Genomic DNA, 104,300 nt, shown 5'->3' on the forward strand with positions numbered 1-104,300 from the left:
GAGATTTTGGTTAAACATGAAAAAATGACTCATAATGTTTAAACTGTCTACCTGTGGTCTCTGTAAGAGAATATACATTTGTCTCTCTTGAATGATTTAGACATTGCTTTGGACTCCAAACAGAACAGATGGTTGGATTTTTTCTAGATCTAGGATTCAATGGCCTTTATAATCTCATCTCAACCTTCCTTCTCCCACTTCTTTCCTCCCCTCCCCCCGAGGTCTTTATTATATACTTAGTATTAGTGTACTAGAGAAGAAAAAATAAGTAGAATTTCCAGTTGGACAAATAAACATTTAGATCTCAAGGCTTATGCCTTTATATGTAAAGCTTATGTGGAATATTCTATCTTTATAAAGATCATGTTCTTCTTTTGATATAAAACAGGCCTAAGACTGGGAGAAGAAATAAATGATATATTCCAAAACTGACCTAAGGAAGTGAAAGCTGCCATTGTAGAACTGTAGCTTGATTCTCTGTGTTTCGGATGTATTCATTAACTGTGCAATCCAAACAAACAGTGAAGTATTGAACATGAACCAATTAATTCAGATTTTCAGAAGTTCTTTATAGTGCTGAGTGGGTAGGCAGTGTCAGATCAACTTTAGCATAAGATCTTGAATTGATAGCTGGCTTATCTTGAAATCATTACTCTTTAAAACATATGTTAAAAGTTCAGCATATAAATTCCAGAAGCTTTTCCATTTTACTTTTCCTCTGAACTGTCTTTTATCCTCTTCTTTTAATTTGTAAAAAAAAAAAATGTTTCCTCAGTGCTTTGCTACATCTAGAAATGTGTGCCTGCCTTATTCTTTATTTTATCACTTCTTGGGCCTCCTCATGTTTCTCTGAATCTTTACAATAAGACATTATAATTTTTAAAATTCCTAATTGATAGACATTCACTTAGTTTCTAGTTCTTTGCTACAAGACATTAAGCTATGAATGTTCTTTCTGTTGATCTCTTTGGGGTATAAACCTAGATATGGTATCTGTTACAAGGTCATAGGATATTATGTACACTTTAGTGATATTTTGGGGATAGTTCCAAATTGTTTTCCAGAATGCCTGAATCATGTCATAACTTCACTGGCAGTGCACTTGCATGCCTGTTTTCTCTCAGCCCCTTCCACATTTGTCATGTTCCTTTTTTTGTCATCCTTGCCCATTTGATAGGGGTGAGATGGAATCTCAGGCTTGCAGAACTCAAGTTTAAATCTCACATCTTTCAACATAGACATATATAACTTAGAGATAAAAAGCTGCATCACAAATTAGAGAATGGAAGGAGATGCCCATAACAACTATAAGAATATATACGGGTTTGATTATTTGACATTGAAAAAAGGCTTTACATAAAGAAAATGCAGAGAGAAAAGAAAGCTAACTTGGAAAAAAGAAAATTTGGTAGCAAATTTCTGGTAAAGAACAAAAGCTATAAATAGATGGTCAAAAGATATTAACAGTTTTAAAAAGAAAAGCAAGCTATCAAAAACCATGTAAAAATGTTGTGTAAGTCAAAAATAAGTGAAATGTAAAGGGAATGATAGGTGTATAAAAATACTCATAGCAGTTCTATTTGTTGTAGCCAAGAACTAAAAATCAAGTTGGTAATTTCCAACCTCTTCCCTCCATCAGCTAGAAAACAGCTGTATAAATTATGATACATGAATGAAAAGACAGATTCAGGAGAAAAATGTATACAATAACATTGTTGTTTTTTTAAAAAAAAATTATAACTTTTTATTGACAGAATCCATGCCTGGGTAATTTTTTACAACATTATCCCTTGTACTCACTTCTGTCTGATTTTCCCCTCCCTCCCTCCAACCTCTCCTCCAGATGGCAAGCAGTCCTATACATGTTAAATAGGTCACAGTATATCCTAGATACAATATATGTGTGTAAAACCGAACAGTTCTCTTGTTGCACAGGAAAAACTGGATTCAGAAGGTAAAAATAACCCGGGTAGAAAACCAAAAGGCAAACAGTTTACATTCATTTCCCAGTGTTCTTTCTTTGGATGTAGCTGCTTCTGTCCATCACTGATCAATTGAAACTGAGTTAGATCTTCTCTTTGTCAAAGAAATCCACTTCCATCAAAATACATACTCACACAGTATCATTGTTGAAGTGTATAATGATCTCCTGGTTCTGCTCATTTCACTTAGCATCAGTTCATGTAAGTCTCTCCAAGCCTCTGTATTTATCCTGCTGGTCATTTCTTACAGAACAATAATATTCCATAACATTCATATGCCACAATTTATCCAACCATTCTCCAATTGATGGGCATCCATTCATTTTCCAGTTCCTAGCCACTACAAACAGGGCTGCCACAAACTACAGTAATATTGTGAAGGAAAACAATTTTGAAACATAAGATTTCTGATCAATAAACAAACTAATCATGACCTCTAGCTGTCTGATGATTAGTCATGTTTCCCACCTCTTGATCAAGGGATGGTAGATCAGACAGGGCCAAAGTTTGGAATTGTGTTTTATCACTATGTTTGTTAGAAGGGTGGTGGGCTTTTTGTGTAGGTGGGGGAGGGGAGTAGAAAATTAGTGATAGTGATACTAAAAAGTATTACTAAGTAGTACTATTATTAAATAATACTAAAACCATTAATGAGACATTAAAAAAAATACAGAAAAAGTTGGAACTACTGTGTTAAATTTAAAATAGGAAAGAAAAAAAAAGCTTTTCATAGTGGTGACTTCATTTTCACATAGGCAGTCCATTTATCTATTTTGTAATTAAATGTTCATGTTTTATGTTTGTCAAGTTCATAATAAAATTAAACAAAAAATTTAAAATGGGAAAAGCTATATAACTTTATGTGATTTGTGCAATAACTCTACCAAAAAAAAAAAGCCTAAGAAAAATAAAGTATAAAAAAGTATACTTCCATCTGCATTTGGACTTCCATCAGTTCTTTGTTTGGAGGTGGATAATATAATTCAAGAGTCCTTTGGAATTGTTTTGGATCTTTGTATTGCTAAGAATAGCTAAGTCATTTATGATTACTGTGTTGCAGTTACTGTATACAATAGTTTCCTTTTCTGCTCATTTCACTTTTGCATCAGTTTATGTAAGTTTTCCAGTTTTTTGAAGTTTTTTTGAAACCAAGCTGCTCTTCATTTCTTAAAGCAATACTATTTCATCACAACTTGTTCAGCCATTCTCCAATTGAAGGGCACCTCATCAGTTTCCAGTTCTTTATCACCTCAGAAAGAGTTGCTATAAACACTTTTGGGCATATTGGGTCTCTCCCCTCTACACCCCCCCCCCTTTTTTTTTTTTTTTTTTTAAATCTTTTTGGAATATGGACTAGTAGTGGTATTGTTTTATAGCTCTTTGGATATAGTTCTGAATTCTGTAGAACGGTTGGTTCTCTAGAATGCATTAGTGTCACAATTTTCCCACATCCCTTCTAACATTTGCCATATTCCTTTTGATTTAATAGGTTTGAAGTGGTACCTCAGTTTTCATTTATATTTTTCTAATCAATTAGTGATTTACAGCACTATTTTATTTTTTAAATAAGGTTTTCTTTTAATGTTCAATTTCTTGAGTATATTTTCTAGAGAAACCAATTTCCCCTCATTGATTAGACTGTACAAATAAGTTTTATTTATTTATTTATTTTACTTAGGTACTCTATTCAAGGCAATATTAAGTGAATACTCTTTTAACAGATAATTTAAATATAAACTAAATATATCCTTTTAACTATGAGACTCTGGCTAAATTAAAGCATCATACCTAATTATGAGTGACTTAGCTCTTTAAAAATGCTTTTAACAGATTTGATAGTTTTGGGAAGCTTTTCTATAACCTATGGTATGGAGCAGATTGAAGATTTTCCTTGAGCTGATACCAAGAAACAGGGTGCCTTTGGAGAAAATATTCAATTACCCTACTCCAGATTTACAATCTCAGTAAAATGAAGTCACATGTGATGATTTCTTAAGGTCCTTAACAATTCTGACTAGAAAACATTCTTGTATCTACTTAATTTACTTCATTTGACTTAAGTTTTATTGGATTTTTCTGTTCGTTTTTTAAAGTATGTTTCTGCTAAAGCAAAGCAAAATTTATGTCGATAAGTTTGACCCTCCATATTTCATACCTTGCAGTGATGCAAGTGATTGCAGCCTGTTCTTGAATTTTAGAAGGAAAATTTGCCCAAATTTTTGGGAGTGACTTCACCCAGAAAAATATAGTGAAGCAGTTTTAGACCTATTTTATATCTTCAGGACTTTAAAAAAATTTTTTTCATAGTTGTGTTGATTCGTAGACATAGCTGAATTAACCTGTTTTGACTTTACAATTTGTTTTATGTAACAATGGTACTATAGTTAATGTCTTCCAAAATCACTTAGGGTGCGAAATTAAAGTATGTATGATTAAATGTCAAAATCACTCTTTGTTGGAGTGAAAATTAAAAAGCATATTGTAAACTATAATAACTTTAATTATCATTATAGCTTTTTTTTGATGAAACATATGCATGGGTAATTTTTCAACATTGACCCTTGCAAACACTTCTGTTCCAACTTTTCCCCTCCTTCCTTTCACCCCCTCCTCTAAATGGCAGGCAATCCCATACATGTTAAACATGTTAAAGTATATGCTAAATCCAATATATGTATACATATTTATACAGAGATCTTTCTGCACAAGAAAAATCGGTTTAGAAAGAAGGTAAAAATAACCTGGGAAGAAAAACAAAATGCAAGCAAAGAACAACAGAAAGAATGCTTTGTTGTGATCCACACTCATTTCCCAGTATAATAATTTCTAATACTATTTTTAAAAAAGCTAAATCTTCCCACAAAGATCATCTGTGTATGCAGAAATGAGGGGTTTTTAGACCATATTCTCTAGGTGTAGTGGAATGAATTTTTACTATGAAAGATCATTTCATTAAGAGAGTTAGACATACCATCCATTTAACTTCCTGTCTGTAAGCAAATGTTTAAACTTGGAAAACATTGATTCCAAAGGACTTATGTTATGAAATAAGTGGGAGGTGGAGTTTGCACTGTCTAAAATTAATGTATCCAAAGTGATATTTCTTCAAGAGAGAAAAAAGGGAGGTCTGGAAAATAAAAAAAAGAAAGTATCTAACTTGATTTTTTATCATGCTAGAAAATGTGGAGGCAGACTTACAAGTTGACCTGGGACAGAATGAAGAGAAATCTGTGCCTGCTGCACCTGTTCCCAGCCCAGTTGCATCAGCGCCAGCACCATCCAGAAGAAATCCACCTGGTGGCAAGTCCAGCTTAGTCCTTGGTTAAATATGACTCTTTTTTCCTCCCCTCCATGCTTGTGAACTGCACAACTTGAGCCTGACTGTACATCTCTTTAAAATTTCTTTCATTAAAAAAAGCACTTTATGTACTACTGCCTTTTTTTTTTTTTTTTAAACAAGTAATTTCCCCTTTTGTCCAGGTCTGCAGGCCATGGCATAAGTGTTCTCTGTAGTATATTGCTGAGGGAACACTTTATGAAGCTTAGTAATGTGTTTTCAGGAACTATAAGCTCAGTTCAAAATGTGTTAGAGTTTTTTGTACCTAGATGGTTTTTTAAACTCCATTTTTGATCAGCTTTACTGATCAATCAAGGCTCAATAAATCCATGTAAACAGTCTGAAGGTACAGTTCTTCTCAGGCCCCGAAACTCAAAGTTGACTTCATCTCAAACTGTCTCTTTGGTTTCAATCAAATTTATCCTGTAAATATCCTTTGCTACAAGTGTCCACACTTTACTGTGCCATACGTACCTGTAAAGAGCCCTGGGCCTCATATGCCTTGCTGACTGGAAAGCAGAGAAACTGTCTTTAGATTTTGAACATAGGAATTAAACCTGGTGTAAAACTGATGTCTGACAAGCTGAGCCTAAGACAGGGGAAGGAGTTGGGTGTCCAATTGAATTTAGCTGGATTTAAAAACAGTAGAGGAAGGGGAGTGAATCGTACAGAAAGTGAGTATTCATCAAGGAATGTATCCTGCAGGGGTATTTTCCCTACAAAATGACTCAGTGCTGTGTGCATGATCATGCTGGTGCTTGACCATGAAGTGAAAGTCTCATCTTTAAAATGTGTTGTAATTTCATTAATCTGGGCTGTTTAAAGTAAACAACAGAGAAGTTTTGAAGCTTTGTGTCCTGTGTTTGTTTTTTTGGGGGTGGGGATAAGAGGTAGATTTTTACTCTTCTACAGATTTTGGTTTTTCCCTAAACCTATGAAATTTTCATTTCTTTATTTATTTTTACAACTTACACTTGGGTTTTCCTCCTTGGATTTAACTTTTAAAACTCAAGAAATGGTATCAAACACTAACTCTCTAAAAACATTTTTACTAGACCTGCTAGACAAACATTTTTTTGATATCAGTATGTCATTGATGTCTATAGCTGAAGGCCAGAAAATAGAAAAACAAAAGGTTTAGGCCATTCAAAGGGTAGATTCTTCATTAACCACTAAATGATGGAAAATGATCAAAATTAAGGCCTAATAAAATGATATCCACATTTAGAAACTGGCTGGTCTTAATTTGGGCCACATTAAGAAAAGAAGCTTTTGAAAAAGAGGAGAGGGAAGCTATGCTTATTAGCGTTAGATGGAATAGGTTTTGAAGTAGGTAGTGTGCCAGACTTGGAGTCAGGAAGACCCAAGTTCAAACCCAGCTTCAGAGACTTAATAGGTGTGTGACTCTGGCCAAAATCATTTAACCCTGTTTGTCTCAAAAATCTGTAAAATGAGCCAGAGAAAGAAATGGCAAACCACTACACTTGCCAAGAAAACATGAAATGAGGTCAAGAAGAGTCTGACATAACAGATTAAACAACAAATAACTACTATTGGAAGTTTTTATGTGGCTTGGAGATAAACCACACGGATTTTATTTATAATAATAGCTTTCCTCCCCCCCAAATACATGAAAAAATAATTTTCAACATTCACCCTTACAAAACCTTGTGTTCCAAGGTTTTCTCCCTCCAGTTCCACCAGATTTTTTACTTTAGCACAAGAACTATCTTGAAGAATTTCACATTTATGTTTATTCTTGGCTCTAGGGTTCTTGCCTTGCTTGAGAATGCTTATTTGGAACAATGTCTCATCAAGTACTGACCATACTTACTCTCTTGCAAACACTGCAAAACATTTTATTTATTGAACAATGTGAAACTACAATTTTCACATTCTGTATATACCTTTAACAAAGTTAGGCTGAATCAGACTTGTTAGTTTACATTTTAAAAAACTGATGATAAGTTAATTTTTAAGCATGCCAAAAATGTGACCGCCGAAAAAGGTTTTATCAAGAGTCTCCCCTCCCCATCCAGCCTTTCAAACGCTAAGAGAAGGGCTAATTTCTAAGAAGACTTTAAATTTAAGAACATTTCTATTGCCTGGTTACCTCCCTTTGCTTTACCTTTGACTTCTGCTTCCTGCTTAGGAGCAGAGATGTAGAGAAGGAAGGGGCCTCAGATGCCATCTCTCTTCCAGCCCTTTATTTAATAAAAAAAATTCAAATTTATTTTCAGTTAAATCAAGAAATATTAAGTGCCAACTATGTTCTAGGAACTGTACTGAGTGCTGAGGTTACCAAAAAATGGCAAGAAAATCCCTGTGCTCAAGGAGTTAGTCTAATGGGGAAGACAGCAAGCAAACATTAAAAAGCAAGCTATACACAGTAGGAATAGGAAATAATAGGGAATCACTAGAATTAAACAAGGTTCCTGTAGAAGATGGGTTTTATTTGGGACTTAGAGGAAGCCAAGGAGGTCAATAATCCGAGGACAAAGAATTCCAGGGATGGAAGAGAACTGGAGAAAATGCCCAGTGGTGAGAAGTCAGTTTTATTTGAGCTGAAGAATTCTGAATATTTTTCCTCCTCCCCACTCATTGAGAAGGCAAAAAATCCATTACATATATGCATAATCACAAAACAAATTTCCACACTAGAAAAGGAAGAAAATATATTCCGGCCTGCACTGGAGTCCATTCAGTAACTATCTAGAGATTGACAGCAGCATAAGCCCTTTGGAATGATAACATTACAGGTCCAGCTATGGTCAGATGTGGGGGTCCTTACTTGGCTCCCCAGGGTTTTTCCCCCCCACTGCACCATGACATCCTTAGGGAAGGGACGATGTTTTTAATCCTCTGCTTACAGAAAAAGAAAGGTGGCTTTCCAAGGAGGGCTATACACCCCACCACACACAGATTCACAGATTATACATGGAGGGATCCTGGCCCTTTTGTGTTCACTTATCTGACTTTTCATGACCCCATCTGAGATTTTCTTGGCCGAGACTATTGGAACGGTCTGATATTTCCTTCTGCAGCTCATTTTACAGATGAGGAAACTGCAAACAGGGCGAAGTGTCTGAGGCCAGATTTGAACTAAGGAAGAGTCGTCTTCCTGACAGGGGATGACTTCGGCCCTGTATCCACCGCACCCTCTAGCTAAACCTTGAAATTAATTGCCACTGTCGCCGGGCTTCCCAAGTTAAAAGGTGATCTGCCTCCCCGCCTGGGGGGGATACACTGAGGAAGTTTGGGCTGCCAATTAGCCTCTCATTAGCCGCCCCGCGGAGACTAGTTACCTCGAAGTGCTCCCCTGGCGGCCCCAGGAGGCTCCGGGGAGTGGAAGAAGGTGACACCCGCCTCCCAGGCCCCGCCTCCCAGGCCCCGCCTCCCCGGGCCTCGCCCCGCCTCCTACCTTTGCAGCCACTGCTGTTCCGGGTTGGCGGCACTCCTGGAACATGGAGCTGTCGAGAGCTACTCCTTTAAGGGTGCTGGTGGACATGGACGGTGTGCTGGCCGACTTCGAGGGCGGCCTCCTGCGAGGCTTTCGGCTCCGCTTCCCCCAGGAACCCTACGTGAGCCTGGAAGAGCGGAGAGGCTTCTCGGTCCGGGAGCAGTACGGAGCCCTGCGGCCCGACCTCGCGGTAAGAGGGACCGGGCCGGGTCAGCTCCGAGACTAGGGAAACCCCGGTGGGGCTCACACCGCCTCCCTTCCTCCCCTAGGCAGTATGGTCCCGGCTGAGCCCCGGGAGCGCGGGAGCGACCGAGCCCTTCCGGGGCACTGAGGAGTCAGCTCTTCCAAACTTGCACCTTGCCCTCCTCTGGCCCTCACCTCTGCGGAACTCTCGGGAGCTCGGGGACTGGCCAGTTGCCCCTCTACTGGAGTGAGAGCCGCAGCGTGGGTGAGGAGGCGAGCTGGAACATTGTGTCTTTCAGGACAAAGTGGCAAGTGTGTATGAAGCGCCAGGGTTTTTCCTAGATCTGGAGCCCATCCCTGGAGCCTTGCAAGCCATGCAGGAAATGAAATGCATGAAGGAGTAAGGAAATGTGTGGGGAGGTGGAGGGAGGGAATATTGAAACTGAATCAATTCTTGGGAGCCCCCGTTTCTCAAAGGGTCTTTTTTTTGCAGTACTGAAGTCTTCATTTGCACAAGCCCACTGCAGAAGTACCGTTACTGCATTAGTGAGAAGGTTGGACTTTGTTGGATTAGTATGTTTTAGAATTTAGAGACTCTTAAATAATGGGTGGATGGACCAAGTTTTCTAAACCCTGAATTGAAACATTTCCCACCAGACATATCTTAAGATACGGAGGAATGGGGGAGGGCAAGGGAAGAAACGGGATTATGTACTCTCGGGCCATGTGCTTTTCCAGTCAGGTTACGGGCCAGTTTTCTTACAATTTTGCAAAACTACCAAGTTTATCTATTCCATTTGCCTTGGCGCCCCAGCTCACTGGAAGGAAGTCAAAGCTTGAGTGTCAGAATATGGCTGACCACCCCACTCCTCTCCATTACAACAGTACCACTGGGTGGACAAGTACCTAGGTCCTGAGTTTGTGGAACGAATAATCATGACCCGGGATAAGACGGTAGTGGCGGCGGACCTGCTCATTGATGACAAGGATACTATTAAAGGTTGCGACATATTCCTTAGAATCTTTCAAGATGCAGGTTTACCTGCAAGCAGAGGAAGTTTTTTGTTGATTGTTATTAGAAAAATACTGTGTGATTCCATTTTCTTTCTGCTCTAGGCCAAGAGGAAAACCCAAGCTGGGAGCATATCTTGTTTACCTGTTGCCACAACCAACACCTGAACCTATCCCCCTCCAAAAGAAGGCTTCATTCCTGGAGTGACAACTGGAGAGCCATCTTAGACAGTAAGCGGAAAGTAAGACCAGAACAAGACTGAAAAGGCATCTTCAGTAGGAACAAATGGAGCTCTGTAAGCCACATCAGCCCATATAGGCAAGAGTGACTTCAAACAGGAGAGCCGATTGGAGGAGAAAGAAGCTGAAATCAGCCAGGAAACAGATTTGTAAGGGTAACCTCCCCAGCACAGATCGAACTATCAAACCTCCAGAAATAACTGTACTGGTATCACAGTAACCATATGGGTCACACATTGTTAATAAAATATTTTGACTCTGAGGTCTGCTGTGTCTGTTTGGAACAATGAAAGGGGTAGAATGCCTAATAGTTCTCTTCTAGTACATTAATCCATTCATTCTCTTGTTGTCTTAAGTGCTGCCTTTATTCTATGATTCTTTGCCCCTTCACACACACACACACATGTGCGTGCACCAAATCTTGGGCTCCTGAAAGCCTTCTGCAGATGAAGGTACAAAAAGGAAACAAAGTTCTCATCCTTTATTGCAGGGATGGGAGAATATGAGAAGGGAATATTGTTTATAGTGTCTCAGATGAAGCTGAGCTGTTGGTTGGTTTGCCTTTTTTTTTTTTTTCTTTTCTAGTTCTTTATTGTAAGGAAGAGCTGAATGGTTCCCCAAGTATAGGGGAATTGGGAAGGATCATTTGGAAATGGATTCAAGGTAAAAAACCTAGATTGATTGCAGTTATGTGGCACAGTGGATAGAGTGCTGGGCCTGAAGTCAGGAAGACTTTTTAACTTTAAATCTGGCCTCATTAACAGTGTTACCCTGGGCAAGTGACTTTACCCAATTTGTCTCAGTTTCCTCAGCTGTAAATGAGCTGAAGGAGGAAATGGTAAACCAGTCCAGTATCTTGGCCAAGAAAACTCCAAATGGATTCACAAAGAATTAGAGATGACTGAACAGGAACAAGTAAGAAGCATCAATAAAAATGAATTTATTTAAAAGAGGCAGAAATATACAGTCATTTAAGGCCTCAACTCTCAATGAAAACTAGCACAGGTAATGATTATACAAACATCTAGCAATTCATTCTAGATAATAGTCTCATAAACATGTAACATGCTTAATAGCCTTTTTACTGTATGTCTTTGGTGCCCACATGAGTTGAGATTTATCCATTCCTAAAGAGCCAGAGGTTGCATTAAATAAAGTTGATTTTACATCAAGCTGAGGGGGCAGAGCCTAAAGAAGGTGGTTGGAGGATTAAAAATGGCTTAAATCTCTGATCATTCCTACATGTTCTTGGACACAATCTCATTTGATCCTCACAATGATATACCCATTTTGTAGATGAAAAAATTAAGACTCACAGACTTCCTGATCTAAACTCAGGAAGAATTTAGGTCCTGGTTAGTTCCCTTTTATACATTATTACACCTATTAGAGTAACAAAACTATTTTTGATATCTCAGTGCTTTGTAGTTATACCTTGCAAATTATAAGGGGACATAATTCCCCAGCCTGAAAGGTATGAAACCCTTGACTGTTATCTGTTGCCAGAAAATGGCACAGACCTCAAGGTAGTCATACACTTTGTCCTGAGATTCCTCTTCCAAAACCTTTCCTTCCTACCTCTCAAGCTGCTTTATGGTTTGATGGGACACTTCTGAAAAGTCTTGTGATATTTTGTCCCTCTAACTGACTTAAACTGATCTTTTTCCCAGATTGAATTTCCCTTACTGACATTATCCTTCTAATAATTCTCTCCACCAACACTATGGGGCCTGACTGATAAGCCATGGTTCCTGAGGATGGACACTACTTTCCTAACATAGTATCAGTCTTTTGGGAGTGGGATGCCCACAGCACTGTGTGCACTGAGATTCTGGGCTTTCTCCACCTGGCTAGAGGAGCAGTAGTCTTCCAGGAAGATGGTAGCCAGATTGCTAAGTCTCTTATTTGCAGAGAGGGAGAAGCGTAGCATGCATTCTACCACAGGCAGGGCTGTGAGTTCCTCGATGGACTGCGGAGTGCTCAGGTACATGAGTGTTGTGACTGCTGACATCACTGTCTCCTCATTGGAGCTGGACAAGCAGTTGATGATGGGTTTGATGCCTCCCATCTGTAGAATATATTCTTTGTTGACTTTATCCAGGCACAGGTTGCAGAGGCCACCTACAGGACAAAACAAGTCAAGCATCTTGTTGATTTCTGGACCATAATCGTGAGCAATGTTGGGAGATGGGGAGACAAGAATGGGGAGGATGCCATATTTCTGCAGTTCTAAAACTTATTTGAAGAATCACATCACAGAATTTGAGAGCTGGAAGAAAACTGTGGCATTCTAGTTCAGTAGAGAATTTCATTTCAGTCATGTCTGACTCTTCATGACCCGATTTGGGGTTTGCTTGGGAGAGATACTGGAGTGATTTGCCATTTTCTTTTCCCATCTCATTACAGATGAGAAATTGAGATAAATGGTGAAATGACTTGCTCAGGGTCAAACAACTAGTAAGTGTGCAAGGCCAAATTTGAACTCAGGAAGATTCCCTTTCTTTAGCCAGTTCACCCACTCTGCCATCTAACTGCCCATTCTAGACCAACCCTATCCCAAAATGAATCTCCACCACAGCATACCTGTTAAGGAGTGATGAATTCATTCCTTTTTTTTTTTTAATTATAACTTTTTATTAACAAGATAAATGCATAGGTAATTTTTCATCATTGACAGTTGCAAATCCTTTTGTTCCAACTTGTTCCTGCTTTCCTCCCACCCCTTCCCCCAGATGGCAGGTTGACCAATACATACATGTTAAATATGTTAAAGTATGTTAAAATACAATATATGTATGCATGTCCAAACAGTTAATTTGCTGTATAAAAAGAGTCGGACTTTGAAATAGTATATAATTAGCCTGTGAAGGAAATAAAAAATGCAGGCAGCCAAAAGTAGAGGGATTGGGAATTCTATGTAGTGGTTCATAGTCATCTCCCAGAGCTCTTTCCCTGGGTATAGCTGGTTCAGTTCATTACTGCTCTATTGGAACTGATTTGGTTCATCTTCATTGTTGAAGAGGGCCATGTCCGTGATGAACTCATTCTAAAGACTATGGGGATTCTATCATTTTGGATATCTCTTTTAAGAAAATTCAGTTTCTACTTGAAAAAATCCACTGAGGGTAAACTCACTACTTTCCAAACAATCTACCCCATTTTTAAACAGATGATTTCTGAGGTCCTAGAGGGCCCATGGGAGAGAGGTGGAAAGAGCAAACATAAAAGAAGAATCTAGCCTTCTAATACTGAACCTCAGGATTTGAGAGGATTCTGTCAGAAGACAAGCAAGGCAGGAAGACTAACTTTCATCACTTAAGCCTTGACTTTCTCCTGGAATTTCTATTTCTTATTGCTCTGAACCTTCTTTTTCCCCAACAAGTGGTGTATAAATAAACCTATTTAACAAAAGTATAAGAAAAAACAATGCCTTTCAGTCCCCTTTAAAAAAAAAAAAAGAATTAAAAAATAAAATTCCAAATGGAACTTTTACTAGAAATTCATAGGAAAAAAATAAGTTCAATGATGTCCGTGTTTTTTGGTTCTTGATCTTGATTAGAGTTTAAACCCAGGCATGGCTGAATCCATATCCTTCCTTCTACCTTGTTAGCTATACCCAGTCAAAAAAGCAGCTGAATATGACATCATCCCACTTTACCCACAAGCATCTGCCTTGTCTCTTCCTCACCAATCCAATTTCTCTTGGAATCCTCACTAAAGTTCCTATTTTTTGTCTCATTGGTAGAGCAGAGATGATAAGCTCATTGGCTCTTTTCATTCCCAATATGATTATAAGTATGATGGAATAATATCTGTTGGTAGTTTTTCACAATTTGGGTGAGATCTATTCTTCCTCCTTTTCTGGTACATGGATTAGCTTTCACCAAAAGGAGACAAAGCTGTCACCTTGGACCTGATTTGTCCCCACTTCTATGATATGGCTTCTGCTTTTTGGATGGATGGCTTTTAGGGCCCACTAACTCATGGAAGGAAGTGGAGAAACCAAAGTTTCATCTAAGGACCCAAAAATGTTCCACCCCTGAGAGTTACATGTCCCAGTTCTGTTAGGCAAAGTAAATTGCCACAAACAATAGTGTGTGAGTACCTCATTTCATCCAACATGGATCCTAAACCCACCTCCTCACCCCAGCCACTGACAACCCTCCACTGGCTTCCTTCCCCACTGCCAAATGAATATGGTGAAAGCTTCTGAACTCAACCCTCCAAGGCCCCTCCACTAGCCCCCAGATAACCTCATCTTTATTTCCTTCCACCTATTGTAAGTTTTACAACCAAACAACACTCTTGGGTATTTTCAAACTATGCCTAAATATTTCCATTTCTGACTTTTTTTGTTAGGATCAGAATCGAAGGATTGGATTTGAAGAGAGCATTGGAAGGAAAGAACAGAATTCAGAGATCTGGATTCAAATTCTGGTTCATGTGCTAAGGAACAAGTCCATTCAGCTTTCAGAGCCTTAGTTTCCTCAATCTGAGTTTTTAAAAAATATAACACCATTTCCTTCTCCAGATACTTTTAAGAGAGGATAACAAGCATACAGGCAACAAATTGAACAAACCAACCCCCATCTTACTAACTAGCATTTATATAGGGCTTTAAGGTGTGCAAAATATTTTGCAAATACTATTTCATCTGATCCCAGCAACAATTCTAAAAGGCAGGTGATTGTAATTATACTCTTTCTATAGAAAAGGAAATTGAGGCAAACAGAGGTTAAGAGACTTGTTCAGGATCACTTGGCTAGTTTCTTGCTATTCCTCAAACAACATACTCTATCTCCTCATTCGGGGCATTTTCACGGCTGCTACTTAAGCATGATCTTGCTCCTCATCTCTGCCTCCTGGCTTTCTTCAAATCCCACCTACTACAGGAAACCTTTCTCAGTTTCTCTTAATTTTAGTGCCTTGTCTCTGTGATTACTATTTAACTTATATATAGCTTGTCTATACAGTCATTAGGCAATTAGGTGGTGCAGTGGACAGAGCTCCAGGCCTGGAGTCAGGAAGACCTGAGTTCAAATAAAGCTTCAAATACTAGCTGTGTGACCCTAGGTAAATCGTTTAACTCAATTGTCCCATCTGTAAAAAATGAGCTGGAGAAGAAAATGGCAAGCCACTAATTATCTTTGCCCAAGAAAATGCAAATGGGGTCACAAAGAGTTAAATACAACTGATGAACAAGCATAACTGTAATTGTCCCCCTCATTAGTCTGAGTTCTGTGAAGGTCCGGGCTGTCTTTTACCTCTCTTTGAATTCCTGGCTGAGAGCACAATGCCCACAGTATCTGGCACATAGTAGGCATTCAGTAGATGTTTACTGCCTGACAAGTATTTGTCCAGGGCTGTATTTGAACTCAAGCCTTCCTGATTCCCGGTGTTCCGACATTTTACCACCTAGCTGCTTTGGTCTGCTTTCCTCCAGATGTTAGCCTCAAACGATCAAAATTTCCATGGGGTTTGTATTCACCTCCTGCTGCCATCACAGTTGCTTGTTTCTTCTTTCTTGAATGCCAGACACTCAGCTCTCTTATTCAACCACTTCTCACCTCTACTGTTCCCCCCAATCTAGCACTGTTCCTTTTCCAAAAAACTACAACCTTGCTATATAACTCATAGAAGAACTCTCCCAGACACTGCCTGAGGAGGAATAATTTGCTTTGCCCTGGCCTCCAGCTGTCTTTGAGACCACATTCCACAGATTAATTGCAGTCTAAGGACAACCAATTATGCAGAAAGGGGTAGCTAGATGGAGCAGTGGATAGAGCATTGGCCTTGGAGTCAGGAGGACCTGAGTTCAAATTTGCCTTCAGACATTTAACACTAGCTGTGTGATCCTGGGCAAGTCACCTAATCCAATTGTCTCAAACAATAAAAAATGAATTGCAAAGTGTACAGTATAGTCATTAACAGCTGTGGTTACTAAAGCAAAACCTCCCATTCTGAAATTGTGAACCTTGCTTGCCTACAGCACCATATACCTTGGAAGAATATGAAAATCATTTTTAGTTCAAATGAAAATATTAAGAAATAAATATTTCTCCAGTCTAAAATTCTGTCTAGATAATAGTATAAATATGTATGCATATATTGGATTTAACATATTTTTACCATGTTTAAATATATTGGATTACTTGCCATCTAGGGGAGGGGATGGGAGGAAGGGGAAAAAAATTGGAGCACAAGGTTTTACAAGGGTAAATGTCGAAACATTACCTATGCATATGTTTTGAAAATAAAAAGCTTTATTAAAAAATAAAATTCTATCTAGATTTTCTAAAGGAAACTATATTAATACTGAATAAAACTCTTAGGAAATACTTTGCACTAAAATTCTTTCCCTTCTTTAGTATCTCTTTGGGGTATAAGCCCAGTAGAAACACTGCTGGATCAAAGAGTATGCACAGTTTGATAACTTTTTGAGCATAGTTCCAAATTGCTCTCCAGAATGGCTGGATGTGTTCACAATTCCACCAACAATGTATCAGTGTCCCAGTTTTCCCACATCCCCTCCAACATTCTGCATTATCTTTCCCTGTCATTCTAGCCAATCTGACAGGTATATAGTTTAACCTTCTTTCTTATAGGAATTATGTAAAAGGTTAAGAAGGAAACTCTGGAAAATGGCATAAAGGTAGTAATCAATCTCTGAATGAGAAATTCCTAGATCTTCTCCTTCCTGTTTAATGATCTACCTGATGGCAGGACCCTCTTTCAATATTTCCTAAAGAGATTAGAATATTGAAAGGTCCCCTTTATTAATTTAGATCCTTAGACCAGCTGTGAGAGAATCCTTGAGGGAAGTGGCCAAAGGGAGATGTAAGATGAATTAGGAGAATGACCCTCTAGCATGACTACTGTACCGTTAGATGAAGTAAAAAATTAAACTTTGAACTGTGTAAGCATATTTATGAAATCCTCCTTGTTCAAAATTCCTATAAATGTTACTTAAAAATGACTTATGAGGGGCAGCTAGATGGCACAGTAGACAGAGCACCAGCCCTGAAGTCAGGAAGACCTGAGTTCAAATATGACCTCAGACACTTAACACTTCCTAGCTGTGTGAGCCTGAGCAAGTCACTTAACCCCAGTTGCCTCAGCAAAAAAAAAAAAAAAAAAAAGATATGTTAGAAACATGACTGAAGGCATGAGGGGACTCCATCACTTTGCATATCTCTCTGTAGCAGATTAATGCTTGAATTTAGATTCATGTTCAATGAATGAAAAGTTTCTGGCAGACCTGTGCCCATAACACAGAACAGATTAACCATTTAGTAGTCTCATCAATCATAGTCATCATCTTCTAAAACCAGAACTCTGCTGAGACAAGCCAAGCCAAGGTTATAAGTTCAGGGACAGTCTTCCTGTTACAATTGTCACAGTCAAATAGCAAAAGAATAGCAAAGTAGGAAATGTAATCATTCCAAAAGGGAAGATAAATAACAGAAAAGTCCAAAGAAGGGATAATTTAGAAAAAGTTTTGGAAAATTAAGGTGTGAATTTGCATAATTAAAAAAAGTCACCTAAGGTGATCTTTTACTGTTGAAAAGCATCTGTAGCTACTCACTACAATTTTCTATTCAGTCATTTAGACACAGTGAACAGTTGAAAGGATGAACTCCCAACTCTCTTAAACCCAGAAGGGAATGAGGAGGCCTGGGTGACCTCTTAAGAGTTTAAGAGTTTAGAGCTGGCAGGGACCTTGGAGAGCTCCTCTCAGAAGGCAAGATTCTATTCTCTGGTTCTAAACTATGGAAGATGAACAGTCCTTAAAAGACAAAACCCCCAAACCTTCTGGGACATAAAAAGAGATCTAATCTTAAAACTGGAACACAGAGGTCATAAATTAAGGAAGGATAACAGTAGCTTACACTGATGTAGAGTTTGGTTTACAAAGCATTTTTGTCAAAGGAGCAATATTTACCCCCACCATATGCTAGGCTAAGTGTTTCCTTAAAAAGTATCCTAACTATTCTTGAGGCTTAATTCATCCAGGGGTTTGGACCACTGAGTTCCCTTTCTAATGACCTGAGTATAAAAACTAAGAATCTCTCTCTATATATGTATATGTATAAATAATATAATTATATTAATCTATATTTAATATATTTTATATAATACAATATAGTTAATATAATAAATACATTCATATATTCATAATAAATAAATAATGGTATAAATAAGTACATATACACATATATATGTATAAAAATATACAAGGAGTCAGAGCTTCTCTCTCAGACTTCACACATAATAGAGCACAGCCAACATGGAGGCCAGAAAGTGACACTCAACTGAATCAATGCAGAATATACTTTTCATGCAATGTCTAAGTAAATTCATTTTTAAAAATCAGATGTACTATGAGTAACTTGTTTTGTTTTAATCCTGAACCGCAAGACTGATCTGGGTCAGGCCTGGCCCACCTAGCTGGAGGGGACAGGACAGCCAGTTGGCACAGTGGATAGAGCACCAGCCCTGAAGTCAGAAGGACCTGAGTACAAATGTGACTTCAGACACTTAATACTTCTTAGTTCCTAGCTGTGTGACCCTGGAAATAATAATTATCTCAGTCAATTAATAAACATTTATTAAGTGTCTACCACAGACCAACAAGCACTGTGCTATGTACTGGGGAAATAAAGGTAAAAGATAGTCCCTGACCTCAAGGAATTCAGTCTAGTGAAAGAGTACAATTGAAAATTGATTTCAATTCAATTTTAAGATGCAAAATTTAATTTAATATAAATTTATTTGTTATCATTCTTTGATTATACCCCTACAAGTCCAAAGTCCATACTTTACTTTATTCCACTCCTCACCTACAACCAGAAGAACCGCCTAAAGGTCAAGCTTTTGTCCTGTAATTAGCTGCGTACAGAACCTAATTCTATTGTGAATTGAATCTCTACCCTTGTTTGATAATTTCATCCTCTACCCACTAACCCAGAATTCAATTTCTTTGGTAATCTCCTCCTATTATGCAAATTCGAGTTGATTCAATCAAAGCAGTGCCAGCTGGTGGCCGACTACACCAGTTAGTCTGCAGACTAACACTATCTATCACCTGAAGATTACTCCTTTCTCCTAAAAAGGAAATAATAGGAGGAGCTGAATCCTACCTCCTTATTAAAATGTCTACCAATGGGAATTGTGATGATGTAATGTCAGACCAATCAAAAGAAGACACACTTCTGGCACTGGAGATTTTGCTCTGTTGTCTTGCTAATTGTTATAAACGACCAGGTCAGCCCTCACTCAGGGTCTTTGGTAGATGAGAGGGGCCCACTGATCCAATTTATTATCATGTTCAGAACCATGCCTTTTAATTTGGCTTTAATTTCATTTGACAGGAGACAATGTGGAAATAACTATGTACAAATAAGCAGGATAAAATGTACAGCATAAAAAGGAAATAATGAACAGAGAAAAGGCACTGGAATTAAAAGGGGTTGGGAAAGACTTCCTGTAAAAGTAAGATTTTAACTGGGACTTGAAGGTAGCCAGGGAAGCTAAGAGACTGAGATGAATAAGGAATATAACAGGCATGGAATACGTATCTAGTGAAAAAGCCTGGAGCCTAAAGATGGAGTGTTTTCCTTGAGGAATGGCAAAAAAAAAAAAAAAAAAAAAAAAAGCCAGTATCACCAATCAAAGAATGTTTATTTTGTGTGTGAGGAGGCTAAATTATGAAGGACCTTGAATGCCAAATAAGGATTTTGTATTTGATCCTCGAGGTGATAGGGAGTTAAAGGAATTTATTGAACTGGGGAGTGACATAGTAGGATCACTTTAGGAAAAATCACTGAGTTACTGAGAGGAGGAAAGATCAGAGTGGAGAGAGAGTTGTGGCAGACAGAACCGTGAGCAAGCTATGGCAAACAATCTGTCTGTGAGGAAAGAAATGCCTGAATCAGGGTCACAGCCGTTTCAGAAGAGAGAAAGGGGCACAGTCTCCCAGGGCCATTGTATGGATCAAATGAGAAAGGATTTGCAAAGCACCTTGCAAATGTTAAAGTACTATATGCACACAGTATTTAATAAATGCATACTGATTTTTTTCATTAAAAAAAATAAAGCCCTATGTAAATGTTTGTTAGTTATTATTAAATAATTTGCTCATGGTCACAAACTTACTAAAAGATAAAGCCAGGATTTCATTTTAGGTTCCTTTGAAGTGGTACCAGGTACTAAATGATAATATGAAATAGATTTGGAAGAGCAGAGTAGTTTAGTTGAGACAAAAAATTCATGTCATAGTGATGAGGCAAGTAGGTGGGTTGGTAGAGAAACCCTGAAATACTTATAACATTACTCCCTGAGGCAAGTAGGGAAGAACACTGATGGGGATCAGTTCAATCTTATAGCCTTATCCTCTATGGAGGTCGTGGGTAGCCCCACCTTGCTATGTCCAGTCAGAAATCCAAGTTATGTCAAATTTCTGAGGTTAAATTTTTCCCTATAAATCTGTCCATGACTCATGTCATCTTTGCTGAATCCCTTTGGGTTAAGTTTACAATAATACTCCGCCTCTTGATGCCTTTTTCCTTCCCCCACCCCATAACTCATGGTGATTTTTTCTCCTTCTAATTCTTTTAGGATGCTAAACTTCTCTAAGGATTGAGCCTGTCAGTTAAGGGCATATTCTAACCTCATGAAGTGTCTTTTCTCTTGGTTAACTGTGAATTCTGATGAGGTCCTGAATGATGTTTTGGACCAAGAGGAACTAGAGAATTGATCCCTGAGGTAAGCAGGCAGGGGAGCATTTTAGCTTCCCATCCTCCAGGGAAGTTGTTCAGTCTGAAATCAAGTTATGACAAACTGCTGAGACTCACCCTCTGCAGAGGTCTCAAGCAATCTTGATGAGAGGAGCCCCCAAACTCTTTCTCTTTCTCTCTCTCTGACTTTGGGAATGAGCCAGGAGGTAAAGCACTTGAAGGAGAAAATCTCCTTAACCCTGCTTCAATGAGAAACCACCCTAGGGAATAGGATAGAGTGGTTTATCAAGGTGGGATTGGTTCAGGACTGAGTTATAGAATTCCAAACCTATTCAAATGAAGACCTTCTATTCAATTCAACTCAAACTGTACCCAGCCCCATTAAGAGCAACCCCAGTTTGTAGCCAAGGTTTAAAAAGAGCCAGTCTAAAACCCTCTCTTTGCAGAGGTCCCAACATGCCATGCTATGCCAAGGAAACTTCTGCCTGATGGAATAATATTCTCTTCCAGTGTTACCCTCTCTTTATCCTCACCTATTTCCCTAAGGAGACTTTATGCCTCTCTGTCAGGATTTCTCTACTAGAAACTTTACTCCCAATGCCAACAAACCTCTTTTATCAACCTAGGTTTTTGGGTTTTTAAATTCCTTTACAAAGGATCTCTGCACCACCAGAAGTGGATTCCCCAAAACTCCCTACCCTTGTGCCAAATCCCAAGAGGGTGTAGGGGAGCCAGACCTCTCCATTTGGTTCCTGAACCCTGAATCTGCCACCAGACCTTATTATTTAACTCCTTGACTACCAGGAACCCTAATCTCATTTTGGTTCCCTAAATCTAGACCTCTTCATTTGGTTCCCTGATCAAAGGGAACCCCCAAACCTAAACCTCATCAGTCTCACCTTATCTTGATCTGTCAGAAATCCCAGTCATATACCTGAAATTAAATTTTCCCTAAAAAAAATCTACTTATGGGCTATCCCCTGGCTGCTGCTCACCTTTGGGTCATAGCCAAACTCTACATTACAGATCACATCAAATTTCACTAAGAAGCCTGCCTTTTTCCATCATTAATTGTTAAAACCTCTTTCTTGTCTAATTATATGCTCTTCAAATCTATTTCACATTTAGCATTCCTGGTGTCTTTTATACCTTTTCATTTTGTCTATAATCTTTTCTCCTAAATAAACCTACCTTTTGCCAAAGACAATGACCTCTGTGAATTCTTCACATGCCCAAACCCCAACATTTGGTGCCTTCATCAATCTTATTATCTGGTGCTAAACCCCAAATACATCACTTGGAACTAGGAATTGCTACTTTGAACACATCAATAGGCATCCATCACAGGTTACACAGGTCATGCAAAGATAGGGCAGAGCCATAAATGAATAAGAACAAGACTTTTTATAGCTCAGGAGAGATGGAAGAAATGGGGGACAGGATCTAGAGAGCAAGGAGGAACTTGGGAGGAGTTGGGGAGAGGTCTGGGAGGGATCAGTGAGGAGCCAGGTAGAATCGACATGGCTGGCCAGCTTCCAGAATTGTCTAAAGATATGCTAATCAAGATAGTCGCAGAGAAGAACTACTAACAATGAAAAGCCAAATGAGCTCCAATTTCTAGACATTTTGTGCTTAACTAGACAGTCTGGGAAACTGACCTGATTATAATTGATTTTAGCAATTTCTGAGAATAAGTTCATTTATGGTTCATATCACCTTGTTTCCAAAATCCAGTCCCTTCCAGCATAGATTGAATTCTAAGATAGACTGAATAAATGAATAAGTATTTATTAAGGTCTTACCATGTACAGAAGGGTCAGTGCTAAGTGCTGGGGATTTAAAAAGAATAGCAAGACAATTTCTGTTCCAAGAGGACTAATTTTCAATTAGGCCTGAAACCTCAAGAGTCTAGCTGGTAAGTAATCCAGTTTGGGTGCTATGTAGTAGAGAAATAAGACTAACAAATAAACTCATCTTTACTGTCATTTCAAATAGCAGGATGACTAAATAATAGCTAAAGGGAAAACTAGAGTACTGTTTTAAGAAATGAATTAGACTGGGATCTCCTTAAGGAGACTGGGAACTGTCTTGTCTTTCTGTGTAGCTCCTCCACAGTTTATCATCATGCAGTCATCCTCCTCTGGGGTTTTCTTGGCTGAAATTCTGGTGAGCTTTACCATTTCCTTTTTCAGATCATTTTATAGCTGAGGAAACAGGGGCAAACAGGAGTAAGTGACTTACCCAGAGTCACACAAATTCCAACAAGTGTCTGAGGCTGGATTTGAATGCAGGAAGATAAATCGTCCTGACTCCAGGCTTGTTGCCATATTTACCGTGCTACCTAGATGCTTGCTTAGCATAGTAGTGATGAGGTCCTGAATGTTGGGTGTAGTTGAGCAGGGAGAAACTGAAGAATTGATCCCTGTGATAGGCAGGGAGAAGGCACTGATAGAGATTTAGCCCCACGGTCCCACCCTCTGGGGAGGTCGCTAGGTCAGAAAACCAAATTATATCTAATCTTTGAGACCTCCCCTCTGTAGAGGCCTGGGGCAGCCTCATCTTGCCATGTCCTGTCAAAAATCCCAGTCATGTCCCTGGAATTAAAATTTCCCTATGGCCATGCCATATCACCACCTTCTTTGGGATCAGTTTATCACTGACACTGTCTGGGAGTGTCTTTCCTTTTACTCCTCCCCATGCCATATGGTATCTCCTCTAACTCCACGATGCTTTTAGGGTACTAAGTCCATTTCAGGATTTAGCCTGCCAGCTAAGGACATGATCCAACCTCATGGATGCTCCCTTTCTACTGGGTGATTGTGAGTTCCACTGAGGAACTTGTCTTTTATATATTTTCATTTTATTTCATATTTACCATCCCTGGTGTCTACCATATCCCTTCATTTTATCTGTAGCCTCTTCTCTAAATAAACTTGCCTTTTGCCAAATAGAATGGCCATTGTGAATTCTTCACATGACTGGTCTCCAACTTTTGGCACTTCTCCTAAAGCACAATGTCTGGTACCTAAATAACAACATTTGGTGCTTCTTCAGCTACATCAAGTAGTAGATGCTTAATAAATACCAACTGACTGACAAATAGAAATTGAATTCAGACTAATCAAACACCACTGAATTATGATTGGCTCAAACATAAACTTAGTTGGAAAACATCAAAATCAAGAAGATTCTTGCGGGATTCATTATTTTAATCTGTTGCCTAAGGGCTTGAAACAGATTCTTATAAATGTATCATCTTTGCTAAAGGTAAATTATTAGGCTTATTTTTGTTCTGTACCTCAAAAAGGGCATTTTTATATTGTCTTTGAGGAAAAAAAATACAGTTTAAGGATTCCTAATATCATGAGAAATGCAAATTAAAAGCCCTCTGAGAAACCACTTTATATTCATTTAACTGGCAAAAACAGTTATACATCATACAACTCAGTTCCAAGGGAGTGGTGGAGAAACAGACACAAATTACACTGCTAGTGGGGTGATGAATCAGTGCAAGCCTTTGGGAAAGCAAAAAGAAATTCTACAAAAAGAACTAAAAAACTAAGCATGAAGAAATAACTGCTAAGAATTTGTCCTAAGGGGCTCATCTAGAATGAAAAAGACCCAGTCCAAAAGGATTCTAAGAGTCCAAAACTAGCCCACGAGTCTACAACTGAGGGATGACTGGTGGTTAAATTATGATAGACTTCTTTGGACTTCTAGGTTGGATTCTTCCATGTGATGACTACCACTTGTCTCACTCTGGGTAAGTCACAGTCAGTGGGACTTATAAAATGGGGAGGAGGGAAGGAGGGAAAGAGGGTTTGGAGTCAATGGTTCTTAGCCTATTATCCTTGAACTTCAAATTTTAAAAATATATATTCTGATAACTTTGTTGTTCTTCAGTCATTTTAGTACTATATGACTCTTCATGACTTCACTTCATGACTTCATTTGGGATTTCTTGGCAAAGATTTGTTTGCATTTCCTTCTCCAGCTAAAGTAAAAAAAAGCTAAGTGACTTGTCCAGGATCATATAACAAGTACTGAATTTGAACTCAAGTCTTCCTGTCTCCAAGCCAGTGCCACCTAGCTACCACATATTTTATCTTAAGTGTTTAAAAACATTCTGATAAGGGACCCATAGTTTTCAATAGACTGCCAAAGGAATCTATGACACAAAAATAATTAAAGAAATGCAGGGGCTATACCATCCATTTATGATGTGATTTAGGAGAGCAATTTCTAGCCAAATGTGTTCAGGGTGGTTCCAAATATTGAAACTGACATAGGCACCAAACATTGAGTTTTGGTCATGTAAAGAAGTCATAAGGACCATTCTCTTTGGCAAAAGTAAATAAAAAAAAAATACATACACAGCTCTGTGTGTGGATGGCTATAGACAAACACACACGTATGCTGTCAGTAAGCAGTATTTAGGAGAAGTTACAAAGTTACAGACAAAATGAGAAACAATAGGCACCAGGAATATAAAATAGAATTGGGAGAGCATATAATTAAACAGAAAAGGGGTTTTACCAATTAATGATGGAAAAGACAAGTTCCCTAGTGGAATTCACAATTAACCAGGAGAAAGGAGACACCCCATGAGATAGGAGTATGTCTTTAACTGACAAGCTGAATCCATAGAGGGGTTTAGCAACCTAAAAGAGTTAGCTATAAGAAGGAGAAAGACACTTGGAGATGTAGGGGACTGAGAAAAAAGACACCATGAAGCATGGAGGATACCAAGGGAGAAAGACACCAAGAAGAGGGTGTTTAAGCCAAAGGGGTTCAGCAAAGATGGTATTGGCTATGGACAGATTAATAGGAGAAATTTAACCTCAGGGGTTTGACCTAACTAGGTTTCTTATTGGACATAGAAAGGTGAGGCTGTGAAACTGATCCCCATCAGTACTCTTCCTTGTTTGCCTCAGGGAGAAATTCTATCAATGCTTCAGGTTTTTTCTGTCAACATTACCTACTTAATTCAGGACTTCATCACTTATAAACTAGAAATTTAACTAAGATAAAAGAAAAGTAACATAAAAAATATGAAGCATAACTGGGTCCTGGGTCTAAGTGATAGAAATATCTTCAAACAAAGACAATATTTATCATGAATATTTTGCAAAAAAACAAAAAAGTGCAGGTCCTACATTAAATTCTTAACTTTTCTGGGGTTATGGATCCCATCAGCAGTTAATCTGGTTTGAAACTTGTGGGCTCTTTCTCAGAATAATATTTTTAAAATACGTAGGATTACAAAGGAAACCCATTATATGGAAATACAGCTCTGTGTGTGTATGGATATATATGTATCCATACATATATATGTATCCATACACATATATGTGTATGTAGTAGTAAGGAGGATTAAAATATACATTTTTAAAAGTTCATAGATTCCAGAGTAAGAATGCTATCCTTAATTGAAAATCTGGTCCACTGTCTATTTCATCTTCAAACCCTTTGCTACTGAAATCTCTTTGTATTTATTTTGGATATATTTTGCATTTACTTATCTGTGTATATGTTCTTTCTCTTTAGTGTAGAACATGAACTACTCTGGGACAGGAATTATGTTTTATGTCCCTCGGGCAGAGATGGTAGAATTACAAAATGGAATTTAAGTGAAAAATCGGATACCTTATATTTGCGCTGACACCAAAATTTAATGGCCACATGTTTTATCCCTAGTGCTTGTATGTTTAATGTCTACCATGAATAGGAGAGTTGGATTTATTCCCCATCAATTTTAGTGGAGAGTCAATTGCCTGACTTAAAAACTGATTGATGGCACCTTGCTTATTTGCTGTTAGGTCCTAATGAAATTTGTTCAGACTTAGATAAAAGGTTCAAGAGGCCTTTCCTTGAGTCAAAGCTACCCTACGCTACTCCCTCCAGGCAGAGACTGAACCTGAATCAATGGGCACCAGTGAGAGAATAGCGGCAGTCTATCCTCCAAGGGCCTGTCTCCCAGCTGTCAGGTGTGTCAGCAGCGCCACCTGCTGGCAGTTCTAAGAACAACTATTCTTGGACAGGACCTGGTTTATCTACTGGCCAGTCTAAAGTTGTGAGTCCAACTCTGGCCTCAGACACTTAAGTCAAAACATCATGCTTGTGATGTCATTGATTCTCTTTGAGAATGAAGAATGAGCAACTTCACCTCATCTGCCTCAGTTTCCCCATCTTTAAAATAAGCTCGAGAAGGAAACAGCAAACCTCTCCTGTATCTTTGTCAAGAAAACCCCAATGGGCTCTTAAAGAGTCAGACACGAGGGAATATCTATTTGATAGGTATTCACCCAATTCTCCAGAATGGGATGACTTGGGAAGTCACAACTATTTTGGGGAAAGCTTCCAAACTAATCACACTCTGTGACTTACTCAGAGACACCTTCCATGGAAGATCAAAAACTACACTGATTTAACTGGACTGATATATATATATATATATATATATATATATATATATAATCACTTGACTTTACTGGTGGCTATTGAGCCCTATGTTAGGCCCTATGGGTTGGTATGGCAATTGATTCTATGGCTATGTCTTTCCATAGCTGGTTAGTAGGCTTGGATCAATTAATAATTATTATTAATGCTGAAGAAATAATAATAATAAATCTCATCTTATTCTCACAACAACTTTGAGAGGTAGTTGGTTCTATTTGTATCCTCCTTTTACAGATGAGGAAACTGAGGCACATAAAGGTGAAGTGACTTGCCCAGGATCACATAACTAGCAAAAATCTGAGGCGAGGTAGAATTTTAACTCAGAACTTTCTTTTTATCCAGTTGCCCTACTGTTGTTAAGGATGTGTCCTAAATAAAACCTCACCTTCACATGGCACCTTAGAATCTGCAAAATGCTTGACAATACATCATTTCATCTGATCTTACCTCAGAACAATTATATCAGGTGAGTACTTCATCATTATCTAGAAAAGCAAGGTAGTATATCAATCACGGATTAAGACGTTTCTATATCCCAAGTCATTTCTTAGATGGTAGGGTGCCCTTCTGTAATTTTTATTTATGCACAACTGAATCAACTACACAGAACTGGAACATTTAAAGGTACTTTATATCCTACTGCCTTGGGGCCAACTTTAGTGAATTTTTCAGCCACAGCAACTCTCAAATATTATCTACTATGTGCTATGGAAGGACTTTAATCTCCAATGGTAAAGGATATGTTTTGTTGTTGTTCAGTCATTTTTAGTCATGTCTGACTCTTCGTGATTCCATTTGGAGTTTTCTTAGCAAAGACACTGGAGTGGTTTTCCATTTCCTTCTCCAGCTCATTTTACAGATGAGGAACCTGAGATAAACAGGATAAAGTGACTTGCCCTGGGCCACACAGGTAGTAAATGTTTGAGGCCATATTTGAACTCAGGACTTCCTGACTCCAGGCCTAGGACTCCATCTACTGCACTATGTAGCTGGAGTGTACATTTAAATTCTTTTTTTAAAGTATCAAAGCAGTATCTTTTACAGTAAGCCAAAGAGTGCTATAAAAACATTAAGTGATAGAATACAGAAATAAGCTATTACTTCAGTGGTACAGATTAAGATGCCTAATGGCCATGGGAATTCCTAGAGAGGTAGCAAAATGATACTATGGATAGAGTACCAGGCCTGGACTCAGGAAGCTCAAATCCAGGCCAAGCTATTTATTAGCTGTACAGTCCTTGGCAACTCTGTCTGCCTCAGTGTCTTCAACTAAAAATGGGAATAGTAATTGTACCTACTTCATGGGGCTGTTTTGAGGACCAAATGAGGTAAGATTTCTAAAGAGTTTAGCACAGTGCCTGGCACACAGTGATGTTTAGTAAATGTTTATTCCTCTTTATCATTCTCTTTACTGCAAGGAAGGGTGACAGAGTAAAGAGATGGTTGGACTTGAATTAGGAAGACCTTGGTTCATAGTCTGCAGCATATACATACTAGTTATGTATCTCTGGACAAGTCATTTAACCCTGATGGGCAAAGATAAATAAATAAATAATAGAGAGAGGGGGGAAAAGGAGGGGTACACTAGGAAGGTTGATTATTTAGTTTCCTTTTGATTATGTAGAAATTTTGCTTGATAATACATCTTGGTAGGAGGTTTGTTTGTTTGTTTGTTTGTTTTTGGTCCTCCATTTGGGTGGAAGGAGAAGTAGGCAGAAAAAAGTAAAGATCTTTGCTGATTGAAAAAAACAATAATTAAAAAAATCACTATTTGAATCAAGTTTGCTAGTATGACACAAGGTAGCAGAGAGTGACAGGATCAGCAAATGGATGGGTAGATCTTAGCTCCTCTATGCTACCTGCTTCACTGCTCTGAAGATCTGTGTCTTCCAAAACACATGACAGCAGCTGTGTGAGTTAACAGATGGTATTTGAGATTTTCTGTGGATAAAATCCATTATCCTCCAGCTGCTTGGTGATGAGCTTCTCCTTTGTGAGTTTGCAGTGGGCTGGCATGACCTTTAAGAATTTATGGGGGGTGGTGCAGTAGATAGAGCACCAGCCCTGAAGTCAGGAGGATGTGAGTTCAAATATGGCCTCAGACACTTAACACTTCCTAGCTGTGTGACCCTAGGCAAGTCGTTAACCCCAACTGCCTCAGGGAGAAAAAAAGAATTTCTGGGGGGGTGGCAGGAGCAGCTAGGTGGTGCAATGGAGAAAGTACAGGATCTGAGTTCAAATCTAGCCTCAGACTTCTGGCACTAAATATAAGTGATACTGGGCAAGTCACTTAATCTCAATTGCCTCAAAAAAAAAAAAAAAAAAAATCCACAAGTGACTTCTATGCCTTAAGGAAGCATAAGATTTTAGGTCTCCTTCAACTCACATTTCCCATCAGTTGCCAAATCTTGCTGTTCACTAATTCCGAAATGCCACTTCTATTTTCTCAGCTACCACAGAGGTGGCTAGGTGGTGGCATAGTGTGCAGAACACTAGACCTGAAGTTGGGAAGTTAAGTGGTTTCAGACTGTTTCAGTTACTGCCCCCATTTGGGGTTTTCTTGGCAAGATACTGGAGTGGTTTAATTATTTCCTTCTCCTTTCTCTTCCAGGATTGTTGTGAGAATCAAATGAGAGAATCCTTGTAAAGTCCTTTGCAAATCTTAAATTGCTACATCAATTATTATTATTATTACTGCTATTATTATTTCTATTGCGATTAGTTCCGGCCTCCATCATCTTTCACCTAGAATGGGGCAACACTCCCTAACTGATTTGTCTCAGTTCTCTTTCTACTTCAATCCTTCACACTGCTGCCAAAGCAATTTTCCTTATGCAAAGATCTGAACATGTCACTCTCTTATTTAGTAAACTACATGCCAAGGTTGGGGGACACAGGACCCAATGCCTCTGATATAAATATTTCTGTCTCACTTTTAAAGCCCTTTACAACTTTACTACAACCCTTTTTTCTAATCTCAGTGGACATTGCTCCAAAAGGCTTTGGAAATGTTGAAGTGCTATATGAACACATATTAGTCATTCACACTGAGCATTTGTATAGTACTTTTATGCTTTTGGTCATTTTTTTGCTCTAGACCTCTGACTTCTTATTCTTTTTTTCTTTTTTAAATTTTATTGATTGTTTTTGTTCTATTTCTTCCCCCCTTCTCTCCCTGGATAGACATCTTTTAAAACAAAGAAGAAAAAAAGGGAAGAAAAACAGTTTAATAAAATAAACATGCTATAATTTCATTATTTGGAGAAATTTCCTCATGTGGAAAATCCTTCCACAATTACAGGCTGGCAACCCATCTACAATTTAGCATATTAGAGATGTCTGAAATACTGATATATTAAGCTACTTGACTATATTTACACAGCTATGTATGTCAAAGATAGTATTTGAACCCAGGTCTTTTGATTTTTAGGCCAGCTCTTTTCTTTATGATGGCACACTATTATTCAAACATTTTATTCTTACTCTATCTTTCTAAGACAAGCTGAGCAGGTATTATTATGTTCACATCCAACAGGTGAGAAAAATGAAGTCAATAGATCCCATCCTGTTATTGTAAGATTAATTTGGCCCCTCACTCTATTCCAAACAGTATTAACCAGTTTGAGATTTTACATAAATCCTATAGGGATAATTAGATAAGATAGGCTCTTATAATAGGCTCAAACTTTAATGTAATGTTCACTACTTGTTTATCAAGTGAAAAAGGTTTGGAGCCTACTTCATTAGAGGAGACTATAGACCCTTTAATAGAGTGTCTTTGGCTCAGCTCTGCCTCAGTGAGTTTTCTTGCAGACTGGGCAATTATCATCTCTACAATAGGTTGAAGAGAGAATTAATGCATGACTGTCTTAAGGAGATAATGTATTTCCAGCAGATGATGCATTATCGTCACTAGCAAATTATTCTGGCTCAGTAGCCTGGGCAGAAAAGACCTTAAAGATCTTCCAAAGTAGAAGGAGAGGGTACAAAATTACAGGGCAAAATTAATCCTGCCACTACCCAAATCCCACAGGCTATTTACCTATGGCAAATTCCACTAAAGTATCGCTGTCCTCGCTCAGTACATCAAGGAATAAGTCCAATACTTGCAGGTCCCGAAGATACTGGTAGTTGTTGGGGTCATAGGCAAAGTTTGCAAGATTGGCCAGGACTTGTTCCTTGGCTTCTGTAATGGAAAAGAAACATCAGACTCCAGAGTAGATAAGAAGCACTATGCCTTGGGACAGAAGAAGGGGAAGGGAAAGGGCAGGGACTTTGTCTCCAGAAAGGAAATGTCACCATTAGGAGGTGATAATTAACTACTAATCAGAGAAATGCAAATTAAGACAGCTCTGAGATACCACTACACACCTCTAAGGTGACAGGAAAAGATAATGATGAATGTTGGGAGGGGATGTGGGAAAACTGGGAAGCCAATTCATTGTTGGTGTTGTGAACTGATCCAATCATTCTGGAGAGCAATTTGGAACTATGCCCAGAGTGCTATCAAACTGTGCATACTCTTTGATCCATCAGAGTTTCTACTGGGCCTATGTCCCAAAGAGATCTTAAAAAAAGAAAAGGGACCCACATATGCAAAAATGTTTGTGGCAACATTTTTTGTAGTGGCAAGGAACTAGCAACTAAGTAGATGCCCATCAGTTGGAGAATGGCTGAATAAATTATGGTATATGAATGTTATGAAATATTATTGTTCTATAAGAAACCATTAGAAGGATGATTTCAGAAAGGCCTGAAGAGACTTGCATGAACTGATGCTTAAGTGAAGTGAGTAGAACCAAGAGAACATTGTTCACAGCAACAAGATTATGTGATGATCAATTCTGATGGACTTGCCTCTTTTCAACAATGAGGTGATTCAGTCCAGTTCCAATGATCTTGTGATGCCATCTGCATCCAGAGAATGGACTATGCAGTGGATGTGGATTACAACATAACATTTTTACCTTTTTTGTTGTTGTTTGCTTGTTTTTGGTTTTCTTTCTCATTTTTTCCCTTTTTGATTTGATTTTTCTTATACAGCATGATAATTGTGGAATTATGTGTAGAAGAATTGCACACGTTTAACTTTGGATTACCTGTTGTTTAAGGGAAGGGATGGGGGAAAAGGAGGGAGAAAAAATTTGTAACACAAACTTTTGCCAGATTGAATGTTGAAAATTATTTCTGCATATATTTTGAAAATAAAAAGCTACTTTAAAAAAAAGGGGGGGGGTGATAATTAGCTATAAAAAGTTCTAGCCAAGGTCCAAGGGTTGAGGTTTAAACACTCAAACATTCAAAAGAATGAGTTTGAAAGGCACAGCTAGATGGCACAGTGGATAGAACACCAGCCCTGAATTCAGGAGGACCAGAATTCAAATCTGGTCTCAGACAATTACTGCTTCCTAGCAAGAAAAGAATGAGTATGAAAATCTCAATCAATATGGTAAGTGAGATGACCTGTACAATGATGTAACTACTCAAGTGTGCAATGTTTGTATTTCTGCTACAGTTGTGGTGTGGTTTTCTGAATATCAATCAAAGGTTGATCTACCACCTATGGGAAAAGGTGATGGAATTAGAAAATTACTTCTAAATAAACAGTTCCTAAGGGAAATAAAAGATTCCAATGGTAAAAGAAGGGATATGACATCCATTATTGACATCATATTGGACCTCTTACTAAGAATAATGGAAAATTAATAGAGCATTAAATAGGAAAAGAAGAGCTCTACCATTAGGATTTTAAAAGATTTGATGCTTTTTCTGAGAGGAGAATTGGATACTTTGAGGAAAACAAAGCTGCTTGTCCTCCAAAGGAGTGGCAGATGATCTTATGAGACACAGTGAAAAAAGTTTGAAGAGTCATAGTAATTGGTAATTCCCTGCTCACAGGAACTGGGGCTGGATATTTGTTAGCCTAAAAACAACAGAAAGGTATGTTGTTTTCCTGAAGCATGAACACAAAAGGGATCCTGCCAAGACTTGTCAAAATAGATGACAACTACGTACTTCTAGTCATTCATGTAGATATAAATGACCCCTGCTTAAAAGGAACTTTTTTCTCTGCCAAAGGCAGAGATGCTATTAATTTCTTAACTTGTTTCTGTGAATTCTGTTTTTCAAAAAGTGGAAGAACCAATTAGGAGAAATTCTTTTCTGGATCTAAATCTCGAACCTGGTTGTTGGGATAGAAATGATGGGAATCCGGGAGAGAAGTAACCACTCCTTTCTTAAGTTTGTAATAGAGAAGAAACCTAAGCATTGTCTATCCTAGGTTATCAGAAAGAAGATTTCAAAGAGTCCCAAGAAGAGAGAAATGGGATCTCCTGGTTCAAAATACTCCAAAGGAAGGAAACTATAGGGGAGAAGGGAGATGATTAAGAATGAAACTCTGAAACCCCAAAAGGGAAACAATTCTAATGTGAAGGAAAAATGGGATTTGTCTGAAGAGACTGACATGGCTACAGAGGGAAATCACCAACTTAAATGTAAAAGATAAATTTATGGAAGATGGAAACAATGATAAGTAACAGAGAAGTAATATAAGAAAGTAGCATGGTTTTTGTAAAAAACAAAACAAAACATAATGACAGGAATATGCTGAAGCTCAAAATGAATTGAAACTACCTATGGCAACTAAATACAACAAAAAAGGGTGCATTTTAGCTCTCCTAAGGGAAAAGGATCCAAAAAGGTATAAAGCTGCTACTTGGAGTAGATGGCATGTTGATAACAACATTCCCTTTATGGTGGAAATGTCAAAACAAAATTAATTAACATGCAGTTGATCCCCAAGAAAATTAAGGAATAACAAAAAAATGCCTTGCTACCCTTGAAGAGAATTCACCTGGCCCAGATGAACTCTACCTACAGCCTCATGTTCTGAAAATATTTGCAGATGTGATCACAGAGTTACTGTCAGTGTTATCTGAAAGATCTTGAAAACTGAGAGAGTCCATGGGTTTGGAAAAAAAGGGCAAATGTCATCTCCATTTTCAAGAAAAGGAAGACAAAGTGTACAAAATTTAGACCAGTGAGCTCAATTTCAATTGTTGAGAAAAACCTAGATCAGTTCATTAAAGGAGATGGTTGGTGAACATCTAGAAGTGAACTAGTGATTAGGAAAAGCCAGCATTGACTTTCATTTTTGGGTTTGGGTTTTTTTTTAAAAGGGTTTGCAGGCTTTTTATTAAATAAATCACTGGATGAATGTGGAATTCTGAATGTCATTGGCAAACTGTGATTCACAAAGCTTCTCAAGCAGAGCAGGTCCTAAAATTTAATTTAGCTCAGCTTCATTCAACAAGCCTTTAGTTTTTTTTTTGGTTTTTTGCTGAGCCAATTGGGGTTAAGTGACTTGCCCAGGAAGTGTTAAGTGTCTGAGGCCAGATTTGAACTCAGGTCCTCCTAATTTCAGGGCTGGTGCTCTATCCACTGTGCCACCTAGCTGCCCCAACAAGCCTTTGTTAAAACCATGGTATGTCAAGCACTTTATTAGGGGCTGTCATCTAAAGATTTTTCTAATTTCACTGGAGTGGCCATATGACCTGCTCCCAAGTCTGATGTCCAGGTTATTTATTCTGATCATTGCAGCTAGTCTGAGTCCCTAACCCAAAGTTTCTGGGCCTCTAGACCCTAAATCTCTGTCTTATGAATTTAAGAAACATTCAAGCATATTTGGTCTTAAGTAGTTAAATATTTTATTTTAAGAGATAGTATACTGGGTAGTGGGCAACACCTAGAATAACAAAAAGGCTGAGTTCAGAGCTCACTTCTGATTGATATTGTACTGGCTTTGTGACTAAGGGTTGTCAATTAGCCTCTCTGAACTCATCTTCTTATTAGTAAAATGGGGTAGTGACACCTATAGTATTACTGCATAGGTCCATCACAAGATTCTAATAAGATAATAGCATTGGCTTTGTTAAGAACAGTTCATGCCCACCTTATCTTCTTTTTGTCAGGATTACTAAACTGACAAATGAGGGGAAATGTAGGAGTAGATGCTGAATTTAGCAAAGATTTTGATATATCTCATACTATTTTTATGGAAAAGATGGAAAGATATGAATTAGATAATATAAGATGATTTCAGAACTAGTTAGCCAAATTCAAAGACTGGTGCTAATGTTTCAATGAAAACATGGCAGGATATTCAGTGGAGTACCACAGGAGTGTTTGTGCTTGTCAAATGATTTGGAAAAAATCCTAGATGATAGCCTCATAAAATTTGTCAGTAACACTAAGGTAGAATGGATGAGAGTCAGGATCCAGAAAGAAATCTTGACAAGCTAATGCATTGGGCTCTTTAATAAACTGATTAATAAGATGGAATTTAATAAAGATAAATGTAGGATAACTTGGATACCAAAAAAAAAAAAAAAAAAAAAAAAAAGAATTTCAATAAAGGGAGGCACTGTTAGACAGCAGTTTGGAAAAGATCGGGGGGGGGGGTTGGAAGGGGGGGAGGTATTAGTATACATGCAGTCTGAGTCAACAACCAAAAAAATCTTAATGTGATCTTGGGCTGCTTTAATTGGGAAAAGTTCCCATAAACAAGAAGGTGATGGTGTAATTCTAGTCTGTCCTTGTCAGACTTATCTGGTGTAATCCAGATGTGTGCCAGAGCATTCATTTCTGGGTGCTCTGTTTTAAGAAGGACATCAATAAGCTGAAAAATGACCCAAGGAGGGCAGCAGGATGCTGAAAGGCACTGAGTCCATGACATATGGAACCTGACATGTTTAAAGTGAAGAAGATTTGGGAGAGAAGTGGGAAAAGGAGTGGTGGTTGGGAGAATGGAAGACCAGGCATGATTCAAGTACATAAAAGGCTACAAACTTGATTTGATAGAGAAAAAAGTGGAAATTGAAAGGGGACCAATTCAGAAAAAAAAAATGAGTCACCCCCAAGTGATATGGCCTCCCTTGGGAGATACTATTTTTTTTTAATTAAAAAAAAGTTTATTAAAGTTTTTTATTTACAAAACATATGTATGGGTAATTTTATACAATTGACCCTTGCAAAGCCTTCTGTTTCAAATTATCCCCTCCTTCTCTCCATCCTCTCCCTTAGATGGCAGGTAGTCCAATACATACTAAATATGTTAAAATATATGTTAAATCCAATACATATACATATTTATACAGATATTTTGCTGCACAAGAAAAATCAGATCAAGAAGGGGAAAAAAAACTGGGAAAGAAAACAAAATGCAAGCAAACAACAACAGAAAGAGTGAGAATGCTATGTTGTGGTCTACACTCAGCTCCTATGGTCCTCTCTTTAGATATAGATGGCTCTCTTCATCACTGAACAATTGGAATTGGTTTGAATCATCTCATTGTTGAAGAGAGCCACACCTTGAAAGATACCAGATTCTCCCTGCTTGAAGGTCTTCAAATGGAATCTGGGGGAGCATTTGTTAAGTATGATAGAGTGAGGATTCCTTTGGTGTTGGGGTTAGACTAAAGAATCACTGGTCTCTTTCACCCTCAGGTTCTGTGATACCCTCAGCTTTTTCTCCCCTTTTTCTTCAGAGCACTCTAACTGGCTAATTTTAAGTGATATGCTTACCTATCCAAGAAGATAATTTCCAGGATCTTTTAATAATGGAAAAAATGAAATGAGGCCATAGGTAATGATGGAAAAAAGAAAACACATAATGAAAGAAACTAACTTGTCAGAAGAGTATGTCGCTATTGCTTTCTATTTCTGTTTTTTTTAACTTAAAGACATAATTTTGGTTGAGAAGAAAAAATACACTTAGCAAAATATTAAAAAGGTGATGTTCCCATTAGGGGAGATTTGTCTTTCTGATGGACTAAAATTGTGTAATAAACATAACACTGTTGATATTTTATATATACATATACTTCCTTATTTCCAAAATAAGGGATAGGCAATCATTCTGGAGAGCAATTTGAAACTATACCCAAAGGGCTATCAATCTTGCATATCCTTTGATCTAGCAGTGTTTCTACTAGGCTTATATCCCAAAGAGATCTTAATGGAGGAAAGGGACCCGTATGTGCAAAAAAAGTTTGTGGCAGCCCTTTTTGTAGTGGCAAGAAACTGAGTGGATGCCCATCAAGTGGAGAATGGCTGAATAAGTTATGGTATATGAATGTTTTGGAATATTATTGTTCTATAAGAAACCATCAGCAGAATGATTTCAGAAAAGTCTGAAGAAACTTGCATGAACTGATGCTAAGTAAAGTCAGTAGAACCAAGAGAACATTGTACACAGCAACAAGATTATGTGATGATCAATTCTGATAGATGTGTTTTTTTCAAGAATGAGGTGATTCAGCCCAGGTCCAATGGTCTTGTGATGGGGAGAGCCATCTGTATCCAGAGAGATGACTGTGGAGACTGAATGTGGATCACAACATAGCATTTTCACCTTTTTTTTGGTTGTTTGTTTGCTTTTTGTTTTCTTTCTCTTTTTTTTTCCCTTTTTGAGCTGATTTTTCTTGTGCAGCATGATAATTTTGGAAATATGTATAGAAAAATTGCAATTTAACATATATTGGATTACTTGCTGTTGGGGGGGTGGGAAAAGGGAGAGAGAAAGAGTATAAGGGTGCATTTTGAAAACTGTCTGTTTATATTTTGAAAATAAAAAGCTATTATTAAAATAAAATAAAATAAGGGCTAGGGACTGGACCTGTGATTTCATTGCTGTAGGGAGTTTTTAGTGACAAACTTATTCTAAAGCAGTTTGATACTCCTATTTCAGCTTACAGTCTTAAGGAGTTGCTAGGTCATTCGATACTGTCTAATTTGTATTTCTTGTTCAGTTACATCCAACTCTTCATGAGTTTGGGGTTTTGGGCCAAGATATTGAAGTGGTTTTGCAATTTCCTTTTCCAATTTATTTTACAGATAAGGAAACTGAGATGAACATGATTAAGTGGTTTGCCTGGGATTACACAAGCAAATAAATAAGATCAAATTTGAATTCAGGACTTCCTGACACACAGGCCCTGTACTCTAATATTGTGCTACAGTATCTCAATGAGACACATTGATTTAGAGACATCTCCACTCCAAATGTTCATGTGGTAAAGCTTCTCAAGCCTATATTAGTCTGATCAAGTCAGACACACCGTATCTTAATCCCAACATAATGATGTCATTTTGATTCTCTGAGAACAAAGAACAACAACGAAGTCTAATTTGTAACAAAAATATTAAAATAATAAATGGCAGGTAAATTGTGTTTTTTGAAGGGAGTAGGAAACAAAGGATACCAGCCCAAGGCAAAGGACCTAATTCTGAGAGTCCCCCCTCACCTTGGCTTGTTGTTTCCTGGAACTCAGAGACCAATGCCTGCAGATATTGGAGCCGTCCTCCCTCTGGCAGAATTCGAGGCTTTGCATTCATGGCCAAAGTGTTTGTGAATGAGCAGCAGAGTCAGACAGGCAGATAATCTATAAAGACATACAGAAAACATCAAGAAGAAAAATGGGAAAAGTGATACCTACTCCTCCAGGCTCTCATGCAGTAACATAGACAGCTACATTGGTTCCTTTGTACATACATCCCAGACTGACATGGCAGATTAGCTGGACCAGAATTGACTAAGACTAAGAAAATGATCTGGACTATATTTAGAAACCTCAATGTTTGTGACCACAAGTTTGCTATCTAAAAGAAAATCTGACCTAAAAACAACATTTTTCTAACAATACTGATAAATTATAATTCAACTTATTCTACCTCACAGATTGCTGTCTTAAATGGAATCATGTATATAAGCACTGTGCAATTTTGAAAACATTGTCAGTCATCAATCAATGAATGATAAAATTATTCTTTATTAATATTACTAAAAATTAAAATTTCAAGTAGCCCAAAGAGTAAATTGAGAGGTATTATAAAAATCATCAAAGATGAAGTACCAAGAAGTTAATGTAAATAACCACTATAACAATATAAACAGAAAGAACAATTAAATGAAACTCAATTTTGCATAATTATGAAAAAAGATGAAAAAATGCATCTTTCTTCTTTTTTTGAAAAGGTGAGGGCCTATCAGTAAGGAGTATTCTTGATTTTTCTGCAGGGATTGACACTATATTGGTCACTCTTTCCTCCCAGATACTTTCTCTTTCTTAGAGAAAGAAAGGAAAACCTTTCTTGGGTTTTCATGATCCTGATATGCTTTCTATAGAGGGCCACAGAGAGTGGGGGAACTGTGGGTGAGGTATGACCTTTGCATTGGGTTATGAGGGCATAAAAGGGGGAGAGAATTTGGAGTAAATGGATTCCATATTTTAACCATCCTCAGGAGTCTTGCTTCAGCACTCCTCCACTAAGATGGTATGTTTTTTCATCCCAGCATCGGGACTCTAGAAAGCATGGTACCTTTTGTCACCTCATCTGGTGGGGAAGGGGATGGGCTAAAAAGCAGGACACAAGTTTCCCTCCTATCTGACCCAGCCTCTTTTCAAAATCTTCTTTTCTGGGTCATCGCCCACTCCATAGCTCTTGGAAATAGCTCAAAGCTTTGTCCTGAGCCCTTTTCTTTCTCCAATCTCAGCTAAGAGGTTTAATTATTATCTATATTCAGATATAATCTAAACCTATCTATCTGGTCCTATTCTTATTCCTGAGTCCATATTTCCAATTGCCTATGGGATATTTTAAACTAGCTCAAAGAACATCCAAAACAGACCTCCAAATTTCCCTATTCCTGCTGGAGGCAAAATCATCCCCTCAGTTACCCAAACTGAAACTTAGATGTTATGCTTGACTCCTTACTGCACCCATTATATCCAATTTATTGATTTTCAACAGATGAACTAATGGAGCATCTCTCATGTATATCTTTCTCTCCTTTGACTCAACCCACTGCGCTGGTATGTGGACCCAGAATGATGGCTTTATCAGGCTATTGCACCCGCCTGTTGGTTGTTCCCCCTGTCTTAAATCTCTCCCCACTCCAATTCATCTTCCACTCCACTGACAGTTGCCTTCCCTAAAGTGAAGGTGTGACCATGTCAATGTGAAACCAAGGGGTGCCCTATCTCCAGGATAGAATACAAAATCCTCTGGTTGGCTTTATGGCTTTTCCCTTCTCAATCTCAATAGTATTCTTATGCCTTGTTCTCCTCTCCTCCCCCCCTTCCCATTACTTTGTAATTCAATGATGTTGGCCCCATAATATTCCATTTTCTCAATGCATTTTCCCACTGAATGGAGTCATCAATGCCTGGCATATTTCCTCCCCCATCCTCCCTTTATTTCTGTCTCCTGACTTCTGGTACTAAAATTCCACTTTGTTCAAAAAGTCTTTCCTGGACCCTCTAATGCTGATGCCTTCTGCAAATATCTCCAATTCATTCCGCATAAAACTCGTTTGTACAAAGTCATTTGCACGTTGCATCCTTTACACTGAGTCTCTGGAGGAATTACCTTCATATCTTCAGTACTTAGCACAGTGCTTGGCATACAGTACGTGCTTAATAAATGCTCATTAACTTGGCTTGTACTTATTTCCTTCAAAACTCCGTTCAAGCACCACTTCCTATAGGATCCCTTTACTGACTCCCCTCTCCCTCGTTAATTATTTTGCATAAATTCATGTAAATATGTTCTTTTCCACCTCCAGCACCTCATTTTTTCTTTTTTTTTTGGTAAACTCCTTGAGGGACTTCCTCCCTCGCTCTGTATATTCCCAGGGCGGGGCATACAGCAGGAGCACAATAAAGGCTGGTTGGTTGATTGAACGTGGGTGGTCCGACTCCAGAGCCAGTGTTCTGGGGGAATCTCTTCTCCCAGCCCACATGGTCTCACAAAGATCAAAGCAACACACAAAAGAAACGGGACTCGATTTCTTTAAATCTCACCACGGGGGAGAGAGCAGGGAGACTCAAGCAGGCGCATGGACAGAAGCAACGGGTTTCAAAGTCAGAGGGTCCCCGGCACTTGTCGCTTCGGGATTGATCTAGGGACAAGCGAAGCGGACGCAGGGACCCGCCAACTACGACCCCCGACCCTCAGCACCTACCACACCCGCGCCGCATCTCCGTCCCTCCCGAGCGGAAGGCGGCGTTGACACCGCCCCCAGCCGGGCGGAAGGGGTGTGGCCAAGCGCCGCCCTTCGCAGATGGGGGCGGGGGGGGGAGGGAGGAGAGGGGGGCAGTGTGATGGAGAGCGGGGCGATGGCTGAGGGAGAAAAGCACGGGATTTCTAGGCTGGGCCAGACGGGAGACAGAGATCCTGGCGCCTGTGGGGACTCAGACTGAAGGATAACAGCACCTAACTCCCAGGAGTCTTGTCCGGATTAATTAATTACCAAGTATTAATCTCAAATGAAATTAATCACTGGAAAGCACTTCGCAAACCTTGAAGCACTGTAGCAATGGAACCTATTATTTATTCAGTCCTGCCAGCTTGGCTTCCTTACACACAGACCTCCATCTTTCTTGGAGCCTTTGCATAAACAGCCCTCCTTTGTCTGGAATTCACTCCCGCTCACTTTTGCCTTTTTCAGTCCTAATTTCCTTCAGATCTCACCTCAAGCACCATTATTCTACATGATCCTTTCCTGATTCCATTAGCTTCCTCCTCTTTCCACTAAATTTTATTTTGTATGAAGGTAAATTTGATCTAGAGCTGGCTAAATAGTCTAGAACAATGTTTTCAAAAATTGGGGGCTGACCCTAAGGGGTGGGACAAAAACCCATAAGAGATTAGGAAGATTAACAGGGTCCTGTTCCATTTCCATTCTTCCTGGCCTGCAGTATGTCCTACTTAACCCAATTAGAGCTGTAGTCACTTAAACTTGGGGCTGTCCTGCTCAGCAGCTGGAAAGCAAAATTCCTTGTTCCTCTCTCCTTCCGCCGTTCTCACACCTAAATCTCTTCAACAGGTGAACTCTGCCATCTAGGGCAAAAATCAGATTTCCTACCTATATTACTTTGCCTTTTTTTTGTTTTTGTGGGGTAAACTAATATAAGATGAATACTAACGTAGATATGTATTTGATATCTTATTGTTTTGCCTAACCTCCCAAAGACCCACCCCTCTGAACATCACTATTTCTTTTAGAGCACTATCATCTTCCCAGTCTCCCAGGCTTTCAAGTTCATTATTTTTGATACTTTCTCTACTTAAACTGTTTTCAAAGTTTCTAATGAGGTCTTAATTGCCAAATCTGATGGGCTTTCCCTAGTTATTGTTCTTGACCTTTTTGCCTCATTTTACACATCTTTTCCTTGACCACATCTTAAGAGGTACTTAATCTCTTCCTTCTGAAAATGAACTAGGTATGTTACCTATCAAAAAAAAAAAAAAAAAAAACTAAGGAAATAGAAAAAAAGTTATTATATTTATCCTGTAACAAATACAAGAGGCTGCCACAGAATAGAGTTAATAAGATGAAAATCTTGTCATGTAAAGCTGAAAGAATACTCAGCTGAGCCTTCAGAAGCTAGGGCACTAACCTTTCATGGAAAGAATATTATACATATAAAAGGCATAAGGAAAATAAGAGGAGTATCTCCTGCTGTGTCATTTTACCAGAAAATATGGGCATTGTTGCAGGTTTAATAGGAAGAATTCTATGTGTAGGTAAGCACTGGAAAAGAATGCCATATATAAGGTATACCTAGTAATAAAGACCTCCCCCTTCTTTTCCAGAACATACCTTTGCTTCAAGGCCTTATTAGGTCTGGGTGATCAATTTATATATTATTAACCTGTCTTATGAGAATATTATAGCCAGGGGGCTTAAGGCTCAAGCCTTTGTTTCTGTTAACCTCTATCTGGATAAACAATGTGGCTCCCAGGTCATCTAAGGGCATAAGAAAGTTCATCCAGATGGAGTTGGTACCCTTCAGACTTGGAAATTGTCTAAAACCATAATTCGCCACACCCTTCCCTGACTAGGTATGTTTCCATATAGACTGAGAAAGTCCCATCTCCCCAAATTCAATGCTGTAGTATCTAGTAAATATTCTTTGCATGTATGTATCGTAATACTATGTGTTTCGCTCTCAAATGACTAATGAATAACTCATTTTGTTCGAACACTGAACCTAAACTAATGGATTGGCTTGACTCCCATCTTGCCCTGTATGTAAACTTGTGCTGGCTGGTTTAGGAATATTATTTCAATGAAACTTAATTGTAAATTCCCCAGGTATTGAATTTGCTCTTCTCTCCTACTCTGCACCTCCGAGTGAATTGAAATGTTTCTTCTCTCTCTAACCAGATCTAAATCTTTCCTCAAATCTCTATTCACTCTAACACTAATCACACAACATGGGCTAATGACTGCCAGATTTTCTTTTACATGAAGAAGAATAAAAAATACCAATGAAAGGAGAGTGGGCAAAGGGAAGAACAGTTCATTTGGATAGAATGAAGAGCAAAAATGGCTTCCTCTGATTTTAATTCTTTAAACCCCTCATGGAAAAGAGGTAAGGGCTGAGCAACTATAGGGAGTTATTCCCATCCCCACCACAAAATAGTAGGGATGAAAATGTTTTACCATTTTGCCAGTCTTCAATTTTAGCTGTCAGGCAGTCTCTTAACCCCACTTTTGTCCACCCAAAACAACTGCAGCAGTAGTAGTGGTAATGCGACAGTCTGTTAATGCGAAAAAGGAGGAGCAAGAAAGCACAAACCCCTTGATTCAGCACATGGCTCAATTTTGGCACTGCCCCACCACCTGGGTTCAAGATGGAGATTAAACTCTTAAATTTATTCTCTTCAGCTCCCTCTTCCCAGAAATCCCCCAACCTACTCCATCATGAACTGGTACTTCTGGAGATAGCATCTACTTGAGTTCTGTTATGTCTGTAGCAATGCAGGGGCAATGCTTATATCTGTACATTTTTTTAAAAATTGGAAATATTCTGAACTATTAAAAAAGTTTCCCATTGAAGACTTTTAGTGGATTTTGAATCCATTTGCTAAAAATAGAAAAATGCAATTAGTTTGTGAGATTAATTGACATCAAGAAAGAGAAATTTGCTAGTTTATATTCAACAAAAACCACTGCTTATCATTGGTGGAAGGACTGAAAAATGAGAATCATGATTTAGTAAGTGTAGTCAACAATGTGCTTCTTGAATTTGAAGCCATATGTATTCTTGTGAAGTATCCTTTTTCAGCCATTTAGAATATCCAAATAAACTGTACTTATATCAAGACCTTTGAACTACCATATCACAAATTTTTTATGTTTAATGAAGCATATTCAATCGATTATATTGTATCTTTCTTGGTAACGCCAGTACTGAATGTATGCCTGACATAGTGAACGCTTTAAAAAACTGCTTGTTTGATTAATATATCATTAATATTTATCATGAGAATGAAAAAGGTGTTTAGCTCATTAATAATGAAATCATAATGAAAATATTTTATTTACTCATTTAAAAATTTCTATTTTGTGTATGTTATATAATACACGCAATTATTAATTTAGTAGTACATGTTTATCATAAATAATATACATATATTAGAATTGTGCTCAAATTCTTGATATGTATTATATGATCAGAAGAGTTTGGACGGTCTTAAGAGTTAGGGAGCCTTGAGTTCAGGTCCTACTTCTTATACATAGTATATGACCTTCAGCAAGTCACAACCTCTAAGTATCCCTAGATAGGTTCATTAACACTAAGTTGCAAAACAGATCTTGATCTGTATATGTAGGGGCAGGTTCCTTATCAAGAATTCCTTCTAAAAATAAAATCACTGGTCTACTCTAAAAAAATATTTTGTATCTATTTCTATATGTCTCCCCAAATAGAGAATGTAAGCTTCTTGAGGGCAGGGACTCTTGTGCTTTGTCTTGGTATATCTACCACTTATCCCAGTGCCTGACAAATAGCAGGTGCTTCATAAACCCTTGCTGACTGACTCATTCAATAAATGTGTAACAAGAACCTATTATGAGCAGGACTGTGTACAGATAAGATTAAGAAAACAAGGGGCAGCTAGACAGCACAATGGATAGTCCAGAATAGAGTCAGAAGGACCTGAGTTCAAATGTGATCTCAGATATTTAACACTTCCTAGCAGTGTGACCCTGGGCAAGTCACTTAACCTTAACTGCCTTGCTCCCCCAAAGCCTTTACTTATAATGTAAAAAGAAAAAAAGAAAGACAACATAATATAGCAGCAAACATTGGATTTTAGGCAGAAGACCTGGATTCAAAACCTTGACAAGTTATTTTTCTTTGTCTAGGGTTCAGGGGGAAAATTATCCTTGCCCTGTCTACCTCCCAAGGTTCATGTGAAGAAAGTGTTTGGAAACCACTAAATTCTCACTTACAGGTAAATATGAGATGCAAAATTCAGTCCCTGCTCTCAAGAAACTCACAGTCTAGTAAAAGAAGATAATGTGCATTGAAGAATAATTTTCCCATAGAATCCTACTTGCTTCAGCAGACTGTGTTTAGCAGCATATGAGCAAGGGGTTGGGTGGTAAGACATGAAATCCAGATTAAATCCATTTTTATGCATCTTACTGACAATTAGGTAATACACACTTCACCTACCTGTCTAAAATTTGGGTACTTTTTTTGGGTCCATCCTCCCTAAACAGAAAATGTTTAGTAGGAATAGGTGCAAATCTAAGGGTATATAGAAGTTTTCCCACAATGAACTTTAGAATTGGAAAGGAGATCAACTCCAATAATCTCATTAAAAGAAGTTACTTACCCACAATCACATAGTAACAGACAGAATTAGAATTATGTCTTGATTTTCAGGCTAGACCTCTTCCCATTTCTCTTTTATCTGATACAGTTTGGTGCTACTAAGTATATCAGGGACAGATAAAGAGACAGACTCCAATAGATCATCCAATTTATCCATGAGACAGGTAGGTTACATAAGGTTGGGAAGAGAACTCTAACAAGTCTCACATATTATACCCAATGAGAATCTCAAAATCTGTTCTACAGCTATAGATCATTGGACCAAGACCACTGCTTTGTCCTTTCCACTCTTTCAAATCAAGTGTATCCTTACTCTGGCCAAAAGACACAGTTCTCTTGCAACTACTGGGGCTGGCCTCTTCAGGGGATTAATATACCAGTTTGATCTTATCACTCAAAAAAGAGGACATTAAAGGATCAAGAGTCTCCCACCTTTCTGCTTTAGATCCTCTAGATCTTTGTTGTGCATGAAAAGACATGAGATCCAGATTAAATGTGAAGTGGTACTGAACCACAGCTACCAAATCCCCAGGAAAATTGAGATAATAATGGAATTTGAGGAAGTAGCTCCAAAATTAAACTACTTCCTTCTGCAAGTCACCTTCCCCCACCTCATAGAGCTTTTCACTTTGCAAACTGATTCTCTGTCCTTGGTCCTTATCTTGCCCTGGCATTGTTGCGCCATGAGGAAGTTAGGGTGGGAGTGGAGTCAGGAATGTTGGTAAGGAAAGCAATCACCTAGGGTTTAAGGGTTGGAGAAAGAGACTTTTGTGCAAGTAAACTATGATTTCAGGGATTACCTTTCTATCAAACCTTTGGGCTGTCCTCCCTGGTAAGGGCTGTTGTTCAGTGACCCTTTAGACCATTTTGTTGAAGTTTTCTTGGCAAAGATACTAGAATGGTTTGTGATTTCCTTCTCTACTCAATAAAGGCAAATAGACTTAAGTGCCTGGGGTCACACACTTAAGTGTCTGAGGCTGAATTTGAACTTAGTCTTCCTGATTCCAGATTTGGCACTCCATTGACTAAGCCATCTAGCTGCCTCCAAATCTTGAAAGGGAAGAAGGGACAAAACAAACAAACAAACAAACAAAAAACCTTTTAAGGTCTGGTATTTAGCAGCAAATTTATCTGCCTGCTGGCCCATGCCAGACTCCCAGCCTGCCCTACTATTAGATTGTGAGTTCCTAAGTTCTGACAGTTGTTGTTGTTTTTTTTTTAATTCATCTTTGTATTTTCCATGATGGTCAATACATTGGGCACTTGACAAATATTCTATGAATCTGAATTTCCTTCTGCCCTATCAGGAAACAGGTTTGTGCCTGAAGCATCCCTGTCTTATAGCACAGATAGGTGGGATTTTAGCACAGGGAAGCAGAAAGATCCAGAGTAGGTCCACATTCACTTGATGATGATAGAGGGGGTGCCAAGGAGGGCACTGACTCATTCCTGCTGGGTAGAATCAAGGCCATGGCACTCTATCCCTGCCTGTGTGCAGTAGAACAGAGAGTAAGTTCAGGTCATGCAAAGAAAATCAATTCTTAAAGGTCCCTGAGAAAGCTTCTTTTTGGAAACTCAATCCAGTCAAGTCAACAAACAAAATTCCACCCAGACTGCTCCAGCCAAGTGGAGAAAAAAAAAAACAAAAAAAAAAAACAAAAAAAAAAAAAAAAAAAAAAGAAAAGACAGGGTAAGGGGAATAAAACTTACCCCACACCTATTTTCTGTGCTTCATTAATTCACCCCATTAGTTCAACGAATTTTATAACCAGCTGCTCCAGGAAACAATGTCTTTGCATGTAATTCATGTAATTCAAACATACTGTTTTTCTTGGTCTCTGCTAGAATAAATCTGGTTCCCTCTTCCCAGTGCTGTCCGTAGCCTCTCCTACTTCTGAGAATTCTTGTTTCCCAAGAGGTGAAAGAGACAGGAGATTGGGAAAAAATACAATAAGTTCCTCTTTCTGACCTCTTCGAGGGGAGAGGAACCTTCTGATCAAGGTAAGTGAGCTCAAGAAGCTAGTGCTTCATTGGGCCTTGAGTGGGGTGAAACCAGAGAGACACAATAAAATGAAGGCTAGCACAGAAGGGCCTGAAATTAGAAAGAATTTATAGTCTTTGCCCTCTAGAGTTCCTTAGCTCAGACGCTTGTCACATACGTCACATATGTGACTGCTGAGTGTGACTGAGTCACAGGCTCCTCTGTGTTTCTCAGGTTAAGCTCCTTTTCTACAATAGGCTCCTCATGGACTATGTCCATTATTTGCTTCTCTTTCTTCTTCTTCTTCAAGATGAAGAAGCTGATACCTATGAAGAATGCAGCTGAGATGAGGAAGAAGCTGGACATGTAGAAAATATAGCTGAAGTTGCCAGTAGTATCCAAAAGTAGACCTGTATGAGAGAGGGAAGCCAAGTTGAGAGAGGTGAGGGACACAGGGACCTTAGGAGCTATTTCTGAGGCTCCTCTTCCCTGACAGATACTTAGGTCATGATGAAAAACCACACAACTGACATAGCATTTTCCCATTTACAAAGTATGATTCTCACCACAATCCTGGGAAGTATCCAAGGCAAGTGATACCATCACCAGTTTATAGTTGAGGAAATAAAATTTGTTCTAGGTCATACAGCTAGCTACTTGGATCTCAGCCCAGTCTTTGGACTCCAAATTCCATGCTTTTCTCACTATGTCATCGACTTAAGTCAGTCTGAGTGATATATGGCAATTTCCCTTCACTGGGCACTTAGCCATAGGCTTATAATATTTAGATTTGAATGAGGCCTTAGATACCATCTAGTTTACTTATCTCATTTTTACAGATGAGGAATACAGGTCTAGGAGAGATTAAATGATTTGCCTGGGATTACAGAGATGGTAAATATCCGAAACAAATCCAGTGTTCTTTCCATGATACTACACTTCCCTATATCCCTTTTTTTCCCCCTCCCAGGATAAATTCCCTTTTCCAGATACCAGCCCCAGCCTCCTTCCCCAACTGGTAACCTCCCTATCCTCACCAGCCAGTGGAGGAGATACAAGGATGGTGAAACTTTCAAGGATGGTGAAGAGACCCAAGGCACTGGAGAATCTGTTCATGGGCACTATATCCATGAGCACCTGGAAGACGAGAGCCCCGATGCCGCTCATGGAGAAGCTGTACACCACGCAATAAAAAACTAGCACAGTGAAGCTGGCTGAGATAACGCAAATGAGGTTGCTCAGCCCATTTAACAAGACTGCCAATGCAAAAAGGAACACACGGTGACCTGCAAACATTGACCGGCCAGCTACCACCCCAATCATGGGTCTAATGAATATGTTGCTGAAGCCAATGATGGAGATAAGCAAAGCAGCCTTGTGTTCTTCCACGTCATGGCTCAAAGCAAAGGGCACCAGGAAGATGTGGGGCACTGTGAAGCCCATCAGCATCCACACTACACCCAGGGTATAGAAGCGGTAGCCCTGGTTCTGGAGGAAGACATCAAAAGCCAGATGTCGCCGCACAGCCTGGCCACAAGTCAACAGACAGCCCGGTTCAGGGGCCTTGTTGGGTAGGGGGTAGGCTGACTCAGCCTTAAGTGCCACGGGCCTCATGACGGCCCCACAGACGCAGCAATGAAGGAAGACCCCGCCAAAGATCAAGAAGGTGCCTCTCCATCCGAAGGACTCCAAGAGGTAACGGGAAAGCAGAGGCCAGAGCGTGATACCAATGGAGACCCCAGCTGAGGCCAATGCGTTGGCCAGTGTCCGATGGTAGAAGAAGTAGTATCCCAACACTGTGATGCCTGCCTGAAAGCTGAAGGACATCCCTAGGCCTGCAGGGGAAGGAAGGGGAAGGAAGAGACGCCATCTCAGTGATCCATCCACTTATGTCTCCTCAAGCTTTGATGAGAGTTGAAGTCCATTCCCCACACCCAACAATTCCTTAAAGTGGCTGTTTTGCCCCTTTCCCCACCCACTTAGCTAGTCCAGTTAAGACTTGATGCCCATAACAGAGGCAGCCCCTGGGAACAAGCCAGAGATCACTTCTGGAGCAAGCCAGAGCAGCACAGCACCCCTGCCTTCAAACAGCCTGCCCATCCGTTTCTCTCCCCAACCACAATTCTCAGATCCACCGTCTTCCCTTCCATTTCCTGCCATTGCTCCTCCAAGTCCCCATCCCACCAAACCCTGGGCTTAGGAGGTTAGGGGGAGAAAGAGAAAGGGCAGCTGATGGCTGTCACCTGTGATGAATCCGGCTGTGATGTAGAGCTGGCTAAGGGAGCGGGAGAAGGAGCTGGCCACCATGCCTGAGCTGGCCAGGACTCCCCCTAGCATCACTGTCACGCGGCAACCAAAGTGCTCCACCAGCATACTGCAAATGGGCCCTGGGGGAGGTGAAACCAAAAAGAGAGTGGGGCAGGTTAGGGATGGAGCCAGAGGAAGAGCCTGGAGTTTTGGGGAGCTCCTATGAGGATATATTGGGACCAAAGGGAGCTCCTTCATCCAATCCCCTTCTGTAGGATCAGACAAGGTCCGAATGGAAAGGAATCTTAGTCTGATGTTTTCCTGAACCAAAATCCTTTCTGTAACCTTCTTGAAAGGACATATTTGAATCAAAGGGACCTCTTTCATCCTAACCCACCCCACAGGAATATACAAACTCCAAGCTGAAAGGAATCTCAGCATTTTAGATTTCCCTGAAGAGAAATCCTTTCTGCAACATTCCTGAAATCATGCTGCAACAGCCTATCCTACCACAAAGCACCTAAGTGCTACAGTAAATACAGTGTAGGACATGGGGTCAGGAAGATCTGAATTTAAATTCAGTTTTAGATAGTTTTCTAGTTTTGTGACCTGGACAAGTCAATTAAACTCTGTCTGCCTTAGTTTCCCCAATTGTAAAATGAATAATAGTAGTATTTATTTCATAGGGTTATGGTGAGCATAAAATGAATTAAGGTTTTTGGCAAATCTTAAAGCACTACATAAATGCAAATTATTGTTTTTGTTATTATTTGTTGTTATCATTCAGCTCTTTAAGGAAGTTTTTCCTTTTACAAAGTCTAAAGCTGTTGCTTTGCAATTATTCTTAGTTCTGTCCTCTAAGGTTATCTGTTCTTGTGTCCCTCACAGCTTATTAGGTTGCATGGAGTTAATGATTAAAAGTATATATGTAAATAGTCTTCAAACATGGAACTCTGGAACAAGGATTCATTAAATGCTTTAATATAAGCTTAAGGGGAAATCTTCTAATTTATTCCTTTATCCATTTTTTTTCTCTACCCAATGAGGACATCCCACAATCCAAGACATAGATATCAGGAAATAAGCTATCTATCACAGACTATCTGCTATAGAACATTTAACCAGGAAAACACTTCCAACCCCACCTCATATAGCTTCCAGCTATCCAGTTCCTGTTCTCATTATGACTCAGGGCTTTCTCAAATGTTACCTTTCTCAGTGACCTGGTAATGTGAGAAAGTATGGTTATGAATGTATAAAATTAAAGGTGAATGTGTATGTGAATATGAGAGATTATGTATGAATGTGTATAAGAGGGTATGGGTATATGGACATGATAATATGGGTGAATATGTATGTAATCAATCATATGTGATTATAGGAGGAGAGAAGGAGGCTGTAGGTATATGTGTACATAACACAGAGACACAAAGTTGTAATCACAAATATGAGGTTTGAATCTGTAATTTATTAGCTGTATGACATTGGGGAAGTCAGGTGAATTCCCTGAGCCACTTCATTTCCTCATGTGTTAAACAGGGAAAATAATGCTTATCTACTACATTGTTCACAGAATTAAATGATAAAATGAATGGAAAAATCCATAAAAGTAAAGAGCTGTCTAATACTGGTCAGAGTACTATGAATTGGTCCAATCATTCTAGAAAGCAATTTAGGATTATGCTATTACTAAAATGTCAATACCCTTGGACCCAGAGATGCTGGTGCTAGACATCTGCCCTCAAGGAGATCAGTAATTAAAAAAAAAACTACATCTCATATGTTCCAAAATAGTTACTGTAGCACTTTTTGCAGTAGCAAAGATCTGGAAACAAAGGAAATGGTCAAACAAGTTGAGGAGCATCAATGTAATGAATTATTGTGCTGTCAGATTGATGCAAAGTAAAAGAACTAGGAAAACAATGTATACAATGGCTACAACAATGTAAATGGAAAAAAATAATAAGATAAAAATGGGATGCTATAAAATTATAATTATCAGACCTTCTTTCCTTGATTTACAGAGTTAGGGAATTATGGATATGGAACACTACCTGTAACATCTGATTTGGTTCATGTATTAGTTAGTTTAGTGGAACCAATTTTTAAAAATCTTTTTTTATTCTTTATTATTAGAGATGTCTTTCTGGCATGAGGAGGAATAGTATGTAGGAGATATAAAAATTAAAATTTCAATGAAAATTTAAAAGTATTACATACACATCAATTTTTATTAAGAGGAATATTAAAAAATGTGTATAAATTGATTTTTATGAATGTATGGAAGGCTCAATAGGTGGATGAATATAATAAACCTGATTGTTGTATACATACCAATTGTAGTATGTATTCAGAGAGCTGAATGTGTATTTCTGGGGCAGCGGAATAAGTCAATCAGTTTGTTCCCCACTAATTAATTCAACATTCCACAAATACTTATTAAATAGCTATTATGTTCTGAGCATGTGTGCTAGGAAGAAAAATAGAAAAACAAAACAACATTTAACCTCCAAGTAATTTACATCTGATTAACTTAAGGATCTATTATATAGATATCCAACATTGTACTAAAGGCTGAACAGATATTTCAGTTGATCTTCACAACAATCTTATAAAAGAGATGTTATTATAATCCTCAATTTGCAGATGAAGGAACTAAAGCAGACAGAGATTAAGTGACTTGTCCAGGAAGCCCAAAACTAGTAAGTATCCAAGGGAAGAAGTGAACTTAGGTTTTTCTAATGCCAAGTCCAGTGTTGCATCTATTAAGTATTTAAGGAAATATCAACATGTATATTAAAGTCTCTTAGTATGAAGTCAGTATATGTCAGAAGTAAGACTTGTGAATCCAGGGCTTCTTGACCCTCAGTGTACTCTCCTAGCCATCGTTCCTTTGTATAAGGGGTCAGAAAGTCATCTTTTCTCCTGCCAAGAGACTCCCTGGACTAAGGTCTTTACCCCGGCTGCTAGAGGATGGGCCAAGAACAAGCAGTATCTGTTCCCATCTCTCTGCCAGCTCTGATAATCCACCTCGCCACAACAAATCTCATGAGAAAGCAAGGAAAAACATTCCCTGGTTATTGGAAGACAGCCGGGGGAACCAGTATAACATGCTCTGGTCCAAGTGAGAGGGGAAAAAAGGGAGGGAGAAGAAACCTGAACCTGCCTCAGTTATCATCCTCATTCTTTAGAGCCAAGCCAAAGGAGGTTCATGTATGCAGATAGAAGGGGAAAGAGAGTTGTGATTTCCTTCTCAGTTAAGCATTCTGAAGATCTTGGCTGCTTGCCCTTCTCTTTCATAGAGACCTCCTGGAATTGCCTGAGGTCAGGAATGAGGCATCCCCTTCTAGGAGGAGATTATTAAGACAAAAACTGAAACCAATACTCTTGCCAGGAGACAGCTACTGAGGGAACCTCTAGGGACCACTAAGGAAAAGAACAGTCCCAGCAGAGGCGGATTTCAGGACATGAGAGGGAGAAATGGTTTACATTTGTAAAAGCCTAAATAAACTTATCATACTATAAAGTTATAAGAAGCAGTCTATTATAGTGAACAGGGAGTCAGCCTTCAGTCCAGGAATAGCTGTGTTCAAGTCTTGCCTCTGAGACATATAGGTAAGTCACTTAGCCTCTCTAAGGTCTAGGTAACTCTCTAAGACTACAATTTGTAGAGAAGATGCTAACTTGAATTGAAGGAATTTCTTCATCTGGAAGTTCTCATATTAATGAAATCACAAATACAGTCCCTATTCCCATCATTAAGTGCTTTATATATATTTTATTTGATTCTCAAAAGAATTCTGTGAAGTAGATTAAACCAATTATAATTGAAATTTATGTAGTGTTTTATAGTTTGCAAAGCACTTTGTACAACATGTAAAGTGGAAATGCGTGATGGAGGAACTTCTCACTCCTCTCATTGAGGATCAGGCACAGGTTTTCTCTGACTGTTGTCAATTATGATGACTCTTAATTAACTCCTGTGCTGGAATTCCCCTAAAAAAGGGACAATCCCTAACCCTACGGGCTTCTATTCCTGCTGGCTGCCAGATGTATGGATGACTCTTAGCTCAGAGATGCCTTTTATCTACAAGATGGAAAACTGTAAGCTTATAGCCTCTTAGAGAAACATCTATCTGGGATGGGTTTACCCCTTTTTTGTATCTTCTCTACTTTGGCACATGGACTTGTGAGATCTCCAAAAACAGCTGGTTCTTTCCCAGGCACTGGGGCATTAAGATACCAGTTTCTAGAGTAGTTGGGGCATAAATAATAGTAGAGGTTGAACAGCCAGCCAAGAGGGAATGTCTCACATAGACAAAGAAAACGGTTTTAGGGAATAATTAAAGAGTTCACTTAGTACTAATGGGTCTGTACACAGTGGAGGTAAAATGTGAAATAGTTCATAAGTAGCAATGTTGCAAATATCTTAATAAGGCCTCTTGAAAGACTATTAGACTATTATCATTCTGTGATTCTTTACTGCTTGGTATTCTCAGTCTGCATGGGAATAAAACTGCCTGGATCAAATCTGATTCATATTTGTTTGTTTTCTAGGTATATTTTTTTATTCCATGCCAATCCCGATTCCTCCATTGGGAAGAACCAAAAATAGAGTTGTTCATATAGCTAATGTAGAAATCTATTTTGGGTGACATACACACACACACACACATATAAAATAAGTATTATATTTCTTACCTTCTCAAAGAGTAGGAGAAGAGATAGTGAGATGGAGAAAATTTGAAACTGAAAATATTTTTTAAAAATGAAAACAAAAAAAAGAGCTGGCAGTAAGGCATTCTGAAGAGACTGGCTTCTTGCCCTGTTCTTCCCTGGAAACTTCCTAGAATTGCCTGAAGTCAGGAAGGAAGTCACAAAGCTAATAAGAATTGGAATTGAGTTGCGGCAACTAGCTGGTGCAGTGGACTGAGTGCCCAGCCTGAGTTAGAAAGACATTTTCCCTAGTTCAAATCTGCTCTCAATTACTTACTTACTAGCTGTATGACCTGTTTTTAACATTGTTTGCCTCAGTTCCTCATCTGTTTTTTTAAGAGCTAGAGAAGGAAATGGCAAACCATTTTGCCAAGAAAACTCCAAATGGGATCATGAAGAATTAGATACAACCGAACAATAACAAACATCTAAGTTGAGAGGCAGTTAGTAGTAATAGATAGAGAGCTATCCTGGTGTTAGGAGAAAGACCCAAGTTTAAACTTAGCCTAGATACTTCTTAGCTGTGGGAACCTGGGCAAATTATTTAACTTCTATGCCTTAATTTCTTCAACTGTAAAATGGACATAATAATAACACCTAACTCCCAAGGTTGTTATGAAGATCAAATGAAATAACATTTAGAAAAGCACTTAAATACCTGGCATATAGCCCACACTTAAATGCTTATTTCCTTCCTTTCTTCCATCTCTATCCCTCTAGCTCTCCAAAAAGTACCAAGGAGAACTGTATTTCTTGGATCCATCTATTTCATAAGTTCATATGCTAGTTTTTCCCTCACTGATGAGAATTCTCATTTTATGCAAAACAGTCATAGTAATTGCTTCCTGGGAGGCTCCTACCTCCTCCTGGAATAAACTGCATCATCCCAGACTACAAACAGTTCTGGGAACACTTCGAAGGGCAAGAGGATCATAAGCTCAAATGTCCAGTTTAAAGAAATAGCACTTGAAGGGACCTTAGAGACCATCTAATCTAACTTCCTCAGTTTTCAGAGGAGAAAACTGAGACCTAGAGACATTAATACATTACTCAAAGTAGTACATGGCAGGTTGAAAATTGAATTTAGGTTTTGTGATTTCCAAATTCAGTGATGTTGTAAGCAACTGGAGAGTCTTCAGAATAATTATTTAGCAAATGAAGTGAGCAGAACCAAGAGAATAATTGGTCACATGTTATGTGATGACCAATTGTGATGGACTTTGCTCTTCTCAGCAATGTGGTGATTCAAGGCAATTCCAATAGATTTAGGATGGAAAATGTCATCTGTATCCAGAGAAAGAATTATGGAAACTGAATGTGGATTGAAGCATACTATTTTTGCCTTTTTTTTGTTAGTTGCTTTTCTTTCTCATTTTTTTTCTCCTTTTGGTCTGATTTTTCTTATACAACATGATAAATACGGTGAAACATTTAAAAGGATTGTACATGTTTAACCTATATCAGATTGCTTGCTGTCTTGGGAGGAGGGAAGGAGGGAGAAAAATTTAGAACACAAAATTTTACAAAAATGAGTGTATCTTTACATGTGTTTGGAAAAATAAATTGCTATTGAAAAAATAATTACAGCATATTGGCAAGTACTCTATGACAAAATCTGGTGATATCTATGGCATCCTGATTTCAGTAGAGAATTAGTTCCAGTTTCCAGTCCTCTAGAATACAAGACTCAGTAGCATTGAGCAATGCCTCTGTTATCTCCTAACCCAAATCCAACCTAGTCTAGTAGAGAGAAAACATCATCTGAATCTGTTAAAGGTGGACAAGGGAGCCTAATAGAATGTCAATCGAAAGCCCAGATCAAGCATTGCATTGGTAAAAATCTGGATTTGGATCTTTGATGCATCATATTAAAAAAAAAAAATAGGACGTTAATTTTTTTTAAATTTTGTCTCTACATTTTTATTGAAATTTCCTGTTTTTGATATCTTAATTTTCCAACATCCCTTCTTTATAATAAAGAAGAGAAAAAAGCAGATCAGAAAAAAAAATCAACTAGCCAAATCTATGATTATATGCCATGTTCCATGCTCATAGTGCTCCACCTCAAAAATGTCTCTGTGTTATAATGTCTTGCGTTGAAGATATTTTATGGAATTTTTTTTTCTGGTGAGGGCAGGGAAAGGAGATAAAAGTTGAAAAAGGATCTTAGCCTAGGAATACCACTTACTACTAGGTCTGTATTCCAAAGAGATCAAAAACAAAAATGGAAAAGACCTATAGGAACAAAAATATTTCTAGCAGCTCTTTTACTGGTAGCAAAGAATTGGGAATTGAGGGGATTTTCATCCACTGGGGAATGGCTAGACAAGTTGTGTTATATGATTGTAATGAAATGATACTGTGATATAAGAAATGATGAGCAGGGCACTCTTAGAAAAACTTGGAAGGATTTACATGAACTGATGCAAAATGAAATGAGCAGAACCAGAAGAACATTGTACACAGTAATAGTAACAGCAATGTTATTATATGATCTATGAATGACTTAGCTCTTTTCAACAATACGATGATCCAGTTTCAAAAGCCTTATAATGAAAATGCTATCCATATCCAGAGAAAGAATAGATGGAGTCTGAATGCAGATCAAAGCATATTTTTTTTAAAAAGACTATTTTTTCTTTTCTTTTTTTGGTCTGTTTTCTTTTATAACATGACTTATTTGGGAAAATGTTTTACATGATTTTCAACATATCAAATTGCTTGCCTTCTCAATTAGAGAGAGAATGAAGAGAGCAATGGAATTTGGAATGCACAATTTTTAAAAATGAATATTAAAAAATTGTTTTTACATGTAAGTGTGTGTGTGTGTGTGGGGTAATAATAAAGTATTAAAATGAGAAAAAGGAAGAAAGACTTTTGCCAGAAAGTTTAGCATCAGATCCTTAGGAGGAAGAAGACTGGACTGGATTTTGGGTCAAAGCCCAACTCTGTTTCTTACAATCTAAATGATCTTGGACAAGTCACTTAGCCTGCTTATTTATAAAAGGGCAATTAAAATATTGACATACAAAGTTTCTGTGAAAAACAAAGGAGATGATATATATATATATAAAAAGGTATTCACAAGTATTCCTAATTCATGTATCTAGTTGGTTTAAGGTCCCTTCTTACTCTCACATTCTATGATTCTGTAGTTCATCCCACCAACCAGCTGTGTGATCTAAGGCAAGTAATTAGACTTCAGGTCCTACTTAAATATAAAGATTGGGTTAATTTAGCTTATTTCTAAGAGTCATTTTTTAGCTCTAACTCTTTGGTTCTAGGAGTGTGGACTCAAAAGAGCATGAAGCTCCTGACCCCACTGCTTTAGGCTCATGGGCAGTGTCTCTATGTTTCCAATTTGCCCCCTTGCAAGGGAACTCACCTCCAGCATGAAGTAATGAAATCTGGATGGAGGGAAACCAGGATGTCTCGCTATTGCTGGCTTGGAAATCACGTTGGAGGTCAGTGAAGAAGATACCAATACAAGTCGGGAAGCCCAGTGTCAGGCCTTGCGTTACCACGGTGGCCAGCAGCACCACCCAAGACCAGCTGCTCTCTGTCTGCTCTTGGGCCTGATGCATTCTCTCCTGCAGGACTCACCTAGGATCTGGGAGGAAAAAAAAGAGGTCAGGAGCCAGACCAGTGGAGACCTGGGCAGCTTGCCCTTCCTATTGGCCATTGGCCACATTCAGAGGAAGAGTATAATCATGCCCCCCCCCCCACCTCAACAGAAACCTGTCCTTCCTTCTAGCCCTAGAATATAGGGCCACCCACATTCCCCTAAGGGCTTACCACCCTCTGAGAAGGCAGTGATTCCAATTCTTCTTTGACTTATTTCCTGGAGTCAGGTAAACAGGAGGAGATAAGGGAAGGATTGTAGAGAATGAGAGGGAACAGGAATGTCTAGGAGATAAATGGGGCCCTTTAAGGTTGTTACATTCTTTACCCATGTCTCCCCCCAAAAGTTTAGAGCTGAAAGGAAATCATGACCAATACCATCATTTAATAGAGAAGTCACCTGAGCAGAAAGCATTTGCTAATGGGTGCATGGGTTGTAAGAAACAGAGGGGAGATTTGAATGTAGGTCTTTTGACTTCAGACTACCCTGGGGTTAATAGGGAAGGGGCATTCACTCTACCACACACCTGACCCTAAGCCCACAAGTGTGCAAGGAAGCAAAGGTAACATCCAGGTTTTCATTATGCTAAAGCAGATTATGCTTTTACTTCCAGGTATTTGCTGAAGCAAATCAATTATAGCTGTAAAATTCACCCTTATTTGTCTTGAGAATGCCAGGGAAAGCCAATTTTAAAATTACTCCTATAATGGGTACTTACCAACCTTTTAAAACTCCTGGTTTTGCCACTCACTAGCTGTGTGATAACTTCATCAAACCTCTTCTCCCCCCTTCCATAAATCATCTATTTTCAAAGCCTCAGTTTCCTTCTTTATTCTACCAGAAGAACCCCAAACTCTTTTCTAGTTCTGCTTGAATTCTAATAAGGTTTAAAACTGAAATACTCTCCAAGTCACCTCTTTCTTTCAGGATTCCACATCACTCTTAAAACATAATTTATTAATTGCTAAAAGAGGACCTTAAACAGGATGTTGTAAGAATCAAAGGAGAGAATATTTATAAAGTTTTGTATAACCTTTTTTAAAATCTTATTTGTCCAAATACATTGATAGTTGAAAACTATCTTTTCAACATTCATTTTTGTAAAACTCTTGTGTTCTAAACTTTTCTCCCTCTCCCACTTACTCTCCCTTGCCCAAGAAAAAGCAATCTGAAATAGGTTAAATATATGTGTAACCCTTAGTGTTAAATGAATGCCAGTTGTTATTGTTATTCTTTTGTCACTTTATATCCCATTGCCCAAAAATGCACTGTGGATTTACATGCCATTCATTAATTTATTCAACAAACATGTCCCAGATGCATTGCTAGATGAGATTATAGATGATATGTACAAAAATTATATTTATGATGATCTGTGACAAACATGTAATTCAAGACACTTATTAAGTGCCTACTATATATAAGGCACTGTGTTAAAGATACCAGATGTATGCCTGAGTGGAGCGCAAACATAGTAGGAGGAGCCCAGAAGGGATCTCGGAAATCATTTAGTTCAATACCCTCATTTTTACAAAGAAGGAATCCAAGAAGTTAGTAGTAGGGTTCCTCATTGAGTGGTACTAAGTGACAGAGTTGGAATTTGAACTCAGAACTTCTGAGTCCCACAGAGTCTCAATTCAGCATCTATCTCACTATACAAGTGAGATATGAGGGAATAGATACCACTTACTCTAAAGCTCTTTAAATATCCTGAGATCTTCAAATCTGTTACTTTTTAATCAACACTGTTTCAGAGAGTAAGCATTAAGTCCCTGCAATGTGTCAGGCACTACGATAAGCATTGTAGATGCTGATAAAGGCAAAAGACAGAACCTGCTTTCAAAGAGATCACAATCTAATAAGAGACAGTAAGCAAACAACTATGTTTACATTAATATAGTAAAACACAAATAGTCAAGAGAGAAGACATTAGGATTAGGGGGAATGATTTCTGGTGGTGGCAGCAGTAGCATTTGGTCATTTCAGTTCTGACTTTTCATGTCCCCATTAGGAGTTTTCTTGACAAAGATACTTAGAGTTGTTTGCCATTTCCTTCTCCAGGTGATTTGACAGATGAGGAAACTGATTTGCCCAGATTCACACAAGTAGTAAAATTTGAACTGATATTTTCCTGATTCTAGGCTCACAGAACTATCCATTTTGCCATCTAGCTATCTTTCCTACAGATTTCCTGTAGAAAGTGGCATTTTATCTGGGACATTAAGGAAGCCAAGAAATGAGGAGGTGGAGAAGAGAGAGAACATTCCAGATTTGGGGGACAGTCAGAAAAAACTCTCTAACAGAGAGAGAGACATAGCTTAACAACAAAAGGAGGAAGGTTATTATTAGGGTGCCCACTGCTGCCTTCATCTCAACATTTAGGAGTGTCATCAGAAACACTCAAATACTTCCCTGTCAAGCTACTTTCCCTGCCACCTGCTTCAGTCATTAATACCCCTTAAAGATGATATTTAATCCTCAGGACTGAGTGTCCTATGTGAGGATGCTTTCTTCAAGGAGTTTATTCAAATTCCTTCAAAAGCTTGAGGGACTCGGCATGGATCCATGCCCCACCTTCTAGCTGGAGGTGGTTAAAGTCTCACTGGCTCACCAGTGGTATAAAGTGAGTGAGTGTGTACATGTGTCTGCCTGATCGTTTCATTATCAAATTCTCCTGGCTTCTAGTTCAGAAGCCCTTCCATTCCCCTCCCCCTCATCCCCCATAGCTATCCCCATCCCAAGGACCAGTGACTGGAGCAGACTACTCTTTGGCATTCACCCTCCTTTCACTTACTTTAGGATTTGTTTCCTCAGCAAATTTGAAAGGTCAAGGGCCATTAGCTGATCCTGCTCTGTTCCTGCCCTGATTGTTAATCAGGTTTATTCTAGCCTATCTATAAACTCAGCCCTACCTTTCTTTAATATTTTAACTGCTTTGATCTACCTTCTCTGCCCCCTTTTCTTTCCTTCTTTTTATTATAATTATTATTTAATATATAAACATGACAAACATTAGCAAATATAAACTTTTTTATATATAAATAAGAGTAGAAAAATAAAGATCAGATAGGTGGTATCAGATAGGGATAAATTACAATACTAGGCCAGGAGTCTGAAAGTTCAAATGTGGCCTCAGATACTGGCTGTGTTATCCTGGTAAGTCACTTTAAACTATTTGCTTCAATTTTCCCATCTGTAAAAATGAACTGGAGAAGGAAATGGCAAATTCCCAGTATTTTTATCAAGAAAACCCCAAATAGGATCATGAAGACTTGCACACAACTGGAAAATGATGGAACAATATGGCATAATGAAGTAATTAGATAGTACAGGTGATGAAATGCTGGAGTTAAGTCAGTGAGACTTGAGTTCAAATCCAACCTAAGAGACTTACTAGTGAGACTATGAATAAGTTGCTTAACTTCAGACTGCCTCAGTTTCTTCATCTGTAAAAAGGGATGATAATAATAGTCCTTCCTTCAAGAGTTGTTGTGAAGATAAAATGAAATATTTATAAAATGCCTCACAAACTTTAAAGCACCATACAAATAATAGCAATATTATGCTTTTTGGTAATTTTTAAGGTATATAATAAATTTATTGTAGTAGTTCCAACACTTTTCTGCTTAATATAACCCCTTCTGAACTACTATGTGTATATACATAAACACACATACACACATATACATGCACACAAAGTTTTGGTTTCAGTCTCACTTTTCCTTATGCCCCATTCCAAAAAAATCCCTCTTATAACAAATGAGTAAAGCAAAACAGATCCATACACTGTCCATGTTTTAAAAAGTAAATCTCTTTCTGTACCTCTAGTCAATCATCTCAATTGTAAAAAGTCAGAAGACAAATTTCATCATCAGTCCTCTGAATGGGTGTCTGGTCATTGCATCAATATCATAGCTTTTCAAGTCTGTTCCAGGGGTTTTCTTTTTACAATTTATAAGTTGTTTTTACTGGTTTGCTCACCTCACTGCATCAATTTATACAAATCTTCCTAGGATTCTCTGAATTTGCCCTCTTTTTCTTATATCACAATAATATTTCATCATATTGCTATACTAACTTTTGTTCAACCATTCACCAGTTAATAGATATCCATTTTGTTTCCAGTTTTTACTATAACTAAATATGCTGCTACAAACATTTTCCCGTATATGGTTCTTTTCTTTCATCCTTTAAAAAAAAACAAAGGAACAGTACAAACAGCTCTTGCTTTATGTAAATGGATCATTCCACAGACCTCTACTTAAACAATTATGGGGAGCACATAGGGAAGGGAAGGAGGGAGGAAAGCAAGGATGGCATGTGGGGGTTTGAAAACTGAGAAGATAAAACAACACAGGAGTCAAAGAACAAGTAGGGGACAAATATGGGGAGGTAGAACAGGCACATAGACAGAACATGGGTGACAGACTGGGCAGGGCTGGGGAAAGACAGATAGGTGGGGGCTAAGCCCTTAGAAAAAGGTCTTTTTGAGTGATGGAAGTCTCTCTAGCTAAGCTCCTGATCTGGTGATAGCAAAGTGGTAACTTCAGCACTTGCGTATATATTAATGTCACTTGGAGGCTGGGGCATGGTACTGATTAGGGGTTTGGGTTTGGTTTTTTTTTTTTTTTTTTGGAATAAGAATTTCTTTCAGAATTATCTACATAAAGTTAAATTTGCGTACTGTAAATTTACATAAAGTAAGAATTGTTTGTAATGGTATCTTTGGGTCAAAGGGTATGCATATAGTTGCAAATTGCTTTCCAAAATGGAGGGAACAATTCACAGCTCCATCAACTATACATCAATTTATCTTTTCATAGCTCCTCAACTATTATCATTATTCCTTTTTGTTATATTTCCCAATATAATAGGTTTGAAGTAGAACTTCTGAGTTTTTTATTAATATTTCTATTATTAGCAATTTTGGAGCATATGTATGTTGTTATCTTGCCATTCTTTTAAAAACTTTATTCATGTCCTTTGACATATTGAAATAGCTCTTAGTCCAATCAATTATTATAGAGATGTATATCAGACTTTGCTGTGAAGATTGCCTCTAATTAACTACTTTTCTTTTAATTCTAACAAAATTAATAAAAAGTCAAAAATCTCAAGGAAATTAATGGAAAAAATAAAAAGGAAGGGGACATCTCAAACTACACCACAAATAGTAATTATCAACTCTATTTGATAACGGTTAAAAAATAAAAAAGTTGATCAATAGAACAAGCCAGGTACATAAAACTCAAAAGCCACGGAACATAATTGTATCATGTTTAGCAAATCTAAGGATTCTAACTACTGGGGTAAAGACTCACTAATAAAAACTACTTGAAAACTGGAAAGCAGTCTGGTAGAAATTAGGTTTATTTAAAGCAACATCTCACTTAATATATTACAATAAGCTCCAAATAGATATGTGACATATATAAAAGATCACAGAAAGATATTAGAGGAGTTGGTTTGTTTTGGTTTTGACTGTTCCCTTCTCAGTTTTACCCTTCCCTTTTAAATCCCTTTCACTATTCTTCCTTTCTCTCTTTTCTTGAGTTTAATATATTTCTAATCCAAATTCTGTGTGTATATATGTGTTCAAACAATATAAGATATAGTTGAGGTATAAGAAGATTCTTACTCTCATGTTCCTCTTCCTTCATGTTTGAATACTTTTTTTCTCAAACACTCCAGTTAAGAAAAGTAGTTCCTTCTCTTTCTTCCTCACTGGTTTCCTAATATATTTCTCTTTGCTTCTTTTTCTTTTCTCTTAAATGTCAACAAAACAGAACAGAAAAAAATTATTCTGGGTCCTTGTATTTGTAAGTTACTTAACTCCCTCTGTGACTTGTAAAGACACTAGAATTCTGAAGAGTCATTCCTTTCTTTTCCAGTTAGAATATGATTACTTCATCATTATTTTAACTCTTTCCAAATTTGTGAAATGCATTTATCTTTCTAAGTTTATCTTGACTCTTATGTTTGCATTTAAAACTTTCTGTATTTTCATTAAGGCAGCTTGAAAGTCTTCTATTAAAAGTTATTTTTTTCTTCCCACCTTCGTAGGACTTTATTCAGTTTGTAAATTGTTATTTTACAAAATTGTAAATTTTGTAAATTTGTAAAATGTAATTGTTATTTTTTAAGTCTTTAGCTTTTGCCTTTTTAGATATCAAATTCCAAGATTTTCCTGGTTGCATAGTCTTCTGTCCTTGTAACTGTTCCTTGGTACTTGAACTCTTTCTGGCTGTCTTTGACCTGGAGGCTTTACATTATGGCTATGACATTATGGCTATGGTATTTTCAGTTTATGACTTCTTTCAAGTTGTTATTCAATATATCAATTTTACTTTCACTCTGCCTTTTGGTTCTAATAGACTGAAATAATTTTTTTTTGTTTTGTTTTTGTGAGGTAATTGGGGTTAAATGACTTGCCCAGGTCACATAGCTAGTAAGTGTTAAGTGTCTGAGGCTGCATTTGAACTCAGGCCCTTCTGACTATCCACTGTCATCTAGCTGTGTCATCTAGCTGCCCCTGGGAAAATTTTCTTGAAATACAGCAACCAGATTTTTTGTTTGGTCATGATTTTTCAGGGAAGTCAATGCTTTTTAAAGGATCTGTTTTCTGAGTCAATTGTTTTTGATAGCAGATGCTTACATTTTCTTTTCTTTTTCTATCTTTTGAAATTGTTAAATATCATATATTATTAAAATGTGTTTTCCTCAGAAGGGAAGATAATAGAATTGTTTTATTGGTTCTACCAAAGAAGTCATTTCCATTTTTCTTCCCCTTGGTCTCTGGGTTTTTTCTTCTTGCTTTATGAGATATTCTGGGATTAGGTGTTTTGTTCCTTTTTCAAAAAAATACTTATTTTATTTTATGGATAAAACAAATTTTTCCATTATAACAAGTACATTTTTTAAAAATGATCTACAAGTACATTTAAAAATGATTTTTTCTGTTTTCTCTCACTTACATGCTAAAATGGCTACCATTAAACATAAATGTGTATATACACACACATATTATGTATGTATATATATACAGATACACACACACACACACACACATATATATGTAAAATCATTCTAGATCTGTTTCTTGAAGTGGAAGTGCTATTATTGCTCTTGTGAGTGACTGGTCTAATTGTCACTGTTTGATTGACGATCAAGAACTAGAATTCTATACTGAACTTTTTTTGAAAAAATTTGTCATTTCCTACTATACCTAGGGATAAAATACTCAGTGTGGCCCATTTCCTATGTGTGTGTGTGCGTGTGTGTGTGTGTATCCAAAAGGTATATGGTAGAAGTCTGTACAAAATGTTTATTAAGTAAATCACTGGATGAAATCTGAGCCTCAGTTTCTTCTGTAAAATGTCAATGATAATACCTATAATAATTAACTTATGAATATCAAATGAAGATTTTTGTAAAATACAAACCTTAAAGTCCTGTATAAATGTCAATTAATTGTTGGGGGGGAGGGTGTTGGTAGCCACATTTTCATTCTTATAATGAATATGCTAATTATACATGATTCCAAAATATTTATTAAAGAACCCATAAAATAAAAAAAAAGTATTTTCTTTGAATTCTGATTGTACCTTTTATTTTTTCAATGACTAAGTTTCAATTGATTAATTTTTTTTAAAATGATCAATTAGTCAAGGAATCTTTTCAAGAAATCCACTATATGGATAAGATTTTCCACCTTTTATTACAAATTATTGGAATTTTTTTCCTCCAGAGTTCAAATTTTACTTTGAAAAAAATCTTGTTTCATTTCTTCCAGTCATTTTAATCATTGTGGCATCTACTAAAAGTATTTGTTATGGAATTACTATGTCTAGGATTACTTCTTGGGCTTATCAACTTATAGTCTATCTTCATTGTGTTTGGTGGATTTTAAAAAATTTATTCATATAGAATGAAGTTCTATCACTACTCCAGAAGGTGAAGTAGAATATAAAATAATAATGAATTCTATCACCACTCCAGAAAGTGGAATAGAGGGATATAATATAATGAATTCTATCACTACTCCAGAAGGTATTTTGAAGCAAAGACTGGAAGGTAGGGGGTGGGAGGTGGAAAGGGCGTGTAGGGACTTGGAATCCAAATGATATTCAGAGCTGGGTGGGGGCAACACAGGAAGTGTAGAGGAAGAAGTAGAAGAGGATACACTGGATCTTGTTCTTATGATTGCTGGCTCCTGGGTGTGTGGGTTAAAAGGCTGAAAGGGAAGGAAAACACTCAGCCCAGAGCCTCCAGCTCTTAGGAGGTAGAACGTTCATTCTGGCCATTCTTCGTCTCTTGTGGATTTAGGGTCAAGAGGGATGGAGGATCCAGTTCACTTTTCCCCACCTTTGGCTGCCACTCCAACCCCCTGGTCCTTAAGAGTCTCCCAAGCTGATTCTAGATCCCATTCAGGATTGGATAAATCTCAGCTTTAAGTTCCTAGAAACTTCCAACATACCTTCCATCCTGGCCTTTGTCAATCTTCATTGTCCTCAAACCACTTCTCCCCTCTCTTTATCCCCTTTTCCTATTCTCCTAACATGTTTCTCCTCTTTCCTTGCTTTTTTTTTTTTTCCTTCTGGATTTGTAGTCAAAAGATCTGATTTTGAATTCCAGTTCTGTCTCTTACAAGCTGGGTGACTGGAAAAAATTACTTCCTCCTCTGCCTCTGTTTCTTCATCAATAAAGTGAGGTTAGACCATATGACCTTTCAGGTCTCTTCCAGTGAAAAACCTAATGGCTTCTGCATCTAAGTTTTTTCTGAAACTTCATCTCCAAACTCCCTTTAAGCATCCTACACAGGCATAAGGATTATTTTGCTCACCAGGACTTTTTCAAAGCCAGCATCCCTCTCACAAATCAGTTCTTATATTTCAGCTATTTCAAGTTGGTGTGATGGCTCACCCACAGTATTGCCTTGTTACTCAGGCTGAGAACTTGAACTCGATCTTCACTGACTTATGTCACTCTACCCATTGGTGGAGGCAATGCCTGAGAAAACAGGTCCATCTGGTTGCCTGGGACTACTCCAAGAGACAAGCTGATGGCATACCTACCTAAGCAGGGCCAAATGTCTACAGCATTGCAATTACTTAATAGGAAGAAATGGGTGACTCAGTTCCCCTGTTTGCATTATCTAATATCTTCCAGAAAAGCTGACTTCTCCTTCACAAAGGAAGAACAGGTATAGTAAACAGAGCCTTCCAGGTCCATGTTTCCAGAAAAAAATAATAGTAATCTGACCCTCCCATCCTTATCCTGAGGGTTCTAAAGCCAATTACTACTCTACATATAGAGCTAACTCAGTTGAAGCCAAGGGAGAAGCTTCCAGTCTTAGCTCTCTGGATGAGAGTTTCAGATTCTTTACCTGCTTTGCTTGGATCCACACAGGACAGCTTAAGGAAAACATAATCCTTACTCTCCTAAAGTATTTTCCCCAATAAGGTATTCTCTCCTCCTGACTTTCTCTCCTTGACACTTCCTTATCTAAATGCGGTGCAATGCTAGACTGTACACCCTGTTCTTTGCCCTTTCTATGGATTTCAAGTACACAACACTATAAACCTACAGACAACATAAGGATACAATGAGAGCCACGTCCCTCATGTAAAGATACCAAAGTAAAAGTCAGATTCAAAAGGGAATATTGAATCTTTCGTCCAAAAATGTGGGGAATCCCCCTTCTCTTCTTACCCATTGACCAAGTTGTATTCTCCTTTCTAGAAAACAAACCTGAGTGGCTTCCACCCCCTGGAGGCTACTAAAGGACAAGAGGCACCTCAACTATTTGCCCTCCCAAATCCAGATTAGGCAACAAATAGTTTCTGAAGGTTTTAGTTTGAACCAGGAGAGAGGGTTTAGTATTCAAGTTAGTTCTTGCCTATCCCAAAGAGCCTTAGTTTAGAGATTAGAGTACCAGTTTAGAGCTGGTACTTTCCAGGCCCCAGGGGCTAACAACAAATCATTAGGCACACCTGGCATAGGCTCTCCCATTTTTGGACCCCTGAGAGAGAGAGAGAGAGAAAGAACGCTTGAGATTTCTGGTTTCTATTGTTGCCAAGAGAACCCAAATAAGTCACTGACCTCTCTTCTCCCCTTCTCAGCTCAAAAATGTGACCCCAAATGCTCCTAATATGGGGTGAATAAGGGGAGAACTGTGAATGGAGAAAAGGCAAATTAGGCAAAAGTACCTGGCAAATAGGAGGCAACTAATAAAAGCTTTTTTGATTAACTGATCAGACAGACATTTGGGCTAGAGTGAACCCTGCATGGAGGATTTCTCTATCTCTTCAAGATAGGGGAAGCAGATTTGCAGGAGAGAATGATTGAGGAAAAAGATAGGTGAGCTCTAATCTCTACTTTGTGATTCTTCTCAATTCACCTTAACTAGCTCTGGGGTTTTGAAGCTCCACATAGACCCTGAGATTTAAAGGCTGGATTTGCAGAGAGACAAAGTAACATGTTTTGGGAGTCACTCTGGGATGCAAGCACTTTTGAGTCCACTAGTTTCCCAGGAGAAAATTTCTCACCCTACCCCATTCCAACTCCCACAGGTGTGTCTCCCAAAGTAAACCCTGTTTAAGAAAAGACATAACCTAGCCTTATTCAAGAGCCAGAAAATTGTGTGTCCTAGCCCCCAAGTTAGCATTGCCCTCTGGCCTAGTGGTGCCTTTTAGAATTAAAAACAGCAACCAACAATACAAAATGAAACAGCCAAGAAGGGCAAGGTGGATTAGGCAAGACGGGCGAGGGGTTGAGTTTGCTGCCAAGCCTCAGTGTCATCAGAAAAGTAGAGGATCCCATGCCCGGCCTCCATCCCTCCTAACCTTTATCTTCCACCCCGAGGTTAGCGCAGCTTTTTAAAAAGAATTATTCCCAGGGAGCTGAGGCAGGGTGAAGGTGAGAGACTGGGGTTATCTTGGGAAAAGTGCGGGGATCCCTAGTCATGGGGCGGGGTGTAGAGTGGGAAGCAGCAGAAGGTGTTAACCCTTTGGGGATGGGGTGGGAGCGTCGACCAGAGAAAGGTCCCTACCGCCCCATTCAGCTCACCGGTTCATACAGGGCCCCCATGCAGAGTGTCTCCGGAACTAGTGTCTCCTTCTCGCTCTCTTGCAAAGCAGAGAAACCGTTTCCTGCAGCAGGTCTCTAGTCTCCTGAATTCCCCCCCACCCCCAAACCACCGGTCCCCACCTCTTGCTTTATTCTTCCCTCCTCTCCCCTCCCTTCTCCGCCCTAAGTGGGAGGGAAAAAAGAAAGGGAGGAGACTCGCCGCAGCCTGGGCGGTGTAAGTCCGGAGGAGGGGGTGGAAGGGGTGGAGGGGTGACCGTAGGCTGTTGAGAGCATTCGTCCTGGAGGAGGCGCGTAAGGACCCCACTGGCCAAGCATAGACCCATTCGTCTAACCTAAAGGATTTGGGGCAATTGGGGGTGGGGTGGGGAATTTTCCTCGGGGTTACTGAAAGGGAGGGGGCGGCTAGGGTGCTTTACGTGATTGGAGTTAGGGGAAATGGGTGGTAAAGGCCAGGAGTCTGTGGCACTGGGATTTGCCCTTAGCCAGCCTTCAAGAGACTGTTTTCATCTGTCAACTGATTAGCATCGTAGTTGCATATTATTTTTTTGTCGTTTCCGAGCAGCCACATCACAGTACATATGCGGGAAGGTTAGACAGCCTGAATAATGGAGAGGCTAGCTTTGGAGCCAGGACCCAGTGAATTCCCAGAAACCAGGATGCTTTTGTGTGTGTGTGTGTGTGTGTGTGTGTGTGTGTGTGTGTGTGTGTTCCGGAAGCTCAGAAGCTTGGCTTTGGAGGATTGGGGGAAGAGAGGCTGGCCTTGACCCATTCAGACCCCACTCCCACTTCTCAAACTGGACCGTGATTCAAGAGAGCAGTCAGGAATGGAAGGAGACCTCTAGCCATGGATCTAAAACAAAATAAGAAGGTAAACACAGATATGGTGGCCAGGGAGTAGTCCCTAATTCTTCAGTTGTACACGAGAGACGGCTTCCCCCATCTTTCCTCTTTCCTCTCTCCAACGCAGTGTGTAAGACTGCAGAAGTCCCATGAGAGGGTGGTAGAACAGCAGGCACCCTTCCCCACCCTGGCAGCCTAGTGTCTGCCAGCTCGTTCCTTGTTGTCTTTCTCACTCAGAGGACTAATGACATCACAATGTTGGGGTCAATGTACTGTGTCTGACTGTGGCTAATCAAACCAATAGGAACTCAGAAGCCTCTACCACGGGTGGGGCACAGATAGTCCAAAGGAACATTTGGGAGCGAGATATTTTTTAAATTTTTTCATTTCACATTTCTTTTGAGCTACTGCAATTCTGCTTTGTTCATAGCACTTCTTCCCAATATTCTAGGGTGAAAATATTAAGAGCCAGAGAATTTCCTGATCCTTTCTAGACTCCACAGGACTGAACCTGCCCCCAAACCGCTTGTATCTAGAGCTGAGGGGGGAGTTCAGGCAGTTGGTGGCCAAGTGAAAGAGAGCTGGGCTTGGAGTCAGATTAGAATTTTAATCCAGTTTTAGACACTTAAGATTTGTGATCTTGGACAAATCATGTAACCAGTTTGCCTTAATTTCATAATCGGTAAAATGGGAATTGTAATTGCATCTACCTCCAGAAGTTGTTGTAAGGATCAAATGAGAGAACAGTTGTAAAATGCTCAGCATAGTGCCTGATACATAATAAACACTATATAAATATTAGTTATTAGTGTCCTTACACTAAGATTGCCCCTTGTCACTTCTATACCTCAATCTGGCTGTATTTATCCCTTAAAGCTATTCTACTTTTTTTCCCTCCACAGTTGCCTTTAATATATGGCCTCAGTCTCCTTTATGGAAAGGGAGTAATGTAGAGTAAGTGTGATTTGTTGCCCAGGGATAACCCTGAACTCTACACCTCTAGGTGCAGTCTGCAGCATTAAAGCAGGAAGAAAAGAACAGGAGTTAGTGTCAACTCAATTTCTCTCACTCTACCCCAATCTTAATGCTGTTTTATGAATACCATAGTCAGTAGCATGAAGGCAACTGTCCTCAAAACAAACGGGACACATTCTCAAGAGCCATTGGAATAGAAAGAATATCCACAGGCCAAGACCAAGTGTTTCTCTTCCCTTTCCTGAAAAAAAAAAAAAAAAAGTCAAATTGTGACAGTTCCTGACTTCCCCTCCCTTTTCCTGAGTTGATTGTCATTTTCCACCTTCATAAGATAAAAAACTAAACCTGAACCTGTGGGACTGCAGAAGAATGATCTAGACCTCCCTCCCCCCACTCCCCCAGAGTGTACATCCCTGCCTCTGTTCTTTTGGGCACAGGAGAGCTGCTTCCCTGCCTCAAAGTGGAACCATTTTCAACTCAGCCTTTGAAAACCTTAGATTGGACTCTTTCTGAGGTGTTTTGGCTTCCTAAGAGGGCAGGGTAGTTTGAGAATATAGGATAAGGAGGGGGGCAGAGTTTAGAGCCCAGTCACAGGAGCCACTTTCTACTTAGGAACATCAGCTTTAGATAAGGATATGGCAATTGAAAACTCCTTTAACAGATTAAGAGATTTACTCATTAATTTATATTGCTACTGAGTCTACATCTGTGATTTTTCTTGGGAACAAGGAACTCCTGTGAAAATCCCTTCTGTCAATGCTTGGAAACTTGCTTGTATTTTATAGTCTTATAAATTACCTCAACTAAGGAAAACTAATTTGACCACTAAAAATTTAAGTGACATGTCCATAGTCATAGAACTAGTAAATTTCAGAAGCAGAACCAGAATCCAGATTTTAGACCAGTCCTCAAATGATTAATCTGCCTCTCATCATCACTGTTATTGTTTTATTATAAATATTCATAGCAATGATGATGTTTCATCCACAACTAGAAAGAAATATCCCTCTGTAGAATGTGTCTGATCTCTTTTTAGGACTGTAACCCACTCCTCAAACCTACCCACCCTTTATTTAGCTTCCCAATCCTTGTTTTTTAAATATCCCCAGGAGCATTAAAATAATTTTCCATTATATAAGTTACCATCTTTAGGACTACTTTCCTCTTCCAGACTCCTCCCTTATCACCTCCCCCCACATCATATCATCCTATGCACAGAGCAGCATTTAGCCTATGGCTAAAACCTGGCAAGGTACACCTTTTGCTTGACCCAGAGTCCCTCTTTGGCCTAGAACTGGAACTTTGTGCAAGATGGGTGTGGAGGCATTTGCCCTACCCAGGCCTGTGGGAGTCTATGTTATTAGCTATGACCATTCACTTGGATCCTGTCTTTGTTTTCTCCTTTCCATTCTCACCAGCTTTAAGAAGAGTGTCTCTCCACTCAGATCCCTGATCTTCATCTATCTCTCTTCTCTGAAGAATTTCTGTTGGGTGTGAATAATATAAATAAGAAAATAAGAGGTGCCAAGGAGCCAATTCTCTAGTTATCTAAAGATGTTCCAAAGAACACTGGGGACAGTCTGTGTTGGATCCCTGAGAGGCTGGGCCTCTGGAGACATGCCCTTTCTTACTACCTTTGCCCCATCCCTGTCCCCTGGACACTGAGAATTCGTCAGCTTTTACCACCACCACCTTCCTAGCAGGCTCAAAGGTGCCACAAATCGCTCCAGTTCTCCAGAAGATCACGTTACCTGTTCTCTCCTACTCCAGCTGCACACTAAGACTGGGGCTGGAATTGAGTGCATAACGAGAGTGAACCAGGAGGTCTGCAAGTCATTTTAGACATACAAGGTTGCACCATGGCCAACACAGTCTTATCTTCAGCTATGCTGTTAGGTACTGCCCAGGATCATTTAAAGTACCTTCCAGCTTTAAAATTTGATATGCTTGTGACATCTGTAACCATTGTCAACACACAGTCTTCATCTCATTAATCTCCCTTTACCCCCAAATCAGAATGTGACTGGGGCCTTCTCTAATTTTCCTGACAAATTTAATCCAACCCCTGATTTTATAAAGGAGAAACTGAGAACTAGAATGCTGATGTGAATTGTCCAGGATTTCAGTAGTGGCAAAGTCAGAATTAGGAGCCCAGTCTGACTCAATTAAGGGCACTCAAACAGCAATCAAAATGAAGGCTCTGTGTGAACTAGGGAAGTTTTAAAGGAAAATTGGATCACTTTCTCTGATGCATTTCAGTTTCTACATGGGATAGTAAATGCTTCTCTAAATAAATGGTGGTGACTCAATGCCTGCCCTAGAAAGAGGAGTGCCTGCAAAATGTGTACAAAGAGATTTATCAAAGGAAACTCCCTTTGCCAATGCAGGTTGGCATCTAATATGTACCCAACTCTGGTCTTTTTAGCTCTATCTTCTGTACCATTCTGACTCCCATATAAAATATTATCCAATTCTAAATGTCCTGACTGGTGCTAGAAGGGTGGCATTGGGATGTCCTTGGAGAGTGGGTGAGAATTAAAGAACTTGTGAAGGAACTTCTAGTTTTTCCTCTTGGGAAGCTACATATGAATATTAATTCTGATTTTTTTCTGCCTAGAGACAGATCCACAGTGGCTTAGAGTCAAGAAGACTTGAATTCAAATCCATCCTCAAAGGAACTGTTTGACCCAGAGCAAGTCATTTAACCTCTGTTTGCCTTATGTTCCTCAAATGAAAGATGGGGATAATAATAACACCTGCTTCCTCAGTTGGTTGTGAAGATCAAATGAAATACTATTTGTAAAGTTCTCTACAAAGAAGGTACTTAAGTGCTTAATTTCTTCCTTCTTTCTCTGGGGAAAGAAGGATAAACTCCCAACATGCAGATATCTTAAGAGAAAAAAGTGTTAATTATTACCTTAATTATATCCATGTATAAATGTGTATAAGTATATATATATCTACTTTCTGGAAAGCAAGATCAATTTATTTAAATTCCTCAGATTACAGCACTTATGGTTACAAAATTCTAAAAAGTAAACATGGCATAAATTATTTTTCAACATCATTTCCCACTAACTCGGCTCTTCCACTCCTTTTGAACCCTTCTCTATATAACAAGTAAATATAGTAAAAAAAAAAAAAATCCTATTTCCAAAGTACTCTCTCCAATTACAGCTCTTATGGATTAAGCCTCTCCCTTCTATGTACTTATAGTCACACTGAGTCAACATTCTTCTACTAGGTGAGCCCCAAGTATTTGGATTACTTTTCTTTAAAGAACAAAATCTAAGGTCTTCCTACCCCTATGTATTGTGGGATTTACTGTGTTTTGAGTAAACATTATTCTTGGTCTCCAAGAGTTTTTAACTAGTAGGGAAGACAAACAAGCACAGTTGGAATAGAAATATTGTATTTGTTCTAAAGAGAATACCGACATCAAGGTTATACGGGTTTACAGACTAATGGGAGAGATAACAGGCAAATAACTATGTACAAACAAGATCTTTTATTTTATATTATTCTATATTTGTAGGATAAAAAGAAGATACTCTAAAGGAGGAGGGGGGTACGAGAACTAGGGAAAACCTCTAGCAAAAAATGTTGAGTCTTTGGAGGAAGTCAGAGAAGCCAGGAGGCAGAAGTAAGATTGGAGAGCATTCTGGGTGTGGGAGACAGCTAGCAAAGATGCCCAGATTTGGGAGACAGAGAATCCTGAAAGGAAGCTAGTGTCACTGGATTTTGGATCCATGGAAGGGAATAAACTGTTAAGAAGACTAGAAAGGTAAGAAGGAAGCCAAATATTAAACAAAAACTTATTATATTTGATCCTAAAGGCAACAGGGACATATTGGAGATAATTGAGTGAGGTGGGTAATGGCAAAGCTGCAGTTTAGGGGAATCACTTGAGCAGCTGAATGGAGTATGGATTGAAGTTTTGAGAGACTTAAGTGGGGAGATCCACAGGAAGGCTACTGTGATAGTGAAAGCATGAGGTGATAAGGGTTTGAACCAGGGTGGTGTTGTGTAAAGAATGTCATCAGAGAAATGTACATTTTACCTGATGAGAGCAAAGGATGACTGCTATCTTCTCCATTTTAAGAGAGATCTAGAAAGGCTCTGGATGGGCCCTCTGGTAAATTCTTGAGTCAAGAATTGCATGATTAGAGAACAATTTGGAATTATACCTAAAGTGTTATAAAAATGTGTGTTTCCTTTGACTCAGAAATATCAGGTCTGTTTCCTAGAGTGATAGAGGAAAAAGGAAAAGGAAAATAATATCTATAGCAGTTCTCTCTGTAATGGCAAAGAACTGGAAATTGAGAGATGTCCATCAGTTGGGAAATGACTGAATAAGTTATGGTATACGAATATAATGGAATATTATTGTTCTATAAGAAATGATGAGCAGGCTGATTTCAGAAACCTGGAAAGACTTATATGAACTGATCCTGAATGAAGTGAGCACAACCAGGAAAGAATATAGTAACAAGATGATGTGATGATCAACTATGATAGACTTAGTTTTTCTCAGGAATACAGTGATCCAAGACAATTGCAATTGACTAAGTATGGAAAATGCCATCCACACCCCTAGAGAGAACTATGGAGACTGAATGTGGATTGAAACATAGTATTTTCACCTTTTGTCGTTTGTTTGATTACTTTTTCTTTCTCATGATTTTTTCCCCCTTTTGGTCTGATTTTTCTTGCAAATATGACAAATGTGGATGTATGTTTAAGAGTATTGTACATGGATAACCTATATCAGTTTGCTTGCTGTCTTGGAAAGAGCAAACATGAAGGAAGGAGAAAAAAATTTGGAACTCAAGATTTTACAAAAATAAATTTTGAAAATTATCTTTACATGTAATTGGAAAAATAAAATACTGTTAATCAAAAAGAAAGAGAAAGAAGGAGCATGTTGGTTTTAGAAAAAAACATAGAAAGACTTACATTAAATAGTGCTAAGAGAAATAAGTAAAACCTTGAAAACATTGTACACAGTAATAGCAATACTCTTCAGTAACTGAATGACTAAATTATTCTGAGTAATATAAATATTCAAATCAACTATGAGGGACTTTTGAAGGAAAATGTTATTCACCTTCAGAAAAAGAACTGAAGTAGGTATTATATGGATACATGTATGTAGGTATGTACATGTATATCTTAAATGTTGGTCTTCTCTATTGCTAGGTTGGGAGGGAAAGAGGGAAATACCCAGGAACATGGAATGTAATAATAAAATAAATATATTTACTGAAAAGCAAACAAATCTTGACTTGTACAGGGGATACACCTGTATTATAACATTCTTGAACTGTATGCTGGAGCTCAATCCTTAGCTTCAAGTAAACTTGGATAGATTAGGGCTTTTCAGGAATCAGAGGAACATAGATCCAGGAGTTTAGGAAGGAGATTAGTAGGCTGAGGAGGGTACAAAGTGCATTGTTTGCACTTTCCACTGGGTGAGAATAGTAGCTCTCAAAGCCCTGGGAGAACTGGGCTTCATTTGAGAAAGAACTTACCAAACCCAGAAAGAGTTCTTGTCCTACAAAAGAGCTTAATAGCAAAAGTTTGGGTTGGAGGGCAGTTCGTACACACTCCCTTATAATCTAGGAAATCAATAATCCCTTACCTAATAGTAAATGAGAATAGTGATAAAGAGAGATTATCCTGTTTGGAGTCTTCTCTCAGAACCTGGAGCTTATTGGTGTGTTCCAGTGGCTCATGAAACTTTTCAAGACTGTATTTTTGCTTTGGGAAGTTCCAGGTTTCACCAAGTTTCTTAATAACCGCAACTTAGCTATGATGGGAAAGAATGAGCAATGAGCTCTGTGGTCAGAAGAACCTGGTAAATTCTTGGGAATGTAAAGTTATTCATTACTATGGGTTTGTGATATTTTAAGGACTTCCTCATTCATATCAATGACACTAGAGAATGTTTTTCTTCTTCCTTCTTGTTGTTATTTGAGTGCTTCTTGAATATATCAAATATAATGTTGGCAACTGGAGGGAACTCAGAGAATATCTCAAAAACAAGCTCATTGTCTGTCTCTCCCTTTCTTTTCCCCTTCCTCTTCTTTTTTCTCTTTCTTCTTCTCTCTCTGCCCTCCTCTTCTTCTTTCCCTCCCTTCTTCTCTCTCTCTCATCGAGTATATTTACTCTTCCATTGCAACTCAGCTACACAAAGGAATAATTAATTACATTCTTGTCATCACCCACCAGTGTTACACTTTCCTGATCAAGAACTTTTAAATTTTTTTATCATAATCTCTTATCATCCTATCTCTCTCTGTGTTAATCCTTCTATTTTTTTGTTTTTACCTTAACCTCCAATGCTTCTAGCCCTTAATCCTTTCCCAAGTAATCACCCCAGTGCTCTTCTACTTTCCTCCTTTTCTAGTCACCATCCCTTAATTCAGTAGTTTCCAAAGTGGGGGCCCAAATTCCCAGTGGGCTGTGGCATGACCCCAAAGGGTAATCAATAGGTGAGGGGAAGACGGATATTATCTCCATCTTTTCTCAATAAGCAGTTGCCTATCATGAAGCTTGCCTCCAACCCAACCTCATAGTACTTTCAATTATTAGTTCCCAAGGTTAGCTTGCTTTGCTCCCTCCTGCTTCTGGTTTCCTATGACTGTGCAAGCTCTTATCCTTTCCCCCTTTCCCCTAGAGGTACTTATAACCTGACCTCAATCTGGGCCACTAGGAACTGTGTAATCACAATCTTCCCCAACCCCCTCTATCCTTATCCCCAGATCATCTTATGGATGTGGTTACTAGGTACTAAGAATCCTGCTTATTTTGATTGTGAGTTATACAGGGTGAAGAGCTGTGGATTTACATTGCTGATCTTTTTATGCCATATTTGCCCCCAAATCCAGTTCTTTTCCCAAATTCTCTATTTCTGTTGGGGCATCAAGATTCATGTCCTTCTTACATGAACTGATGCTAAGTGAAGTGAGCAGAACCAAGAGAACATTGTACACAGTAACACGATTATGTAGTGATCAACTGTGCTGGATTTGGCTCTTCTCAACAATGAGGTAATTCAAGGCAGTTCCAATAGATTTGTGAGGGAAAGTGCCATCTGCATCCAGAGAAAGAACTGTTAAAAAACAGTGTTTTCTCCTTTATTATTATTTGTTTACTTGTGGTGTTTTTTCCCCTTTTGATCTGATTTTTCTTGTGCAGCATGATGAATATGAATGTGTGGAAGAATTGCATGTTTGATCTATTTCAGATTGTTTGCTGTCTTGGGGATGGGGACAAGAGGAGAGGAGAACTATTTGAAACATAGTTTTGCAAAGGTGAATGTTGAAAATGAACTTTGAAGATCATTATATACTTCAACAACAATATAATATGATGATCAATTCTGATGGACGTGGCCCTCTTCAACAATGAGATGAACCAAATCAGTTCCAATGGAGCAGTAATAAACTCTGGGAGATGACTATGAACTACAACATAGAATTCCCAATCCCTCTATTTTTGTCCACCTACATTTTTGATTTCCTTCACAGGCTAATTGTACAGTATTTCAAAATCTGACTCTTTATACAGCAAAATAACTGTTTGGACATATATACATATATTGTATTTAACTTATACCTTAACATATTTAACATGTATTGGTCAACCTGCCATCTGGGGGAAGGGATGGAGGGAAGGAGGGAAAAAGTTGGAACAAAAGGATTTGCAACTGTCAATGCTGAAAAATTACCTACGCATATATCTTGTAAATAAAAAGCTATAATAATAATAATAAAGAAAATGATCTTTGCATGTACTTGGAAAAAATAAAATACTATTAAAAAGAAAAAGAGATAAATATACTGTAATATAAAATTAAATAACAATCTATAGCCTTTCAAAAAAAAGTTGTCTCCTTAACTCTTCACTATTCCCTCACTACCCCATATCCAATCACTTTTCAAATATGGCCAATTCTATTTACACAATGTCTTTAACATCCATTTTCTTTTCTCTACTCATATAGCCACCACTCTGTTCAGGACCTCATTGCTTCTCACTTGGTTTATTAAAATGGACTCCTAATAGTTCTCTCTGACTGAATTCCGTCTCCAATGTAACATATCATCTACACATATGCCAAAGTGATCTTTCTAAGCTGCAAGTCTGACCAAGTCATTGCTGTGCCCTCCAGTTTCACAAAATTCATTAGTTCTCTATTATATATGGAACTATTATAAAGATTGGCATTTGAAGCTCTTTATAGTCAAAACCATTCTTGTCTTTCCAATCTTCTCATACGTGATTCCCTTCCATATGTTTTATGATCCATCCATACTGGACTTCTTACTCTTCTGAGGGAAATTATTATTAATAATCAATTAATATTGGGATATAGTTTTATTTTTTCTTTTTGCTTCTTCATTCAAAGCCCAGCCCTTGTAGATCAAGTCAGTCTCTAAAGAACAGGGCTGAAATCAGTTCCAATTGTTCAGTAATGAATAGAATCAGCTACACCCAGCAAAAGAACTCTGGTAGATGATTATGAACCACTACATAGAATTCCCAATCCCTCTATTTTTGTCCCCTTGCATTTTGATTTCCTTCACAGATTAATTGTACATCATTTCAAAGTCCAATTCTTCTTGTGCAGCAAAATAACTGTATGGATATGTATACATATATTGTATTTAACATATACTTTAACATATTTAATATGTATTGGTCTACCTGCCATCTGGGGGAGGGGGTGGAAAGGAGGGGAAAAATTGGAACAAAAGGTTTGGCAATTGTCAATTCTGAAAAATTACCCATGCATATATCTTGTAAATAAAAAGCTATAATAAAAAAAATGAAAGAGCGGGGTTTCTGATAAGATTGACCTCACCCTTGGGAACATCAATCTTGGGCAGGACCCCACCCAACTGGCAGAGCTTATTTTTAATTAAAGTATAAAGAGAATCCAGTTTATTCTAGCCCCAAAGCATTAGGCTTGTGCTCTAGAAAGCCTTATAATTGAACTTAAATAGTCTGAGTAGAGATTGATCTCTTCATCTAGATTAGAATTTTCAAAGTATGATCTGGAGAATCCTGGAGGTCTCTAAAATCCTTTCAGGGGGTTCTATAAATTCGAAATTAGATTTATTTCTTATCTATAAATATAATACATGTAAACAAAAACTCTTTGGACAGCTCCTCAATAACTTTTAATAGTATAAAGATACTGAGAACAAAAGTTTGAGAACCACTGATATAGATAGAGGCAGAGTGGTCTATATGAAGATGGATTCTTTTTTTTTTTTTCCAGATTGCAGATGTCTCATGAGCAATACAAGTTCTCAAAGAAGGAACTATTGACTTTTAGCCTACCTCCTCATGAATATGTCTACTTGAGGAGAAATGTCTACTCAAGGTATTGCATCAGATAGAGCATTAGCCCTAGAATCAGGAGGAACTGAATTCAAATCCTGTGAAGTCTGGGTTAGCACCCTGGATGCCTTAGAATCATCCGGAGTCAGGATAAGCAAAAATCCTTGGTCTTTAGGGGGAGAAGTGAAGGGAATGGACACAAGCTCTCTACAGCCTCCCTTATCCTCATTCACAGCCAAAGTGACTCTGGCTTGTCTTACTCCACCCCCTAATCCTTCCTACAATTATCTGTATACATAAAAAGATCAAGCTAGCTCAGAATAGTGGAAAGGGCCATTTTCCAAGCATAACATAATAGAGTATTGTCCAATTGGTAATTAGCCTTAAGTGCTTGGTTGTCTAATTCCGGTGCACCAACTCAGAGTTTCAGCCTTTTACAAAATCCTGCCTCAGACAGCAGAGTGACCCCGAACAAGTCACCTAATTCTCACCAATCCTCACCAAAAGAGTTGCTCTTTTCCAAAGGTATTTGAACACCTTTTCTTTTGTTTTACTTCACACGTGACAGTCCATCTCTCCCATTCCCTTGCTTTTGTCCCTTCCCAAGTCTGAAATGCTTTCCCTTCTCATCTGGAAAGATTCCACTATCTCACAAGATTCTACTATTGTCCCCTAGGAATCATCCTACACCTCTCCTTTCTTGGTCAGTTTCTACTTCCTTTTCTTTTATTCTCTTTCATATTTACTATGTTCTAGTTTCATGTCTCCTCATTAAACTAAAATTAATTTCTTCTAAATGACCAAAGATTTCATAGTTGGTGAATATAATGATCTCTTCTCAACCCTCATCCTTATTAACTTTTTCTTTTAGCGGTCAAATGGGTTAAATGACTTGCTCAGAACCACATAGCTAGTAAATGTCTGAAGCAGTATTTGAATTTAGGTCTTCCTGACTCCAGGACTGCTGATCTATCACCTAGCTGCTCCTTCAATGATCATTTCTATTCAGTTGAATGGTAGCTTTAAATATCTAACTGTATTCTCTCTCCTAAGATCTAATTATGAATAGTCATGAATCACAAACTATCTATTGGCTATTTCAAAACAAATATCCTATAGCCATCTCAAATTCAGTGTGTCCCATATAAAGCTCATTATCTTTCCCTCTGAACCTATTCTTCTTCTGAACTTCCCAGTCACTCAGGTTTGCAACTTTGCAAACTACTGTTCACAGTCCCTCATCTCCCATGAGGACCAGATCCAGTCGTCCTGATCTATATCTGCCCACTGGACCCAGATGGCTCTGGAGGGAAAGTGAGACAGGTGACCTTGTATATTCCTAACTTAAATGCAATTCACTTGCAGGTCATGGCATCAATTCCCTGATGCCCTGGTCCTTTTCGAGAACAAAGGACAAACACAGCAACAATAACATCTCATACATCCAATGAGTTTCAAATATTGTTTCTAGCACCAAACTTGTTTGGACAAGCCTTTTCTCTCCATTCACATGTAGCCAACACTGGCTTAAGCCGTCATCTCTTCTTGGCTAGAATATTGCAATAGCTTGCTATTTGGTCCAACCTTAACTCTTTCTCCATAGAGCTATCAAAGGAATTTTCCTAAAGTTCAGTCCTAATCATGTCTGTCTGTCTGTCTGTCTGTCTCTGTCACACACACACATATGTATTCTCTCTGTCTCTCCCCGCCCTTCTTTCCTCTTCTTCCCTTCCCCTCTCCTCTCTGTCTCTCTCCCTCCCTCCCTCCTTGTTTCCCAACCTCTACCTCCCCTTCTCTGTCTTTCTCTGTCTCTTGTTTCTGTTTCTTTATCTCTCTCTCCCCATCTCTCTTTCCCCATTTCTCTTTTTCTTTCTGTCTTTCAAATTCCTATAGTTCCTCATTACCTTAAGGATTAAATATAATAATCCTATTAGAATTAAACATAAATTCCTCTGTCATTTAAAGTTCTTAATAACTTGACTCCTTCATAACTTTTCAGTGTTCCTTTTCATGTACTCTACCACCTAAGCACAAATGTCCCATTTCCCCTCTTTATGCCTTTTCACTGGCTTTCCTTCAGCCCTAGAATGTACTCTCTCCTTATCACTACCTTTTCCCTTCAAAATTCAGTTCAAGAACTATCTTCTACATAAAGTTTCTCAGTATCTTGCCAAATCCTGGTTTTCTCCTGTCAAGTATTGAAATAAATCAAAATAAATCAAAAAGTTAGGAGTAGTGTCTAATTGAGATAACAGGGTAGCAGACCTGCCATACAGGGGATATATTTCCCAACTCCAAAACCCATGCATATCTTTAGGAGTGGGAAGATACATTATAAGAGAGCAAGGCCTGGTCATGCCATGCAGGCAAGGAAAGCTACTGCAGTCCAGTTGTTTTGTTCTTCATGCCATAAATAGAAGAGAGAAAAGACACTAGGGGGTGAGATCCAACCTGAGTTGGAGAGATGGGGTAGGAAGGGACCCGAACGTGTCCCTAATCAAGGGCCATCTCCAGTTGTACTGATTTATATCTTGCCATTGGACCCAGATGGCTGTGGAGGGGACATTATCTAGAGAAACAACTCTTGTGAAAAAGTTGGGACAAGGCGCTCACCAATTGCTAATCAACTACCCTGGTTGAGCAGACAAATTCAAACATCCTGATTATAGCAATGCCCACCAGAACATAAGTTCTGCTTCCAGCCCAGACTCTGAATCTGGCACCTCTGTAGCCCCGACCTCTCTCTGAAGACACACAAAAAAGTTCTTTATGCTTATTAACATCAAATGATTCAACCTAAATGGCTCTAATGCAGTTTTATTTATTTATGTATTTTTATTTTATCTTTTTCTCAATAGTATTTTCCCCCCAAATACATGTAAAGATAAGTTTTCAACATTCATTTTTGTAAGACTTTGTGTTCCAAAATTTTCTCCCTTCCTCCCTTTCCTCCCCACAAGGAACAATCAACTAAGAAGCAAGCAATCTGATATGGTTAAATATTTGCAGTTATTTTAAACATATTTCCTTATTTGTCACATTGTGCAAGAAAAAAATCAGACCAAAGGGGAAAAAAGCCACAAAAAAGAAAAAAACAAGCAAACAAACAAAAACTAGTAAAAATATTTTGATTCAATTCACATCCAAACTCCATAATATGGATGACATTTTCCATCCCATGTCTACTGGAATTGTCTTGAATCACTCTAATGCAGTTTTCTTAATGGAAATGATGTTAAAGATTAATTATGTAAAAGAAAAACTATTAATAATGGATACACATTTATCAGAAACATTTTCATTAGTTTAATTATTCTAAATTCTTGCATTTCTATGTTATGGAGAAAAATGTCCAACTGATATAGTCCCCTTATTTTGACATTTGATGTAACATAGTGTTCTTGAATTTCCCTTAAGAACTATGCATCCCATAAATTTCTCTTGGATGAAATTATCAATTATGTTTATAATCTGTTATTTCACCCACTCATTCTTTAGGATTAAATTATTTAGTTTCCAATTAATTTTTGGTCTATTTTTCTCTGGCCCTTTATTACATGTACTTTTTATTGCATTATCTGGAAAAAGATGCATTTATTATTTTTGTCTTTTGGCATTTGATTTTGAGGTTTTTATACCCTTGGTTAGTTTTTGTGTAGGTCCCATATTGTACAGCCAAGAAAAAAGTATATTCCTTTCTGTCCCCATTTAGTTTCCTCCAAAAGTTTATCATATATAACTTTTCTATAATTCTATTTACCTCCTTAACTGCTTTCTTATTTATTTTGTGGTTCAATTTATCTCATTCTGATAGAACAAGGTTGAAATCCTCCACCAGTATAGTTTGGTTGTCTATTTCTTCTTGCAATTCTCTTATTTGGATGCTATACCACTTGATGCATATATGTCTAGTATTGATATTGCATCATTATATATATATATATATTATATATCTATTTTTGCTTTTGCTTAATCTGAGAACAGAATCGCTACCCCTGCTTTTTAAAAATTTTTATTTCAGCTGAAGCATTTCTGCTCCAGCCTTTTAACTTTACTCTGTATATATCACTTTGCTTTAAATGTGTTTCTTGTAAACAACATATTGTAAGATTCTGGCTTTTAATCCAGTCAGCTATCTGCTTTCGTTTTATGGGAGAGTTTATCCCATTCACATTCAAAATTAAAAATGACTAACTGCATTTCCCACCACCTTATTTTTCCCAAGTTATACTTTTCCTTTTCCTTTCCCCTTTTCCCTCCTCCCCAATGTTTTGCTTCATAGTATTCTTGAACAAAGAACATTTCAATCAATAAACATTTATTAACTACCTACTAAGTGCGAGGCACTGAGTTTAAGCCAATGATACAAAAAGAGACAAAATACTATCCCAGTCTTCAGTGCTCTTACAATCTAATGAGGGAGTTAGCATGCAAATATACACAAAGCAGCTACATACAGGAAAATAAGAAATAATTAATAGTGCTAAGGCACTAGAATTAAGAGAGATTGAAAAAATACTTTCTGTAATATGAAAAAAGGCTTCTACAAAAAAAAAAAAAACATAGTTACACAACTCAGAATTAACATTTTATTTCTTTTAACAGAATAAGTCTAAACTTTCTAAACTCTCTTAGATCATTTTCCTAAAACCATTCCATTCCTCTTTGGCCACCTTCCTCAAGGGCTAACTCCCATTGTGATCAGAAATAATCAGAGACCTCCTTCCTCTTATCAATACCCTAATCATTTTAGGGAAGGGAGAAAGCAATGATCCCACATAGAAATGAAGTATTTCTCTTAACTATGGTTACCACCTTTAAACAAATGAATTAATTCATTTTAGGCATTTTGTAAAATTTAAGAGCTATGTAAGTGCTTCCCATTATTAATCCATTTTTTAGAGGACCTTAGTTTTCATTCATGTGCATCCTTTTGCAGTTTTTCCTAAAAGAGAAACCTAAGAGAAAAGTGGAAATGGATTTTAGTGGAAGGCTTTGCTGTTTAGAAGTTTAACTGAGTACTAATAAAGTTTTCTTCTTTCAGGTAATTCTGGAAACATTTATTTATTAATAACTAAAAAGGAGATCTTAATATACTTCCTCAATTATTTTCCCTAACGACGATTGGGTTTTTCCTCAAATGGAAAATTTCTTATATTTGTTATTTCTCATGTCAACCTGAAATAAAGAATTCTACGCAAGTAGCAAAAACTATAAACCTTTAATAGAGAAAAAGGGAATCATGACTCTTGAGGCAATCAAGTAACATCAGAGTACTGGAATGCCCTAGATGGAAAGAGGGGAGGATGGGGTTAAATACATTTCTCTTGAGAAGGTCCACAGAGAAGGAGGGGAAGGGGGAAGGTTGGGAGTCACAGCAACAAGGAAAGTCAAGTGAAATTTGTTTTACAAAATAATCAGAACCGTGGGCGGGGAAGGGGAGGTGACTTTCTCTTCACTTTTGGTTTCCATAACTCTCCTTTCAACTGGTTTCCACTGCCTCCACACAATTTGAAGCTCTAAGTTCAGGCAGGGTCAGTTCATATTCAGTTGCAAACCAACATTCCCTAGGATTGTTGAGACTGTCTGATTTTTCAATTTGTATCCTCAACACTAAGCTCAATACACAGTAAAAACTTAAAAGACTTTTCATTTATTCATTTTTACTTCCCCTTTCCCTCCCCCTTCTCTTTTATGTGGGCTGTGCTACTGCTCTCTCTCCAGCAGGACTTTCTCTGCAGTCATTTCCTTGGTCCTTCTCCAGAATTTGTTTTCTCTTTAAACCAAACCCAGGGAGAAAAATGGTAGTAAAAATTGAGAAGTTGTAAAAACTGAATCTATAATTCTGTTTCACAGTTCTGAATCCCATTCCAGAAATCCTACTCCAACAAAACAGAGTTTTATTCAGTTTAAAAATTCATCCCCCCATTCTATTCCAATGATAAAGTGTTAAAAACATATACTCATCTATACATATGTCTCTATATATTTTATTTTGTTTTAAAGGAATTAACATCTGGTGAATGAAGAAAAGCTGGATTAGGAAATAGAAAATAAATACAAATGTGACCTATTTTGATTTAAAAAAATGGTAACCACAACAAACTAAAATGTAAGATTCCTCATACATCAACTACACAAGAAAGGTTTGAAGATCAAGATGGTCCATGTATAATCTATATCAAATTACTTATCACTACAGAGAGGTGAAAGGTGAGAGAGGGATAAAGAAAATTTGAAACTAAAAACTTTTAAAATTATTTAATTAATAAAAATTATATTTATATATAAATATTAATTAACATATAATTGTAATCACAATAATTATCATTAATTATATTAATTTAAAATTAAATTAACTAATAATTAAAATTTAAAATTATCTTACTGAATTAGAAAAAATAACAACAAAATTCATTTAGAAGAAGAAAAAGTCAGGACTTTCAAAGAAACCAGGGGGAGAAGATGGAAAGAAAGGAGATTCTGCAGTATCAGACCTTAAAATATAAGGTGAGAGCATTGTTGAAGTATAAAATGGATAATTTCAATTATTTTAAATTAAAAATTTCTTGCATAAATAAAACCAGTTTAGGCAAGAATAGAGTATTACCCAGTTATGGCAACTTGACTAAAATAGTAGATAAGTTACAGGTATCACATAACTGCCAGAGTTCCTTCCCAAAATGCCCCCAAGTAAGAAAGTACTTCCTGTCTCTTCTTGACATAGCTCTATAGTAAACTGCTCCAGGGCCTGAGAAGCACTTTTACAACGCCTTATTTAAAAGCTTCTCCTTGGACATGTCTGAATCTTTTTTTTTTTTTTTTTTTTTTATTAGAGTCACAGTGCTGTCACTCTGGATGACTGCAGTGATCAAGAGCCCCAAGGGATTCAAAAGCTCTAGATCAGAATAAAAGCTGGCTAGGGAGGCTGTAGGGGTTGTAAAGTTGAAATGTTTACTAAATTTGATGGTAAACTCCTGGCAAGGGACTGTCTTTTTTCCCTAACCCCTGCCTTTTTTTGGGGGGGAGGGGGGTATCCCCAGTGCTTAGCACTGTTCCTGGCAATATTAGGTACTTAATAAATATTTGTTTATTGATGGATAAAACCGCACACATTTCTTATGCCAGAAAGCAGTACTTTCTATGCCTTATGGATATTTGCATTGTGATAAAATGATACTCTAGTCTTATTCTTCCAGATAAAGGCAGGCAACATCTAGGGTGTTATAGGATGTCCCCAGGTTTGGGGATGTTTTCCTTTAATTCTATCAGCTTGAGATTTCTATTTCAGTGTGTTTTCAGCCACCAGTAATTAAAGTCCTAGGTTCCACTTAATCAATTAGTTTTTCCAAAGATACAACAAGAATAGAATTATAAATATTTTTCTTCTCTTCAACATATCATTGAACCCAGCAAGGCCTTTGGGTCCTGGATTAAGTGGGGAAGATCACTGGAGTCTTTACTGCTCATCTTTCTTCTGGCAAGTGCCTACATGGACTTCACTTCCTGGATTCTTTTGGTTTGCTCTTCTGACCTTGCAAAGCTCACAAAAGTCATAGCCATCTTGAATCTCCCTCACCTGAGAGAGGAAAGAATAAAAACAAAGAGGCAAAGCAAAAAGATCCATATCCATAGACCCTATCATTTTTGAATAAGGGGTTGAGACAACTCTCTTTATGATACTGCCTCCCATTTATCTGCTGTGTGGTCAGAAACCATTAGTAAAACAACTGGATAGATCTCTAGAAGCAAAGTATAACAAATAATCCAGCACAAGGCTGTTGTAAAACAATATTTTGTTTGAGTAGCTTGGTCAGGCAAAAGATCTAGTGCCTCAGCAGTATGGTTGGTGATAATCTCTACAACTGCTTGAAGCTTAATTATCCTGTTCAACATATATATTGGGGTTCTATCCTTATTGGCTGAGGATCTTACATTCTAAACGCGGGAACTATCCAAGAAATTGAACTTGACCAACAAGTACATAGTCGCCCATATTTGGTCAGGCAAAAGATCTAGTGCCTCAGCAGTATGATTGGTGATAATCTCTACAACTGCTTGAAGCTTAATTATCCTGTTCAACATATATATTGGGGTTCTATCCTTATTGGCTGAGGATCTTACATTCTAAACGCGGGAACTATCCAAGAAATTGAACTTGACCAACAAGTACATAGTCGCCCATATTTGGCTGAAATAGGGAGGATAACAAGAAGGGGACTTAAGTATGCCCTTAGGGGGCTAACAGGGAGGGGATAGCAGGAAGAGACTTTTAAGTATGTCCTTAAGATAGCAGGGAGGAGACACTTTAAGTATGCCCTTGACTTAAAGTCTTTCAGGACTACTCAAACTTTGAAATAGATGAAGTCTTACTGATTTTCACAACTATCTTGAAAGATCTCATTTGATCTCGTTCAGTCCCCCCTCTTATTTATACACTGAGATCTCTTCAACATCTTTATACAACAAAATATACAAATTTAGTTTCACACAAACTTCCCCTTCCTCAGCTAACAAATAATCCAGCACAAGGCTGTTGTAAAACAATATTTTGTTTGAGTAGGTTGGTCAGGCAAAAGATCTAGTGCCTTAACAGTATGATGATAATCTCTACAACTGCTTGAAGCTTAATTATCCTGTTCAACATATATATTGGGGTTCTATATCCCCAACTTCCATCTTGAGCCCAAGTAGCTGGCTCATACTCTATTCTTTCTGGAGGCCAGGAATCACCCCAACCATTTGCATCTCCAGTCTGGAGGTATACCTCTCCAATGGAGGTGTGTAAACCCCATTTCTCTCTTCCCAAATCATCGTTTGCCTATTCAGGAAGAAAGAAAAATTTTGGCCTTATTAGTCCAAGTAGGCAAGTATAAGCAGTTAAACCACAGATCTAATAATGACCCATTAGAATAGATTGTTCCTTCAAAAATATGTCTGAACTATTCCTTGCAAAAGGGCAATATTGCTGGTCTCTCGTTCCTAGGGGACCTTCCCCTACAAAGGTGACATACTGACATTTCCATAAACCCTGATCCTTCCTCCTACAACTGGCAACTGGCCATTGACCTATTGGGTTAGAAGTATTCCAAAATGTGGGAAACAGTCCCATGTTTCCCAAGTGCCCCTGCGGTGACATGGTACCAACCCATTGATGTCAGACAGGTAAAAATTTAAGTTTTCCAAATCTTTGCAGCCTCCCTCGTGTCTCCTAGAGACAGAGCAGACAAAGGAAGTCCTTTGTCAATCCGCAACAATTCCTGAGGAATTGTGCCAGAGCTCCCAAGAGCTCCAAATGACGACTGCAATGTCCATTTGACAACTGCTGTGTCCACTACAAGATAAGGAAAGAAAAAGTCCTTGTCCAGAGTTAAATCCACTAACATACACTATTTCCCAGCTTCAAACTTTGCCCTGTTTAACAAATCCTATCTTCTGTCAATGGCCACTGATATTTCTCTTCTAAGTTCCAGAAATCAGCCCCATTATGAATTTGGGATCAGTTACTAAGGATCCCGGCAGGGCTTAAAGGGTATAAGTTCCCATGGCCATTAGCTCAGTGGTTGGGATCCACCAATTGATCCAACAATTTGATAAGTTAAAAGTTCTCCCTATATTCTGCATGAGCAGAAGGTTCTCATCTCTGGAAGATAAAGGTCTGGTTTCTATGGCTATCATGAGGAAATAGGCAGACCCAAAGCTTAGGGAAAGCCCCATGAGAATTTCCCAAAGTAATTAATGTAAGAAAAGTCATACAATTACAATGCACTGGATTCAGAATGTGTCCCATTCAGTGGAGGTCCCCTCCTCAAATGTAATTTGAGTTCTCCCCATCTTCAACTGTCCACTCAGATAAAGATGGTGCCACAGGTCCTTTTGTTCTGGTGTGGTGTGTCCAGCCTCGCTCTCAGGTGCGAATTGCAGTGTCCGAGAGGTCAGTATTATCTGGTAGGGTCCGTCAGGGTCCATCCCAGCACAGAGTCTGCTTCTCATCCTTCCAGGAACAGATCAACACCCAATCTCCACCTGAATTCTCTGAACAGGGAAACCTAGAGGAGTCTGAGCTATTAAACCTTCTATTGAAATTCTTGTAAATGTCTTAGCAATGATTTGACATCTCTTAAGAAATAAATCCTTTGGCTCTAAGATAGGGCCCCAGTTTCCCATAGGACAAGCCTAGTGACCACACAATAATTCCGAAGGGGAAAGCCCAATTTCTCTGCGTGGCTTGGTTCTGATTCTGACCAGGGCAAGAGGTAGTCGGGTCTCTAAACATAATTTAGTTAGTTGCCATTTTATTTCCTGATTCATCCTTTCTACTTTCCCAGAAGAGGGAGGAAGCCAAGGGGTGTGGAGATCCCAAGTGATTTCTAAAGCCCCGATCACATTCTGCAATGCCTAGGCAGAAAAATGTGTTCCCTGATTCGAGTCTATCCTCTCCACTATTCCATATCTGGGAATAATTTGTTCTAATAAGACCTTACTGTCGAGGCAGTTGCTCGGGCTGAGGGGAATGCCTCCACTCATGAGGTCAGATGGTCCACTATGACCAGCAAGTATTTGAGGCAGCTCAGTGAAGTCCACCTGGATGCTTTGGAATGCTCTGATTCCCGGAGGTCGTCCCCCTTTTGGGATCTGGCATTGAGCAGCCTTGTTAGTCCTTCGACAAACGAGACAGCCGTCCACCAGTTGTCGGGCCATTGTATAGGCCAGGGGAATCATACCTTGTCAGCCCAGCATCACACAGGTTTTGGACATCCCAGAGACTGCCCTGGTGCAGTTGCTGAAGGACCTGCCTCATACTTGCTTTGGTCAGTACCTCTCTGCCATCAGGTAAGAGCCATCGTCTTTCCAAATTCCCAACTGCTCCGAGAGTCGAGGCCTTCTCTTTTCCTTCTGGTAAAACTGGGAGAGGGTAGACTCGGGGGAAGTACAGGTATCAGAGCCATCATATGAGAATCTCCTGGTCTCCAGCTCCCTTGTCCTCCTCATCTGCTAATCTATTTCCCCTTGCCTCAAAAGCTTCCCATCTGATGTCCCTTTATATGTATTACTGCTACATTCCTAGGGGCCAGAATGTTTTCCAGTACCTCTCTAACTAGTGTATAATGGACCAGTTCTTCACCTTTACTATTTACAAATCCTCTTTCCTCCCAAATCCTTCCAAATACATGCACCACACCCCATATTTCGAATCAGTATATATATTCCCATCTTAGTCCCTCAATAACTTCAAGGCTTGATTTAAGGCATACAATTCACAATTTGGGCGGACCAATGGGCAGGCAGACTGCCTCTGGTAACAGTGGAAGTCCTATCTCCATCCACAATAGCAAACCCACTTTCCTTTTCCCATCTACCCTCTAGAGGATCCATCTACAAACCAATTTACTCCCCCAGGCATTGGGGAGTGTTGTGAATCCTCTTACTTTCATTTGAAAATCAATCAACTCTAAACAACAATATTCCTCTGCAGGGGTGGTTTTGTTCCAGGGGACAGAAGGCAGGATTAAGATTATCAACATTCTGAAATCTGTGAGCTATTTCCCAGATTTAATATAGTTCTTACTTGGTGTGGGACACTTACTGTAACACTGCCTCCAAAGGTGAGCTTCCTACTCTCTTCTACCAAGAGAGTGGTAGCAGCTACTGCTTGTACACAGATCAGCCATCCTTTGGCTACCCGATCTAATACTTTAGAAAGGAAAACCACTAGTCAGGAGCCTTTGCTCCAGCAATGCAACATGGGCAGCTGATCCTATAAGCCTCCTTCCCTTCACCTAGAATGAATTCCCCTTCATTTCATTTTCTCCGGGTATATAATGGGGAATTGTGTGGGTGTCAAATGTTCTCTTCCCATATAGCCCCCTCCCCCCACCATGATCATGCAAAACGCGTCTGACGACAATATAGATCTTTGATAAGTAAGTCAGGGGCCTAGGATTGGGGTTCCAGAGATAGCCCTGCCTTCCATCAACACACAGTGTAAAAGGCCCTAGGCCTAAACCTTAGCCTAATCAGGGCGATGAGATTCCCGTGGCCCCAAGTACTTGGGCGAAATAAACCTTTCTATAAAGAAACTCTAGCCCCAGGAAGTAAAAGGGTTAAAAGATTAATAGCAGCAACCAAACTCTGGCCGCAAATTAAAATATCTATTTAAGGCAGTTTTACTTTAGGTAACTGTCCTTAAGTTTTAACCATTCCACCTTATGACCTATGCAGTCACACCTGAATTCAAAACTCCCAGCAAATATTAGCTGCAGTGCCAAAGGATTTTATCTTCTACAGCAATTATTAATCAAGGGCTTCAGATGAATCTAGTTCTCAAGAATCACAGTAAAGGGTTTACAGCTTATATAGCTATCTTTCTTATCTAAGTAGATAGTTCACAGATCATTTGCCTTTAAAATACTCAAATACAAAGAAAAAACAATTCTAAATCACATGTTGTGCATCCCGTTTCCACATAAAAGAAACTTTTAAATCTTTCAGATTTAACATTAATACTCTCTTCATTCTAAAAAAAAGAATTTTTGGAAATAACCCTATCAAATTATCAGATCAAATTAAAATCCTGCTCTGGATTTTTTTTATCATCTTCCTTAAACAAGGAGACTACCATGCATGTTAATAAGCATTAAATAATTTGCTTTAGACAGATGGAATCTTAGTAGAAATAAATCACTTTCAGATAACTTACAGTTCCAACAAACTTCTTAGAACAGACTTGAAAGACAAAAATAAAACATTCAGTTATTAACACCATATAAATGTAGGCTGTTCCTTTAAACAGTAGAAGCAATTGATAGCCAAACCAGCAAGGTGTTGTAGCCATCATACTTAATGGGGAAGAGGGATTAGATCACCTGACAGGGTCCCTCTCCATGTGGCCACCCTTCCCCCACTCCACCATGCTTCCCAACCCTAACTTATCACAATTAACTTTTTTTAAGGGTGCCATTTCCCCAGGATCCAATCTGCCAGCTCAAGACAGGCCCCAACCTCATGGGATATATCTCCTTTTCCCATGGCAAATGGCAGATTCACTAGGGAACTTGCCTTTTTCTTCCCCATTTCTGGAGAGCTATTTTCCTCTCTTTTTCTCTCCCACCATCTCTTCCTGTCCCATCTCTCTCCTTCCAAAGCTTATTTGCTTAAACCTTCTCCAACATAAGTTAAACACTCCCAAACCAATACTAGATGCTCCATTTAAATTATTGATTGCTTTTGCAAATCAATCTTTCTTGTCCCTTGTCTTTAAAATTTAAACTTCAAGATTCTCAAATAACTGAACCAAATTTCATAAAACTTATAATTGCCCAACAGAGATGACAAATTTTAAGGCATAACTCAGTTACAAATTACCCAATACCTCTAGAACACACACCATCTAAGTAGAGAGATACAACCCCAACCTCCTCTAAGGTAAACTACCAGCATTTTGTTTTAATAACCTATATTTTAACTTAAAATCCCAAACACGGCTTTAAATTCTAATATAAAACCACTTTTGCCATCATATTTAAAATAATGAATTTCACCAAACAGCAGTTTCTTTCCCTTGGTCCCACGTGGCCCTGTTGCAGTCAGGACACTTGGGAGGGAAAGGAAAGAAGCCACCGTCTTCACTCTCTCCATCCCAGATACTTGCCTGATGTATAGGGTGATTATGATCCCAATTGGGATCTGCTAACCGTATTTCTGGTCAGCTGAAACTACTCCTGCAGCTGGAGGGTTTCTCCTGTCCCACTCCTTCAAAGCTGCACCCCTAATTAGTCCCCTCTCCTCTAGTGAGGAGAGAGAATTCAAAATAGACCTAAGTTCTCCTCCCAGCCCGAGGGCCCTGGGAGGGGCTAAAGGAATTCAACATTTTCCTTCTCTTTCAGGTACAAATTCAGTCTTTGGCACCTCGGTCTTCAATACTGCCTTCACCAATATCTGTTATCCCAGACAAAACAACAATACCTTATCTCTTTTTCTTGCTTTTTCCTTTATATTTTGGCCTTTTGTTCCAATTACTTAATTTATCTCCCAAGGGACTATCTACCAGTATTTTCTGATCATTTCTCTCTGCGAGGGCTGGCTGGGACTGGGCCACACCCATCGAATTTGGACGGAATCTAAATTCCAAAACACCCAAACATGCCAATTGTCGCCAATTGACTCCAGTCACCCTAGAAGGCCTAGCCAAGCCTATCCTGTCCAGAGACCCAGAGTTTAAGACTCCAGGCCTCACAGGCTCCTGTCCAGAGACCCCTCCAGAGTTTAAGACTCCAGGGCCTCACAGGGGGCTTACCTTTCTGGGTTGTTGTACAACAAATTGCTTGACTGATATCTGTCCTCCACCGAACCGGTCGGGATTTTTATCGCAGAGTTTCTCCCTTTGCTTTGCTCTGAATTTCTCCACTTTGGGCCCACTTTCCTTGGGGAGTAAGGAGAAGCCCTGGACACTGGCGGGCTGCCTAAATCAGGGCAGGGTGCCACCCCGCCAGCACCCCAAAGGTTCACCTACTCACCGCAAGTAGTGTAATCTCGGATGAGCCCCCAAGTCTGTGTGGGTCAGAAACCATTAATAAAACAACTGGATAGATCTCTAGAAGCAAAGCAAAGTTTATTTACATTCTTGAGAACAGGCGTTCCACCCATCAAGCAGACAATCGAAGGGAGGAGGCACCGTAGGGGGTAGGGTCGGTGCTTTTATCCCTAATGCAAATTCCCCCTCCCGCCACTGACCCTCATCCTTATTGGCTGAGGATCTTACATTCTAAACGCGAGAACTATCCAAGAAATTGACCTTGACCAATAAGTACATAGTCGCCCATATTTGGCTGAAATAGGGAGGATAACAAGAAGAGGACTTAAGTATGCCCTTAGGGGGCTAACAAGGAGGGGATAGCAGGAAGAGACTTTTAAGTATGTCCTTAAGATAGCAGGGAGGAGACACTTTAAGTATGCCCTTGACTTAAAGTCCTTCAGGCCTACTCAAACTTTGAAATAGATGAAGCCTTACTGATTTTCACACCTGTCTTGAAAGATCTCATTTTATCTCATTCACTGCGGATAGGAAGGAGATGGAGCAAAGCAGGAGCCAGGTCTTGGCTGGCTAATGCCTGATGAATGAACCCTAGTTCTGGCTACTAGTCAAGGCTGACTTCTCATTTGATCAGCAAACTAGAACCTGCTCCAGAACATCTCTGAATAGTGGAAGCAAAGCCCTTCCCTTACTGGTCATCAAGCCTTTCTTAAATCAGGCTCCTCAATCTCTTCCATATGGGGAATCATATTGACTGAGAGCATACAGATGCTTGTTTATCAGTCCACTGTCACAAAAGCAAATTGGACATATTGTTAACACAGAGAGAGCTTTGATTTTCAAATGCTACCTAGGATACAGATAGATCTCCCTAATTATGCTCCAGACTCTTGAACCAATGCCTTCTTGTGCTAGAGAGTGGTGGGAGATACTCTGAGCATGACAGTCAATACGAAGGAAAGAAATTGAGTTTTTCTAAGTGTCTTGACTTAATTATAGTATCCTGAACTGATTAGCTACTAGGGACCTAGTACTCTGAGTTTCTTCCTTTTTCCCTCTCCATTTTCTTCTTCTTCAAATTTCCTCAGTTCCATTCAAAGGTATAAATTGAGTTTTGTCATTTGCCCTTATTGATTTGAAGTTTCAGACTATTTGTTGCCACTCCTCCCTTCCTTCCTCCCTTTCAGCTCTCCCTTTTGGATCCTGGATTAGGCTGACATAGGTAAGTGGAACTAACTCCTGGAGTTGTCCAGGACTAAACTCTTCCTAGCAATAGTGAAATAATTTTCAAGAAAATAAAAATATACAAAGATTTCCCATAATCCTCTGGAGAAATAAGAAAACATAACAAGTCTGTCAAGAATCTCCATCTAAGCCCATGCCATAGTATAGTCGCTTTCCATGATGGAAAGAGTCAGGGAAAGTAATAGTCAGAAAATCAATCAGCAGACAGTAATCTAAGAAGAGTACAGTGGATAGGAACCTATAAGAAACAACCAGCAGGATGATTTCAGAGGCTTGGAGAGACCTACATGAACTGATACTACGTGAAATGAGCAGAACTAGGAGATCATTGTGCACAGCAACATCAACACTCTATGAAGATCAATTCTGATGAACATGACTCTTTCTTTTTTTTTTTTGTAATTTATTTATTTAATAATTTTTTATTGATAGAACGCATGCCAGGGTAATTTTTACAGCATTATCCCTTGCATTCATTTCTGTTCCGATTTTACCCCTCCCTCCCTCCACCCCTTCCCCGAGATGGCAAGAGTCCTTTACAGAACATGACTCTTTCCAAGAATGAGATGACTGATGCCATTTCCAATGATCTTGTGATGAAGAGAGCCATCTACACCCAGAGAGAGGACTGTGGGAACTGATTGTGGATCACAGAATAACATTCTCACTCTTTTTGTTGTTGTTTGTTTGCATTTGGTTTTCTTATTTACTTTCCTTTTTGATCTGATTTTTCTTGTGCAGCAAGAGAATTGTATAAATATGTTAACACATATTGGATTTAACATATATTTTAACATGTATAAGATAAATTGGATTGCTTCCCATCTAGGGGAGGGGATGGAAGAAGGAGGGGGAAAACCTGAAACACAAAGCTGTACAAGAGTCAATGTTGAAAAATTATCCATGCATATGTTTTGAAAATTAAAAATTTAAAAATTAAAAAAATTGAAAATTAAAAATAAAAAAAAAATCTTTCCTTCTTCTGAATCTCTCTCAATTACCATCCAGGGAACCACTATTTTTTTATTGATCCAAATTTGTCATTAACTCTTTACTCTAATTCACTCCACATACCCAGTCACTAAATCTTGTTATTTTTACCATTATATGGTCCCTCATATATGACCTCTCTTCTCCACACAAGCAGCTCTGCCTCACTTAAATCCAATTCATGAGCAAGACATCACCATCAACTTTGGTTCTCTTTGAGAATGAAGTACAAACAACAACACAACCATTATCCTAATACCAAATCTTATCACCTGGACTACATTACAATAGCCTTCTTTAAAAAAGACAATTTATTGATATATTTTGCTTTTGTTGTTGTTCACTCATGTCTAATTCTATGTGACTCTATAATTTGCATTTACTGAGCCTAAATTCCTCATTCAATATCTTTCCCTTCCCAGAGAGTCATCCTATTTAACAAAGAATAAAAGACAAAGAAAAGAAACACATCAGCTAAATACATTGAAGAAGTCTGAAAATACAGCAATATTCTACAGCCATATATAAAAAGCAAGATTTACTTTAAATGGCTTTATGGTTGTTCTTTTACATTTTTCCTAAATTGTAAGTTTTCTATTAGATGAATGAGGGCGCTAGGTAACTCAGTGGATAAAGAGTTGAAGCTGCGATGATCTGAGTTCAAATCCAGCCTCAGATACTTACTAGTTGTATGCTCCTGAGCAAATCACTTAACCTAATCTGTAAAGTGACATGGAGAAGGAAATAGCAAATCATTTCTAGGATCTTTGACCACAAAAAGGTTCATGTGAAAAGTTGCATATGATTGAAAAACAACTAAACAATTAGACTAATATTTACCAGGTTTCTTTATGTTTCCCCTCTCCCAACAAAAAGGGTTATACCCAAACCCATACCTGTCCCTCACACCCCATTAATTTTCCATAAAATTCGACAAAACTGCCCCCGGGACCTGATTGATAGCTGTTTTTGTGCTCTTTAGTGGGTTTTGGTTGCACTAATATGGTTTTCTGATTAGATTTTATGTGGTTGTCATTCAGTCATTTGCAGTTTTGTCCAACTCCTTGTAACCCCATTTGGGTTTTTGTTATTTTTCAATGGTTTTTAGTTGTATCCTTCTCTTTGTGATTCCATTTGACTTTTTCTTGGCAAAGATATTAAATACTCATTTTATAGATGAGATTAAGTTACTTGTTTAGGGTCACACAGCTACTAAGTGTCTGAGACTAGATTTAAACTCAAGAAGATGAATCTTCCCAACTAGGCAGAACTAAGGTATGGGTGATCCATAGTGCACAGAGAGTTCCCATAAATACGTAAGGTATAAAAAAATCCCATTAAAGTGAAATTTTATACTTGATGGCTTCTTTGTGGGTTTTGGAAAATAGTATAGATACCCACACTTTCTCCTATTGACCAGACCATAGGAAGATGACCATTTCCACCAGAGCTAAAGGCTACTGTATCTTGATGACATCCCTTCTATGCTGAAGCTATGTAAACCCTTTTTGTTAATTGTTAAATGACCTAGAAATGCCTCATTTTATCCCAACATCAAACCTGAACTAGCAATGTATTGGGTATTAGATCTTCTTTCCACCCCACCTGCCACTCAAAAAACTCCTATGGCTCCCAAGTAACTGCAAGATTTAATATTTAAAGCTCTTCACAATGTGCTTCTTCCTACTTTTTAAGTTTTTTTTTTTTGTTCTTTTCTCCATGAAATTCTACAATCCGAAAAAAAAAAAAAAAAAAGAAATTCTACAATCCAGTTACACTAACCTTCTTTGTTCTTCCACAAAGTCAGGTAGTTAGTCAACTAGCATTGACTAAGTTCTTATCATGTAACACACAGTTTGATAACAATAATCACACAAAAGATAGCCAGAAAGACATACTAGGACATTCAAAGACACAAGGAAAGGCAAAAAAAGAAATCTTTCTTTATAAGGATCTCATATTCTAATGCGGGAGACAACATGGAAATAACAGAATACAAAAAACACATATAAAGAATAGATAGATAGGAAGAATCCTAGAAACTAAATGAAAAAGACCTCTAGAGCTGAGTCTTTTTTTTTTTTTTTAAATAACTTTTTATTACAGGGCCCATGCCTGGGTAACTTTTTTACAACATTATCCCTTGCATTCACTTCTGTTCCGACTTTTCCCCTCCCTTTCTTCACCCCCTCTCTTCTTTCACCCCCTCCCTCAGATGGCAAGCAGTCCTATACAAGTTAAATATGGTGCAGTGTAACCTAGATACAATATATGTGTACAGAACCGAACAGTTCTCTTGTTGAACAGGAAGAATTGGATTCAGAAGGCAAAAATAACCTGGGAAGAAAGACAAAAAAGCAAACAGTTTACATTCATTTCCCAGCATTCTTTCTTTGGGTGTAGCTGCTTCTGTCCATCCTTGATCAATTGAAACTGAATTAGATCTTCTTTTTGTCAAAGAAATCCACTTCCATCAGAATACATCCTCATACATACATCATTGTTGAGATATATAATGATCTCCTGACTGCTCATTTCACTTAGCATCAGTTCATGTAAGTTAGAGCTGAGTCTTGAAGGAAACCAGGAAAGCTAAGAGACAGAACTGAGGATGAAGACTATTTAAAAAATGGTATCAGCAAAGACATGGAAATGAGCTCGGAGATGGAGCAAAGACATGGAAATGGAGCTCGGAGATGGAGTATCCTGTGAGAGGTATGGTGCAGCTGGATTGAAAAGTGTGTAGACAGGAATAAAGTCTAAAAATACTGGAAAACTAAGAGGACACTCCATCTCCCCACATCTGATTGTGAAGGCCAATAGTCTTCTTGCATTGGGATTGCCAAGAAATTCAAGACCAATGGGATTTGGTGAAATTTTCTCAATCTTGGGTCACTGCTCTCTTCTACCCTTCCCCACTCCTTTGCTAAAGCTGCCAACACTGCTACACTTGTTTCCTTACCCTGATTTCCACCAGTTCTAGTGCAAGAATAAGGATATATCCAATGATTTGGTGCCCTGCAAGCTCATGTCCCACCATGACAGTCTTCTAGGCTCTCTCCAAGGTACTGCATTATCTGAATTCCCTTCTGCTTCTGCTGGTCAGGGCCCCTTCCGTTGAGGTTAAGCTCTCTTCCTTCCTGTCCCAAGAACTTCTCCCTTTACTTTCCCCTTCCTATCTACCCAAGAACTCTTGTTTGACTTCAACTGGGTCAGAGAAAAATCAACTAGACATTCTTTCCTCGTTTGATGCTAACTCTCTTTTCCATGGTTCAATCCATGGCATGTAGCCCTATGACTCTGGTTTGTACAGGTAAGGGAAGAAAAAGAAAAGTTAAAATTTTAATTTTTAAAAGAATAGTTTCTGGTCACTAGTTCTTAAACTCAGCCATCTATTCCTTATGGCAAAGTGCAAATCTAGGGGTGTACAATCCCGTGGGAGAGATGCTTTTTCCCCTTTAGCCAAAAGACTGAAATAGTCTGCATTTTAGATGAGGGAAAAGGATTTACTTTAAAAGGAGTCCTTTGCAAAGTTTGTATATGTTAAGTAAAGATTAGTAATAACTCTTAGTTTTTTCACTTTGATGAAAAAAGTGTATCCTTTATTATTGAGTACTAGATAAATGTTTGTCTCTTAAAAAATAAAACATCCTAATTATGAGTTGAACATAAACCCTTAGGAGAGTGAGAACCTTTGTAATAGTGAAGAGGGGAACTTACATTTAAAAAACTTTTAAGTGTAATGAGAAGTGCCATAAAAATGATAACTATGAAGAATTTAGAGAAGCATAGGAAGACATATGAAAAAACATAAATCAAAATAATCAGAACTAGGAAAAGTTATGTTCAATGACTAAAGTATTGTAATGGAAAGAATATTTAAAAACAAAAAACAAAAAAAGGAACTTGACACTACATAATTATAATAACCAAGAAGTTTGACTTTGAAGAAAAGTTGAAGAAAACATATTTCTCTCTATTCTTTGCAGAGGTGGGGGGAATTATGAGCATAGAATATTGCATATGTTGCCAGACATATATTGATTGATTTCTTGCATTTTTCTTCTCTCTTTAATCTTTGTTGGGCAGCAAGATGGCACAATGGACAGAATACCAGGCCTTAAGTTAGGAAGACCTGAATTCAAATCCAACCCCATACATTTACTAGTTATGTTATCCTAGGCAAGGCACAAAACCCTGTTTGAGTCCGTTTCCTCATCTGCAAAATGAGTTGAAGAAGGAAAAGACAAATTATTCCAGTGTCATTGCCAAGACCCCAAATGAGGTCTTGAAGAGTTGGCCACAACTGAAACTACTGAACAACTAGCTTTCCTAGAAGGTATGACTTGTTAGGTGGGGGTTGCGGGGGAGAAATATTTATTTGGCGATAAAGTTGAGATTAAAATAAGAGATAATCAACTTTTTTTTTTTTAAAGGCTTTCCTTCCCAACTGAGAAATGAATGCAAAAAAAGAGTTTCAAATTTTCTTTAGGGACTTATCCTAAGATATGTAGGAGGAATAACTAAAGAGAAGAACTATCAACTAAAGAGGTAAATAAAACGAAAGTGGTTATAGCTATGTAATTCCTCCTCTAAGGCTCCTTCCCCAACTCTTCCTCTCACTGGCAGGCCAACTCCATAAAGGGTGACTGATTACTCCTCTTCCTTAGGGATCTAGGGATAACGCTGAGGGGCTGAAGTTTATAGTACTGTCATTCATAATCCACACACACAAGGTCCCTGGGAATAGTGCGCTCAAAATTAGAGCGCACAGATGGCCAAATGGTAAATTATCAACTCCTAGTTACTACTGGAAGTCCTTTTCTCCCCCTTCATAGAGTCCTTCTGAAGTTCCCTTAAGGCATAATTCTCTGCAGGTTATGAAAATTCCTTTCTTTTTCTTAATGTGCCTAATTTGTCTTCAAGACATCTTTCAGCTCTGGATACAGTTGCCAGCCTCTGTTGTTTCAGGAACACTGTCACTGGCTCTGATAAGAACTTCAGATTTTATAACCTTTCAAAGTTCATAAAGTTTTAGAGCTAGTCTATGGGGGAAGAAGGAAGGAGGAGAAAAACTCAATTCTTTTTCTTGCCCCAAGGTAATCTCCTTTCCTCCAGTCTTTTTCACCACTGGATTCAACTTTGGATTTGGCTTAACTTGCATGACCTGTTACTTCAAAATGACTTCTAGTCAGAAGATGTCAGAAATTCTCTTTCTTGCCCCAAGGTAATCTCCTTTCCTCCAGTCTTTTTCACCACTGGATTCAACTTTGGATTTGGCTTAACTTGCATGACCTGTTACTTCAAAATGACTTCTAGTCAGAAGATGTCAGAAATTCTCTTTCTTGCCCCAAGGTAATCTCCTTTCCTCCAGTCTTTTTCACCACTGGATTCAACTTTGGATTTGGCTTAACTTGCATGACCTGTTACTTCAAAATGACTTTTAGTCAGAAGATGTCAGAAGAATGACTTGTGGTATTATACATATAGCTCCAGAGATAGGTCTATTTTATTTTTAACCAATCACAATTCATTTCCTGTCTTCATCCAATGGTCAAAGCATATATTCCTCTCATATTTATTTGTTTGTTTGTTTGAGGCAATTGGGGTTTAGTGACTCGCCCAGGGTCACAGAGCTAAGAAGTGTTGAACATCTGAGGCCGAATTTGAAATCTGGTCCTCCAGACCTTCAGGGCCAGTGCTCTATCTACTGCACCATCTAGCTGCCCCTCCTCTTATATGTAAAGAATTGTTTATTTTAATAATAAACCTTGGTGGATAAACACCACAAATAGTACCTTCCCTCTTTCTTGCTCAAGATACCTTAGGGCTATTTATCACCTAATATAGGTTAAGGTCACTGATCTTGTGGATTCTTTGTGGGTCAACTTCCCAGAATGAGGTAGGAAGGCAGTAGAAGTGGGGCCCGTGAAGTTTTAAAGTGTTTTCAACATAGTACCCTGAGGCTGGTTTGGCTAAGTTCCCATGTTTGCCCAACTGGGCCTTTCCCCCAAGACTTTTCCTCCTAGAGACAATCATTAACTTTTCCCAGGACCCAAGATTCTAAACCATATCAAAAGGTAGCCCCAAGTGACTGTGACAAGAACTTCAGGGACAGGGTTAGGATCTCAGCATTCAGTACTTTTAGGGCTTACTGCCCTTTAAGAAAGTTTCTGTCTAGTCTCCTCCTTCCCTCCTCCTCCAGCCTCTGAAGGATTGATTCTATCTTTGGTTCCTCTGCTGGAGTTTCCAATTCTAAGATAATAGATTCTCAAGCTAGGCCTGCCTTTGCTGGACAGCTAAGTGTTGCACTGGAGAGGGTTGGGCTTGGAGTCAGACAATTCACCTAATCTCTGCCTCAATTTCTTTAACTATAAAATGGGGATAGTAGCACTTATCTCTTAAGGTTATTGTGAACATCAAATATGATAATGTTTGTAAAATGCTTAGCACAGTGCCTGGCACATAGTAGGTGCTTAATAAATACTTGTTTCCTAGAACATTGTGCACATTAACAAGATTATGTGATGATCAACTATGATGGACTTGACTCTTTTCAATAATGAGAAGGCTGTTCCAATAGATATAATGGAAAGTACCATCTACATTCAG

At 38.5% G+C, this 104,300-nt stretch overlaps 4 protein-coding genes and 1 long non-coding RNA gene across 9 annotated transcripts in view; 3 read left to right on the top strand and 2 right to left on the bottom strand.

The window, feature by feature from the left end:
- Positions 1 to 5,411, top strand: part of JPT1 (Jupiter microtubule associated homolog 1) — a 16,483-nt gene extending 11,072 nt beyond the window's left edge. For both annotated transcript variants that reach the window (XM_051995135.1, XM_051995136.1), the window contains exon 5: positions 5,160 to 5,411. In XM_051995135.1, the coding sequence (XP_051851095.1) occupies positions 5,160 to 5,308 (149 nt within the window). In that variant the 3' untranslated portion in view covers positions 5,309 to 5,411. The remainder of the gene's footprint in view (positions 1 to 5,159) is intronic.
- Positions 5,412 to 8,746: 3,335 nt separating this feature from the next.
- On the top strand, positions 8,747 to 10,475 carry NT5C (5', 3'-nucleotidase, cytosolic). Its single transcript, XM_051995134.1, has 5 exons — positions 8,747 to 8,969; positions 9,262 to 9,362; positions 9,456 to 9,516; positions 9,848 to 9,962; positions 10,079 to 10,475. Exons 1-5 carry the CDS (start codon positions 8,784 to 8,786, stop codon positions 10,234 to 10,236), a joined length of 621 nt encoding a protein of 206 aa, XP_051851094.1. The 5' UTR covers positions 8,747 to 8,783; the 3' UTR covers positions 10,237 to 10,475.
- Positions 10,476 to 11,133: 658 nt separating this feature from the next.
- ARMC7 (armadillo repeat containing 7) lies at positions 11,134 to 48,242 on the bottom strand. Of its 4 annotated transcripts, none has more exons than XM_051995130.1 (5): positions 47,811 to 48,242; positions 38,712 to 38,849; positions 32,376 to 32,507; positions 31,451 to 31,594; positions 11,134 to 12,334 (listed from the first exon to the last, which is right to left on the bottom strand). In XM_051995130.1, the coding sequence occupies exons 2-5, from the start codon at positions 38,800 to 38,802 to the stop codon at positions 11,997 to 11,999; spliced, it is 705 nt and encodes a 234-aa protein (XP_051851090.1). In that variant the 5' UTR covers positions 38,803 to 38,849; positions 47,811 to 48,242; the 3' UTR covers positions 11,134 to 11,996. The 4 variants fall into 4 exon arrangements, with proteins under 4 accessions (XP_051851090.1, XP_051851089.1, XP_051851091.1 ...); XM_051995129.1 differs by lacking the exon at positions 47,811 to 48,242 and adding an exon at positions 41,432 to 41,509; XM_051995131.1 differs by lacking the exon at positions 47,811 to 48,242 and adding an exon at positions 41,271 to 41,425.
- Positions 48,194 to 69,842, bottom strand: SLC16A5 (solute carrier family 16 member 5). Its single transcript, XM_051995128.1, has 5 exons — positions 69,734 to 69,842; positions 58,430 to 58,654; positions 50,325 to 50,468; positions 49,119 to 49,916; positions 48,194 to 48,491 (listed from the first exon to the last, which is right to left on the bottom strand). Exons 2-5 carry the CDS (start codon positions 58,626 to 58,628, stop codon positions 48,241 to 48,243), a joined length of 1,392 nt encoding a protein of 463 aa, XP_051851088.1. The 5' UTR covers positions 58,629 to 58,654; positions 69,734 to 69,842; the 3' UTR covers positions 48,194 to 48,240.
- Positions 69,843 to 70,439: 597 nt separating this feature from the next.
- LOC127560485 (uncharacterized) lies at positions 70,440 to 80,341 on the top strand. Its single transcript, XR_007953341.1, has 3 exons — positions 70,440 to 70,622; positions 74,187 to 74,389; positions 78,819 to 80,341. It is a non-coding gene; the product is annotated as an uncharacterized LOC127560485 (long non-coding RNA).
- Positions 80,342 to 104,300: the final 23,959 nt, after the last annotated feature.

The sequence above is a fragment of the Antechinus flavipes genome, chromosome 4, assembly GCF_016432865.1.
Source record: "Antechinus flavipes isolate AdamAnt ecotype Samford, QLD, Australia chromosome 4, AdamAnt_v2, whole genome shotgun sequence".
In the NCBI taxonomy this organism is placed as follows: Eukaryota; Metazoa; Chordata; class Mammalia; order Dasyuromorphia; family Dasyuridae; genus Antechinus; species Antechinus flavipes.

Excerpts from the sequence above, each read along its gene's own strand:
- ARMC7 (XM_051995130.1), bottom strand. The coding sequence starts at position 38,802 with ATGAATGCAAAGCCTCGAATTCTGCCAGAGGGAGGACGGCTCCAATAT. Across the intron at positions 31,595-32,375 it reads AGCAAACAACAACAAAAAAG|AAGCCAAGGAACAAGTCCTG; the intron begins GTAAAAATGTTA and ends TTTCCATTACAG. Across the intron at positions 12,335-31,450 it reads TTTAGTGGAATTTGCCATAG|GTGGCCTCTGCAACCTGTGC; the intron begins GTAAATAGCCTG and ends TTTGTCCTGTAG.
- NT5C (XM_051995134.1), top strand. The coding sequence starts at position 8,784 with ATGGAGCTGTCGAGAGCTACTCCTTTAAGGGTGCTGGTGGACATGGAC. Across the intron at positions 8,970-9,261 it reads CCCTGCGGCCCGACCTCGCG|GACAAAGTGGCAAGTGTGTA; the intron begins GTAAGAGGGACC and ends TGTGTCTTTCAG. Across the intron at positions 9,963-10,078 it reads TGACAAGGATACTATTAAAG|GCCAAGAGGAAAACCCAAGC; the intron begins GTTGCGACATAT and ends TTTCTGCTCTAG.
- SLC16A5 (XM_051995128.1), bottom strand. The coding sequence starts at position 58,628 with ATGCATCAGGCCCAAGAGCAGACAGAGAGCAGCTGGTCTTGGGTGGTG. Across the intron at positions 50,469-58,429 it reads TTCATTACTTCATGCTGGAG|GGCCCATTTGCAGTATGCTG; the intron begins GTGAGTTCCCTT and ends CACCTCCCCCAG. Across the intron at positions 49,917-50,324 it reads CACAGCCGGATTCATCACAG|GCCTAGGGATGTCCTTCAGC; the intron begins GTGACAGCCATC and ends CTTCCCCTGCAG.